The sequence below is a fragment of the Phyllostomus discolor genome, chromosome 3 (assembly GCF_004126475.2).
Source record: "Phyllostomus discolor isolate MPI-MPIP mPhyDis1 chromosome 3, mPhyDis1.pri.v3, whole genome shotgun sequence".
NCBI lineage: Eukaryota > Metazoa > Chordata > Mammalia > Chiroptera > Phyllostomidae > Phyllostomus > Phyllostomus discolor.
In genome coordinates this window covers 130,435,962-130,580,140 of record NC_040905.2, presented here as the reverse complement: position 1 = coordinate 130,580,140, position 144,179 = coordinate 130,435,962, and the positions used below count along the sequence as shown (strand labels likewise).

The 144,179-nt window shown below is 40.7% G+C and overlaps 2 protein-coding genes and 1 pseudogene across 13 annotated transcripts; 2 read left to right on the top strand and 1 right to left on the bottom strand.

The window, feature by feature from the left end:
* Positions 1–69,921: 69,921 nt before the first annotated feature.
* Positions 69,922–72,717, bottom strand: LOC114512533 (annotated as a pseudogene).
* Positions 72,718–95,841: 23,124 nt separating this feature from the next.
* Positions 95,842–101,649, top strand: CKS2 (CDC28 protein kinase regulatory subunit 2). The gene is made up of 3 exons (XM_028531489.2): positions 95,842–96,024; positions 99,655–99,782; positions 101,289–101,649. The coding sequence occupies exons 1-3, from the start codon at positions 95,966–95,968 to the stop codon at positions 101,339–101,341; spliced, it is 240 nt and encodes a 79-aa protein (XP_028387290.1). The 5' UTR covers positions 95,842–95,965; the 3' UTR covers positions 101,342–101,649.
* Positions 101,650–103,139: 1,490 nt separating this feature from the next.
* SECISBP2 (SECIS binding protein 2) lies at positions 103,140–142,892 on the top strand. Of its 12 annotated transcripts, none has more exons than XM_028531473.2 (17): positions 103,140–103,291; positions 104,231–104,376; positions 110,400–110,649; positions 111,768–111,891; positions 113,433–113,665; positions 118,879–118,960; positions 120,463–120,671; positions 123,708–123,830; positions 125,274–125,363; positions 126,648–126,780; positions 131,458–131,624; positions 132,270–132,390; positions 133,814–133,970; positions 134,634–134,854; positions 140,971–141,125; positions 141,447–141,639; positions 142,065–142,892. In XM_028531473.2, exons 1-17 carry the CDS (start codon positions 103,256–103,258, stop codon positions 142,166–142,168), a joined length of 2,544 nt encoding a protein of 847 aa, XP_028387274.1. In that variant the 5' UTR covers positions 103,140–103,255; the 3' UTR covers positions 142,169–142,892. The 12 variants fall into 12 exon arrangements, with proteins under 12 accessions (XP_028387274.1, XP_035877346.1, XP_028387275.1 ...); XM_036021453.1 differs by having other exon boundaries at positions 141,414–141,639; XM_036021451.1 differs by having other exon boundaries at positions 103,148–103,330; positions 141,414–141,639.
* Positions 142,893–144,179: the final 1,287 nt, after the last annotated feature.

Genomic DNA, 144,179 nt, shown 5'->3' with positions numbered 1-144,179 from the left:
GCCTCATTGTTCCCACACTGTGACCTTTGCCACCAGCAGGAGCTTAGGTGCAGGTAAGCATGTCTGCAGCATTCAGGTAGGGCAAGGCAGGCTATCAGCTCCCCCACCTCCAACTGGCTGTACCACTGCAGATCAGGTAGGCTGCTGGCAGGAGGCCACACCTCAGCTGGGTGAGTCTCTTATCAACTACTGATCCAGAAAGACCCCTTGATGGGTCACCCATCCACTGTCAGTTGGCACAATGTTCCCAGGAGAGTGGTAGAGGCTCACTCCCCAAGTCTATCCCATGATCAGAGTACAGGATATTTGTCCCAAAGTTGGTAAGGGGGAACCCAGCAGTCCTATGGCTGAGCCAGGGTAGGAACACCCCAAGTTGCAGGTGGGCAGTCCCCAGCTGGGAGCTCTCCCTGAGCCAGCTATGTGCCCGGGGTCCTTTCCTCCTCCTCCCTTACCTGAGTCTTCATGTCCCTCTCTACCAGCCAGCTCAAGGCACCCTCCAGGGATCAGGCAGAAAACACAATTGTCCTTTCAGTGATTCTACATATAAGTCAAATGCTCTAAAGTTTGCGTCTAAAACTGGCACTGCATAGTGCAAAGATGAACAATGAAACTTATGACAATTTAATTTTTAATTTTCCCTTAAAATATAAAATAAAAAATACAAACACAATAAAATAGAAAGAGAATGCTCAGAAGAAAGAAAAGTTTTCCAAGTGCTTCTAAGGCACACTCTGTTTGCCACATTCTCACTTTACTCTGGGCTTGCACATTTTGCAGCCAGATCTGGGTAGAAGGCATTCATGATTAAGCCACTGAGTGAGGAATGAACTGGTCCACAAGAACCTTGCAGATTTTGTGAAGGAACATCAAATCATCTCAAGGACAACAGAAGCAGCTGGGGTATCTCCAGTGAGCAGCTCAGGACGCCACCACCCAACCTGGCAAAGCTGACTGGACCAGAGGGAACGCATTCACTGCTGCACCATGCCCCATGGCCAGATGTTCTCTCTCAAAAATCTAAAGCAAGGAGAGTGTGGCTGAGAGAGTTGGGAAATAAGCAAGTTGATGAAAAGCATAGTAAAATTTGGCAGCCCTGCCAAAGGTCTATGCCCTGAGGGCTGGCTGCTCAGTTTGTCCTTGGGTCCCTAACTGGGGCCCACTGTTGTGAACACTTAGAGAGCAAAAGCATGCCTCCGTCCTCCCATGTCATCAGGATTTCTAGATAGCCTACTCAGTATGCCATGTGACCTGATTCTGCCCTGTAATCCAGGTCAAGAGTGGGGACCCATGTGAAACTTGTTTTTACCTTTTAGAAGTGCTGGCTGCTTGGACAAACATGAAGAACACTGCTGAGTAAAGCAAATTTTGTCCTAGGAATACCCTCATTTCTAAGTGACAGTTGTCTCAGTCCTCTCAGGAACCTGGAATACTAGCTTTCCACATGTGCTTATTGAAACAGTATCACTGAAATGTGGATTGGTCCATAAATCAGGTGTTCTAAGAGAAGTCCAAGGACCAATGAGAGGTTCTTCATGTCACAGGAACCAGCCCATGCGTCTGAGATGACAGTGTGGTTTTCCTGTGGTCAGCATTAATAATTACTTCCACCGTGCTTAGTTGGTGTTTTATCCAAAGCAACACTCTCTCCTTCCAGTTGCACTGACAACAATATTTGTATAGTACAAAGTGCTCCTAAGTGTCTCCAGTGATGATTTAAAATCCTCAAATTCTTAAACCAAATTAATTTAAATCACTTCCTTTATTTAAAATTTTTATTGAAATATATTTGACATACAACATTGTATTAGTTTCAGGTGTACAAATAATGATTTAATATATGTATATATTGCAAAATGATCACCACAGTAAGTCTAGTTAATATCCATCACCACACATAGTTACAATTTTTTCTTGTGTTGAGAACTTTTAAGATCTCTCCTGGTACCTTTCAAGTACACAGCACAGCATTGTTCACAATAGTCAGCATGCCATACACTACATCCCCAAGGCTTATTTATCTTACAACTGGAAGTTTTTATTTCAGCTTTAAAATACATATATTATGTAGAGGAATGCATTCTGGATGAATTTTAATGGATTTTAATCACCTGAAATGTTGCAAAAAGGCTTGGTTGGGATTGCTACATTAGTGAGAAAGTGGGGAGAGAGACGTGTGGGTTGGATTGAGTTGAAAAAATATGGGGGTGGATAGCAAGTGTGAAGATTCTATACTTACAGCATGTACACATGTCAACTGCCCCTGGCAATTTGGTCAGAGATTGGACCAGCATTTGTGGAGTGCTTATGACAGGATAACAGGACAAGGACCAAGAGATACATTTTATTTGGAGCAGTTCATGAATTTCCACAACAAAAACCTGAGACTAAAAGTATTTTCTGTACTTTTGCAGATGAGAAAATGAAAAGAGACATTAGGCACCTTGGAAGCAACAATCAGAGCTCAGGACCTTGGGACTGCTGTGTTCCCACAGCATTGTGTCTCTGTAATTTAGCCTGTTCTGTGGTATCAGAGAGAGGGACTGGCACCAAAAGGAAACAGATGCAGATGTACAACCTATAATCAGGAAGCCAAACACTGTGTTCAAGGTAACTGGAAGTATAATTATGTACTGATTAACAGTCTATATGTTTTTGGTACGGTGGCAGAGGTGGGATTGAGAATGACTTTACATAGCAAAATAGGTGTTGGAGGATCAAAGCCTGAGGAAGAGGCATACAATATATCCCAGGGAGAGGACTGGAGCCTTTTCTGGTAGAGCTCCCAATGCAGCCTTATTGTGTCATGCAGCAGGGTTGCCACAATCATTGGTCACTCACCCGCATATCAGCTAGTACCTCCCACTGAAGTTTCATGTGGCAGAAAGCCTCATAGTCACAGGAAAGGCAGCCAGCTCCAGCTCAAGATTCTGCAGAAGGACTCCCACTGCCTCCCTTCAAGTCAGCCCTGTCTCCCTGGCAACATGCTCCCCACGCAGTCCATAAACCCCAAACACTAAGGGACAGACAGCAGCTCAATACAGACAGAAAATCTGCATGATGACCTCACGAAAAACCACTTTCCTTCACCTCCCAAGGCTGCAAAAATTTGAGAAATACAACTGTGCTGACAGAAATCAGCAGTTCCAACAAAAGCCGATAGACATGGCAAACTGTTATGGGCAGCCCTCAGGGAAGATACAAAACAATCAAGGAAATGAACCAATTCTGACCGTAGAAAGTAAGTGGGAATTAGCACCCAAAGGCTCAGACAGTATTCCATGTCATATTGCATTTAATGCACCGTTTCCCACTTACTACAAGCACTGCCCCATTGCTTCATCAGATGCAAATTATTACCCCTAAATTTCCCCTGGCAGTGAGGAAGCATTCAGACAAAAATAAAGATGGACATGGACACAGGTTCTTTCCCCAGCAGTGATGTCAGACAGGAGGAGCTAGTACCAGCTCCCAAGAGCCAAGTGTTAAAATGTCAGGGATTTTGTAAGTGTTATGTGATCTCATAACTAGCTTCAAATTGGCCAGGGTGGAGCATTATCAATACACAAATCACAAACACTGTTGATTAGGAATTTTTTGTTTGTTTGTTTTCCAAGAAGCTGATTTTAGGGCCCAACCACCACCACCCAGGTGAGCTTGCTACAGTCTCTTCACCATTCCAAATTTTATTTTTCTATATTCATAAAATAGGAATCATAATTTCTATTCCACAGAAACCATTTTTCTAAATGAGAACAATGAATATGAAAATGACTTGTAAATTACAAAACAATGGACAAATACCTGCATTTGTTTTCTCCCTCACACCCTAGTCCTTAAAATATGCAAGGCTGCCCCTGCTTTTCTGTATCTCATGGATACCAGAAATTTCATTCCAACCTTTCTTTCTTGTCAAATGTTCATAGCCCTAGTTTTAAATTTAAACTGAGGATTTTAGAATTTCTGCTCTTTTCTTCATAAGGGTGTCAGGGTAAGGACAGTGGTATTAAAAATCACAGGGCAGACTAAAGGCCTTCTTCCATTTCCTGGGTTCTTTGCAAACAGGGACTGAGTGGCCTCTGGAAGTCATTGAGTGGAACTAGAGGAGGTCTGCCATCCAGGGCCTTCAGGCAAGAGCAGCAGGGCAGGCATGAATCTACTCTGGGAAAGGGGACCAGTCTTCCCCATGTGGCCACTCCATCTTACTCTGGGAAGGTTTTACCCCCATTTATTCACAAGTCCAAAGTTACTTCCATGATTTCCACCAAAGAGAGTAGTCCCTCAAATATATTTAATCCTTGCTCTTCTTTTTGAAATGTGGACCACCTTTCACTTTCCAGAACACAGATGCTGTATACCTAGAGGGTATGTTGAGGCCAATGGCCCTGCCCCATCCATGGCCATCTCTGCAAATGTTGGCAGCTATAGCATCACTCCTCCTTCCCCACAGTGATATTATGAGAATCCCACAGGCTTTGTGAAAGTAATTTTATCTCATAGTCTTTATGGGCTTGAACAATTCCCCGAATTTCTCCTGAGGTGGCACAGGCCTGAGACAGATACTCATGCTGGAGCTCTCAAGTCCCACAAGGCTTCCCCAGGCACCCAGGGTCCCCTCTTGCTAAAGACTGCAGTATGTATATATATATATATATAATTCAGTCTTTAAAAATGAGGAAATCCTGCCATTTATGACAACATGGATGAACCAGGAAGACATTACACTAAGTGAAATAAGTGAAGTACAGAAAGACAAATGCTGCATGATCCCACTTACATGTGGAATCTAAAATAGAAGCAGAGTAGAATGGTGATTGCCAGGGAGTGGGGGATGAGTGAAATAAGAGATGTTGGCTAAGGGGTACAAGTTTCAATTATGCAGATGAATAATTGCTGGAAATCTAATCTACAACAATGTGACCATAACAATTCTGTATTGTATTGGTGAAATTTGCTAAGAGGATAGATTTTAAATGTTCTCACCATGAAAACAATAACAGTTAAAAAGTAAGTAAATTTAAAAAAATAAGAACACATACACACAAAAATATGACTGGAAAATTCTTTGGAATCACATAGCAAAAAGGATTCTAGAATCACCTAGAGCACACTGTTTTCAGGTTCTTATTATTTAAATTATTCAGGTGAAGCTATACTCTTCAAAGATTTGCAAGGATAAAGATTTCCAAAGATTCTGTGATTTCTTTTATGACTTAAGATTCTATTCTAAAATCATCTATGGTCAAGAAATTTATCCTAGAAATTTTTATTGCCAATTTAATTTTATAACAATAGAAATTCACTTAAAGAAACTATAGTGCATTCATATAAAATAATATTACACAATATTTAAAAATCATAACATCCATTATATTAATGTAATTTTATTAAATAAAAAAGCATGTGACGAAACATTACCTACTCTGATCTCAAATATTATTTTCTTTTTAAATTTTTTAAAATTTTTCAATAACAGTTGACATTCGATATTGTATTAGTTTTGCTGTACAGCATAGAGGTTAGACATCTTTATAATTTTTTAAAATTTAATCTTCCTTTTATATTTTATTGATTATGTTATTACAGTTGTCCTAATTTTTCCCCCTCTGTCTCCTCACCCAGTGGTCCCTACTCTCTGAGACAATTCCCCCACCATTGTTCATGTCCATGGGTTATGTGTATAAGTTCTTTGGCTGCTCCATTTCCTATACTGTTCTTTACTTCCCCGTGGCTATTCTATAACTACCTATGTACTTCTTGATCCCTTCAACTCTTCACCCATTCTCCCCCTCCCACCTCCCATCTTGCAACCATCTGGTAACTATTCCTTTTCTTGCTGCTTTTAAGATTCTCTATTTATTGTTAACCTTTGGCCTTTTAATTATGATGTGTATTGCAGTGGGCCTCTTTGCATCTATCGTACTTGGGATTCTCTATGCTTCCTGGACTTGCATGTCTATTTCCTTCCCCAAATTAGGGAAGTTTTCTTTCACTATTTTTTCGGATAGTTTTCCAATTTCTTGCTCTTTCTCATCTCCTTCTGGTACCCCTATGATGTGAATGTTGGACCTCTTAAAGTTGTCCCAGAGGCTGTTTATACTACCCTTACTGTTTTGGGGTTCTTTTTTCTTCTTACTGTTTTGCATGGTTGTTTTTTGCTTCCTTATGTTCCAAGTCATTGATTTGATTCTCAGCTTCATCCATTCTACTGTTATTTCCCTGTAAATTGTTCTTTATTTCAATTGGTGTATCCTTTGTTTCTGGCTTGGGTTTTTTTTATGCTGCTGAGGTTCTCACTAAGTTCCTTGAGCATCCTTATACCCAGCATTTTGAACTCTACATCAGATAGATTGCTCATCTCCATTTCATTTACCTCTTTTTCTGGAGTTTTGATCTGTACTTTGATTTGGGCCATGTTTGTTTGTCTCCTCATTTTGGCAGCCTCCCTGTGTTTGTTTCTATGTATTAGGTAGAGCTGCTTTGACTCCATGTGTTGGCAGCACAGTTCAATATGAGTAGGTGTCCTATAGGGTCCAGTGTCACAGCCTTCACTTCCACCTAAGCTGGGTAATTGAGGTGCACCCTTCCTGTGGGCTGAGTACAACCTCTTCTTGTAGTGAGCATTGCTTGCTGTTGGAATATGAATGGGAGGGATTTACTCAGGCCAGTCAGCAGCAAGGACTGGCTATGACCACTGACTGCCAACCTCCACCATCCATGGAGAAACAGCTGTGCAGGGGCAGAGCGGTGGTGCTCTAACATGATTTGTAGCTGTCCACTGGATGTGCTGACTCTGGGGTTCCTGGGTGGTACAGGCTAAGGTCAGCCTTCACCTGTGTTTTGCCCAGGGCATCATGCTTGAACTGTAAAGCAATCTGGGATAGCTGCTACTTATGCTGGGTTTGGAGATTCCTAGGTGAAGCCAAGCTGTAAATCTTGTTGCCACTAGGGCTCACTGAAGCCAGCCATTGCTTGTTTGATAGGATTTAGGAGCCAAGACCAGCCACTCTTTGAAAAGCAGCTTGGATGGACTCATAAGTTGAGTGGGGAAGAGCCTCTGGGGATCTCCAAGGCAGGTCAAACAGTGTTAACCAGGTTGATGGAATTTCAGATATGGCACCAGCTTACCATCTCTGTTGTGCAGAGAGTTTAGCAAAGGGTAATGGCCTCTGCTTGCCTTGATACCAGACACTTCAGTTTCTCTCTGTACCACTGGTGACTTTCAAGCTGCTACCCCAGTACTGGAGCTCAGAGGGAGTGAGTCTGAGTAGGTGAGTCCTTGTGTGGGTTCTTTAAGAGAAACTGCTTGGGGTTCCAGAAGTTTTTTCTACTGCCTCAATCCCTGCTGGGTTTTGCAGTCAGAAGTTATGAGGACTTATCACGCTGAGCTGGCATACCTGGAGTAGGTCTGGGACTCCTTACTCCTGGGATATCCTTCCTGGATTTTTATCCACTTGGGTGTGGGGTCAGCTCATTCCATGCCTGTGCCCCTCCTGCTAGTCTAGATGGATATGGTTTCTTTAATTCCATAGTTGTCAGACTTCCAGTCAACCTGACTTTGTAGTTGTCAGACTTACATTCAGCTCAACTTCTGATGTTCCTCAGTGATGGTTGTTCTGTATTTTAGTTGTAATTTTTATTTAATTGTGCAAAGAGGTGAGCGATGTCTATCTATGCCTCCACCCTGACCAGAAGTCTCTGATCTTAAACATTGAAAACAAGATATATACATAGACATGAACATGTAATGGATATTATAAATATGTGAAGTTTAGAAAACTTCACATATTTCTGCTACATAAAAATAATATTATAAAACATGATAAACTGTGTTCCTGAAATATAAACATTGTGGCATCTATGTAATGAAAGAGACAGTTTTCTTGGGTTCCTATGTATCTTTTCAGGTATACCCAGAATCCAAGGCCTGAACTATTTTTTGCCCAGGCCAACTCTCAGTGAACAACACTGAGGAATGAGGTGATGCCCCCATGGCACAAAGAGCAGGATTGTTATAAAAGCCATGGTTTCCCCAAGCAACTCACTGCCTGTGCAGTGCCCCTGTCCCTCTGTGTCACAAATAAACTGATGCTGTGCTATGAGTAACAATGTTCTTTGTGCCTAATCCAAGATTCTCATGTCTTTTGTAAAATTCCATGAAGAAAATTGCAAAGGTCCATATATGTCAATACATATCTCATATTAGTGTACACACACAAACAAATATGGTCATCTCCAAATGACAGTGTTACAAGTGATGGTTTCCTTTGTGTTAATGTAATTTTTTGTATTTCTATATTTAAAATGTATTATCTGAAACCAGAAAAAAAACAATAAATTCATTTTTAAAACTATAAGCATAGAGCTTCCGGCCAAGTTGGAGGCATAGGTAGACACACTGTGCCTCCTCGCACAACCAAAAGAAGGACAACAAGTAAAAAAAAAAAAAAAACAACCAGAACTGCCAGAAAATTAAACTGTATGGAAGTCTGAGAACCAAGGAGTTAAAGAAGAAATATTCAGACTGGTAGGAGGGGTGGAGCTGGGCAGCTGGGCAGAGAGGACTTGCACCAAGGTGGCAGCTGGCGCACCCAGCGAGGCAGCAGCTGATGGAGCAGGCGACCCCACATTTGCATGCAGACAAACAAGGAGGAACAACTAGGGAGCAAAACAGATTGAGCAACCCAGGGTCCTAGCCCAGGGAAATAAAACCTCAAACTTCTGATTGAAAACACCTCTGGAGGTTGAGGTGCTGGGAGAAACTCCCAGCCTCACAGGAGAGTTCCCTGGAGAGACCCACAGGGTCCTAGAATCTACCCACATGGGAATCAGCACCAGAAGGGCCCAATTTGCTTGTGGGAAGTGGGGGAAGTGACTGAAAACTGGCAGAGAGCAGAGCAAGTGCCATTGTTCCCTCTCGGACCCCCCTCCCACATACAGAATCACAACACAGCAACGTGGGTTGCCCTGCCCTGGTGAACACCTAAGGCTCTGCCCCTTACATGTAACAGGTGCACCAAGTCAAAAAAAAATAAAAAATACCCCAAATGAAAGAACAGATCAAAGTTCCAGAAAAAATACAACTAAGCAATGAAGAGATAGGCAACCTATCAGATGCAGAGTTCAAAACACCGGTAAATAGGATGCTCACAGAACTGCCTGAATTTGGTCACAAATTAGATGAAAAAATGAAGGCTATGCTAAGTGAAATGAAGGAAAATGTAAAGGGAACCAATAGTGATGGGAAGCAAACTGGGACTCAGATCAATGGTGTGGACCAGAAGGAAGAAAGAAACATCCAGTCAGAAAAGAATGTAGAAACAAGAATTCAAAAAAATGAGGAGAGGCTTAGGAACCTCCAGGACATCTTTAAACATTCCAACATGAATCATAGGGGTACCAGAAAGAGAAGAGGAAGAGCAATAAATTGAAAAGTTATTTGAACAAATAGTGAAGGAAAACTTCCCCAATCTGGCAAAGGAAATAGATTTCCAGGAAGTCCAGGAAGCTCAGGGAGCCCCAAAGAAGTGGGACCCAAGGAGGAACACACCAAGGCACATCAGAATTACATTACCCAAGACTAAAGATAATGAGAGAATCTTAAAAGCAGCAAGAGAAAAGGAGGCAGTTACATACAAAGGAGTTCCCATCAGACTGTCAGCTGATTTCTCAAAAGTAACCTTACAGGCAAAGAGGGGCTAGAAAGAAGTACTCCAAATCATGAAAGGCAAGGACCTACATCCAAGATTGCTCTATCTAGCAAAGCTCTCATTTAGAATGGAAGGGCAGATAAAGTGCTTCTCAGATAAGGTCAAGTTAAAAGAGTTCATCATCATCAAGCCCTTATTATATGAAATGTTAAAGGCATTTATCTAAGAAAAAGAAGATAAAAAAACACATACAGTAAAATGACAGCAAACACACAATCATTAACAAGCACACCTAAAACAAAAACAAACTTAGCAAACTACTAGAACAGGAACAGAATCACATAAATGGAGATCACATGGAGAGTTATCAGCAGGAAAGTGGGAGGGGGAGAGAGGGGGGAAAGTTACAAAGAATAGCATAAATGGTAGGTAGAAAATAAACAGGGGCAGGTTAAGAATAGCATAGGAAATGTAGAAGCCAAAGAACTTATATGTATGACCCATGGACATGAACTAAATGGGAGGAAATGTGGCTGGGAGAGGGTGTGCAGGGTGGAGGGGAATAAAGCAGGGGAAATGGAACAACTATAATAGCGCAATCTATAAAATATATTTGAAATAACTATAAGTAGAGTGATTTCAACTGTATAAACTTCATTAAACGTATCTCACCATTTTCTGCATTTACTCCTCATTCTCCATACAACCAGCATCATCTCTAGTAGCTGAAGATATTGTGGTAGGTAAGTTGATGTGAGTCTATCTCATGTAACTCCCCAGGAACATCCTAAGATCTTTGTTGAAGGGAAGGGAAACTGACACTTAAATAAACAGGGGATGAAACAAGAAAGTTGGAAGAGAATATTTGCAAACCACATATCCCACAAAGGGCTAATATCCGTAATATATGAGGTCTGTCTGGAGAAAGTCCAGCCATTGTTAATATAATAAGGATGGTTTGCACGACATCGATGTAACCTGGCAGCCAAAGAGAGTAGACTGGAATGCATATGTGTGAACAATAATGACTCCTTTGTATTAGTCAGTGGGGGCAGTAGACGCTCTTGAGTAAGCATGTGTACCATGTGGCCATTGCTTTCAAAATGACTGAGCAAGTAGAGCGATGAACCTGCATCAAATTTTGCATTAAGCTTGAGCATTCCTCCATGGAAACTATTTGGATGATTCAGAAAGCCACAGTTATGGGCAAGTGGTGATTGGCCACTTCATCAGACAATGTGCCCACTCATGCATCACATCTCATGCAGTTTTCTGGTGAAACATAAATCACTCAGGTGACTCAGCCCCTCTACAGCCCAGATTTGGCACCCTGTGACTTTTGGCTTTTCCCAACACTAAAATCACTTGCAAGGGAAGAGATTTTAGAACATATATGAGATTCAGGAAAATATGACAGGGCAGCTGATGGTGACTGGAAGAACTGTGTGAGGTACCAAGGTGCCTAATTTGAATTGGACTGAGGCATCATTGTCCTATGTACAATGTTTTTGTATCTTGTATCTTCAATAAATGTTTCTGTTTTTCATAGTACATGGCTGGATACATTCTGGACAGGCCTTCTATAAAGAAATTATAAAACTCAACAGTAAAAAAGCAAACAATTCAATTGGAAAATAAACAAAAAAAAACAGAGACATTTCACCAAATATATACAGATGGCAAATAAGCACATGAAAAGATGTTTGGCATTATTAGCCATTAGAAACATGCAAATTAGAACTACAATGAGGAAGTGGGTCACTCATATATTGCTGGTGAGAATGTAAAATGGTATAGCCACTCCAGTAAAGAGTGGGTCAGTTTCTTAAAATACTACATATATGATTATATGAACCAGCAATTGCACCCCTGAGCATTTATTCCAGAGAAATGAAAACTTATGTGTATCCAAAAACCTACACATGGATGTTTAAAGCAGCTTTATTTTCTTAATGACCAAAAACCAGAAACAACCCAGATGTTCTTTAATAGGTGAATGTTTAAACAAACTTAGTACATCCACATCATAGAACATGACTTGACAATAAAAAATAAACTATTGATCTATACAACAACTTGGATGAATTTCCAGATAAGTATACTGAGTGAAAAAAACAGTCTCAAAAGGTTGGATACTATATGATTCAATTTAGATAACATTCTTGAAATAACAAAATAATAGAAATGGAGGGCAGATTAGTACTTGCCAGGAGATAAGGATGGGCTGGGGGGAGTGGTTGTGGCCATGAAAGGAAAACAGTGAGGGATCCTTGTGACAACAATGCTCTATGTCAATGCCAATATGGGTGGAGGCATTTCTGCAGCTTTGCAAATATTATCCTAGAGGGAAACTAAGTGAAGGATACATGGGATTTCTTATGACTGTATGTGAATCTACAATTATCACAAAGCTAAAAGCTTAATCAAAATTTTAAAATTAAACATGGACAAAAATACAAATTAATTATTCAAAAGTGCAAGGTATAGAAGAATGTACCTACCATGCAACCTTTTCCTTAACAAAAGGGAGAAAATAAAAATTTGAAAGTAGTTATATGATTACCAATTATGACAAGACTCTAAAGAACAATGAGAGGATACAGAATGGTCTGAGAGAGTACAACAAACAATGATGAACTTACATTGGGGTGTCCAAAGTCTTTTCTGATGACATGACACTATATCTGTGACTGGAGTCCATGAGCATTTTTGTGTCCACATGAAAGAAAAGGCATTTCAATGAAGCAGTGAACAAAAGACCCCAAACCCAGGGTCCCCAGATGTGGGATGATTTAGATTTAATTGTATTTTCTGCACAGTGTAAAAATTATGCTATTATTTCAGAGTTACATTTTTAGATGTTTTACTTATTACTGAGTTAGCATAAGGTATTGATTCTAAGTTCCTGTGCCTTAGATGGATCTGAACATTTTTACATCAAAATAGATTACAATGATGACAGGAAACTGGAATGGCATTGTATGGGTCTCCTCATTTAATGCTGACCCCAGTGTAGTGCAGCAGTCCTAGACAACAGGGCTTTTCCTGCCACCACCTTCCTAGGACAAGGTCCTTGGAAAATTGCCTTCAGGAGTTAACTTAATAGCCATCATTGATTTTAAAATGGTGTTTTCATAGCGAGCACTTTAGCTGGTTTCCCTTGCAGTACCATCTTTCTTGAGTTAAGAATTAAAAGCCCTGGACTACCAGCCAAGATGGAGGCACAGGTAGACACACTGTGCCTCCTCACACAACCAAAATAAGGACAACAACAATTCAAAAACAAAATAACAACCAGAACTGACAGAAAATTGAACTATATGGAAGTCCAACAACCAAGGAGTTAAAATAGACACATTCATCCAGACCAGTAGGCAAGGCAGAGTCTGGTGGCCAGGTGGAGAGGGTTCACAGCACAAAAAGTGGTGGAACTGGGCATGCAAGATGGAAGTGGGCAGACCCTGGGCATGCAGACAGCAGCTGGCAGACCCCAGGTGCGGGGTGGCAATGAGCAGACTCAGTGAGGTAGTGATTGTGAAGCAAGGCATGGCGTTCAAGGCAGCTAGCTGACCTGGAAGTCCCAGTTCACACACAGATAAACCAGGCAAGGTTGGGGAGTGAGACAGACCACATAACCCAGGGTCCCAGTGCTGGGAAATAAAGCCTCAAAGCACCAACTGGGGACACCTGTGGGGGTTGAAATGCAGGGAGAGACTCCCAGCCTCACAGGGGAGTTCACTGCAGAGATCCACAGGGTCCTAGAACGTACACTAGTCCACCCACATGGGAATCAGCACCAGAAAGGCCCAGTTTGCTTGGGGGAAGTGGTGGAAGGGACTGAAATCCTACAGAGAGCAGAGCAGATGTCATTTTTCCCTTTCAGACCTCACCCCCACATACAGCATCACAACCCAGCAACATGGGTTGCCTGCCCTGGTGAACACCTAAGGCTCCGCCTCTCATACATAACAGGCGCAACAAGAAAAAAAAAATGGCCCAAATGGAAGAACAGATCAAAGCTCCAGAGCAAATACAACTGAGCGACGAAGAGATAGCCAACCTATCAGATGCACAGTTCAAAGCACTGTGCTCACAGGATGATCAGGATGCTCACAGAATTGGTTGAATTTGGTTACAAATTAGATGAAAAAATGAAGGCTATGCTAAGTGAAATGAAGGAAAATGTACAGGGAACCAATAGTGATGGGAAGCAAACTGGGACTCAGATCAATGGTGTGGACCAGAAGGAAGAAAGAAACATCCAATGAGAAAAAAATGAAGAAACAAGAATTCAGAAAAATGAGGAGAGGCTTAGGAACCTCCAGGACATCTTTAAACATTCCAACATCCAAATTATAGGAGTTCCAGAAGGAGAAGAGCAAGAGCAACAAGAGGAAAAGTTATTTGAACATATAATAAAGGAGAACTTCCCCAATTTGGCAAAGGAAATAGACTTTCAGGAAGTCCAGGAAGCTCAGAGAGTCCCAAAGAAGTGGGACCCAAGAAGAAACACACCAAGGCACATCATAGTTACATTACCCAAGATAAAAATGAAAGAGGGAATCCTAGAAGCAGCAAGAGAAAAGGAGGCAGTTACCTACAAAGGAGTTCCCATCAGACTGTCAGCTGATTTCTCAAAAGAGATCTTACAGGCGAGAAGGGGCTAGAAAGAAGTACTCCAAATCATGAAAGGCAAGGACCTCCATCCAAGATTGTTCTATCCACCAAAGCTCTCATTTAGAATGGAAGGGCAGATAAAGTGCTTCTCAGATAAGGTCAAGTTGAAGGAGCTCATCATCACCAAGCCCTTATTTTATGAAATGTTAAAGGGACTTATCTAAGAAAAAGAAGATTAAAAAAACATGTATAATAAAATGACAGCAAACTCATAATTATTAACAACCACACCTAAAACAAAAACAAAAACTAACTAAGCAAACAACTAAAACAGGAACAGAACCACAGAAATGGAGATCACATGGAGGGTTAGCAACAGTGGAGTGAGAGGAGGAGAGAGGGGGAAAAAGTACAGAGAATAAGTAGCATAGATGGTAGGTAGAAAATAGACAGGGGGAAGGCAAGGATAGTATGGAAAATGTAGAAGCTAAAGAATTTATGACACATGGACATGAACTAAAGGGGGGAATGTGGGTGGGAGAGGGTGTGCAGGGTGGAGGAAAATGAAGGGGGGGGGGGAATGAGACAACTGTAATAGCATAATCAATAACATATTTTTAAAAAGAAGGAATTAAAAGCCCTGTATGACAAATAACCTGCATGGCTCATGCTTTGGTTTTTCTTTTTAGCTCAAGAACCTAGCTTCTTTTGCTTTGTATGTTGAATGCATATCTCCAATGCATGTCTCCAAATATTGTCCTGACCATAATCACTAAAATGGAAAATAAAGCATACAGCTAAAAATAAAGACTTCAGGGAAGGGTGCCAAACCTTGCTGATGAGTATATCTATCTCTCTAAGGGAGAGTTGTGGGGAATCTTTATGCTCTTATATATTTCTAAAAGTTGTACAAGGAACATATATTCTATAACAAAAGGCTACTTTTTATAACAATCAAGTCCTCACCACAAGGAATTTTTAGGAACAATTTACTAAATGTCATTTTATTATTCTCTTAATTCTGATTCAGAGAAGCAGCTACCATTAATGTTTTGTAAAGAGAAACTGCCTCTCACAGTTGCCCTAGTGTTTCCCAAATGACCAGATATTAAGAAGTCTCAGTACTAGTAACAGTACTCATATAATCCTAAAAAAGTGATAATTCATCATTAATAATATTGAACAAAAGTATGAATGACACATAATCATTCAATTAACACAAAATCATATCAAATGTTTAATGCACCTATTATAAAAACAAGATCCACACATATCCTTTCTGCATCTCACGTACATAACCAGGCCCCTTCTTAGGACTTTCATATCTGAACAAACATTTAAATGCATATTACTCTTTAGATTCTAGAAAAAAATAATTGATAACCAAATGTTTCCCAAACATGGTTCTTTAAAAATACAATAGCATTTAGATTTAAAATAATAAGCATTTGAGCTAAACTCTTTGGATGCAAGACTGTCATAAACATGCTGTGAATAAGAAAATTAAGAAAAATAGTCATGGTACATTCATTTCTTAAACATACTAAGAACTGTTGTTATTTCAATGAGAAATTCCTGCAAACTCCTGCTCTTGCTTGCTTCCTCTCAGTGAGTTACAATGTGTTCCCATGGTAACCCTGTTGCTAAGGGGACCTGTGAACATCAGCCTGGTATCTACACTTTGAAATGCTGTTAGTCTGAGCAGCTGGGCTGGCTGGAATATTGAGGTTTAATTTAAGGCCCTTTTCTTCCGTATCCTAACAGTGAATTCAGCAGAAACTGTCAGAGGTTGTCCCAGTAGGAGAAAGTGTGGACACTTCCTGGGATGGCCTCTGATATTTTATGCCCTTCAGATTACAGCAGCCTTATTTTAGGACCTCCTCATCATCTTCCTGTGGCTTAAATGCTAGAATTATAAGAAAAATGAATAATAGCAATTACCAACACTACTAAATGGCATATGGCACAGGTTTTATTAAATGTTTATAAATGGCAAATACAACAAACATAAGTTGTTAGAAATAAACATCACTTTGAATCAATAATCTGAAAGATTTCAAACATTAAATATTTAGAAAGCCCCAAATGAAGCAAATCAAAATATTTTTAAGGTTTCCCTTTGAATGTCTCCAAAATCATATTCTGTCAAATAGATTGTAACATTTCATCAGAATCCTGATTAGAATCCAGAATCTTTCATCAAGCCAATTGTTATTGAATGTCTTATTTGTTGGAAATAAGTTTTATTATTGTTAAGTGACAATTCCTTCAAGTAGCCCAAGTTTCAGCTCCTGAGTTGTGCATGACAGAAGACCTTTCCAATGGCACCACAGTGATTTTCCTTGGCCAAAGTGAGGGTTGAAAACCTTACACACCTTTGGCCCAGCCCAAATGCAGAAGACAGGAGCCATTCTGCTGTGCTGACACTCACTGGCTCACAGGAGCCACCATGCTGAGTCCCAGCCTCTGACTCTCCACCACTTGCTTAATGGCAAGAGAGAGAGAAGAGCAGCCAGTGGCTCTAACCCCACTCCACATGCAACACCCAACACCCTGGCAAATGTCCACCCAGGACACCTGTGCTAAGGCCATGCAGTAAAAACCATGAGGCTAGGCTGGTGAAGCCAAGGTGAGGCAGCTCAGCTGGTGGGAGGCCAGCCTAAATGGCTGAAGAAATGCCAAGATGGGTGGGAGCACCAGGCCTCATAGGGGCCCAGAAGGAACTCCACCTCCTGTGGGTCTGCTCCTCCCCAACCCCTTCCCAGGCCTTGTTTCAGTCAGTTCAAACACCAGCTTGCTTAGACCACAGACACTCATTTCTCATGTTTCTGGAGGCCAGCATGGTGGGGATCTGGCTAGGGCTCTCCCAGGCTTTCAGAGGGCCATGCCCTCACATGAAGATGAGAGAGGAATTGTTCCAGCGCACTAACCCTATGGAGGGAGCACCCTCATGACCTCATCTAACCCTAATAACTTCCCCACCAAATACCATCTCGTTTGGGGGAACTACTTCAGTATGTGCATTTGGAGGGCACACATTCAGTCCATAGGAGGACCCACACCTGCACCCACAGCACTTGTCAGGATAAGGTTTGCTTCAGGGTAACCCATCCACCTAGTCTGCCTAAAACCATTCCTCCAGGAAGCACTTTTGATTTTCAGGCTGATGAACATTTTCTTGGGGTCACTGACAATGTTATCATGTCCAACCTCCTTCTCAGCTCAGTCTCTGCTATCCTATGCAGTCACTCCTCAATTCCACTCAAGAAAACCACCTCAGGATGCATATACAACCAGATACACATGTATTTTACAAAAGAAAAATGAGCACAGGTAAGAGTGATAATGAATTATCTCTGTATTTCCCTTTTAATTCACTGTCCCTTTCATATATGAAAAGAAATTATTTTCAAGTTATTGTTGAGGGAACCATATTACACAGACAAGCCCCTAGAAGATGAAAAGCAAAGGCACCATTATTGGTAGAAGCAGGCACTCCCTGCCCCAGCCATTACAGCTTCCTAAAAAACAGATGAGGCCCACACATTGTCAGCCTGTTACCACTGTATGTGGTCATTTGTTAGAACAGTTGAAAATCACCCACTTAACCTTGTCTGGTGGTTTGAAAGCTGAGTAGTCAAAGGCCAGGAGACAGAGTTTAACAGGGACAGAAGAGAGAGTGTGAGACACATCCTGATGAGAAGAAAGGGGGACCTCTCAGTCTCTATGTTGCCAACCTTGAAAAGAAAAGTAAAATTAGCCACCTCTTGCCATGCCTACTTTATGGAATTCTCACAAGCCCAAAAGGCCACCCTCACCCAAATACCCCAAGCAAACTTAATGAAGCCAAGGAGCCATGTGAATGTGAAGCAGCTGGGGAGTGGGGTCAGGTTGTGTGAAGTCAGGCCCCTCTGCCTCTAACTTATGATCCTAGAGAGACCCTTGACCCCAGAGACACCTCCGAGAACTTTTCTTCAAAATAAAGGGCATTAGCTGTTAAAGGGCCAAGAGCTCCAGAAGTTTGACCCATACTAAACAGTGTCATGTTACCCAATGTCATCTCCATCCCATTGTGTTCAGATTACACAGAAACAATATGAATGAACACATGCATGCTCCCCAACTATTCCATGTTCAAACAACCATCCACCCTCCCAACATGTGATGGTTCAAAATAACAGCACTTCCTATATCCAGAGACCATGTCCCAAGGCCACTTACATGGCCATGTATCACACACACACACAGCAAACACACATACCACAACCACCTATATACATACCACACATCACACACTCCACATACCACACATATGCATACATCATACCACACATACTTCATAATACACATACCACGCAACACACACCATATGTATACACACACCACATGTGTACCACACACAGAAACATACATACCATACACAGGCCATGTGCTGTGGAAGCAAGATACCCTCCATTTTGGCTCCTGACTAATTGGATACTTTCCATTATCTTCCTCCAGAAATAGTGAGGGGCTATCCCAGCTACATTCTGAGAAGATGATGATTTGTCTGGTATGAATGATGGCCAGACCCCAAGCCAATCACTGTGGCCAGAGATCAGACACTCTGATCACCCAGGGCTGGGCCAGTGCTACACAAAACACATAGTTGCAGAAGGATGATTACAGAATGACTAAGGAGGACTTCCCCCCAAAAAGTGACACTGACCATTTTACTCTTCCATATTTTCACATTAATTATATATTCTTAATAGGTTTCCAGGAACTTACTTCTATAAGTTCATCATTGATTCATCATATTTTCAGCAAAGAAAATGGACCTTCTTTATTTATTTACCAAAAAAAAGATGATATAATGGAAGAAAATGTTTCAGGCATAATGGGTTCATCTACTTGTCCTTTCTGTTTGAGGATGCAAGTCTTTCCAAAATATTTTAAAGATTTAACTTTCCTCTGTAACAGCACAGAGAGTAGTTCTCTAATATCACAGTCATTTATAATGCATATACATAACATATTTACAATGTTTCTAAGGCAGCCTTTACCTTTCACCAGTGGGGTTCTGCCTCTAGCTGCTCCTCTCTTCCTCACTTTTAATTCATGCAGCCTAACACTCCTTAACCTGCCCAGCCAGCATTCCTCTGCATGTTGAATACACATATTCAGAAGGAAGACCAAAGAGTCTCCCCTAAAGAACAAACAGAGCAGCACACAGAAGTGTTATTTCTCTCTTCCCTAGATCACCACTGTCCAGAGAGCAGGCAGACATAGAAGGCCAGAGGAGTCCTCCTCCTGTGGCTGGCTGGGTGGCTGAGCAGTCCTCTGTAGGTGACCAGCCCCAGATGATTCCAAGTCAGTAAACAGTTGTCCCAGCCTCACCAGGTGGCTTTGTGATTCAAGGGAACATGAACACAAAGTGAGTAAACCAATTCCACAGTCCTGTCCCCTTGCTACAATCCTGCATTATAAGACAAATAAGGCAAGGTGGCTTCTCAAACCCCTGAGGGATCACCTACACCAGAAGAGATGGCAGGTGTCTGCCCTGCAGGCCTCCATCTCCCTGTCTTGTCCAGTCTCCCCAGGTCTTCCTATACCACTGGCTTTCTGAAATGCTGCTTCCTGGGAGCTCTTAGGGGCTCCGAACCAGGTGTGCTCTTCCTCTGCTTATAGTTTTTCAAATTTTATGAACTTTAGCATAAGGAAGGGGTTTGTTGCCAGGGAAAACTAGCAGGTGCCTGCTCAGCTCAGCCCACCACCAATTCTGGCTCTCATCACTGCTGTGGTCCTGAAAAATTAACCTTTCATCCTCCTCACCTGCCACCTTCCTCAGCTTCTCTCCAAAGCCTACTGACCTTTGGCCTTTTCTGGATTTGCTGGTGACCCTTTCTGAGTTAACTTTGGAATATCTTCCCTCCATCAACAAAATGCATCCCCTTCGGATATACACTGTCTGATTAAAACTAGCCCAGAACTTCTCATAAGTATGAGTTCAATGAATTTAGTTCCCTACATTTTTAATTAGTGAAAGTTACTGAAATCTGACCTCTCAATAACAGGCTTACCAGAAGTCAAACACTGCTAACAGTAACAAACAAAAAAAAAGTTGAGGAATAAAACAGCTACAAATGAGGAACATGTGTGTATATACTTGCTGCCTATTTTTCTTTTCTTCTTTTTTCTTTTAATTGTTGTTCAAGTACAGTCTTCTGTCTTTTACCCCCATCCAGGCCTACTCCTCAGCCCTCCCCGCCTCCCTTTGTTTCCACCGCCCCCCCCCTCGTTTTTGTCCATGTGTCTTTTATATTTGTTCCTGTAAACCTTCTGCTTTATCCCTGAAATTCTCTCCCCTCTCCCCTCTGGTAACTGTCAGCCTGTTCTCAGTTTCAGTGTCTTTGGCTATGTTTTGCTTGCTTGTTTGTTTTGTTGATTAGGTTCCTGCTAAAGGTGAGATCATATGGTATTTGTCTTTCACCACCTGGCTTATTTTGCTTAGCATAATGCTTTCCAGTTGCATCCATGCTGTTGCAAAGGGTAGGAGCTCCTTCTTTCTTTCTTCTGCATAGAATTCCATTGTGTAACTGTACCACAGTTTTTTGATCCATTCATTTATTGATGGGCACCTAGGTTGTTTCCAGCACTTGGCTATTGTAAATTGTGCTGCTATCAGCATTGGGATGCATAGGTTCTTTTGTATTGGTGTTTCAGGTTTCTTAGGATGTAATCCTAGCAGTGGAACTGCTGGGTCAAAAGGCAGTTCCATTTTTAGTTTTCTGAGGAAATTCCATACTGTTATCCACCATGGCTGCACCAGTCTGCATTCCTACCAACAGGGTGCTAGGGTTCCCTTTTCCCCACATCCTCTCCAACACTTGTTTGTTGCTTTGTTAATGATGGCCATTCTGCCCTGTGTAAACTGGTATCTAATTGTGGTTTTAATTTGCATCTCTCTGGTGGCTAGTGATGCTGAGCATCTTTTCATATTCCTCAGGGCTCTCTGTATGTCCTCCTTGGAGAAGTGTCTGTTCAAGTCCTTTGCCCATTTTTTAATTAGGTTACTTGTCTTCTTAGAGTGAACTCATGTGAGGTCTTTATATATTTTGGAGATTAAACCCTTGTCTGAGGTATCATTGGCAAATATGTTTTCCCATACAGTTGGTTCTCTTTTTATTTTAACAGTGTTTTCCTTAGCCATGCAGAAGCTTTTTATTTTGATGAGAACCCGTTTGTTTATCCTTTCCTTTATGTCCCTTGCTCTAGGGAACATAGCAGTGAAAATATTGCTGTGTGAAATATCTGAGATTTTCCTGCCTATGTTCTCTAGGACTTTAGTGGTGACATGGCTTATATTTAAATCTTTTATCCACCTTGAAATTATTTTTGTGTATAGTGTAAGTTGGTGCTCGAGTTTCATTTTTTTGCATGTAGCTGTCCAGCTCTCCCAACACCATTTGTTGAAGGGGCTATTTTTACTCCATTTTATGCTGCTTCCCCCTTTGTGGAATATTAATTGACCATAGACACTTGGTTTTGTTTTGGTCTCTCTGTTCTGTTCTATTGGTCCATGTGCCTGTTTCTATGCCAGTACCAGGCTATTTTGATTACAGTGGCCTTGTAATATAGTGTGGTATCAGGTATTGTTATCCCTCCTACTTTGCTCTTCTTTCTCAAAATTGCAGCAGCTATTCAAGGTCATTTATGGTTCCATATAAATTTTTGAAGTGTTTGTTCTATATCTGTGAAATATGCCATTCGTACTTTAATAGATATTGCATTGAATCTGTACATTGCTTTGGGTAGCATGGACATTTTGATGATGTTAATTCTTCTGATCCATGAACATGGTATATGTTTCCATTTGTTTGTGTCTTCCTTGATTTCTTTCCTCAGTGTTGTGTAGTTTTTTGAGTATAGGTCTTTTACCTCCTTGGTTGGATTTATTCCTAGGTATTTTATTTTTCTTTTCGCTATATAAAATGGGATTTATTTTCCTGATTTCTGCTTCTACTGTTTCATTGTTGGTATACAAAAAATGCTTTTGATTTCTGGATATTGACTTTGCATCCCGCTGTTTTGCCAAATTCATTTATTAGGTCAAGCAGTTTTCTGGCAGAGTCTATAGGATTTTCTATGTACACTATCATGTCATCTGCAATGACAGTTTTGTTTCCTCCTATCTGATTTGGATGTCTTTTATTTCCTTTTCTTGTCTGATCACTGTGGCTAAATCTTCCAATACCATGTTGAATAGAAGTGGTGAACGTGGACAACCTTGTCTTGTTCCTGATCTTAGTGGGAAAGCTTTTAGTTTTTGCCCATTGATTATGATGTTTGGTGGTAGGTCTTTCATATATGGCCTTTATTTTGTTGAGGAATGCTTTCTCTATTTCCACTTTGCTGAGTGTTTTTATCAAAAATGGGTGCTGTAGCTTATCAAATGCTCTTTCTGCATCTATCGATATGATCATGTGATTTTTCCCTTTGCTTTTTTTATGTGATGTGTTACACTTACTGATTTGCGAATACTGAACCGTCATTACATCCCTGGGATGAATCCTACTTGGTCATGGTGTGTGATCTTTTTAAAGTATTGTTGGATGCAGTTTGCCAAGATTTTGTTGAGGATTTTAGCGTCAATGTTCATCAGCGATATTGTCCTGAAGTTTTCTTCCTTTGTTGTGTCTTTATCTGGTTTTGGAATTAGGATGATGTTGGCCTCATAAAAAGAGTTTGGGAGTCTCCCACATCATCTTGGATTTTTTGGAATAGTCTGTGAAGGATAGGGGTTAGCTCTTTCTTCAATGTTTTTTAGAATTCTCCTATGAAACCATCTGGACCCGGACTTTTGTGTGTCAGGGGTTTTTTGATTACTGCTTCAATTTCATCTGCTGTTCTTGGTCCGTTCAGGCTTTCTGCTTCTTCTTCGCTGACTTTTGGAAGATTATATTTTTCTAGAAATTTGTCCATTTTACCTAGGTTTTCAAATTTTTTGCCATACAGTCTTCTGTAGTAATTTTTTACAATTGTTTGTATTTCTGTGATGTCAGTTGTAATCTCTCCTCTTTCATTTCTGAATTTGTTTATTTGGATCCTTTCTCTTTTTTTCCAGTGAGCCTGCTTAGAGGCTTGTCGATTTTGTTTATGTTTTCAAAGAACCATCTCCTAGATTCATTGATCCTTAGAATTGTGCGTTTAGTCTCTATGTCATTTAATTGTGCTCTGATCTTGGTTATTTCCTTCCTTCCACTTGCCCTGGGCTATCTTTCTTGTTGTTCCTCAAGTTCTTGTAGACATAGGGTTAGGTTGTTTGTTTGAAATGTTTCTATCTTTTTTAGGTATACCTGTATCACTATGAACTTCCCTCTCACGACTGCCTTCACTGTGTCCCATAAGTTTTGGGTTGTTGTGAGTTCACTTTTATTTGTTTCCAGAAATCTTTTGATTTCTTCCCTAATATCATTCTTGACCCATTCATTGTTTAATAGCATGCTATTCAATCTCCATGATTTTGAGTGTTTTCAGTCTTTTTCCATGGGGTGGTTTCTAGTTTCAGTCCCTTGTGGTGGGAGAAAATGCTTGACATGATTTCAATTTTCTTCAATTTGTTGAGGCTTACTTTGTGTCCTATCATGTGGTCCATCTTTGAAAATGTTCCATTTGCATTTGAAAAGAAAGCTAAATAGCTTCTTGGGATGAAACTCTCTATATATATCAGTTAAGTCCATTTCATCTATGGCATTGCTCAATTCCATAATATCTTTGTGGATATTTTATTTGGAAGATCTCTCCATTTTTGACAGTGGGGTGATAAAATCCTCTACTATAATTGTGTTGCTGTCAATATCTTTCTTGAAGTCCTCTACGAATTTCTTTATGTATTTGGGTCTTCCTATGTTGGGTGCATACATATTTACAATGTTTATGTCTTCTTGGTGGGTTCTTCCCTTGAGTATTATGGAGTGACCTTCTAGGTCTCTCTTTATGGCCCTTTTTTGGAAGTCTATTTTGTCTTATATGGGTATTGCTACCCCAGCTTTTCTTTTTCTTCTGTCTGTTTGCTTGGAAAATTTGTTTCCAGCCCTTCACTTTCAGTCTGTATAGGTCTTTTGGCCTGAGGTGGGTCTCTTGTAGGCAGCATATGTGTGGGGCATGCTTACATATCTATTCAGCTGTTCTATGTATTTTGATTGGAGTATTTAATCCATTTACATTTAAGGTTATTATTGATAGGTACTTATTCATTGCCATTTTCATACCTGTGTTCCTCTCTCTCTCTCTCTCTCTCTCTCTCTGTCTTTTCCTTTCTTTCCGTAAAGCAGTCCCTTTAGCATCTCTTGCAGAGCTGGTTTGGTGAAGGTGTATTCTTTTAGACTTCTTTTATCTGGGAAGCTTCTTATTTGGCCTTCTTTTTTTTCTTCTTCTTCTTATTTGGCCTTCTATCTTGATTGAGAGCCTTGCTGGGTAAAGTAGCCTTGGTTGCTGGCCTCTGGTTCTCATTTCTTGGAATATTTCTTGCCATTCTCTTCTGGCTTGGAGCGTTTGCATTGAGAGCTGCTAACCTCATTGGGGCTCCCTTTTATGTTACTTCCTGTTTCTCCCTTGCTGCCTTTAAGATTCTCTCTTTGTCTTGGAATTTTGCCATTTTAATTATGATGTGTCTTGAAGTGGGCCTCTTTGGGTTCCTCTTGATTGGGACTCTCTGTGTTTCCTGGAGTTGTGTGACTTTTTCTCTCATCAAATTACGGAAGTTTTCCATTACTTTTTCAAACAGGTTTTCTATCCCTTTCTCTTCTTCTTCTCCTTCTGGTATCTCTACTATATGGATATTATTATGTTACATATTGTCCTGCATTTCTCTTAATCCCTCTTCTCTCTTTTTGAGCCTCTTTTCCTTTTCCTGCTCTTTCTGGGTGTTTTTTTCTACCTTGTCATCCAGCTCACTGATCCATTCTTCTGCTTCATTAAGCCTGATTTTGATTCCTTCTACTGTTCTTCAGTTCAGAAATTGTTCTTCATTTTCTCTTGTCCCTTGTTGATAGTTTCTATTTCCTTTTTCATAGTGATATAGTTTGCAGTGAGTTCATTGTAGTTTCCCTGTAGTTTCTGGTAATTCTTTGTGAGCTCATTGAGCTTTTTGATCACCATTGCTTTAAACTCAATATCAGATAGTTGAATTGCCTCTATTTCATTTAGCATTCTTTCTGAAGCTTCTTCCTTTCCTTTCATTTGGGCATTGTTTCTTTTTCTTCCCATTGTTTGTGAGACTCTTCTTGTTAGCCTCATCTTCTTAAATGGATCTGTTCTGGCTCCCTGGGTTTATAGTGTGAACTTCTGTGGTAGAATACCTGTGAGATTCAGTGGTGCTGTCTCCTTGATCTGCCAATCTCACTGGTCTTGGGCTGTTGTTTATGTTGGCTGTTTGTTTGTCTTTGGATTTTGATTGTTGTTGGGTCTTTCTTTGGTGGGTCCTTCCCACAAGCTGGTTAACTGAGGGTCACTCTGTCCAGCACCTCTTGTATTTTGTTGTGCTGGTGAGGGCAGGTTGTATTGAAGCTGGTTCTTCTGTATGTACAAGGTTTTGAGTATTCTCTCTCGCTCTTGTTCAGTTGTTTGATCTGGGTAATTTCTCCACTATTTAATTGTATTCTCAGATAGGTCCTGGACTGAGGTTAGTGTGGCCTCCACTCCCTCCTTCACCTTCTTCTGTTGTTATCTGTTGGTGGTTCCTTTGTTGTTTGGTTTCCTCTTCCAGCAGGTATCCTGGTGTTCACAGCTTCTACCTACTTTTTTTGTGACCAGTTGGTGGGGTAAAGCAAAATGGTTTAAGACAGAAAGTGTGTATTCTATGATATTTACAGTAGCAGCCAGTAGAGAAGAGATAGGAAATCCTTTGGCTATGTATAGTGTTAACTGTGATATTCCACCTAACTAGTCACTTTTTAGAAAGGGTGTAAAAAAGATGACTCTCGTTGGGAGGAAAGGATTGTGAATTGGATGTAGAAAGCAGTGAGGTTGTGGAGGGTCAGATTCTGAGGTAAGGTGAGAGTAAAGAATAAAAAATAGGTATAGTGTTCGAGAGAATAGAGTTAACTACAATATTAATAGAGTTCAGGAAACCGTGAAGTGGGCTAAAATCTCAGAGGGGTGCTGTGTAGTATTTACAATTGTATGGAACAGCTATTATTTACAATAATAATGGAGCAACAATCATATGATAGAATCTATATGATCTGGATAACAAGAATAGGAAGTACAGGACCTTGAGTAGTGTGCTAATGGAACACAAGTGAAGTGAAAGACAGTAAATTAACATTACACTATGAAAGAGAGAACAGGGGAAACCTGTCAAACAATACAATTTAACCAGCCAAGCAAAGAAGACTAAACAGAAAGAAAAGGAACACAAAAATACCATTAAAATAAAAGATGTAAGAATAATGGAAAAATAATAATACAAATATGCAATAACTTGCAGGTTCTCTGTAATAGCAAAGTGAAATTGCCTCACTGTCTCAGCTGTTGGGACACCCCCTCTTTGGGTCCAACTCTTGTCTTTTCACAATTCCAGGGTTTTTTGTCTCACTTGTTGGAATTGAAGAAGAAGAAGAAGAAGAAGAAGAAGAAGAAGAAGAAGAAGAAGAAGAAGAAGAAGAAGAAAGGAAGGAAGGAAGGAAGGAAGGAAGGAAGGAAGGAAGGAAGGAAGGAAGGAAGGAAGGAGAGAAAAAATGGGAAAGAAAGGAAGAAGTAATAAAACACGAAGAAGGAAAGAGAGGAAAAATTAGTTAAAAGATTAAACAATAATAAAAATAAAAGTAAATAGAGAATTACTTTAAAAAAAAAAAAGCCCCTTTCTGGCTTCAAACTGGCCAAACCAGTTTTGCTGGTCTTCCTGGCTGCACCAGGCTGAGGGGCTATTGGTTTCACCTTCTCCCTTCCTGGTCTGCACTCAGTCAGCCTCCAACCCAGCTCCCCAGCAGCCTCTGGTTCCTCAGGTTCCACAGGTTCCTGCTCGCACTCTCCCTAGGGCTATGAGTGTGAGTGCTGGGTACCTGTCCCCAGGGCTTCAGGTGTAGGCTCCGGGCCTTCCTCAGAGTACACTCTCCCTGGGTTGTGGGCATGCATGCTTGGCCAGACTGCCTCCGGTCCCTCAGGTTCAGGTACGCACTCTTCCCAGGGCTATGGGAATGGGAGTGTGTGCAGGACCTCCCTCACCACCTTGGGAGTGCCGCACAGCTGGAGGAGGAGGCAGCTAGGGAGGAGGCTGGAGTGCAGGAGAATTCCCCAAACAGCCACCGGTGTCTCTTTTTTCACTTTTTCTCTTTGAGAAATTCCTTCTGCTCAAGCCTGCTTCTCCATACAGAGGCCTGGCCTCTAGCACAGCCCAATTCTCCAACCAGACTAGGGTCAGGGCAGGTTGCAGCCCAACTCTCAACTCTCCCCAGCAACATCCACAGACTCCTTGGGTACTCACAACCCCTGTGTGTTTGCCACTTAGTCCTCACTCCCCTCTCTGCAACTTCAAGCAACCAGGTCTCTCCCAGTGCTGCTCAATCCTTGTTTGGCAGGGAAGGGAGCCGTTGACCCGGCTCTCTCCCAAGAACCCTGTGGCAGTCCGGTGGGCACCAGGCCTTGGGCTGCAGCTGCCCTGGTCCCTGTGCTGGTCCCAGGGACCTTATTGTACTGAAGCACTCTCCTTACCATCTGGTTTTTCAATGTCCTCTACAATTTTTGGTCTCCTGTCTTCATATATGCTGGGGTACTGTTGTCTGTTTGCTATGTTCCTCTATAGATCGGCTAGGTGTTTCACCCATGTGTAGGGAGAACTAGAATCTGTTACCTCCTACCTCACCACCATCTTCAGTCTCCTGCCTATTTTTCTTGAAGTGTCAGAAAATGGGGAAGCAGCAGCTTCCAGAACCAGAGCCATGAATCTCACCTACAAGGACTTCTTGGGGACTCCAGGCATCATGCCTACTTGGCCCTCTGGCCTACCTTGAGCCTAGGGGTCAGCTCTGGTAGCCATTCTGAGAAATCTATTTTTTAAGAGCCCCAACTCATTAAATGGAAAAACATCGGACATATATCATTAAAATTATTAATCAAGGTTTTTAAAACATCACTTGCAGACTTCTAGTTTTGGAATAAGAACTAGAGTCACTTTTCCCGCTCTTCTCTTCAAAATACAACTGAAAACTCTGGAAATAACTTAACAGATAATGATAAAAGGGCTCTGAAAGCAGAAATAAAGAAAGTCACTGAGCCCTGACCAGTGTGGCTCAGTTGGTTGGGTATTGTCCCTGAAAAGCAAAAGGTAGCCAGTTTGATTCCCAGTCAGGACACATCCCTGGGTTGCAGGCCTGGTCCCAGGCAACCAATCAATGTTTCTCTCTTACACTGATGTTTCTCTTCCTCTCTTTCTCCCTCCCTTCCCATCTCTCTAAAAATAAATAAATAAAATCTTTAAAAAATAAAAAGAAATCCACTGAATTTGGACTTCGGACTTCAGGATTTGAGGAATGACAATACAGGGAGTTCCGTAGGTTTTCTTTTTATCTCTCTCATATGGCAGACTGGGTACTTGAGAAGCCTGAAGTCTGAATCAACAGTCCTAGAAGAAAACAGAAACCAGGAAAGTCTACTATCCCTGGCCAAAGGAAAAGGAAATGAGAAGCCCAACAGAGATCTAATGGGCACACCCAACAGGGACTCCTATGCCATCAGCTAACTGATCTGTACCAAGTGGCCACCTCAATGTCACAGCAGAGTTAGCCCCTGATCCCAGAAAGGGGCCTGGAAACACCAGGAGCCCATGGGAGGACGTTCTTTCCCTGCAGGTGACAGCAACACTGCAAGAATGGGGCAGACCAGAGTAATATTGCAAGGGCTGAAAAGGAACAGCCATTGCAACAATATCCACCAAAGCAGGCACAAACCTACTTCCCAAACCTAACTGGGGAAACTGCAGCTAACATAGAAATCTGGGAAAGAATCAAGACTCTCCTAACATTATAACCAAAATGTTCTCATACAGTTAAAAAGCACTCACCATAACAAGAACCAGGAATTACAATTACAAGTTATCTTGACACAAAATTTTGAAATGGAAAATCTCAGCAAAGAAATTGAAGTTATTTTTTTAAATCAAATGGAAATTATACAATTGAAAAATGCAATAACCAAAATGTTTTTAAAATTCTCTGGCTGGACTCAATAGTACAACAGAAATGACAGGATAGAGACCATCAACATGAGGAAAAATCAATAGAATTTACTCAATCTGAGCAACAGAGATAATATAGACTTAAAAAAAATGAACAGAGCCTCTGGGATTTGTGGGCAGCAACAAAAAACCTAGCATTTGTACATTAGAGTCTCAGAAGGAGAGGGGGAAAGCATGAGTCTGAGAAAGTAGCCAAAGAAATAATAGCTGACAACTCCCCAAATTTGACAAAATACATTCAAGAATATGAGGAAAATTTAAATTGGATAAATCCAAATAAATCACACTGCAACATATCTCAATTAAACTTCTGAAAACTAAAAACAAAGACAAATTTCTTTAGAATAGCCAAAGAGAAAGGGCTTGTTTTCCATAGAAAAGGACCCTTTCAAATGAGAACACATATCTCACATGATACCATGGAGGCCTGAGGGAGGCAGACAACATTCTCAAGTTTTCAAAGAAAAGACCTATCACCTATGAATTCAATATCCGGCAAAATTATCCTTTAGGAATAAAGGGGTAATAGAGACATTCTCAGATGAAGGAAAACTAAGACAATTTGTGGTTTAAGTTATCCTTTAAAAATAGATACAAAAACTCACCAAACAAAAATAAATGGCAACAGAAAGAAGTAGGCTTGGACTTCAGAAATGAAAAATATGCAAAAAGGCAACACAACAGCTAAAAATAGAGGCATGTATAATAGACCTTTGTGTGCCTCATGAATTTCTGTAATTATATGTTGTCAATGAAGCAAAACTTATCATACCATCTGATGTAGTACTCAGTGTATGTGGAGGAAATAAATACTTAAGACAATTAATTACATTTAGAAGTTGGGGAGGGTAAAAACTATGTCTGTCTGCACCCCTGGTAATAAACCACCTACCTCAGTTCAGTCTGTGGACCCATTATCCTTCAATTCACATCTTGAACATTTTTGCTGTGTCTTCCTTCCTATCTTTAGGTGGTGTGGGGACATGATGGAGTAAGGAGTGTGTGGTGGATGGCCAGCTGTGGGCAGAGCTGTGGACAAAAGCCTCCTGAAGGGTCCAAGACCCTTCTAGGGATGCCACTGTGTTCTCTTTTCTATCCCAGTATACCCTTGCTCTTCCAAGTCTTAGTCAGATCATTTTCACTTTTGCTAGTCTAGTTGATTCCTCACTCCTTGTGACTTATGTTAGGAAAGGAGGCATTAGTACCCTGGGCCCAGGCAACTTCCAAAAACATGGCTGTCTAGGTGGCCAGGACCCAAGGCATGGTCAACAGGGCATGGCTGAATGTCAGTCCCCATGTCTCCTTCAGCCAGATACCCTTGTTCAGTGAACAAGCTAGCTGGACAGCAGCTCTGTCTTGAGAAAGACCCGTGTTTCCATGCACCTTGTCCAGAGTAATCTCATCTAAAGATTGCAACCTGAGGCAAGGACTACCTCTGTAACTTGCCTCCTCACCTTTCATCTTCCAGAAGACAGCCTCTGCAGGGCCTTGTGCATTGTTAATGCCTTCCTGCCAGCCACACTCAATTCCCAAGCTTAGCAGTTCTTTTAAGTCCACTCAGTTACCACATCAGTGCCTGTTACTCTTTATGAAATTTCAAGGGAAAAAAACAGGTCTTTGCCCACGTGAGTCCCCAATGTGGAATGTGCCTTTTTTTTTATCAAATCTATAGCTAGATGTTTAATTCTTTATTATACTTTCAATATTAGTAAGTTCTTGAAATGTATTTGCATCTATCATGTGAATATTCTCCTAAATTTTTTTAATATTAGCCTTCTATATTGCTAAAGGCCATGGTATATGTATATCCCTGCCTGAAAGAGGACAGGTAAGGCAAAGAGGAAGGTGAAGCCTCCAGGAACATGTAGACTAGCTTCATACACTTCATTGCTTACATTGAGCATTTGTGGTCTTATTTGTTAGTCATCCTGATTTATTTCCCCTAACCAACCTTACATATCACTTAAGCATTTGCTCTAAGATTTGTTCTACTCCCTGTAGGTGACAGGACACCTGAGCCAGTCACTGCTACAAGCCTATAACCACCTGGTCATTTCCATAACTTGCTAAAAGCAGTATTAGTAAAAGTTAAACCAATCTGAGAAAGGCAAGTGTTGGATTTCAAGAATTCTCACATACTTCCTAATAAATATTTTTTTAAAAATCTGTGTTTTACTTCTATTTTTAAAAATGCCCTGATTATCTGTCAGAAAAGTCTGTGCACATACACAAGTGTGTTTACAAAGAAGCAGGGAAATTTGGGGAAGGCTAGGCCAGAATAGTATTGACAAATTAAAGTTAGCTAAAATTTAACTTTTTCCCATAAACACACTATAAATGTTTGCATGCACATTTTAGAAAATGATCTATTATTGTATTTAAACGATTTGTGTGATATGAAGAATTTTTAAATCCTCTCACATTATGAATAAACAAAAAGTTGCAAAAATTAAAAGAAAAGAATGGAAATTTCCATTTAACAGATACTGATCCTAAATACAGATTAAGGGATCAGGCAAGAAGAGCCATGTGGTTTCTGTATTCTACCTACACTGATTGAGTTTTATGTGTACTATGATTTTTATTACTGTATCACTTATGCCCTGGCTAGTGTGGCGCAGTGGATTGAGTGCCAGCATGCAGACCAAAAGATTGTCAGCTCAATTCCCAGTCAAGTTGAGGCAGGAGATAGTCAGGAAGGAGGAGACTCCAGAAGTGCCCTAGGACTAAGATAAAGGACATCGATACAGGACAGAGACCCTGTTCTAAGACCAGTTCTTCCTGCTTTCTGGAAAAGCACTGAATAATGGTGACTCATGAATGCATGTGTGCAGAAGATGCTACATGACCCCTGCTTCATTATAATAGCATTATAATAAATTAACATTGTGTGACCCCCTTCTCCGGTGGTCAGTCAAGAAAAATCATAGGAGACCACATGCGCAATAACTTTAAAGTAATACAACAATTTGTACATGTACCATAAAAGCCCGCCAAAACTAGCCAGGAAAAATCTGCCCTATAAGAATAGAATCCCTCCAGCCCCTCAGGTGAATCTCTGCTTAGAGATGGTCAGCTCCCATGTTCTGTGGAGTGTACTATTGCTTAACAAATCTGCTCTCTCTCTTTCTGTTATAAACTGCGTGCTCAGCTCAGTTCCTTGTCTGCAATTGCCAAGAACCTGGTTACCTGTGCCCACCTATGACAAGGGCACATGCCTGGGTTGCAGACCAGGTCCCCAGTAGGGGGTTTATGAGAGGCAATCACACATTAACATTTCTCTCCTTCTCTTTCTCCCTCCCTCCCCCTCCCTAAAAATAAATAAAATCTTTAAAAAATAAATAAAGCCCTGGCTGGTGTAGCTCAGTGGGCTGAGCACAGGCCTGTGCATCAAATGGTCACTGGTTCGATTCCCAGTCAGGGTACATGCCTGGGTTGCAGGCCAGGTCCAAAGCGGGGGGTATGTGAGAGGCAACCACACATTGATGTTTCTCTCTCTCTCTCCTTTCCTTCCCCTCTCTCTAAAAATAATTAAATAAAATATTTTTTAAATAAATATATATATATATTTTCACAAAACAATTGTCTTACATTTTAAGTCATTGTTAAATATAGTTTTACTAACCTTCTCAGAAAAAATCTGAGGCTGCACAATAGTTAAATTACTTGTAAGAAATTTGACATGTTTAGTATGGCTCATCGCAGCATTAGTCATTCTGTTATAAATGTACATTGATTTCAGTGTACTAATTACCTTTTGGTACAAGGCAGGAGTGAGGAGAAAAGCCAATTTCTGTGTCTGTACTATTTTGTCTAATCTTTGCTAATACATACCACCCATGACAGTCAGTTATGGAAGGCCATATTTCATTAGAAAGAGTTGATTTTTTCCCCATTACTGTGCCATTATCCTCTTGAAATGTCACTGCTCATGTCATAGTGCAAAAGTCTATGAAATGTTTCAGTACTTATTTCCAACTCCATCATTACTAGATGATCAAATCAGTTTTTTTAAAGATTTTATATATTTATTTTTAGAGAGGGGGGAGGGAAGGAGAAAGAGAGGGAGAGATGTGTCTTTCACACATCGATTGTCCACCCCCCGCGCACCCCCAACCAGGATCCTGGCCTGCAACCCAGGTGTGTGCCTTGACTAGGAATCAAACTGGTGATCTTTTGGTTCACAGGCCAGTACTCAATCCAGTGAGCCACATCAGCCTGGGCACAAATCAGTTTTAATTTAGCAGAGAGAAGCTCATCTAATGTTTAAAGGATTCCACTTTGGCATGTCTTTGCCACTTTAATGGCAAATACATGTCACTTCAATACACACGCACCTTTCCAGATATTTGTTGATTCATGTTGTTATGAAAACTGAGTCACCCAGGTGGGCTGACCTGCTGAGTGGGCAGACAACCTGTGAAATAGTCATCAGGGTAGATCCAGTACCCAGGACACTTAGAGGGTGGGTGCACATGGCTGCTGAGGCATGGGACCAGTTATGGTACCATGGGTTGCAATCATTGTTCTCATAAGAATTCCTGGCACCTTAAATTTCATTAATTTTAAATATCTTAAATAGTTGACATACAAATAGTCAATGCTTGGGGAAATGGTGACACTGAGTTACAAAATTCAATAGGTGAATACTAAGAAAAAATCATTATTTTCCCTTGAAATTTTTGAGCCTCAAAAGAGGGAAGTCTCAGTGGGAAAGGAAAGGGACAAGCCAGGATGCAGCCTGGAGGGAAGGCAGGGGACAGCTGCACTGACATACGGAGGCCTCAGGCTGATGTTTTCCCCTTCTGCACAGTCCCTTGGATTTCTGGTCCCCACCACATCTTGTCCGCATGTTACCTGTTGGCTTTGTTTGCCTTCATTTCACAAGCCAGAGTTAGGCTTTCTCAGAAGGAATGTCTTAGAAGACAAGAAGCAGAGCATATGAGTTCGGAGAGAGCCGCTCTGAAAGTTTAGCCCAAGGAGGGCAGCTGGCCTGCTATAGCCTCCAGTGTTATTCCTTGCTGCCAGCCCTGGACCCACCTGGCCTAACTATATTACACACACACAGACACAGTGTCTTAGAGTCCAGGCCCCCAGGGAAGATGTCATTTTCCCTGAAGCTCACCTGAGTCACTTCTTCCTGTCTTCTTCAGAGGCCCCCTCAAGTTGCCCGTCAGTCCCTAAAGACATCATCCCCATTTCCCTCTAACAACTCATTGACATAGTCACACTCCCCTTCCCCTGATAATGGGAAATGGCTCCCTACATCCCATCAAAGCAGAAGTGTGCTGTCATATGAAAATAAAAAAACACTTTGCATATAAAGGGTGGTCATAGAGAATCGTTGGAAGAAAATTATTTCCAACCAGTCACTGCTGGGCATCACTCAACTAGCCCCAGATAGACAGGAAAGTCCTGTCAATATTCTTGTGTATGTGTTGGCCATGTTTATAAAATACACCTTTTAAATGTGTATGTTGCCCATGTTTATAAAACACACCTGACAGCCACAACAAGTTCGATATAACACAAGTGCAACTTTATTTTACCATGTAATACAAATGCAACTTTATTTTGTTTTCCTGTTGCCTATTTTTAAATGTGCTCAGCAGAGATTTACTCATGCAGGCCTGAAACTTGCCCACTTAAAAAAAGAAAGAAATTTTATCATTCGAAGTGATGATCCTCATTTGGTAGCTCCATGGTCTCTAAGCTGTGCTGCGGGGGAAACCTACACAGCCTCCTCTTTCTTGCTCATCCCCTACCCACTCACTGACTAGTTTCTCTTTCTGGTCTCTGGACTCAGAGGCAGAAAGGAAATAAATACACAGAATTCTTACCTGACAGAAACTATTGCAGAATGCTTTGCTCTTTCTGGGACCTACACTGACAAATGCCAGCTCTTCTCTCATCAGCACTTGCACAGTGGTTAAGCAGTGCTGCCACCCCCCGCCTCCCATGCCCACCCACTAATTTCCTTCTGCTGCAACTTCCCAAGTGAGGCAATGCACCTCCTTCCCCAGACTGATGCTGAGCCAGGCAAAGGCCTACAGCCCTGCCATATCAAGTGCTCCAGGCTCCCACACTGTTGCCCACTGCAGCCTACTGCATTGGCCTGGACCCTTTACCTGGGCAAGCTGTTCTGATTGCTATTACTACAGAACAAAATAACCCAAAACTTAGTGGTGTAAAATAACAACCATTTTATTCTTATATGATTGTGTAGGTTAGAAACAAAAACATTCCAATATAAAATGAGAAAAAAACTGAACTGATACTTCACAAAAGAAAATATAAAAATGGCAAATAAGCACATAATAAGATGTTCAACATTATTTATCATTAAGGGAATGCAAATTAAAACTATAGTGAGATGTCAGTATTTGAATGCCTAAAATAAAAAAAAAAAAATGATCTGCCCTGGCCAGTGTGGCTCAGGCGGTTGAAGCATCTTCTTATAGATCAAAAGTTTATGGGTTCAATTCTCAGTCAGGGCACATAACCAGGATGAGGGTTCATTCCCTGGCTGGGGTACATATGAGAAGGAAGCCAATGTTTCTCTCTCACATTGATGTATTGATGTATCAATGTCTCTCTCTCCCTCCCTCCTGTCCCCTTTCTTTTTCTCTAAAAGCAATGAAAAAATGTTCTTGGGTGAGGATTAAAAAAACAAAACAAAACAGTGACACCCTGGCTTGTGTAGCTCAGTGGATTGAGCATGGGCTGCGAACCAAAGCATTGCAGGTTCGATTCCCAGTCAGGGTACATGCTTGGGTTGCAGGCCACGGCTCCCAGCAACCGCACATTGATGTTTCTCTCTCTCTCTCTTTCTCCCTCCCTTTCCTCTCTAAAAATAAATAAATAAAAACTTTAAAAATAAAAAAAAATGGTGACTATACAAACATGACTATACACACTGGTGAGGATGTGGAGAAACGAATGCTCACAAATTGCTGCTGGTGGGTTGTAAAATGGGTCAGCTACTTCTGAAAATAGTTTGGCATTTGATTAAGAAACTCAACATGCATACACCATAGGACTCAGAAATTCTACCTGTAGGAATTCACATGAGAGAAATGAGATCAGATGTCTGCACGAACTCATACAAGAGCATTCACACTGGCCACACACAGCACAATATCACAGCATGGTCAAGGAATGTGGTGTCCCTTAGGCTAATCCTTTGGTGCTTATCTAGTCTCTCCCTGTGGCCTGGCATGTACTCAGTTTTCATAACTCTTCTACATGTGCTAAAAATGGCACAACTACAATAGAATGTTGCATAGGAGTTGGTGAACTATAGCCATAGGCCAAGTGCAGTGCCCTGCCTGTATTTTTGTAAATAAAGGTTGATTGGAACACAGCCTTACCCTTCATTTATATATTGTCTATTTCACACTATAACTACAGATTTGTGTAGTCATGACAGATATTTTATGGCCCACATAACCCAAAATATTTATTATCTGTCTATAGTTGGAGAGGCACAACTTTCCCCTACACTCAAGTTTCTTCTGACTGGTCTAATAATCAAATAGATATGACAGATTAGCAAGAAAAAAATAACCAAATTTAATACATACATATGTAGGGTGCCCCACATACATGAGAAAGTCAGAGACCTCTTGTGCATGAGAGGTTCAGAGATAGAAAAGAAACATGGGTATATGAGATAGCCTGAGCCCAGGATGAGGTAATACACCTTGGGGGCTTCAAAGGGTCATTGTAGGATGATAAGAAGAGCGGGTCTTTAGGAAATAGAAGTTTGTCCTGCCCTATATATGGATCAAAAGAAGTTATCTCTAATAATCTCTTAAAGGCAAGGCCTTTAATTCTGGGTGTTCGGAGGACAAAAGTTTCTCTTGAGCCTGCGGCTAAATTTGCCTTAAACTCCAAACAATCTGCATACCACAGAGGCACATCTTGGGTCGACTCATTCTGGACCCCCATACTGTCTATAGTAGAAGTTTGCCAACCCTTTGGTCAAGGAGAGAACAACTTGGGCTCTGACATCAGATGAGCTCAGATCCAGCTCTGCCTCTTACCGGCTGAAAACTGGTAATCCTGGGACAAATATTCAACTCTCTCTGCCTCAGTTTCCTCATGTTCTGAATTAGCAGGAGTTAGTCATTTAGAATGCTTCCTCTGATGGGGGAACTCAAGAGTTGGAAAATTTTAGTTTTAGGTAATAGTTACTTAATAAGCTTAATAGTTATCATATTTTGTCATGTACAATGTGCTCCCATGTATAATGTGCACCCACATTTTTGGCCTAAACTTTCAGGAAAATAATCTTTCATTTTCATTTTTTAATTCAATTTTTTATTTATTTATATTTAGAAACAGAACCGATTATCATATTCCAAGGTATTATTTTGCATATGGATATCATTATTGCTTTCTAGAGTTACACTTTTAATGCATAAGCATAAATAAAAGAATTAAAAACATTTATATAGGTATGGAATTAGTACTACTCATGTAAAATGTGCATCCTTACTTTTCCCTCAAAAATTAAGACAAAAATGTGCACATTATACACACAAAATATTAATGCAAGTAAAAAGCTAGGTATGGCCACCCTGACTCCAGGAGACCACAAGCAGTTCCACACTTGTGCCCCCAGAGGAGTGCAAGCAATCAAGATGGTATCTGAGCCACTGTGTTCCAGGGAGAGATATCCCACCACCTAGGATGTAACAGGGTACAGCCGGGGAGCGGGGGCAAATGGGGATTTATAATGGGGTCCAGAACTCAGGGTGTCCAGGAAATATTAGAGAAAAATATATATATGATGCCCTCACCCCCACCAGCCTGAGCTGGGGGATGGGACACATGGAACAGGGCCACATTGAGAACTGTTTTGCATAGCAGCAGCTTTGCAGCTAACCTCTGTCATAGTCATTTAACATATCTATAGCCTTTAACTGGTTTCATAGATATGTTAAATAGCTGTGGCCATGCTTTGAGCCAAGGGGATGGGAGTGACTTCAACCCAGGATGTAACTGGGAAGCAACTCCCCCTGGTTATAGTACCTGTGTGAGAGCTTGAAGATGATTGGCTCCACGCCATGGGGCCATGCCTGCCTGGATTTACTATGGTAGCCCAGTAAAGCTGGAAGAATACAGGAATGCTGGCAGCTGTAACTGATTTTGGGAGGAGTCGGAAATGGGACTGCAGAGGAAGATTGTCACAGGGATTTAAACCCAGGTGTGGCAGCCATACAAGGAGAGAACCATGTGGCTTGGGCAGAGGTTGGGACCATGAGATTTTGGGGTGCTGCCTTTTGCCATGTGGCTTGGGAAGCAGGAGAGACTTTGCCTGGAAGAAAAGGGGTGAAAGGACTCTTGTTGGGGGGCCATGAGAAGGTGCCACATGGCTTTGAATTAACTAGAGACCGCAGCAGCAACACATCAGATGGTGCCAGAACAGAGGGGCTGCCTGAACCATGGACTTCTACTTCTTTTCCTGAGATATGGTACCCTGGACTGGGCAGAGGGGAAGAAAGGACTGTGTGCATTTGTGGGTATTCTAAAGAACTTTAGTATTTTAATAAAGACATTAAGTCATTACTCTAAGTCTATAACTTTTAAATAAATAATTCCTTTCCTTTTCACCAATCTCTGGCATTGAGACACATCTTTCTTCTGGCAGCGGGCCAAGTGAACATTTACAGGGCAAACCCCCAGAGAAAAGGGGGGCCTCTTTCAGTAATAGTATATCATTTACCAAACCCTGGGTCTGTTCTGTAACAAGAACACAGATAAATCTTAATCTTTAAATTTTTTTGTCAGAATCTAATTTATCAGAAATAGAGCACTGCCTAGTGAGACTCAGTGAAATGAGCCATGGCCTGGGATCTAAAATATTGCTGGTTCCATTCCCAGGCAGGGCACATGTGTGGGTTGTGGGCCAGGTTCCCAGTTGGGGGCATGTGAGAAGCAACCAATCTATGTTTCTCTCACTTATTGATGTTTCTCTCTTTCTCCCTCCCTTCTCCTCTCTCCGCAAATAAATAAATAAGATATTCTTTTTTTAAGAAATACATACTGTTCTTTTGGTTGGTATGGCCCAGTTGGTTGGAGAATCATTCCATACATAGAAAGATCCTGGGTTCAATTTCTGGTCAGGACACATAACTTGGTTGTGGGTTTGGTCCCCATTCAGGGTGCATGCAAAAAGCAACCAATCAATGTTTCTCTCACTTTTTCTCCCTATCTTCCTCCTCTCTTTAAAATCAATAAGCATGTCCTAGGGTGAGAATATATATACACTGCTATACCACCTTTATTGTGGTTATTCTTAACAAAAGTTGTATATCATATCTCTGTCAACATTTCTTAATTATTTTGTTATAGGCCTCTCTTTCATAAATCTTAAAACTTGATTGCTCTTCTTGTTCTAAATGAAAATTTCTGTCTTTTATTAGAAGTACTTAATCTTTTCCCATTTATTGTGATTACATATCTATTTGGTTATTTCTTTCATCTGATTGAGTTGTCTGTTAACCCTACTTCCTATTAAATTGACATTTTCTTCATATTCTTTTTCCTCTGTGTTAATTGAGAGGTTATATTCTCATTTTGCTGAGACAGAGACAGAAGAGATTTTTTAAAATAGGTAACACACCACAAGGATTAAAAAATTCAATCATGTATCATGTGCCTCATCCCACAGCCTCCTTCCCCAAAGGCACTTTTACCTGTTCCCTGCTATTTTTCAGGGGACATTCTGTGCTGTGGATAGTGAGTTGAATTCTTACCTGTGTTAATTTTCAAATCTACCTTCTGTTTCTCCCCTTTATTATATTCCTCTTTATCCATTATTCCTTCTATTCTTCCACCAGTCTTAGCAAGAAGAAACACACAGAGAGAAAGAGCAGAGAACAGAATTTGGAAGGAGAATTTGTGAAGGAAGAATTATCAGGGAAACTTAAAGCTCAGGAAGAAATGTTAAAATGACTAATCTAACCACAGTTTCTGTGGTATAATAAAAATATATATTTGATCTTTGTCCCTGATTCCAGGCATAGCTCCTAAAACCCTCCAAATTTCCTGGGAAATAGGGGTGCCCTTAGCTATTCATGAGGATCCCCTTTTGAACATTCCTGAGTTTATGTTAATAAGGTGACTTAGAGTGGGGTCCCAAGACAGCTTCAGAATGTGGCTGGTGACCAAACATAGGATTAAAGGGTAGGAACTTACCCAGACCTCCTGAGATGAGGAGAGGGGCCTGGAGATTGGGTTATAAAAGCTCTTGAACTAGATAGATGTGTAGAGTTTCTGGCATAGTGAACACATGAGTCTTCTGGGAGAGGGGTGCACCAGAAGAGGACATGGAAGTCCCACCCTGTACCCAGCCCTGTGTATCTCTTCTATTTGTCAGTTCTGAGTTATATGGAAGTAAAGTGTTTTCCTGAGGTCTGTGAGTCATTCTACTGAATTATCAAACCTGAGGAGGAGAACATGAGAGTCTTTGAATATAGCTGGTTGGTCAGAGCACAGGTGACATCCTGGGACATGGGACTGGTGTCTCAAGTGGGGACAGTCTTGGGGTTTCTGTGTTACCTCAAAGAGTCAGTGTCAAAATTGAATTCAATTGTAGGACACCCATCTGGTGTCAGAATCACAAAGCTGGTTAGTGTCAGAAAATATTCCATATTTGGTGTCAGAATTAAGACATCAAATTTCCAGAAGAAGAAAATGGGAGTGACAGGTAAGAGGAACATAAAGTGCCTGTATTGCTTCACTACGCACCCTGTACAGTTGCAGGAGTGCAAGAGCAAAAAAGCCTCCACATGACAGAGCCCCTGAGCCCACCCTAATGGCAGCAGCAGAGAGTGCACAGGGCACTTCGGGGCAGACCAGCAGGCCATCAGATGTATGATCAAATGCTGTCCACTTCATCACAAGCATCCTGTTGTACATGAACCCCTGCATAGAACAGATACAGGTGATATGCAAGGGTCTCTCTTGTTTGCTGATGAGGTTTTCCTTTTGAGAGAGCTCTTTTACTAAGATTTTAAAATCTGATCATCTAAAGTTTGATTGACTTAGTTGTAAGAAGACTGTCAAAAGGAATATCTTTAAATCATGTAAATTTACTTGTTAAATAATATAGGTTTTCCATTAATAAAAACAGGCAAAATATAGCATGCATATATTCATAAACATATATGTATTCTTAAGCTACTCACAATAAAAAACTTCTTACAGTCAAAGAATATGTTTTTCTGTTGCAAGTGACAGAGAAGAAATGAAAACAAGCTTAAAAGTCAAAGATATCAATAAATGGAGATGTTCCATGTTCATAGGTTGGAAGATGCTGTGGGATTAAAAAAAAAACAAACTTTATCCTTAGGTTCTTTGAGCAGATCTAATAATCAAATAGACATGAGACAGATTGGCAACAGAAATTAGCCAAATCTCATACATACAAATGTATGGAAATCCTGCATGCATGAGAGAGTCAGAGACCCCACATGCATGAAAGGTTCAGAGTCAGAAAGGTAAAATGTGTATATATGACATCTTGAGCTAGGGATGAGGTAATGAACCCTGGACTTCAGAAGGCCATTGCAGGGAAAGCACATATTCAGTAATTAGTAGTTTGGTCTACCACACAGGTAGGTCAAAAAAAGTTATCTCTGATAAATTCTTATTATGAGCAAGGTACCTAATTCAAGTACTTCTAGGTAGTTAAGGGAGGTTCAGAAATTTCTGGGACCATCAGCTAAAGTTGCCATTAGCTGAAAACAATCCACATACCACAAAGGCACATCTTAGGATGACTCCTTTGAACACTGACTGCTCAACACAGTAAAGGTGTCAATGCTTCCTAAATTGATCTATGGATTTAATACAACCCTATCAAAATCCTAGCAAGGTTTTATTGTGTATATATACAAGCTTATTATAAAATTTACATGGGAAAAGAAAAACCCTAGAATAACCAAATAATTTTTATAAAGAATAAAATGGCAAGACCACTCTTTATGATTTCTATGGGTTAAGTTATATCCTTCAAAATTTATATGTTGGAGGCCTAATCCCCAACACCTTAGAATGTGACCTTTTTTGGAGAAAGGGCCTTCAAGGAGGTAAGTAAGTTATAAGAGGTCAAATGGATCATAAATGTAAACCATAAACCTATAACAATTTTAGGAAAAAAGTTAGAGAAAAACCTTTGGGATCCAGAGCTAAGCAAAGAGTTCTTAGAAGACTCAATAGCAAATTTATAATCCATAAAAGGAAACATTGATAAACTGGACCTCATATAAATTAAATTACTCTATGAAAGGCCTGTTAAGAAGATAGATAAGCTACAAACTAGGAGAAAATATTTGCAAAGCACATATCCAACCAGGGACTAGTGTCTAGAATATATAATTCAACTCACACCTCAATGATATAAAATTTCTTATTAGAAAATGGTAAAAAAGATATGAACAGACACTTCACAGAAGAGGACATACAGAGAGCAGATAAGTGCATGAAAAAGTGTTCATTTTCATTACTCATCAGAGCAATGAAAATTAAAACCCCAGTGAAATATCACTATATACCTATCAAAATAAAAATTAGTGAGTACTCCAAATGCTGGCAAAGATAGAGAAACTGAGTCACTTACACATTGTTGGTGGGAATGTAAAATGATATAGCAACCCTGAGAAACAGTTTGGTGGTTTCCTGTAAAACTAAATTTGCAATCACCATATGACCATTAACTTATACTCTCAGGAATTTATCCTAGAGAAATTAAAACTTGTGTCATATCAAAACCTTCAAACCAATCTTTATCACAGATTTTTTAAAGATTTTATTTATTTTTATTTTTAGAGAGGGAAGGGAGGGAGAAAGAGAGAGAGAGAGAAACATCAATGTGCGGTTGCTGGGGGCCACGGCCTGCAACCCAGGCATGTGCCCTGACTGGGAATTGAACCTGCGACACTTTGGTTCACAGCCCGCGCTCAATCCACTGAGCTATATCAGCCAGGGCCTATCACAGCTTTATTAGTAATAGCCAAAATCTGGAAACAGCCCAGGTGTTCTTATACTGTAGCACTTGTGGTATTACACAAAATTGTTTTTAATGAACTATTTTTTTTAATGAACAACTGAGGCAAGCAACAACTAGGATGAATCTTCAGAGAATTATGATAAATAAAAAGCCAATCTTAAAGAATATATACTGTATGATTCCATTTTTATAACATTCTGTAACTGACAAAACTGTAGAAATGAAGAACATATTAATAGTTCCCAGTAATTAAGGACAGTGGGGGGAAGGAGAAAAAGAGAGGGAAGAGGGCTGACGTGACAACACAAGAGATCCTAGTGGTGATGAAACTATTCCATATCTTGATTGGTGGTGGACACACAACCTATGTATGTGATAACATTGCGTAGAACTAACCACATACACACACACACACAAATGAGTACATGTAAAATAGAGAATCTGAATAAAATCTATAGATTGTATCAGTGTTAATATCCTGGCTATGGTGTTGTTCTATATAATTTTGCAAGATGTTATCACTGGGAGAAGGTAGGTGAAGGCCACATTATTCATAATAGGTAAAAAGTGGAAGTAAATCAAGTGTCCATCAACAAATGAATAAACAAAACGCAGTATATACATACAATGGTATATTATTATTCAGCCTTAAGAAGAAAATTCTGGCATATGCTACAATGTAGATGAACTTTGAGGACATCATGGGAAATAAAATAAGACAGTCACAAAAGGACAAATACTGTATGATTCCACTTACATATGTGAGGCCCTTAGAATAGCCAAACTCATAGAGACAGAAAGTAGAAAGCTGGTTTCCAAGGGCTGGGGGAGGGAAATCATTGAGAGTTCTTTAATGGGCATGGGCTTTCAGTTTGGGATGATAAAAAAGGATCTGGAGATGAATGACAGTGATGTTTGCACAAAAATATGAATGTACCTTAATATAACAAAATTGTACAACTAATGATTGAGATGGTAAATTTATGTTATATGTATATTATACAAACAGAAATTTTTAAAGTTTATCTTAAAAAAATGACAACTAGCTGAAGGAAAGGCAAATTGAAAGTGATTCATCAGCTCACATAGCTGAGGACTCAAAGCACAAATATGCATCCAGGAGTGGCTGGCCTCAGGGCTTCAAATGGGGGCAGCAGAATCTACCATTGGTTCTGCCATCCTCTCTCTCACATCTATCTTGGGCCAGCTCTCTCCACTTGAGAGCAAAGTTGACCAGTGGCAAGTCTAGGCTGATATTGTTTATAATTAACAACAGCCAGAGACAATAGGAGAACCCTGTCTTTCCCAAGTAGCCATATCAATTGCTGAACAGAACCCAATTTGACAAGCCTAAGCCTCACATCACACTTCAGGCAGGTGTGCACATGATTGACACCCCTGCCCAGTATTGTCTGGAACATATTGAGAATCCTTTTCCAGAAGGAAAGTCTTCAGGCTTGTCGACCACATTGAGATCACAAAATTCATAAACTTGACATTATACTTCGATATGATGGCATCTTAGTCTAAAGTAACTTTTCCCAGAATAAATAAATCCTGGAATATCCAGACACAAAAACTAGCAAAACTGTCCAAATTTATATAAACTATTCTGTGATGATAACTAAATCACTAGAATATATAGTATTAAGATTTTATATTATGAAGAAAATAAGAAGTTATAATCAGTGAAGATAAGAAAAGTGGCTTCAAATGAGGAACAAGTTTTTTGTGCTGTAATAGTATATGTATGGCTGTATTTGGCAGGAAGCTACATTTCCATTAAGATTCTTTTAGGTTTTCAACTCAAAATCATGGAGATTAAATAGCATGCTATTAAACAATGAATGGGTCAAGAATGATATTAGGGAAGAAATCAAAAGGTTTCTGGAAACAAATTAGAACAAACTCACAACAACCCAAAATTTATGAGACACAGCCAAGGCAGTCCTGAGAGGGAAGTTCATAGCAATACAGGCCCACCTAAAAAAGTTAGAAACATTCCAAACAAACAACCTAACCCTACGTCCACAAGAACTCAAAGAACAACAACAAAGACAGCCCAGAGCAAGCAGAAAAAAGGAAATAACCAAGATCAGAGCAGAATTAAATGACATAGAGACTAAAAGCACAATTCTAAGGATCAATGAATCCACGAGCTGGTTCTTTGAAAAGATAAACAAAATCGACAAGCCTTTAAGCAGACTAATCAAGATAAAAAGATAGAAGACCCAAATAAACACAATCAGAAATGAAAGAGGAGAGATTACAAAAGATACCACAGAAATACAAAGGATTGTAAGACATTACTATGAAGAACAGTATGCCAAGAAATTTGAAAACCTAGGTGAAATGGGCAATTTCTAGAAAACTATAATCTTCCAAAACTCAATGAAGAAGAAGCAGAAAACCTGAACAGACCAATAACAACAAAAGAAATTAAAGCAGTAATCAAAAAACTCCCAACACACAAAAGCCCTGGACTAGATGGCTTCACAGGAGAATTCTACAAAGCATTTAAGGAAGAGCTAACCCCTATCCTTCACACACTACTACAAAAAATCCAAAAAGATGGGAGACTCCCAAAACTCTTTTTATGAGGCCAACATCATCCTAATTCCAAAACCAGATAAAGACACAACAGAGAAAGAAAACTTCAGGCCAATATCGCTGATGAACATTGACGCTAAAATCCTCAACAAAATACTGGCAAACCGCATCCAACAATACATTAAAAAGATCATACACCATGACCAAGTGGGATTCATTCCAGGAATGCAAGGATGGTACAATATTCCCAAAATCAGTAAATGTAATACATCACATAAACAAAAGCAAAGACAAAAACCACATGATCATATCAATAGATGCAGAAAAAGCATTTGATAAGGTACAGCACCCATTTATGATAAAAACACTCGGCAAAGTGGGAATACAGGGAGCATTCCTCAACATAATAAAGGCCATAGATGAGAGACCTACAGTCAACATCATACTCAATGGGCAAAAATTAAAATCTTTTTCACTAAGATGATGTACAAGACAAGGCTGTCCACTTTCACCACTTCTATTCAATATGGTACTGGAAGTTTTAGCCACAGCGATCAGACAAGAAAAAGAAATAAAAGGCATCCAGATTGGAAAGGAGGAAACAAAACTGTCACTGTTTGCAGATGACATGATAGTGTACATAGAAAACCCTATAGACTCCACAGAAAAACTGCTTGACCTAATCAATGAATTTGGCAAAACAGCGGGATACAAAGTCAATATTCAGAAATCAAAGGCATTTCTGTACACCAACAATGAAACAGCAGAAGCAGAAACCAAGGAAAAAATCCCATTTGAAATAGCAAAAAGAAAAATAAAATATCTAGGAATAAACCTAACCAAAGAGGTAAAAGACCTGTGTTAAGAAAACTACATAACACTGAGGAAAGAAATCAAGGAAGACACAAACAAATGGAAACATATACCGTGTTCATGGATTGGAAAAATTAATATCATCAAAATGTCCATACTACCCAAAGCAATTTACACATTCAATGCAATACCTATTAAAGTACCAATGGCATATTTCACAGACATAGAACAAACATTTCAAAAATCTATATAGAATCATAAATGAACCCGAACAGCTGCTGCAATTTTGAGAAAGAAGAGTAAAGTAAGAAGGATCACAATACCTGACACTTAACTATACTACAAGGCCACTGTAATCAAAACAGCCTGGTACTGGCATAAAAACAGGCACATAGACCAATGGAACAGGACAGAGAGCCCAGAAGTAAACCCAAGTCTTTACAGTCAATTAATATTTGACAAAGGAGGCAGCAACATAAAATGGAGTAAAAATAGCCTCTTCAACAAATGGTGTTAGGAGAACTGGACAGCCAGGTGCAAAAAAATGAAACTTGAGCACCAACTTACACCATATACAAAAATAAATTCAAGGTGGATAAAAGACTTACATGTCACTTAAACCTGACACCATTAAAGTCCTAGAGGAGAATATAGGTAGGAAAATTTCAGATATTTCACACAGAAACTTTTTTACTGACTTGTCCCCTAAAGCAAGGGACATAAAGGAAAGAACAAATGGGAACTCATCAAAATTAAAAGCTTCTGCACAGCTAAAGAAAACAGTATCAAAATTAAAAGAGAACCAACTGTATGGGAAAACACATTTGCCAATGATACCTCAGACAAGGATTTAATCTCCAAAATATATAAAGAACTTACACGACTCCACTCTAAGAAGACAAGTAACCCAACTAAAAAATGGGCAAAGGACTTGAACAGACACTTCTCCAAGGAGGACATATAGAAAATCCAAAGACACATGAAACGATGCTCAATATCGCTAGCCATCAGAGAGATGCAGATTAAAACCACAATGAGATACCACTTCACACCAGTCACAATGGCCATCATAAACAAAGCAACAAACAACAAGTGTTGGAGAGGATGTGGAGAAAGGGGGTCCCTAGTGCACTGTTGGTGGGACTGCAGACTGGTACAACCACTATGGAAAGCAGTTTGGAACTTCCTCAGAAAACTAAAAATGGATCTGCCTTTTGACCCGGCAATTCCACTACTGGGACTCTATCCTAAGAATACTAAAACACCAATTCAAAAGAACTTATGCATCCCAATGTTCATAGCAGCACAATTTACAATAGCTAGGTGCTGGAAGCAACCTAGGTGCCCATCAGTAAATGAATGGATCAAAAAACTCTGGTACATTTACACAATGGAATTCTATGCAGCAGAAAGAAAGAAGGAGCTCCTACCCTTTGCAACAGCATGGATGGAGCTGGAAAGCATTATGCTAAGCGAAACAAGCCAGGCAGTGAAAGACAAATACCACATGATATCACCTTTAACAGGAATCTAAACAACAAAACAAAAAAAAAACTAGCAAAATATAACCAAAGACACTGAAATAAGGGATAGTCTGACAGTGACCAGAGGGGAGAGAAGAGGGAATTTCAGGGGGGAATGGGTAGGGTTTACAGGAACAAATTTGGAGGACACATGGACAAAAACTAGAGGTGGGGGGTAATGGGGGGGAAGGGGGGAGGGTTGGGTGGGTGGGCTGGAATGGGAGTAGGGGGTTGAAAACTGTACTTGAACAATGATTAAAATAAATAAATAAATAAATAAATAAAATAAAATAAAAAGAACTTGAACAATGATTAAAATTTAAAAAAAAAAAAGAGTCTTTTAGATTTTCTAGAAGGTCTGCTTGAAATCATCTTCAGAGATTCTTTGGCTGGGACCCACAATGTGACACTATTTTTAATCTACTTTCCAAGTATAATTTAGGGTACCCCTTTTGCAAAGAAAGGGCTCCTGATGGGTTGGCATTCAGTGCTTCTCTTTTGAGTGCAGAGATTAAAAACAGTCAGGGTCAAGAGCTGTGGCCTTGGCTGATTCTAAGACAGTTAGATGGAGCTCACAAGGCTCATGCAGGAGCCACTGCCTAATAGCCTTTCCACCCTTTGGCATTATGCCTTCCCATTCAGAGTGTGGATGTGAACAAGGTGAAGGGCACATGTCCAGGAATGTCAGACTGGGCAGTTCAGGATCTACTTCTTGGCCTTGGAGGGTGGTTCTCCCTCCAGAATTCTGCTGATGGCCTGAACCTGCACTAGCTGGAATGGCTTCCTTGTCTTCCGAGTGCGTGGTTGAGAAAGGCAGCACAGGAGAGCAGCCCCAGGGGTAAAATGTTAGTTGTATTCCCTTTAGGTATGCAGACTAGGGTATATACATGGAAAATGACAAGTTTTCTGGGGTCTGCTTTAAAATACTCCAGGAAAAAAAAAAAGGAGGGAAGCCCTGGCTGGCGTAGCTCAGTGGATTGAGCGCGGGCTGCAAACCAAAGTGTCGCAGGTTCAATTCCCAGTCAGGGCACATGCCTATGTTGTAGGCCATGACCCCCAGCAACCACACATTGATGTTTCTCTCTCTCTCTCTTTCTCCCTCCCTTCCCTCTCTAAAAATAAATAAATAAAATCTTTAAAAAAGGAGGGAAGTGTAAAACAGTACAATATGCTAGTGAAGGATCTATGAGCACTTACTATACTAGCTTCTCCTTAGTTTTTCCAAGAATATATTTTTTTTAAGATTTGGGAAAGAAGGGAGAAAGAGGGAGAGAAACATCAATGCTTGGTTGCCTCTCACAAATCCCGCACTAGAGACCTGGCCTGCCACCCAGACATGTGCCTGTGTGGCAGGAATGAAACCTGTAACCATTTGGTTCACAGGCCAGCACTCAATCCACTGAGCCACACCAGCCAGGGCCCTCTAGAAATTTCTTTAAATCAACTAACTTATCTTGCTTAAGAATGAATCTCTTTTTGCTTAAATCCATTCAAATGAATTCTGTGCCTACAATGAATAAGTAAATGCTGAAATGGCCAGATTTCTGAAGAAGAGCAGAGAGAGAAGGTAATAGATAAAAAGCTACCCTGGAATGAGAGACCCCTAGTTTGGCTCCTGAAAGCACACCATCTTGCAGGGACTGTAACCTGCCCCTAAGCTGTGACCACATTCCTATCACTCTGGGACCCATGCCTTAGAACTGGTCCTTCCTCTACAGCTGCTTGACTTCCTGCTGGAGCATCTTATTTCCGCCCACTTCCTTTTTATCCTGGGCTTCACCATGAGTCATAGGTTTATTCCCAGGAAAGAAGGGAGGAAAGAAGAAAGAAATTAGTTGATTGTCAAAATGTTTTCACAAATCACAAATATTATTAACATAAAATGTAGTTGTCCTAATGTTTACTTTGAAACTCAATACCATTGATTTCATATAAATTTTGACACAATCACTGAAAATAGATCTCATTAAGTTATAAACACAACTCTGTAGGAAGCAGGACTAGAGACTCAAATCCACCAAGTGACATATGGAAAGACATTAGATAAAGTCCCAATTGCCCATGAGGCACTCAAGACCCTTCACTTGTTGGGCCCCCTCACTGCTTTAAGAAGCAAGATAAAGAATGCCCAAGAAGAAGCTGGAGGAAACTTTGGTCCACTCTTAACACATACATTTTCATTTTTCTTCATTTTAATCCTGTCAGGAAACTTTTTAAGAAATTAAAATTAAGAATACTAAAATGCTAAGTATCAAATAATAAGAAACTAAATACTGAAATTATCTCCACAGATTAATAGCCTTACTGTACTAACCCCTTAAAGGAACAGATAATCTGGTACTGGAACCTCAGGTAGTTAAGCATGAAACAGCCACAAAATAAATAACAGTCTACCATAAGAAAGCAATTTCTTTAGCTTAAATGTCAGTCATAGGCTTTTAAGGCAAAGGATGTTAACTTCAATTATTTTATACTATTGTCAATGTTAGAATGCCCAAACCTGTAGAGAATTTTTATGAGAATTTAAGTTTATTTGAGAAAAACTGATGACATGCCAGAAAGCAGAATCTCAAATGCTACAGAAAATGACAGTTTTGTGGTTTCTTTTTATGTATTTGGAGTCAAGGCAGAAACATAAGAAAGATTACATGCAGGGAGAAGAAAGCAATATACAGGATAGTTAACAAGATTATGTGCTCCCTCTTTGAGAGTGACTATGCCTCTGAGGGGTCTGGAAAAGAGGATTATTTCTAGCATTTCAAAAGTGTGTCAACCTAGATGCACAATAACAATGGGCTGGACTTGCTTAAGGTAAAGATAAACCTTTTACAGGCCTGGGGTAAGACTACAAACCCTGACCTGTCCAGTTATAAATTTATAATCAGATCACCCTGTGAGATTGTTACAGAAACAATCCCCTGCGGCAGGGTCTTTCTGTACTATGGTTCTTCTTTGCCTGCCACCATGTTAGGAACTGTGGTTCCCAATGCTAGCATTCAGTAAAAAGAAAAGGAACTATTTTAATGAAAAGTTATACGGATTTAGAATAATGGTAGAATTCTACCATTAAATCTCACTCCCTTTAGAAACTAAGATATACCCACAAACACAGTCCTGCCCTCCCACCTTTGCCCTGGCAGGCCAGTCTCAGAGAATACCATTCAGAAGTACTGCCTTTCAAAAGAAAATAATGGAAGTCTGCAGCTCACTTCTGGTTCCTCCCAGTAGTCTGTGCTCAACTGAGCAGGTCTCCTGCAGTCCCCAGCACCAGCAGCTGTGTTGTCATGATCTCCAGTTCTTAATCCAAAACCACGTGGCACCTCCTTGTGGACTGCCTGCAAGCGTGCTTTCACCCCTTTTCTTCCTGCATGGTCTTGCATTTTCCCTCATTGTCCCTGTCCCACATGGCGACCTGCCTTTTTTTTTAATCCCAACATGGAACCTCCTCTGTAACCCTGTTTCCAACTTCTCCCACAATCAGCTACCCATGCTAGCACTCCCATATTCTCTGCCTTTCTTGGCTGTCATAGTTAGTTTCTGCCATAGCAGGTGTTGCCCCATGGTGTGGAGCATACTGTGTAGAACAAACCATCTCTAATCTCTTCTGCAGGCACTGTAACTGGGGGTAGCTGCCTCCCAGGTACATCACAGGTCAAAGTAATGCCCATCTCCCTGGCTCTGAAGAGGCTATGAAGTTAGCCTGTTGTTGCTGATAAGCAAAATAACTCTCAATCCCTGTACTGCTGTCTTTCCCAGTCCCCAAGCTAGGCTTGAGGGGGGCCCTGGGGCCTCTCACCCTACACCCTGTTAAGCCTATACCCTCTTACAAGATTACTTTGCCCTTGATCTTGTCAGATTTATTACAAAATCCCTTTTTCATTCACACTATTTTAGTTCACCATTTGCCTTTAATAATACACATACATATTCAGACTCACATAATTTACCAAGCTATGGTCCTTGGTAACTGAAAAAAATCATTTCATAATGTAAACATAGGTTGCTGATTAGAGGAGGCACCCACCACCTCTTGCCCAGTCAGTGACTGGAAGCCACCTGCTCAGTGTCCTTGCAGACACTGTTAAGGTCTGCAAGGAGACTTAGCAGCCTCCAGCTAAGTCAGGGCAGCTTCTCTCTCCTTCCCCCAGTGGCTTGCTGTGCCAAGGCTCAGAAGAAGACAACCAGACACCTGAATCCACCTAACTGTGTAGCTAGGCTGTATAGCTAGGTGAAATATTTCAGAATCAGGTTGTTTCCTTTTCCCAGCTTTAATTCTTGACCTTCCTAGTGCTGAATAAACTAACACCTCATGGGCCTCCTTCCTCTGGGATTAGCTTGCCCTCCCTGGCTGCTCTGCATTGTTCCCCTCTAGTAGACTGGACCTTAAGGTGAGCAGCTGAAGAAGGGCAGTTTGCCACCCCAAAATTTGCCTCTTTGAAATACTGAGAGAAACATCAGACCTGGGAGAAGCTCTGGAATCCAAGTACAAGTTCCCCTTTGTAAGGGACTTTACCTTTTTAAAGGAAATCTCGAACTGTAAGGGTGTCTCCATCACTCTACCTGGCCTGTTTTCAATGGAGAAGGTTCTGACTTTATTCTGCAACTTACATTTGGATAACAGCTTTACCCTGTTCACCGTGCTTTTCCTGGTCAACACCCAACACTGACACCCCATCCCAGCAGCTTCTTTAGCTGAAAGTTATATTCCAGGTGCTGGTGTCCTCTATTTTGGTCAATAACTCAGTATTCCTTGGTCTCTCCCAGGTATCCAGGAGGTGTATATGTTATTAAACATTAATTTGTTTTTCTCCTGATAATCTGTCTCATGTGACTTTGATTATTAGTCCAGCCAGAAGAACCCAGAAAGTAGAGGGAAGCTTTTCCTCCCTGGCACAGCAAGACTGCAAAGCACTGCCTCCTGCCTGCCCCCAAACCCAACCCCCACTGCAAAGTTCAGATTGCACACATTTTTGAAACCAATGTTTTTCATGCTTTCACTCCCCTAGTGTGATGGTGGCTGACGGAGGGTTCCATAAGGGCAACTGCACCCCAATGTATTCCCCAAATATACCACAATGTCTGTATTTTAACATACCTCAAACACTAAGAATGTACAATTTTTTTAAAAGATTTTATTTATTTTTAGAGAGAGGGGAAGGGAGGGAGAATTAAAGGGAGAGAAACATCAATGTGCAAGGGATATATTAAATGATTGCCTCTCACATGTCCTCATTCAGGGCCAGGCCACAACCCAGGCATGTAACAGTAATTGAACCAGGAACCTTTCCAGACAATGTTTACAATGTTCAACCCACTGTTCAATGTTCAAGCCACACTTGTCAGGGCAAAACATAGTTTAGGGAGGCAAGATGGTGGAGGAGTGAATAGAAGCCATACTAACCTCCTCCCAGGACCAATCTGGAATTCAACTAAAATGTGGAAAAATCGCCCAGAACAAAAAACTGAACAATGGTGAGAGAGAAGCCTTATAACTTCAGACAGACAAATGAATAAGCTTCAGCACTAACTGACTTCACTTGCACAATACCATACAAGATGGGGTGGGCAGACTGACTCTCAATAAACCAGTTGGAGGGAAGGAACCAAAAAAAAAAAATGACCCAACAACCATCAAAACCCAATTACATCCACAAAGCCAAATCAAACAGCATAAAGGGCATCCCAAGAGCATTAAGTTCAGGAGATCGAGGACAGTGCTCCACCAAATCTCACAGGTCTCCTACCATAGAAGTTCACACAACAAATTCAGGGAGTCAAAACAAATCAATTTAAGAAGCAGAGGCAAACAAGAAGAGTCTCATAAACAATGAAACAACCCCCAAAATAAAGGAAAGAAGGAATCCTCAGAAACAGTGCTGAATGAAATAGAGGCGAGTCAACTATCAGATATGAAGTTCAAAGCAATGCTTATAAGGAAGCTCAATGAGCTCACTGAGAATTACCAAAAAGCTACAAGGAAACTACAAGGAGCTTACTGCAAACTATATCAACATGAAAAAGGAAATAGAAACTATCGACAAGAGTCAAGAGGAAATGAAGAATACAATTTCTGAATTAAAGAACACAGTAGAAAAAATCAAAACCAGGCTGGGTTATATAGAGGATCAAATCAATGAGCTGGAGTACAAGGTAGAAAGAAACTCTCAGAAAAAGCAAGAAAAGGGAAAAAGACCCAAAAAGAACAAAGAGGGGTTAAAGCAAATGCAGGACAACATGCAATGTAATAATACCCATATAATAGAAATACCAGAAGGAAAATAAGAGGAAGGGATAGAAAACCTGCTTGAAAAAGTAATGATGAAAAACATCCCAAATTTGGTGTGAGAAACAATCACACAAATCTAGGAAGCAGTGAGGGTCCCAGTCTAAAGGAACCCAAAGAGGCCCACTCCAAGACATATTATAATTAAAATGGCAAAATTCCAAGACAAAGAGAGAATCTTAAAAGTAGGAAGGGAAAAACAGGAAGCTACATACAAGGGAACTCTGATAAGGCTGGCAGCTGGCTTCTCAACAGAAACATTACAAGCCAGAAGGGAATGGCAAGGAATATTCCAAGTAAAGAAAAGCAAAGGCCTACAACCAAGACTACTCTATCCACCAAGGCTCTCAATTAAACTGGAAAATGAAATAAGGAGTTTCCCAGACAAAAGAAGGCTCAAAGAATACACCTTCACCAAATCAGAACTGCAAGAAATGCTAAAGGGAGTGCTTTTAAAAAAAGTAAGAAAAAGTGTGAGAGAGAGGAACACAGGTATGAAGGGAATAAAATAGCAATGAATAAGTACCTATTAATAATAACCTTAAATGTAAATGCATTAAATGCTCCAATCAAAATACATAGAGTAACTGAATGGATAAAAAAACATGATCTGCACATGTGCTGTCTACAATAGACTCACCTCAGAACAAAAGACCTATGCAGACTAAAAGTGAAGGGTTGGAAAAAATATTCCAGCAAATGGACAAGAAAAAAAGCCTGGGTAGCAATACTCATATCAGACAAAATAGACTTCAAAACAAAGGCCATAACAATAAACACAGAAGGATACTGAATAATACTTGAAGGAAGAATCCATCAAGGAGACATAAACATTATAAACATACATGTACCCAACATAGCAGAACCCAAATATATAAGGAAAACCTTATATATTCAAGAAAGTCATAGACAGCAACACACTTATACTAGGGGATTTTAACACCATACTGTCAGAAATAATTAGATCTTCCAAAACAATATCAACAAAGATATTGAGGCATGGAACAATTCCCTAGATCAAAAGTAATTAAATGATTATATATATAATCTTCCAAAACTGAATAAAAAAAGAAGAAGAAAAAGCCCTGGCTGCTGTAGCTCAGTGGATTGAGTGCAGGCTGTGAACAAAAGGTCGGCAGTTCAATTCCCAGTCAGGGCACATGCCTGGGTTGTGGGCCAGGTCCCCAGTGGGGGCCATGTGAGAGGCAACCACACATTGACATTTCTCTCCCTCTCTTTCTCCCTCCCTTCCCCATTCTCTAAAAATAAATAAAATCTTGTTTTTTAAAAAAAAATGAAGAAGAAACCTGAACAGACCAATAAGAGCTGATGAAATTGAAGAAGTGATCAAAAAACTCCTGGCACACAAAAGCCCTGGACCAGAGGGTATTGTAGGAGAATTTTACAAAACATGTAAGTAAGAGTTAACCTCTCTCATTCACAGACTATTTCAAAAATTCCAAGAAGATGGAAGACTCCCAAACTCTTTTTATGAAGCCAGCATCATCCTAATTTCGAAACCAGATAAAGACTCAACAAAGAAAGAAAACTACAGGCCAATTTTGCTGATGAACATAGACTCTAAAATACTCAACAAAATATTGGTAAACTGCATCCAACAATACATTAAAAAGATCATTCATCCCTGGGATGATCAAGTGGGATTCATCCCAGGGATGAAAGGATGGTACAATATATTCAGAAATCAAGAAACAGTACATCACATAAACAAAACAAAGGACAAAAATCACATGATCATATCAATACATGTGGAAAAAATATTTGATAAAGTACAACACAATTTATGATAAAATACTCAGGAAAGTGGGAGTAGAGGGAGCATTCCTCAACATAATAAAAGCCATATACAAGAAACCCATAGCCAATATCATAGTCAATGGTCAAACACTAAAAGCTTTCCTACTAAGATCAAGATCAAGATAAGGATGTCTGCTTTCACCACTTCTATTCAACATACTCCTAGCCACAGCAATCAGACAAGAAAAAGAAAGAAAAGGCATCCAAATTAGAAAGGAGTAGACAGAACTGTCATTGTTTGCAGATGACATGATAGCGTACACAAAAAATCCTATAGACTCCACCAAAAGACTACTTGGCCTTACAAGTGAATTTAGCAAAACAGCAGAATACAAAGTCAATATTCAGAAATTGAAGGCATTTTTGTACACCAATAACAAAATATTAGAAACAGAAATCAGGAAAAATATCCAATTTGATATAGCAACAAGAAGTATAAAGTACCTAGGAATAAACCTAACCAAGGAGGTAAAAGACTTATACTCAGAAAACTACACAACACTGAAGAAAGAAATCAAGGAAGACACAAACAAATGGAAACATATACCATGTTCATGGATCAGAAGAATTAACATCATCAAAATATCCATGCTACCCAAAGCAATTTACAGATTCAATGCAATACCTATTAAAGTACCAATGGCATATTTCATAGACATAGAACAAACATTTCAAAAATTTATATGGAACCATAAATGACGCTGAATAGCTGCAGCAATTTTGAAAAGGAGAACAAAGTAGGAGGGATCACAATACCTGATACCAAACTGTATTACAAGGCCACAGTAATCAAAACAGTCTGGTACTGGCATAAGAACAAATACATAGGTCAACAGAACAGAATAGAGAGCCCAGAAATAAACTCAAGCCTCTATGGTCAATTAATATTTGACAAAGGGAGAAGCAGCATAAAATGGGGTAAAAATAGCCTCTTCAACAAATAATGTTGGCAGAGCTGGGCAGCTACATGCAAAAAAGTGAAACTTGACCACCAACTTACACCATACACAAAAATAAACTCAAAGTGGATAAAAGACTTAAATTTGTCACAACACCATTCAAGTCCAATAGTAGAACATAGGCAGGAAAATCTCAGGTATTCTGTGCTGTAGGGAATTGGTCCACATGGCAATGGTGAATGTAGCTCAGCCCTGGTTCAGAAAACCAACAGGTGCAAGGTGGCACACAGGACCCAGGCATACAGATAAGCTTTTCCATGGGGAACCAGGCCTGCATTGTACCTAGGCTGCTTTGAGGTTGCTTTTGCTAAAACTCCCTCATTCTGAGTTAAGGCAGCAAATGTTTAATGCATATCTTTGAAGTAACTTCCTAAAGTCTGTGCTAGACCTCCCAAGGACTGGGTGTAACCAGTTTAACCACTTTTTCCTTGCATTTGCAACATCTTTTTCTTTGTTATCTGTAAAAGTTAACCACCTAAAGCAAACCTGAGCATAATGAATGAGAACCTACTGTGATGTAACGCTCCCAGAAAGCAATAGAAGCCTGTCCACCCAAGGGTCAGGATGCTCTCTCACTCAGAGAGTGGCCATGCCATCCCTTTTCTCCACAGGACTTCTGCAGTCCATGTGAATTTGTTCCTCACATCCACAACACCACAGACACCGCTGGTCAGAGTCCACATCTCCGTGCAGCAATATTTTCACTGATATGTATCCTAGAGCAAGGCACATAAAGAAAATGAGACTTCATCAAATAAAAAAGCTGCTGCACAGCTAAAGAAAACATCTGCAAAATTAAAAAGGGAACCAAACTTATGGGAAAATATATTTGCAAGTGATACCTTGGACAAGGGTTTGATCTCCAAAATATATAAAGTACTCACATGACTCCACTCCTGGAAGACAAACAAGCCAATTAAAAAATGGACAAAGGACTTGAACAGACACTTCTGTAAGGAGGACATACAGAGGGCCCAGAGATATATGAAAGGATGTTCAGCATCACTAGCCATCAGAGAGATGCAAATTAAAACCACAATGAGATACCACTTCACACCAGACAGAGTTGCCATCACAAACAAATCAACAAACAACAGGTGCTGGTAATGTTGTAGAGAAAAGGGAACCCTAGTGCACTGTTGGTGGGAATGCAGACTGGAGCAGCCACTGTGGAAAAGAGTATGGAATTTCTTCAGAAAACTCAAAATGGATCTGCTTTTTGACCTGGCAATTCCACTGCTGGGACAATACCCCAATAATCCTGAAATACGAATTCAAAAGAACCTATGCACCCCAGTGTTCATAGCCACATAATTTACAATAGCCAAGTGCTGGAAGCAACCTATGTGCCCATCAGCAAATGAATGGATTAAAAACCTATGGTACAAGGGAATAAAACTATTCCATTGGTACAAAACTATTTATACAATTGGATACTATGCAGCAGAAAGAAAAAAGGAACTCCTGCCCTTTGTGACAGCATAGATGGATCTGGAGAGCATTGTGTTAAGTGAAGTAAGCCAGGTAGTGAAAGACAAATTCCATATGATCTCAACTATAAGTGGAACCTAATCAACAAAACAAACAAATGAGCAAAATATAACCAGAGACATTGAAATTAAGAACAAACTGACAGTGATCAGAGGGGAGGTAGAAGGGGATAATGGGCAGTGGGGAATAGGGGAGGGTTGTCAAGGAACATGTATAAAGAACACATGGACAAAGCCAAAGGGGGGTAGGGTCTCTACAAGTAGGGTCTGCTCAAGTTCACTGGAATAATTTAGATCTGAACAGTGTTTTCAGTTCTTAGAGTGCTCTTGTTTGTGTTATTCCAGCAGATTTGAGAGCATTTCTAGAGTGTGTGATGTGGGCCATGCACTGACCAGAAGCTGTCTCAGACTCAGTTTTTTTAATTTTCCCAATGTCACTGAGATCATCAGTGATGCCAGTTATCATTTTGCAACTAAAGAGAGGGAGAGAGTAAATTCACTGCCTTAGCCTGAGGTCCGATCTTGTGCCAGGACTGGACTGGAGTCCAGAACTTCACAGGCCAAGTTGTCCACTTCCCTACACCCCTAAAATGCCCAATCTCTGATCCCCAGAACCTATGACTGTTACCTTACATAGCAAGTATGAGAAGAGCATGAACCTTAAGATGGGGAGAGTATCCTGCATTACCCAGGTGGGGGCCAATCTAGCGATGAGAGTCCTTAAAAGAGAATATTTCCTGCTGAGGGAAAAGGATTCAAGGACAGAAGAAGGGCGGGGTGGATGTGACCTGAGAAGACCCTTCTGTCACTGGCTTTGAACATGGAATAAGGAGGTCAGAGCCAAAGAATGGAGCAGCCTCTAGAAGCCAGAGGAGGCAAGGGCATAAATTCTTCCTGAGAGCTCCCACAAAGAACTATAGCCCTGCTCACACCTCCTTTAGCTTGTGGGACCCGTGCAGAATTCTGAACTGCATGACTGCAAGATAAGTTTGTATTTGTTAAGCCACTGAGCTTGAGGTAACTTGTCACAGCACCCATAGGAAATAAATATGCTATACAGGGGCCAGAATCTGCCATGGGTCTTTAACCATCTTAACCTCAGAAGCTAACTGAACTTCCTAATTATCTTTTCCAAAAACAGGCACTAAAGAGTTCTCATCCCCTAAACCAAGTAATGGAGAGAAATGACTGACAGCATGCTGGGTGGCAAGGAGTGTGGCATACAAAACCTGAATTACAAAAGTCTTTCCATACACCATCTTTCCTCATGGATCTTGAAGGCCTCTTGAGTGATTCTCTCATTAGGAACTTCTCTCATTAGGATCCTCTCTCCTGAGTACTGATGACCAGGGCAGATGCACCTCTAATCTCTCATTTCTTCTTGACCTCTTCCTGGGTCCCTAGAAAACCAGCTTCTGGTAGAGATATTCTTTTCCCTCCGGGTGGTTAAAGCCCAAGATGACCCCATACTGGCTTACTTTGGGAGGACACTTCTGGCTCTGGTAAACCCTGAGAGTGAGGACCCATTCTACCAGACTCTCTGTCCTGCTCCCAGGGCCTCTTGAAAGTTCCAGGCTGGGAATAAGCCCTAGTCCCCATGTGTCCCAACCTCAGAAAGCTGTGAGATGTCCCTTCTACCCTGGTTAGTGTGAGTGAAGCAGGTGACTCGCACTTAATATCAGCTTTCAACAAAGAAGGGGTGACCTCCTCCCTCTTCCACCTTGTATATTTTTGATTTAGCTGAGGGGTTCAAGAATTAGTTCTCACATCCATGTGCTTTGTCAGTTTTGGACACAGGGGTCGATCACCTATTGTGCCTAGGGCTCTTGCAGAATGTCTGTTTTACCATTCTTATAGCTGTGTTGCCTGGTTAAAAATATATAAATACAAGGTCACTTTAAAATAATTTATAATCCACAGCAGAAGCAATATTGCCCTCACAGAAGGCTCCAATTTGAGCCAGTTCAGTGTGTTCTTCTTGCATCCAGAGTCCTGCAAATCACATCATCATTCTTTACAGACATCAAAATGATGCTTATAAAATAGTGTCTTTTACTTCAGAGATGGTAAGTCATTTGGGGTTCAACCATATTCTGGCAACCCTCCCCAAACCCCCACACCTAACTTTCCCTTCCTTCTATGCTACATGATTTATGGCAAAAAAGGAAGTGATAAAAATTAAGGAGGAGAAAGAATAAGATCAACGGATGAGAATGTTAGCTCTTGCCAGTTCTATTTAATACAACTGTGGGTTCTAGCCAGAGAAGTAGGGCATAAATAAATAAAGGCAACAAAAAATGAAAAGGAAGAAGCAAAACTATTTCCATATCTACATATCATGACCTTGTATATAGAAAATATTAAGAAATACACACACACACACATTATTAAAGTTCAGCAAGATTGCAGGATACAAGGTCAATACAGAAAACTTGGCTGTGTTCTATACACTAGAAATGAAAAAGCCAAAAATAAAGTTAAAAAAACCATTGCACATACAATAGCATAAAATGAGTAAACACTTAGAAATAAATTGAACAAGAAATGCAGGACTTTTGCACTGAAAATTACAAAATACCACTGAAAAAAATTAAAGACCAAAAAATAGGAAGACAGCCTATGTTCATAGATTGAGACTTAATATTGTGAAGATATTTCCGAAATAAGCCCACAGATCCAACACAGTCTTTATCAAAATTTCAGGTTTCACCCTGGCTTGCGTGGCTCAGTGCATTGAGTGCCAGCCTGAGAACCAAAGCATCGCTGGTTCAATTCCTTGTCAGGGTACATGCCTGGGTTGCGGGCCAGGTCTCCAGCTGGGGGGTGTGCGAGAGGCAACAACACACTGGTGTTTCTCTCCTTCTCTTTTCCCTCTCTTCCCATCTTTCTAAAAATAAATAAATAAAATCTTTTTAAAAAATTTCAGGTTGCCTAGCTGTGTAGGTCATTTAGTTAGAGCATAGTCACTATAGGCCAAGGTTACAGCTTCAATCTGCAGTCAGGGCACAAACAAGAAAAAACCAATGAATGCATAAACAAGTGCAAAAAACAAATCGATGTTCCTCTCTCTCTCTCTCTCTCTCTCTCAAATCAATAATTTTTTTCATTCCAGGTGATTTTTTGGCAGAAATTGATAATCCTAAAATTCATATAAAAACAAAAAGGACCCAGAATATCCAAATTAATTTTTAAAGAGGAAAACAAAGTTGGAGGACTCATACTCCCAATTTCTAAACTTACTACAAAGTTACAGTAATCAAGATTATGTGATACTGGAATAAAGGTAGATATGTAGATCAATGGAGTGAAATTGAGAGTCTAGATATAAACCCATATATTTATGGTCAATTGATTTTTAACAGGAATACCAAGACAATTCAATATGGGAAAGAATAGTCTTTTCAACTAAAGGTGCTGGGACAGATGGGTTTCCAAATGTAAAAGAATGAAGTTGGACTTCTTGTCACACCATAAATAAAAATTTGCTCAATATGGATGAAAGACCTAAATATAAGAGCTAGATAACAAAACTCTTAAAAGGAAATATAGGTGCATATTTATCTTTGTGGTGTTGGATTAGGAAGCAATTTCTTAAATATGATGTGAAAAGCATAGCAACCAAATAAATAAATTAAATAAATTGACATTCCCTAAAGTTAAAAACATTTGCTCTACATAAGATACTACAGAAAAGTGAAAAGACAACTCACAGATTGGAAAAAGATATTTGCAAATCACATATCTGACAAGGGTCTGGTATATATTCATAACAACAAAATGTCAAACCATAGTTTAAAAAAATAGGGAATATAATTAAATAAGCACTTCTCCAAAGATGATGTAATCATTTGGAAAAACAAAATCAAAACAAAAATGAAATGCTACTTCCCACCCACTATGATAGCTACAGTCAAAAAGGTAATAACAAGCCCTCTTTCAGGGCAGCAGAGAAATATGTGGAACTTGGATACAGATGTGATTTCAGCTATGTAAGCACTATGCAGTCCACACCCTTCTCTTTGAAGAAGCCTGAGTGGCAGCTACGGGGGAGTTCTACTCAGTTTGCTCCTTCTCCTGCCTCACTATTATTCATGTTCCCAGAGAAACAAGTGGGTCAGGAATCTGAGCGCTTTGCACTGTAGCCATGGCTTTTAAAGGTACTGGAAAGACACCCATGGAACCAGAGGTAGAAATTCACTGAATTAGAATTACTCTGTGAATGAAAAAGTGGCCACATACCAAACCTGACAAGTTCAGGGGAGGTCTGCATGGCAGTCTTACAAACTCAAACCTAAAGTATCCACATAGGGTGGTCTTACAAACTCAAACCTAAAGTATCCACATAGGGAAGTCTGAATTAAAACTTCCTAACTAAAAGTGAGTCTAGGCTAGAATCGTCCCTGTCAAAGGTTGATCTTTACCTTAACTAAGCCTGTGTATTGTATTTTTGCATCTACTATAACACATTTTTGAAATGTCAGAGTAATCCCCTTTTTCCAGACTCTTCAGGGCACACTCTCCCACCAGAGCAGAGACCATGGAACCCCTCATTGTTATCTTGTTCCCCTAAAACCACCTGTGCTGTAAATTAACTATTATCTATCCTGTACTCACCAATGCAAAGGAAGTATTTGTCTGTTTTCATCTAATCTCAGAGATTTTCCCACTTTGCTTCCTTCCCCCTCCCTCATCTACCACCAATGAATTTCATGTGATGCTCTCCTTAGATTGTAATGAATAAAATCAACTGCAAAACTGCCATTCTCCAGAGCATTTTCTCAATTTGTTCAGATATTGCTTCCTGGCAATTGTTATCAGCCTGGCTCAAATAAACTCATAAAATTTCTCTGCAGGTTTGGATGTTTCTTATATCCACAGCTCTAACCAGCTGCAATGTAAAATCTTCAGAGAAACTGTGTGCTATTTGATCAGGGGCAAAAAGGAAAAGAATCTCAAAGTGAAAGGACCACTTTAGGTGCCTACAAAGGCTCTGAGAATCACTACAAGAAAGACTTCCTGTGGTGAGGGTTCTAAGACAGGATCAGTTTCAGATGAGAATCCACAAGTCACTCATTGATTTGTAGTGTTTCTGAGATTGTTAAGCAGATTACTTCCATCAGTACTGAGCCAGGTGTTCAGGTTGAAGTCCTCATTGCAGTTGCTTAAATCAATCTTTTTATTAAATTGACTACTGGTTGTTAAAAAGATAATAAGTGTTGACTAGGAGTAGAAAAGATGAAACACACATTACTGGTGGGAATGTAAAATAGTCCAGATGCTTTAAGAAAATGTTTGAAAGTTCCTCAAAAGTTAAACATAAAGTCATTATATGATTCAGCATTCTACTCCTAGTTATACTCATATATCCAACATAACCAAGAATATAAGAGAAACTTACACACAAATGTTCATAGTAGAATTAATAAGCAGAAAATGAGAACAAACCAAATATCAATAAACTGGTGAATAGATAAATAATGCATTATATTTACATAATGGAATAGTATTCACCCATAAAAAAGAATGAAGTACTGACACATGTTGCAACATGGATGAACCTTGAAAATATGTTGAGTAAAAGAAATCAGACACAGAAGGTCACATAGTTTTTATTTCATTTACATTAAATGTTCAGGATAGGAAAATCCACATAAATAAAAAGTAGATCAGTGGTTGCCACAGGCTGAGAGAAGATAATGCAGAATGACTGCTAATGGCTCTGAGGTTTCTTTTCAGGGGTGATGAAAACATTTTGGAATTACATTGGTGATGTTCATACAACCTGCAAATATACTAAAAACCACTAAATTGTACATTTAAAATGAGTGAATTTTATGGTATGTGAATTATATCTAAAAATTTTAAGTGGAAAAAAGGGAAAGATAAGATTGTGCTAGCCCTCCAAGATAGCATAGCAAGTCTTTAACTTGAAAGTTGACATATATCATTGATAACAATTTAATAGGGTTCCTATAATTGCAGGTAAAATGTGAACACCTTTCCTTTAACCTACCAGATCTCAAGATCTTGCTGATCTGACACACATGACAGTTAGCAGTGAAGATGCACTTTTGCGCCTGAGAGCTCACATATCACCCAACATCTTGCACAAAGGTGGCCAAGCCAAAAAGACCCAAGAGCTGATGTCTAAAGCCTACACACAGAGACAGCAGCCAGACGACCAGGTACAGAAGGGACAGGCAGGCTAAGGAAGTAGTTACAATTTTTTAAGTCCTCACCCAAGCACATGCTTATTGGTTTTAGAAAGAGGATGAGGAAGAATCATCAATATGAGAGAGAAACGTCAATTATGCACCCCGACCATGGACCAAGCCAGCAACCCAGGCATGTGCCCTGACCAGGTATCAAACCTGTGACCTTTCAGTTTATGGGTTGATGCTTCAACCAACCAACTGATATTATCACCTACCAGCTGTGTCACAGGATGAGGAAGGGACAGCTGTGTTCAAAAAACAGCACAAGGAACAATGATAGAACTACGTCAAGAACCCCAACAGTCCTCCTGTGAATCAACAAGGTCTTCTTGTTGAGGTTTATGCACTTATAGCAATTTTGGTCTGGCCTAGGCACTGGCACGTAGCTGAGTACCCCAGATTTTCATATAGAATTGTTCCCTATGTCCTGACCATCCCAGAAAGTGTTGCATTTGTACAAGGACCTCAATCCTACTATAATGCCAGAAGCAGTTTTCACCTCCTGGACACATCCAGTTTCTACCAGACTCACTCATGCCAGACTGAGCTCTAGGAGTCACCCATCAGGCACCTCCCCACCATGGTCCCTTCCTCCCATGCCTCATGGGCCCATTGTAAGACACCAATCAACCCTCCACATAAAATATGCCCTTCTCCAAAATCTACATTTCTGCCCAACAGGCTCCAAACTCCTACCCTTTCAGTGCAAACTATTCTGTGAATGAAAACTCTGCAAGTCATAGTTATTTCTTAAGTAGACCAGTGTGTCCTCCAACCCTGTTTTTTTAATCCTCACCTGAGGACATAATTATTAATTTCAGAGAGAGGGGAGGGAAGTGAAAACAGAGGTAGAGAGAGAAACTTTGACACAAGACAGAAATGTCAATTGGTTGCCTATCATATGCACCCCAACCAGGGACCCCTAAACCTAGTCATGTACCCTGCCTTGGAACTGAACCCTCAAACGTTTGGTTTACGGGATGATGCTCCAGCTAACTGAACCACATCGGACATGTCCTCTAACTCTTAATCCAGAGAAATAATATTTAGACTTCCAGCCAAGAGTGAGGCATAGGTTAACACACTGTGCCTCCTCCTACAACCAAAAGAAGGACAACAACAATTTAAAAACAAAAGAACAATCAGAACTGACAGAAAACCGACTGTATGGAAGTACGATAACCAAGGAGTTAAAGAAGACATATTCATCCAGAGTCAGGCAGACAGGACAGAGAGGACTCGCAGCAGGGAGATCATTGGCAGACCCAGTGAGACACCAGATTGTGGAGGGGGGTGCACAAGGCTGCAGCTGGTGGAGCAGGCAGTCCCATATTTGCATGCAGATAAACTGGGAGGAACAATTGGGGAGCAGGACGAACCACACAACCCAGGGTCCCCACTCAGGGAAATAAAGCCTCAAACCACTGACTGAAAATACCTGTGGGGGTTGAGGCAGTGGGGAAAACTCCCAGACTCACAGGAGAGTTCACTGGAGAGACCCACAGGGTCCTAGAATGTACACATTCCAACCCACCTGGAAATGAGCACCAGAAGGGCCCAGTTTGCTTGTGGGAAGTGGGGGGAAGTGAATGAAAACTGTCGGAGAGCTGAGCAAGAGGCATTGTTCCCTCTCAGACCCATCCCCCACATATAGCATCACAACCCAGCAACTGGGTTGCCCACCCACACCCCACACCCTGTGAACACCTAAGGCTCCACCCTCACAATGTAACAGGTACGTCAAGACAAAAAAAAAAAAAGTAGCCCAAATGAAAGAACAGATCAAAGCTCCAGAAAAAATACAACTAAGCAATGAAGAGGTAGCCAACCTATGAGATGCACAGTTCAAAACACTGGTAATCAAGATGCTCACAGAATTGATTGAGTTTGATTGCAAATTAGATGAAAAAATGAGGGCTACACTAAGTGAAATAAAGGAAAATGTACAGGGAACCAATAGTGATGGGAAGGAAACTGGGACTCAAATCAATGGTGTGGACCAGAAGGAAGAAAGAAGCATCCAATCAGAAAAGAATGAAGAAACAAGAATCCCCAAAAATGAGGAGAGGCTTAGGAACCTCCAGGACATCTTTAAACATTCCAACATCCAAATTATAGGGGTACCAGAAGGAGAAGAGGAAGAGTGACAAAGTGGAAATTGTATTTGAACAAATAATGAAGGAGAACTTCCCCAATCTGGCAAAGGAAATAGACTTCCAGGAAGTCCAGGAAGCTCAGAGAGTCCCAAAGAAGGGGGACCCAAGGAGGAACACACCAAGCAAGGCACATCAGAATTACATCACCCAAGATTAAAATTAAGGAGAGGATCCTAGAAGCAGCAAGAGAAAAGGAGACAGTTACCTACAAAGGAGTTCCCATCAGACTGTCAGCTGATTTCTCAGAAGAGACCTTTCAGGGGAGAAGGGGCTGGAAAGAAGTATTCCAAGTCATGAAAGGCAAGGACCTACATCCAAGATTACTCTATCCAGCAAAGCTCTCATTTAGAATGGAAGGGCAGATAAAGTGCTTCTCAGATAAGGTCAAGCTAAAGGAGTTCATCATCACCAAGCCCTTATGATACGAAATGTTAAAGGGGCTTATCTAAGAAAAAGAAGATCAAAAATACCAACGGTAAAATGACAACAAACTCAAAACTATCAACAATCCAACCTAAAAACAAACAAACAAAAAAAAAACAAAAAACAAAGACAAACTAAGCAAACCACTAGAACAGGAAGAGATTCACTAAAATAGAGATCACATGGAGGGTTATCAGTGGGGAGGGGGAGGAGAAGGAGGAGAGCAGAGGAAAAGATACAGAGAATAAGTAGCATAGATGGTAGGTAGAAAATAGACCAGGGTGGGGGGGTGGTAAGAATAGTATGGGAAATGTAGAAGCCAAAGAACTTACATGTATGACACATGGACATCAACTAAAGGTGGGGAATGTGGGTGGGAGGGGGTGTGCAGGGTGAAGGGGAGTGAGGGGGGGGAAATTGAGACAACTGTAATAGCATAAAAAATAAAATATATTTTAAAAAGGAATCTAGATAGCTTAGAATAAAAGGTATGTAGTGGCTGGTGCTGTTACAGAACCCCACCAATGCTGTTCTGGAACAGCTGTGGGGTTTGATTGCCCACTGCCAAGAAGCATGACTCCCAAGGCAAGAGTTTAGTGAAAAAGGAAAGTGGTTGTATATTTAAAGGTTATACAGATTTAAAATAATAGCAGATTTCTGCTGTTAAGTCCTGCTCCCTTTAAAAATACCCCAGAAGAAATAGTCTAGCCTCCCTCTGCCAATCCAGGTCAGTTTCAGAATATGACACTCACTGGTGCTATAGACAGAAGTCTGCAGCTCAGCATTCCCAGTCAGTTCAGCTCCAAGCATTTCTCACATCTCTTGGTGGCCAGGCAGGTCCCTGCAGCTCCGTCAGCTCTGTCATTGTCTTTTCCAGGGAGATCTCCCAGGCAGACGGATCTCATGGCTGCCTTCTCTGCAGACCTCTCTGCAGACCTCCTCTTACCTTGTGGCTCTCCCTCTTCTGACCTTCAGCCCACCCTAATTTAAATTCTTGGCTCTGAACTTTCTATGTGACCTTGTATCTAGCTCTTCCTATGGTGCATTAGTGTTCGCCATTTTTTGTCAGCTCCCCAGTGTCTTTGACCCTCTTCCGGGTTCCATCTTTAGTCAGGGCAAGAGTTCCCAGTGATACACAGACATCCAGTGAGGGCATCTATCCCCCATGGCTATGTCCTGTGTCACTGCACATTCTCCATCTCAAACACAATTCTGTAGCTTCCCAGAAAAACATGGCTGTTAATCTTACCTTTGTTGTGTAGTGTGTCCTAAATGTTGTATTTTCCACTCTGTGGGCAACCCTTTTGCCCACTTCCTGCCCTGATAATAGGGGCTCCCCCACAACTATCAGGGAACCTCATAATAGTATCCCCATTACAGTATCACGTTTAAAGAAAAATAAGTTAAATATTTCAATGACATAATGAATTCCTCCCTTAGAAGGAGGACATTGTGGGGAAAACAATTTAAAAAATTCTTTTGCTATACTGATATTGATCATTTATCTTATGTAGGAGAAAGAACCCAGTTACCTGGTACCCAAAATACATGTATGTGAATTTTCTTCTGTTTCAAAATTTTTTCCTCAATACTTCCATTGTTGAACCTTGCCCTTGGCCTGATGTAGCATAAAGTTTCTAATTTCTTCAGTAACAAATACAGTAATGTCCTTTGTTGCAATCAGACCATGAGTCTTCTGAGTTAGCAGGCAAATGCATTTAAAAGTTCTTGGGTATGCAACGTCCAAAACTGAAGTCTGAGCAGCAGTTTTAGAGCTTCAGCAAGGCAGAATTTTTAGGAACTACTCAACCTAAAACCTAAGTGAAGCATATAAAAACTCAGTTATTTCTATTATTTTCAACTGGTAAATAATGGCAACATTCCTGGTAAGGGTAGGTAAGTTGTGTTACTCTAGGTCTAAAATATCCCAGCTTCTTAAAGTAGGACCCTAAAGAGAAGAAACACACAAGTTTGTGGTCTCTAAAATTCCTTTTTTCCTATATTTTAAAAAGAAGAAACAGTAGCTTTAGTTGTACACCACTGGTTGAAGGGGGTTTCATCCAAATGACAAACTCTACCCCTTGTCTACCACTAGTGGGACAGGAACAAACTTCCATGTCCTGTAGCACGTGGCATCTGACCATGGAGTGAAGAGTAGGCTGGCACAGAGCCCTGACCACTGAATTCAGACTAAATGGTGTTTTGCTGCATGCCATTGTGTGCCAATGTTTTCATACTGGGGGCACTGGTTTGGTGTTCACAGCCCCTGTGAGAAGTCACGCCCACCTCAAAAACCTCAGGAATAGCTTTTTGAAAACAATGGAAGTTATAGTATATTAAATCTTTTTGTTCAAAACTTTCTTCCCTAGGAGTGCAGACAAGAGCCAGAAATCTAGTCACTTCCTTTAAATAAATGGCAGTTGTATTATTCAGCTTGATAATTGCCATAAATTCTTTGCCATAAGCACTTCCACTGCCATTTTCATTTAACCCATACACTACAAGACACATTAGTTACAACATTAACCATGCCACAGCAAAGTTCATAAAATTGCCTATCCATAGTAGAACCATCTGTTGCAATGTAGATTTTGCTGACAATTTCGAAAAGTTTTTCCAATGCCTAAATTTAATATTAAAAATGTAGTAGTTGTAGAGGTTGCCAAGCTTGGCAGTTGTAGAATGAGTTTCTTCTGTACCACTTTACTAAAGGCTTCAAATATTGAATGGTCATAGATATGAGTACTAGTCAAATAAAAGTGAAGGTGGAATGTTTCTATCTCAGCACCTGCACAGTCATCATTGGCCCTTTGATGGATGTCCCTCTGTGTTTCTATTTTGTGATCTTCAGACAGACCATCATGGATACAGAGAGTGTTTTGATGGTACTAGATGGAAGGCAGGTATGGGGGAATGGGTGAAGAGGTGGGGGGATTAAGAAGTACAAGTAAGTAGTTACAGAATAACCACAGGGATGTAAATTACAGTATAGGAAATGGAATAGCCAAAGAACTTACATGCATGGTGTAAGTTCTTTGAACAATGTAAGATAATGAACAATGGTATGGGGATTGCCTGAGTAAGGGGGGGGGCAGTGCTGGGTGGAGAGGGGCAAAGGGGAAAAACTGGGACAACTGTAATAGCATAATCAATAAAATATAATTTAAAAACCTATATTCCAGTTTAATTTTTCATTCACATTGTACCATTATTAAATATAGTTTTCTCTGACAAAAACCATCAAAATTCATGTCTGGGTTAACTTTGTAGGCTTTAGAAATGGTAATGTGAAGTTTTGTTAAAGCCTTCATGTAGTTACCCTGTGCATCAATGAGGTCTTCCAGGAGGTATTCAGCCATGTAATATTGAAAAATGGAGACATGTATTGAACAAGATACAAGGTGCAGAAACATTATACATAGGACAATGATGCCTCAGTCCCTTTCAAAGTAGGCACTTTGAGACCTCACACAGTTCTCCCAGTCACCTTCATTTCCCCATCATATTTTCCTGAATCTCATCGATGGTCTGAAATCTCTTCCCTTTCAAAGGTGATTTTAGTTTTGGGAAAAACTAGAAGTTACCAGATGCCAAATAAGGGCTGTAGGGGGCTGAGTCACCTGAGTGATTCGATGTTTTACCAGAAAACTCTGGACAACATGTGCTGCATGAGCGGTGCATTGTTGTGATGAAGTTGTCAATCACCAATTGCCCATATCTGCGGCCTTCTGAATCATCTGAATATTTTCTATGGAGGAACATTCAAGCTGAATGCAGATCCATTACTCTACTCACTCAGTCATTTTGAATTCCACAGCCACGCAGTACACATGCTCACTCAAGAGTGTCTACCACCCCTGCTGACTAGCACGGTGAATTCATTATTGGTCACCCATGTGCACTGCAGTCCACTCCCTTTGGCAGCCAGGTTACATTGATGTCTCACAAATCATTCTCATTATATTGACAATGGCTGGACTTTTTCCAGACAGACCTTGTATGTCAATGCTCCTGTTCCCCCGAAGATCATCTCATAGTCAAAAGTTGGGTCAAAAAAGTCCATTTGCCCAGGGGAAGTCTGTATTTGGAAATTCACAAAGGAGTTATTGGAAATGTCATCTCTATAAATCTTGTTGGGTGACATTAAAAAAATTTTGTTTAATTCTTGTTAATTCTGTTACAGTTGTCCCAATTTTCCCCCCTTTGCCTTCTCTGCCCAGCCATCCCCTGCTCCTACATCAGTCCTCACATCTGTTGACCATGTTCATGGGTCATGTATACATGTTCTTTAATTCCTTCCCCTTTTTCCACCATTCTACTTCCTTTCCCCTCCTCTCTGGCAGTTGTCAGAGTGTTCCATGTTTCCATGTCTCTGGTTTTGTTTTGTTTGTTAGTTTATTTTCTTCATTAGATCCTCTTAAGAAATCATATGGTATTTGTCACTGACTGGCTCACTTACCTTAGCATAATACTCTCCAGTTCCATCTATGCTGTTGCAAAAGGTAGAAATTCATTCTTTCTTTCTGCTGCTTAGTATTCTATTGTGTAAATGTACCACAGTTTTTAAATCCATTCATCTACTGATGGACACTTAGGTTGCTTCCAGCACTTGGCTATGGTAAATTGCACTGCTATGAACATAGGGGTGCAAAAGATCTTTTGAATTGGTGTTTCAGGATTCCTAGGTTATATTCCCAGCAGTGGAATTGCCCAGTCAAAAGGCAGTTCCATTTTTAGATTATTGAGGAAATTCCATACTGTTTTCCACAGTGGCTTCACCAGTGTGTATTCCCACCAACAGTGCAGTAGGGATCCCTTTTCTCCACATCCTTGCCAGAGTTTGATTAAATGTCAGTTGGGTGACATTTAATGAAACACCACTTTATAGAAGGAGGACTTTGCATTGCTCCAAGCCCCTTGAGCACAATCCTCGTCGCCAGCCCCACACACCCCCAATTGCCCACCACAGCCTCCCCCAGTCCCCATCCCAAGCGTGCCTCCTACTTCCTTTTCCTCCTCCACCTGGCGGCTATAACAAAAGTCCTTTGCGAATGAGTCACTGCTCCACAGACTGGTGCTAGAGCCCCACCCCCCTCTGCATGACAGGCCAGGCCAGCCAGACTGCCCCTCACCAGGTCACCATGCCCCTACCTCCACCCCCGACCCCACCCACAACTGCCACAGCCTTATTGCTTGTAATTTGTACTTAAACTGGTTAGTTTAGTTTGTATTTATTTTCTTCTTTTTAAAGCTATATTTTCTTGATTATGCTATTACAGTTGTCCCATTTTTCCTCCACTTTATTCCCCTTTGCCCTGTATGCATCCTACAACACCCATCCCCCCTCCTCTTAGTTGATGTCCATGTGTCATACATATAAGTTCTTTAGCTTCTACATTTCCCATACTATTCTTACCACCCCCCCCACTCCGGTCTATTTTCTACCTACCATCTATGCTACTTATTCTCTGTACCTTTTCCTCTGCTCTCCTCCTTCTCCTCCCCCTCCCCACTGATAACCCTCCATGTGATCTCTATTTCAGTGAATCTCTTCCTGTTCTAGTGGTTTGCTTAGTTTGTCTTTGTTTTTTGTTTTTTTTTGTTTGTTTGTTTTTAGGTTGGATTGTTGATAGTTTTGAGTTTGTTGTCATTTTACCGTTGGTATTTTTGATCTTCTTTTTCTTAGATAAGTCCCTTTAACATTTCGTATCATAAGGGCTTGGTGATGATGAACTCCTTTAACTTGACCTTATCTGAGAAGCACTTTATCTGCCCTTCCATTCTAAATGAGAGCTTTGCTGGATAGAGTAATCTTGGATGTAGGTCCTTGCCTTTCATGACTTGGAATACTTCTTTCCAGCCCCTTCTCCCCTGAAAGGTCTCTTCTGAGAAATCAGCTGACAGTCTGATGGGAACTCCTTTGTAGGTAACTGTCTCCTTTTCTCTTGCTGCTTCTAGGATCCTCTCCTTAATTTTAATCTTGGGTGATGTAATTCTGATGTGCCTTGCTTGGTGTGTTCCTCCTTGGGTCCCCCTTCTTTGGGACTCTCTGAGCTTCCTGGACTTCCTGGAAGTCTATTTCCTTTGCCAGATTGGGGAAGTTCTCCTTCATTATTTGTTCAAATACAATTTCCACTTTGTCACTCTTCCTCTTCTCCTTCTGGTACCCCTATAATTTGGATGTTGGAATGTTTAAAGATGTCCTGGAGGTTCCTAAGCCTCTCCTCATTTTTGGGGATTCTTGTTTCTTCATTCTTTTCTGATTGGATGCTTCTTTCTTCCTTCTGGTCCACACCATTGATTTGAGTCCCAGTTTCCTTCCCATCACTATTGGTTCCCTGTACATTTTCCTTTATTTCACTTAGTGTAGCCCTCATTTTTTCATCTAATTTGCAATCAAACTCTATCAATTCTGTGAGCATCTTGATTACCAGTGTTTTGAACTGTGCATCTCATAGGTTGGCTACCTCTTCATTGCTTAGTTGTATTTTTTCTGGAGCTTTGATCTGTTCTTTCATTTGGGCCACTTTTTTTTTTTTTCTTGACGTACCTGTTACATGGTGAAGGGCGGAGCCTTAGGTGTTCACCAGGGTGGGGCAACCCACATAGCTGTGTTGTGATGCTGTGTGTGGGGCAGGGGTCCAAGAGGGAACAATGACACTTGCTCTGCTAGTGGTCATTGCCAGATTTCAGTAACTTTCCCTTCTTCTTCCAAGCAAATTGGGCCCTTCTCATGTTGATTCCTGTGTGGGTGCTTTTATGTACATTCTAGGACCCTGTGGGTCTCTCCAGTGAACTCTCCTGTGATGCTGAGAGTTTCTCCTGGCACCTCAACCCCCACAGGTGTTTTCAATCAGTGATTTGAAGCTTTATTTCCCTAAGCTGGGACCCTGGGTTGCATGGTCTGTCTCACTCCACAGTTTTGCCTTTTTATCTGTGAGCGAATGTGGGACCGCCCAGTCCACCAGCCACCTTGTGCACTGTGCCCCATTCCACACTCCACCGCCTCACTGGGTCTGCCAGCCACAGTTTTGTCAGGAGCCCTCTGTGCCCTGGCTGCCTGACTCTGCCCCTACCAGTCTGGATGAATATGTCTTCTTTAACTTCTTGGTTGTTGGACATCCATACAGTTCAATTTTTCTGTCAGTTCTGATTGTCTTTTGTTTTTAAATTGTTGTTGTTCTTTTGGTTGTGTGAGGAGGCACAGTGTGTCTACCTATTGCCTCCATCTTGGCAGGAAGTCTATCTACATTCTTTAAATACTGCTGTTTTGTTGACCATGAGTGACCCTGAAACTGGAAAAGCCAGTATTCATTCTGCTTGTCACCTACCAGACCCAATAAGCAGAGGCAGGGACTGAATCTTTATGGGTGTTTTATTCAGATGGTCATCAATCTGAAAAGATGGTGGGTTTGTACCATAATAGACCGTCTTACATTCCATTTAAACCAACCCTTTTTATAAGGAGAGGGATAGTATTGGTTAAGGGTTTAGAATTCACGGAAAAAGTTAGTCAGGTAAAAGGTACAGCATTCTTTCATCTGTGTCCTGGATTGTGGGCATCTCGCCCTGGAGTACAATGGCTCAGATGCCATCCTGATTGCTTGAGACATCCTGAAGCAAAAAAGGTAGAACTGCTTGCTTATGGTTTCTGGGAGTCCAGGTAGGTCATACCTTCAGTTCCTGAAACAATAGCTTTTTACATGCATTGATTATTAAGCTTATTAGCTACTACCTGAAACTAAAACTTTTCCAAAATTTGTGTCCCTAGCATAAATATTGACTATTTGATATTTGGCCCAATAACAAGTCTGAGTTTAAAAAATTAATTAAGCTTGCCCTGGCTGGTGTAGCTCAGTAGATTGTGCACGGGCCTTTGTACCAAAGGGTTGCTGGTTCAATTCCCAGGGCACATGCCTGGGTTGCGGGTCAGGTCCCCAGTTGGGGACACACGAGAGGCAACCACACGTTGATGTTGCTCTCCCTCTCTTCCTCCTTCCCTTCCCATCTCTCTAAATAAGTAAAAAATAAATCTTAAAAAATTAATTAGGCTTGTTGGGAAGATCTTATTCAGGTAAATAAGAATTTTGTTATGTCCACCATAGAAATTATTGCATACCTTCCTATACCTATACCTATACCTATATTGAAGCTTGGTAACATTCCTGTTTATTTTTCAAGAATCCACCTGTAAACCAAATTAAATCAACATTTTCAAGGAGTTTTCTCTAAACCATTCCTAGTAGACGGTGGTCAGGTCAATTTGATTTTCATAAGACACATAGAGGCTGAGCCATTAATAAAAATTTTGAATTGAACTGTGACAATATCCAGTCAAACTCAGGAATCCTCTAAGCTGCTTTCCTATTATTGGTAGAAGGAAAGATAGGCTTCCTTCGAGTCTTTCAGGACTAATTACTAGCCTATCTTTACATACCGGATAATGAAAGTATCTTACCTGAGGTAAATTGAATCAGAGATTGTCCTTTGATGTTCTATTGTGTTCTTTTGGGAATCTAGTAATTTCTTAGAGTATAAACTAAATTATCAACATGTTGGATTAGAGTGGAATCTCTAGGAAATTTAACATCATTTAAATCAGCTTTTTGTATCTAAGACAATAGGTGGGACTTTGCTGTGTATACCTGGGGCATTTCTGTCCAAGTGAATTTGTAATCTTCCCAGGTGAAAGCAAAGAGTTATAAAAATAGCCCTGGCTGGCATAGCTCAGTGGATTGAGCGCGGGCTGCGAACCAAAGTGTCACAGGTTCGATTCCCAGTCAGGGTACATGCCTGGGTTGCAGGCCATGACCCCCAGCAACCGCACATTGATGTTTCTCTCTCTCTCTCTATCTCCCTCCCCTCCCTCTCTAAAAATAAATAAAAATAAAATCTTTAAAATACCAACTCTTAGTTTCATAAAAAAGAGTTATAAAAATTGAACATTATTTATTATTATTTATTATTAATAATTTTGGCAAAGATTCCCATGTAACTTCAAACATCTCAAATAGGCCTAATTATGCCCTCTTCATGCACTGGGCAGAGCATCAGTCTCATAACCAAATAGGCCTAATTAATTTTTAAAAATTTCTTCTATAAGGAGAGAGAACAAAGACTTGAGGTAAGCCAGGGTCATTGGAATTAGTCATTTCTCGGTTAAAAAGTCCTTAAAATTTAAACTTTGGAAAGGTTTGTCAAACAAATTTAATAAAAAGAACATAACATAAAACTTTTTGTGAACCTGGGTAAAAAAAAAAAACACATTTTATGGTAATAACTTTAAAAGACATCAATCAAATGAACCAGTTTTAATATTAAATACTTTGTCTAAACCATAGGATCCTGCTTAATTTATGTAAGTATTTAATTTCTTTAGACCAATAAAATATTACACCCTAGTAATGCCATCTGGAGGCAGAAAAAATGCACTACACAGACAAACACATATTACATAAAAACCATACACATAATCTGAGTTACTGATTTTCGTAGAGAAGTTAGTCACTTCAGTTTATAAACTTCAAACTTTCACAAACTTCTACAACCTTTACAACCTTTTGCAAAACTTTTACAATTTTCATATTTTGACACTTTCTTATCCATTCAGAAATAAACATCTTTAGAAATCACTTTTTTCCTTTTCCCTCAAAAGTATTTCCATCTCATTTCTTCTATTACCAAAATCATGCGATTTCTTTCCAACTTAATTTGAATTTTTAACTTTTAAAAACTTCAATTCCCAATGATAACCAAAAACAAGCAGCCAGTATTCCCTAGATTGACTTTTTTCATAACCTGTAGAAACATTGGTTCCTCTCTCCAAAAATTCTCACTTTCAAGAAGCATACCTCTAACAAAGAAATTTATTAACAAGACACTCATTAACAGCTGCAAATCCATTCCACAGCCTTTGTGCAACAAAAGCCAAAAGCAGATGAACCCAAAACTTGTCTAGCAATTATTGTTTTAGCATTTCAAAATATCTAGATATTAAATAACTTTAATCAAAATTCACTAATTTAGAAAGAAATATCTAAAATAAATTGAATTGCTTTGATCAGATATGGCTAAGGTTTTTTCCCAATCTTTTGATAAGATTTACCTTCTGGCCCCAGCTGGTGCAGCTCAGTGGATTGAGTGCCAGACTGCGAACGAAGTGTCACAGGTTTGATTCCCAGTCCCGGCACATGCCTATGTTTCAGGCCAGGACCCCAGTATGGGGCATGCCAGAGGTGACCACACATTGATGTTTCTCTTCATTGTTACAGGGTGCAGCCAAGAGGGGGGACCCCAAATGGGCATTTGAAATGGGGTCCAGAACTCAAGGTGTCCAGGAGATTTTAAGATGTCTCCACCCCTTCCCCGACAGGTGTGAGTTGGGGGAAGGGGCACACAGAGCAAGAACATGCAGGGCAGCTTTGCAGCTAATCCATGGAATGGTCATTTAACATACCTATAGCCTTTGGCTGGTCACTTAGATATGCTAAATAGCTATGGCCATGCTCTAGGCCAGGGGGATGGAAAGGGACCTCCCGCCCAAAAAAATGTGACTGGGGGGCAGGTCCCCCGAGTTACAGCGCCTGCAGGGAGCTCGGAGAAGATTGGCTCCATGGCATGGAGTCACACCTGCCCAGACCCACGATGGCAACCAGAAAAGCTGGGAAAGACAGGAGATTGAGGGTAAGTGTGGCTGAGTGTAGGAGGAGTCGGAAATGGGGCTGCAGAGGAAGATTGGCACGGGGATTTAAACCCAGACACGGCAGCCATTGAAGGGAGAAGCACTCGGTTTTGGCTGAGTGGGGGAGAAGCACACAGTTTTGGCTGAGTGGGGACTCCCATGGCCCTGGGAGAGAGGGCCACATGTCTTTGCCAGAGCAGGGACCCCGGCAGCTTTAGAAGGGGGAACCACCACCTGGTTTTAGCCTAGATCCTGGCGACACAGCTGAGGGTGCCAGGAACCCAGGGAGGTCTCCCAGTCAAGACGGAGTACTAACAGAATAACCAGAGGACTGCCTGAGCCATGGACTTCTATTTCCTTTCCTGAGATACGTTAATCTGGACTGGGTAAAGGGGGAAGGAAGGACTGTGTCTGTTTGTGGGTGTTTTAAGAGATTTTAGGATCTTTTGATGAAGACATTAGGTCACTACTTTAAGTTTGTATAGCATTAAATAAACATTTCCTTTCCTTTTCACGAATCTCTGGCATTGAGAGATGTCTTTCCTCGAGCAGTGGACATGACGGACCTGGGGGCTTCTTTCAGTAATAGTATATCATCCCAAGGCCCCCTCCACCTTGTTTTGTTCTGTAACAAGGGCCCCAGTATGGGGCATGCCAGAGTCAACCACACATTGATGTTTCTCTTCCTCTCTTTCTCCCTCTCTAAAAATAATGAAATAAAGTCTTTTAAAAAAAGATACATCTTCCAAAAAATTTGCATTTTAAGAGGTGATCCAGATAAGAGCCTTAGAGACCAGGTGTTTGCATTTCAAAGACAGACTTTGGTTTCAGAGTTGTAGAGGGGAAGAATAGGGTGTTGGCATATATTCGCTTCTTTAGGTGGCATTTATTAGGTGAAAGGACAAAGCCACCACCATTTGCTATAATGGCACCATTTGCTGAGCAGGCCTATGACGTTGTTAAACATGACTGCCATTTTTACTCTTCTGAGCTCGTCCCCAGGACTAGAAATTACTGAAAGCAAGAACAGAACTAAGCACTCCCTACAGTCACAGGCAAAAGGTAAGATTGGAACAAACAGCCTGGCCGGTGTGGCTCAATGGCTTGAGTGCCAGCCTGTGAACCAAAGGGTTGCCAGTTGGATTCCCAGCCAGGGCACATGCCTAGGTTGCAGGCCAGGTCCCCAGTAGGGGGTGTGCAAGAGGCAACCCCACACTGATGTTTCTCTCCCTCTCTTTCTCCTTCCTTTTCCTTCCCTAAAAATAAATAAATAAAATATTTATTTTATTTTTAAATAACTAAATAAATTGTTTAAACAAAGAATTGTAACAAAGAGCAGCCTCGGGTTACAATGCCCCAACACCCCAGGGACCACACAACAGCAAACCCCTCACCCTTTTTTAGTCCAATTATAATCCCATAAAAGCTCAAAACCCCCACCCCTCAATGCTGGTACATCTCTCTATACCATTTCTTTCTCCCTTCTTGAAGAGTGAATACAAACTTTATTCCCTACACTTTCCTCTGTTGGTGAATTCTTTCACAGCCCACATCAAAGGACCACCTTAACATTAGCCTTCTTTAGTTCAGAAACAATCTCTAAAATTTCTTATTAACTTTAAAAAATCAAATTTTATCTGTGCTCTTCCTAGAAGCTTTTAATTTCCAAATCAATATATGCTTCCCATTCATTCAGTTTAGTTTTAGAGCTGGCATTTTCTAATTTTGCATTAAAAAATTAATTTAGGCACCAAAAGAAAACTGCATTTTGGCCATTTTAAGTTCATATCATTTTCAGTTAAATCTCCCCATTTCTGTAAAGTACTTGAAAGTCAATGCTTCCTACTAGAAGTATTAACAGAGCTGGGATCTTGGAGTTTCCAGTCCAAGGCACAGAGGCACAGTTTCCCAACTTAATTTTAGTTTTATTTTGGGATCTATAGAATCTGCACTTCAGACTCTCAGAAAGCAATTCCAATTGAAAAACCAAAGTTTAAAACCAGCCACTCGTTTTTCCTCCAGTCCTGCCATAGCCTGGTTTCTGTCAACACTTAATTAACCTTAGTCCTGCTTTGAGGATTTAAAAAGACAGCTCAAATAAATTCAGGGCCTCATACCTTAAAACAGGGAAGTCCAAAATTCCAATTGAAACTCACCCAAGTTCACCCTTTGCAAAATGAGGAGTCAGTGAGGCACAATGGGCCCCTGCTTGTACCTAGCATGAGTATGGATGGGTCTGTAAGATGGTTCTGGGTGGGCCTCTTTGGAATCCTGTTGCAAGTAAATGTCAACATAAAAAATATTCAAACCTTTAGAAGATTTTTGTGAGTTTATTTGAGCCAAATTGACAATAATTGCCAGGAAAAAAACCTCAAAGTTGAGATAATGCTCCAAAGAATGGCAGTTTTGCACTTTATTTTATACATTACAATCAAAAGAAGAGGTGTAAGTGGGCTACATGAAATCCACTGGTGATTAGGGAGGTGGCAGGAAGCAAAGTGGGGAAAACTTTGGGACTGGGTAAAAAGTAAAATGATAGACACATCTTTTATACAGGTGGGTACAGGATAGTAACAGTCAACAATTAACATGATAACAATAACAATGAGGGGGTCTATGGTCCCCCACTGGTGAGGTACCTGTGCTTTGAGGGGTCCAGAAAAATGAAATTTGACATTCTAAAGGTATGTTGTTGTAGATGCAAAAAGACAACAGACAGAGTCGCTTAAGGTAAAGATTGACCTTTGTTAGTAAAAGAACCCTGGCTGGTGTGGCTCAGTGGATTGAGCACTGACCTATGAAACAAAGGGTCACCAGTTCATTTCCCAGTCAGGGCACGTGCCTGGGTTGTAGGCCAGATTCCCAGTAGGAGGTGCACAAGAGGCAACTACAACATTGATTTTTCTCTCCCTCTCTTTCTCCCTCCTTTCCCCTCTCTAAAAATAAATAAATATAGTGGCCTAGGACATGGCTACCCACCATGACTTGCTTTTAGTTAGAAGTTTTTAACTTCAGATCATCCTGTGTGGTTACTTTAAGTCTCTGAGATTGTAACACCACCATGTAGGCCTCCTCAGAGCTTCTCAGGTTTAGTATGTGGCCATTTTTCTCCACAATCTCTTCCTCTGGCTGTTCCTAAGTTATATATTCTCTACAATAAACTGGTGAGCTACTACATAAAATATTTCTGAGATCTGTGAACCACTCTAACAAATTAATCAAACCTCATGAGGGAGTTGTGGAAACCTCTGATCTTATCTATAGCCAGTCAGACTTGCAGTTGGCACCCTGAGTTGAAGGGGTAGTTGAAACCCTTGATTTGCAGTTGGTCAGTCAGAACCAGGTAGTAACCTGGGCTTATAGTGGCATCTGAAGGGTGGGGGATAAGAGGCATTCTTATGGGACTGAGCCCTTAAACTGCAAGAATTGGACACAATTTCCAGGTAGTGTCAGAATTGAGTTGAATTGTAAGATACCCAAAGAGTGTCAAAAAATTACTTGTTAGGGATACCCCCCAAACAAAACACACATGATGCAATTGGTCAGGAACAAAAGACAAATCTTTTACTGCTTTAATGTTAAAAAAACCCACAAAATTAAACCTAGTAAATTAATCTGGCAGCATCCCATTTAGCAACTAGAAGGGTGCTGCTGTGATTGTATGTCTGCAATATAGCCTTTTCCTACAAGTCAGCCCAGCAATTGCTTGGCTAGCTGCCTGCTGAGTGGCCTAGCACCAAGGAAGACAAAAGTCACACCAGATAACTATTCTTTCAGAGATTTCTCTAGTTTGCTATTTCTATAGTTTGCTATTCACTCAGCTTTTACTGAATGCAGGTTCACTCGAAGTAGAACATCAAAATACATGAATATCCTCCTCACACTCTAACAGTCTAGGAGACTTATAACATACACACAGAACAATCAATGGGGGATAATGAACCTGAGTCCCAGAGTCACAGTCTGTAACTCCAGGAGACAGCATGGTGGCCAAAGGAGTTGTCAGTGTCTTGCAAGGAAGGATCTCCAGAGCCAGGTCGGCAGCAGGGCAGATGAAGTCTTCAGTCCACAGGGCAGATCCTCCAGTGGCTGATGCCAAAGAAAAACAGTGTGGTGTGGGGCAGCACTCTGGTGTGTGGAGCTCAGCTGTAGCATCAGCGGTCTGGAGCCTGCCTCAGTTATAGTCTTAAGTGTGTAAGTGTGGTGTGCTCCACCCTTCTGGGTCCTTCAATAAGTGTCTTGTCACCCCTGATGGCAAGTGGGGAATTTCCCCAGAAGCTCTTCCCCAAGCAGGTGGTCCTGCTCTGCAGACATGCCTGTTCAGATCACATCTTAGTTGTGTCTCCTTGCCAGATGTGTCTAGTGTGATTTAAGTAGTGTCCCTCTTGAACCAAAGTGTCATGGCTGATTGGCAGCCATCTTGGATTAAATGAGTGACTCCACTTTGTTTTACATACTTTATGTTACCTTGACCAAACCAATGCCATTTTATTGGTCCTGCTCCTCACAGGTGCTCCAAGGAATTGTACAAAATGGGAGGGTTTTGTAGGAAAAAGGGTGAAGCAAGGCAGATATTAGCAAAAGCAAAGAAATTACTTTGGGGCTAGAACATCTTTTCTTTGGGGGATGAGGAGGGGAAGGGTTTTTATTATGTACATTGCTTCTTCTTTCTGTAGGAGATGAAGAGGGCCTATGTGACAGATTACCTTACTCAAGCTTGACCAGAAAAATTCCTGGCTGGTTAATTAAGATTACATTTCTGGAAGAGATTAAAACTGCAGTTAGATCAAGTGTTGAATCTAGGTTTAGTATGGGTATTTACAACAGTGATGATATTTTGGGCCTTGCGTTTTTTTCTTTAATAGTTCTAAGGACTGCAAAACCTTTGTTTTCATTTGATATATTAAGTCTGTTGATGTAAGAAATGACCAAAGCTGTAAAGAATTTTTAGGAGTTTATTTGAGCCTAACTGATTACAGTTAATGGGTAGCAAAATCTCAATGGACTGAGAAAATGCTCCAGAAAATTTACCACTTATTTTATACATCACACTCAAAGAGGAAGACATAAAGGGGTTACATGGAATCCATTGGTCGTAGATTAGGGAGGCAGAAAAAATCAAGTTGGGAAAGTCTCTGAAATAGGATAAAAAGTGAAATAGATTGACACTTAAGTCTTTTAGGTTGGTGGATACAAGACAGTTAACAACACTGGGAAACAAGATAATAATGACTGGTTTTATGGTCTCTGCTCTGGTGGGGAATTGTGCCCTGAGGGGTCTGGAAAAATGGAAATTACCCTGACATTCCTGAGGTATGTTATGATAGATACAAAAAGACAATAGACAGGCTCAGTTAAAATAAAGATTGATTTTTGTCTGGGAAAATACCAGCCTAGCATGGTAGGACCGACCATGACTTGATTTTAGTTAGAAAGTTTTAATTTCAGACCATTCAGACATTCTATGTGGTTGATTTAGGTTTTTCAGCTTGTACAGCCTACCATGCAGGGCTCCCCTGACCTTGTCAACTTTAGTATGTGGCCCCTTTTTTATCCACAAGTCTAACTTTGCTCATTTTCATGGGCCCACAATAATTTAAGGAGTACCAGGAGAACAAAAAACAACTTTGGGCTCTGCAATTAAGAAGTCATACAGATAATGCAAATTAATTTGTTCGTGGACTCAAAATGCAAAATTTTAAGTCTGGCAGAGGACTTGTGGACCCTTTGTATCTATGAAACCTAATTTGAGAAACACTGCTCTTATAAGTGATTTTCTTTCATAGCTTCTCTTCTTCCATTCACATCTCCCAGTAAGTTTTGTAAGGATTATTCCATATTCAGATAAGTAATTAATAAAAATCTTTAGCAGAACCCAACTTTTCACCTATGAAAAATTAACAAAATATTTCAATAAAAATTGTTAAAATTCAATCAAGTAAATTTAGTGGAATTTTATATAGCCAAACCTTCAGTTTATGGAAAAATATAAATTGTATGGATCTGATGGGTAAGGAATTGAATTAGTCACACTTCTCAGTTCATGAAACAGTGTTATCATTGGTGCATGTAAATCACCTTTTTTTTTCTGTTCATTTTTATTGAATTTATTGGAGTGATATTGACTAATAAAAGTATATAAGTTTCAGGTGTGCACTTCTATAATACATCACCTCTATATTGTATTGTGTGTTCAACACCCAAGGTAAAGTCTCCTTCTATCACCACTTATCACCCTTTACCTTCTTCTACATCCCTCCACTCCCTTTATATCCTTTATTATATTTGTTCTCCATCATCCACCATCTCTAGTCCCACTTTTATTTTAAGTGCAGTATCTTCATTTTTAAAAAATGAAGTAAATATTTTATTTATTTACTTTCAGAGAGAGGGGAAGGAAGGGAGAGAGGCAGAGAAATATCAATGTGTGAGATAATCAGATCTGTTGCCTCTTGCTCACCCCCAGTTGGGGATCTGGCCCACAACCCAGGCATGTGCCCTGATGGGAATCAAACCAGCGACCTCTAGGCTTGCAGACTGGTGCTCAGTCCACTGAGCGACACCAGCCAGGGCTCTATTCCCACTTTATTCCTCCACATAGGTACACATGATCATGTGTTATATATAGATCTTGGTGATATGACTATATATCACATTTGTAAAATATAAAATGTTATTTTCTATGTATCTTCTGTGTGAAATATACATAACTGATATTGTAAAACTTTAATTCTATGCCCTGGCTGGTATGGCTCGATGGATTGAGCACCAGCCTGCAAACGAAGAGGTCACCAGTTTGATTCTCCGTCAGGGCACATGACTGGGTTGCAGGCCAGGTCCCTAGTTGAGGGCATGCAAGAGGCAACCGAATCTCTCACACATTGATATAGCTCTCCCTCCCTTTCTCCCCTCCTTCCCCTCTTTCTAAAAATAAACAAATAAAATTTAAACATCTTAAAAAATTTTAATTCTATTTTTAAAAATTTTTGCTTAGCACTTTCTAGATCTAATCATGTTGATATAAATATAAACATAAATATAAATAAATATAAATGTAAACCTTATGAATCTGTGTGAGCTACTTTTCAGGATATAATACCACTAATGGGTTGCTGTGTCATAGGGAATGCAAACACTTAATTTCATCAAGTACTGCCAGATTGCTTCCAGAGGGATGTGATAGCTTATACTCCATCAACAAGGTTTCCATGCCCTAATGTCCTCATTAACAGTTGATAATATCTGACTTCCTAATTTTGGTCAATATGATGGGTTATATCAAAGTTGGTCATAGTTGTTTTAATTTCCTCTGATTGCAGATGAATTTGATCATCTCTTCATATACTGTTAAGCCTTTTAGATTTTTCTCTTCTGTGAATTACCTACTTATATTTTTTCCAAACTTATAGTTTTGCTTACTGTTTTGTAGAAGTTTTTGGTAAAATCTTGATATTAATTTCTTTTAAAGATTTTATTTAACTAATGAATGCATAAATAAATGGAACAACAAACTGATGTTTCTCTCTTTCTCTCTAAAAAAGAGTTCAACAAATAAAAATACATTTTTAGAAAGATTTTACTCATTTATTTTTAGAGAGAGGGGAAGGGAGGGAGAAGAAGGAGAGAAACATCAATGTGTGAGAGATACATCAATTGGTTGCCTCTGACACACATGTAACTGGGGATGTGGCCTGCACCCCAGGCATGTGCCCTGACTGGGAATCAAACCAGTGAGTGACCTTTCGGTTTGCAGGCTGGCACTCAATCCACTGGGCCACACCAGCCAAGGCACTGATATTAATTTCATGTTGAAATTGTATTGCAAATATCTTGTATCAGGCACCAGATAGAGTTGATTGCAAATATATTTTGTCTTCCATTTCATATGATAGTCTGCTGTAGGTGTCCCTGTTGAACAGAAATATTTACTCTTCTTGTAGTTAAAACCATTAATTGTTTGCTTTATGGTTGTGCCACATAAATATTCTGCCTGATGTGATCCGAAGTTCACAAAGATATTCTCCAACATTTTCATTGTTAGCCTTATCATTTATTTTTTTCACATTTTCTCCATATATTGGAACAATTTTCTCAACTACATACATTCTCCACTGATATAAATTTCCTCATTATCAAGTATCAACTTTCTACATATACATGGATCTATTTCTACATTACTTATTCTCTTCCAGTATTTGTTTTAACCAGGTTCCCTCCTCATTTCAAAGTTGACTTAGCTGTTTGTTGGTCTTTATTCCACCATATAAATATTAAAATAAGTTTGTCAACCTCCTCAAAAAACTCTCCTGAACTTTTATAGTGGTAGCAATAAAAATTGAAGTTCTAAAATTATTTGGGGAGAACTAACTTCTCACAATGTTGCATTGGCAGTCCAATAAATGTGTTATATCTTTCCATTTGTATTGATCTTCCTTCATTGTCTCCATAAAGCTATTGTGCAGTCATTTTAAGGTTAAGTCTTAGATACTTTATAGCAGTGTTTGCAATCTTTTTCATGCATGTGGTGATAACAGGCATCTTGGTACTATTCCTAATCTAAAGGGGATATATCTAAAGTTGCTCCAATACATGTGTTTGCTGTAGACTTCTGATTTGTAGTCACTATCAGGTAAGACAGTTTTCCTTTATTCTGATTATTTTTATTATAAAAAAGGATCACATTTTTCTGCATATATTAACATGCTATTTCTTTTTCCCTTTTGTTCATTATGTGTGATTACATTGATAGATTGGCTCACCATGATTGAACTCATTGTCATTGAGTTTTTGAGACAAACTACTTGATCCAATTTTTAATAAATTGTTAGGTTTATTTAGCTAAATTCACATCTACATTTAAATTGAAATGACTCTAATTTTGCTTTTCTTATTCTCTTATTCCCCTCTCTGATTTCGGTGTAAAGGTTATATTATTCATAAATGAGTGCATGCTAAGGTATTATCTTTGCAGCTGTTAATGGCTTTAGGAAGTTGAATGAGATTCGGAATCCATCACAAAGTTGTTAGCTGCAATCACTTTGTTCCTGCTATTGTTCCAGAGCAGAGCAGGCCCTTTCATGTGGTGCCCTGGTGTAAGACTCAACAATTAACGCTGGAAGGAGCAGATCTTTACTTACAACATTCCAGCCTTCGGGCTGCTCAAAGCACCTCAGCTCAGAGTCAGAGTCCTCCTTTCCCACGACACCCAGCACTTCCCATGCTCCCAACCAGGCTATGAGCCAGAAACCCCCCAAATAGTAGTTCCCCACTTCCTTATCATAAGCCAGCTATGTAAAGAGTTCACCAGTCCCTCTGGAAGGTACCACAGTCATCATCCTGATGCAGCAGCTCTCTCCTTCAGGATCTGGGATAAATGTCCATCAGCCTCCATTTAATAGCCCAGAAAATCATGTTCCGTGTTACTCTGGATCATAGTGAAACTAAGGAAAGTCACAAGTCTTAAAGTCCAGGTAAGATTCAGGAGTAGCACATCAGGAGCTTGCAAGGAAGTCCTTTGCAACTCTGGAGTTAGCTAGAGCAAACATACCACGGCAGCAGTGCATTGCCTAATCCCTTACTACAGCCTATATGGCAGAAATCCTCCTTCTTTCTAAGTGTGTGAGCAAGAGCTCCACACAGCTGTCACATCTTGCTTTTCCTCTCCTTTTGTTACAGAACAAACAAGGGGGGCCTGGGACGATATACTATTATTGAAAAAAAGCCCCCAGGTCCGTCATGTCCGCCGCCCGAGGAAAGACATCTCTTAATGCCAGAGATTCGTGAAAAGGAAAGGAAATGTTTATTTAATGCTATACAAACTTAAAGTAGTGACCTAATGTCTTCATCAAAAATCTTAAAGTCCCTTAAAAGACCCACAAACAGACACAATCCTTCCTTCTTTCCCCCTTTGCCCAGTCCAGAGTACCGTATCTCAGGAAAGGAAACAGAAGTCCATGGCTCAGGCAGTCCTCTGGTTATTCTCAGTTAGTACTCCACCTCCACTGGGAGACCTCCCTGGGTTCCTGGCACCCTCAGCTGAGTCGCCGGGATCTCTGCTAAAACCAGGTGGTGGTTCCCCCTTCTAAAGCTGCCGGGGTCCCTGCTCTGGCAAAGACACATGGTCTTCTCTCCCAGGGCCACGGGAGTCCCCATTCAGCCAAAACCGCGTGCTTCTCCCCCTGCGCAATGGCTGCAAGTTGGAGGGCGGGGGGGAGTCTCCACTCTGTCAAAGCCGTGTGGTTCTCCCCCTCCAATGGCTGTGATCCTCTCTGCACTTCCACAGCTGCATGGTTCTCTCCCACTAATGGCTGCTGCATTTGGGTTTAAATCCCCACGCCAATCTTCCTCTGCAGCCCCATTTCCGACTCCTCCCACACTCGGCCACACTTGCCCTCAATCTGCTGTCTTCTCCAGCTTTTCTGATCGCCATCATGGGTCTGGGCAGGTGTGACTCCATGTCATGGAGCCAATCTCTGAGCAACCATGCAGGTGCGTGGGGGGGGAGGTCCCTTTCCATCCCCCTGGCCTAGAGCATGGCCATAGCTATTTAGCATATCTAAGTGACCAGCCAAAGGCTATAGGTATGTTAAATGACCACGCCATGGATTAGCTGCAAAGCTGCCCTGCATGTTCTTGCTCTGTGTGCCCTTTCCCCCAACTCACACCTGTGGGGGAAGGGGTGGAGACATCTTAAAATCTCCTGGACACCTTGAGTTCTGGACCCCATTTCAAATGCCCATTTGGGGTCCCCCCTCTTGGCTGCACCCGGTAACACTTTCTCACTGCTATTCCCCACAGGGCCAAGAGCCCCTACTCCTTTCCAAACTGCTTGGCCAAGACCCTGAATGGCTGCCGTGCCCATTTTAAATCCTGCCTCAGGGCTCCTGGCACAACCCCATTTCCAACTCCTCTCACAACTGGCTACATCAGATAGCCCTCCTGTATCTTCTGCCTTTTTCCAGCTGCCATTGTCACACTGGACAAGAGTCTCCCATGACACAGGGAAACCTCCTTCCTGCTCTCTCACAGGTGCAGCAACTAAAGGACTGCCTCCTAGCTACATCACGGGTTAAAGTCACATCCATCCCCCTGGCTCCCAGTGGCTGCCACAGCTTTTTAACATTATTATGAAGCTAGCCAAGTTGCCATAGTTATACAAAACAACTCTCAATGGCTGTACTTTCTTCTCCTTACCCCAAGCCAGGTTTATGGGGAATATCCTCTATATTCCCTGTTAAACTACTATCTGCAGTATCAAAGTTAGAATGCTTCGGTACCACATCTCTCCTTGGGGTAGTTTTGTCACAAAAACCTTCCATCCTTGTATGCATACCCTTTGTAAAGGCACTTCAGCATTCCTTCCATCAATAGGCAAAGACTATTTCTCCACCTTTAATCTGGTCTTGTGGTCTTGTAAATTGCTTTCACAAACACAAATGTGACTTAAGTGACATTGTGTGACTTCTGGGCTATTTTTAAACTTTTTTTAGAAATTGAGTTTATTGGGGCTAATACTAGTTCCTAAGGTTTTGCTTCCTCCCTCTTGGAATGCTGCTCTGGAATGTGATCATCACGTAAAGAAACCTTGGAGAGGAGAACTAAGTTGCATAGCCATGTGTTAGCACCAGCAGCAAAACATATGCATGAAGTGCTGAACACAGCACCTGGGTGAGACTGAGAAAAATGAGGAAAGGAACTGAAACGGAACCACCCTGGGTTCTACTCCTCTGGGTTCTATTGCCCACTGCTGAAGAAAACCATGACTCCCAATGCCAGAGTCTTATGAAAAGGGAAGGAACTGTTTATTTAAGTTATACAGGTTTAGAATAATGACTGAATTCTGCCATTATATCCCACTTCCTTTAGAAATAAACAAACAAAAAAGAAACCACCCATAATCACACAGTCCTGCATTCCCTTGCCAAACCAGGCCAGTCAGGGGTATCGTCCCTCAGGAAAAGAAACAGAAGTCTATAACTTAGCTAGGCAGATCCCCATCTGTATTTTGGCTTCTTCCAGTCATCCGTGCTTGGCTATTTTTCTGCTCTTATTCCAAAATTTCATGGCACTTCCTCAGAGTGCACCAGTGGAGGTATTTCTGCATCCTTTTAAGCCATGTGGCCAAGACCTCCACATGGTTGCTATATCCTGCTCTTAAGCCACATGGTAGAGACAGCATAGCTGCCCCGCACTTGGGTTTAAATTCAGGCATGGGTCTTCCTCTGTAACCCATTTCCGACTTCTTGCACCGAGTTACATCTGGTAGTACTCTGGTTTCTTCTGCCTTCCTCAGCTGCCATATTTGGTCCTGGCAGTCTTGATCCCAGGATGTGGAAACTGTCTCCAAGCTACTGGCACGGGTGCAGTAACCAGGGGACCACCTCCTGGCTGCAGCAAGGGTTAGAGTCACACCTATCTCCTAGGCTCCAGTGTACACAGCTATTAGCATTACTAAAATGCTGGCCAAGTTCTTTAGATATGCAAAATAACTTTCAATGGTCGTGCTCCACTTCCCCTTCCCCCAGCCAGGTTAGTGGCAGTTTTCAACATTTGGGAGACCTCCGTTCCACACCCATTTCAGAACTGCCCAAACAACCCTCAGAACCACAAGTAAAAACAAATAATTGCTCTAAGTCTCTAATTTGGGGTGGGGGATGGAAAGTTTATTATGTAGCAATAGACGACTGATCCAATCCCCTTTTATCTTTGTTCTAAACTCAAATCTCAAAAATATAGCTGATTAGAGAAAACTTAATTACATCCAAAATCACAGCTGCAATAAAATCCATGAAATGTTTTTAGCTTTTCAACCTCTGCTGCCCTGGAAGTGTGTCGGAGTACATCATAAACATGACAAAATTGTTAATTATAAACATTTTTTTAAATTCTTGCTTTTTTAGACAATATACTGGGGGTCAATACATGGATCTCCTACTACCTATGACGAGGGCTGGCCAGAGGGCTCCTGGCCAGAAGGAATGTGTATTGTTTGAGAATGGGAATGCATTGTAACTCCCTCCTTATCTTCTTTTGAGAGCAGATTCTTGTCCTGTGACTGCTTCTTGACCTTTTCTTGCTACACGTACACACTGATGAAATGTAGCTCCAGGCCACACACAGGTTTTTGCAAACTAGACCCACACTACCTTTGTCTGGAATCCTTTATAATGAGCCTCTCAGACTGGAGGTGAGGTGTCCTCACACAGACCCACTGCTATCAGTAAACTCCCCTGTAATGTGAGTAGTAAATGACATGCCCACATCTGTTAGCTCTCCAGGTGGTTTTTTTCAGAATATCATGAACACTTAAGCAGCTCCCTGGTTTGGAGCTCCTGTGCTACAACTGGCATCATGAACGGGATATTCTGGAAAATACCCTTGTGGGGTAGACTGCATGTGATAGTGTGTCAGGTGGAGGAGGCCAGGGGGTAATCCTGGAAATGGTAGGGGTAATCCCAGGGTGGTGCACCAGTATTGAAGGGATACCCCCACCTCTCCCCTGGGCCTTTGCAGAGGGCCTGCATAGAGGAAAAGGAAGAAGCAGTTGAAGCAAAATATGGCAGATTCATTTCCACTCTTTCATTCAACCCTTTGTGAACAAGTAACACATTTTCCTCTTGAGTCCAGAGCTGCTTCGGAGATTGCCATTGTTAATTTGTTCTTGTTGTTTTGTAGGTATAATTTGTAATGTTTCCCTGGAACTTTTAGAGCTTTGTGTTTGATGTTCTTAAATTGCATTATAATCTCTCTATGGTTATATTTTTCTTATCTATACAATTAGCACTCCACAAGCTTTTTGAATCTATAGTCTTTTATCTTTCCTTAAAGCTGAGGAATTCACAGCCGTTATTTGTACAAGTATCTCCTGTCCTCTATTTTTTTTTCCTCTCCATTTGCAACTATTGTAATGACAGCTGTCACTCCTAGCTTCCTTGAGTCTTTCTCTTTATCCTTTCTGATGTTTTTCTGGGACTGTTACTCAACCCTATCCTGGGGCTCATTAATGTGTTCTTACTTTTTAGCCATAATGCTTTCAGTTTAGCTGTGAATTTTTTATTTCAATTATTTAGTTTTCAATAACAATGCCATTTGACTCATTCTTAAGACTGCAGTTACTAAAACCCTTTCATCTCTTTATAGTATTTACAACTTATAATTCTAAAAAAATTAATTAATGTAAAAAATAAAAGCTTGAAAAGTATGCAAGGACATACAATATCTATTTATGATAAAAATTTAGCAAACTAGGAATGAAAGAGTACATCCTCAAAATGATCTAAAGGGTATCTACAGCAATGATAAAACTTCAGCAAACAGCATACCAAGCTGGCCGTTACATCTCAAAGTCAGCTTGTTTATCCAGTACCATGTTATCTTAATTTTAATAAGCAACTACTACACTGTCTTGATTTCTAGAATTTCTTAATAAATCATGTTAGTCTATTGAAATGTCTTTGCTATTCTTAGCCCTTTTCTCTAACATATACATTTTAGTCAGTTAAGCAAGTCCCTTGAAAGTATTTTAAAAATTAGAACAATAACTCTATGACCAAGTTAGAGAATTTATATCTTTATAACATGAAATTTCCCTAACCTCAAACACAGGATATCTCTCCCTTTATTCAAATACTTTTTTTATGTCCCTCAAAAATTCCTAATTTTGCTTGTCATCTCATTTTGTATCTGTTACGTTTATTTCTAGGTATGTGACATTTGATGTTAGGCTTTAAGTGTACCATTTTATCATTTGTTTTTGCTTGGTCTCTCGGTTTTACCTTTACATACTTCCTCTTTACTTCCTGTATCGGCTCAAGAAGTCAGAAAAAGACATGAGCCCTCTGTTAACTTGAAGTAGTAATTAGAAGTCTTCTGAAGAGTTTTACCAACATTTCAAGTTCTATGAAAAGTTTATTCTCTTATGTAAGAATGTTTTTAAAAACTGAATTGGTTGCAATTCATGGTGTGCTGACTAGTGCAGTCACACAGGATGCTGCATTTGGGTTTAATCATCTGCCTTCACATCCAGCAATTCTTACTAATTCTGTCTTTAAACTTATGTTTTGTAAGTGAAGTCTGGTGGGACAAGAGAGCTTGCACTGATGGTTGGGAGCCTCAGTTTACATGAAGCCTTGCCTCCCACTGTTTCCCAGATGGTTTCTCAGCATGGGTTTCTCAGCCATGGGCTCCAACCCTCTGGTTCCTGACCCCTGGCCCAGTCTGCCCCTCACCTTTTCCCTATGTCCTATCCCTGCCACCATCAAGGATCTGGGGATGGGGAGTGCTGGCATGCATATCCCATGAAGTTAAATAATTTAAAAAAAAGAAACAAAACAAGATTATAGGAAAAGCAAAGTAAATAACACCACAATAAAGCAATCACTCAAAACCAAGTTGGGGAGTGACCCACAGGTGAGAATGAGTTGGTTTCTCTAATAAATCCATATTTGAAAAGCTGATATCAGGGGGCCTTGTTTAAAGACTAAAAGAGACAAAGTCAATGTGTAGGCCCAAGTTTAGATATGGATCCAAACCAATCAATCATAAAAAGGCAACTGTTAATCAGAATCAATCCAAAACAGGTGTCAGAAAATATTTAAAATTTTCTTGAGATGTACACCATAAGGACAGAGATAGACACAAAGTATCATTTCAGAGCAAACTGCATTATACTTCAGATCTCTTTAAGGATATTCTAGCAAAAAAGAAGGGAATAGATGAAACACAAAGGGCAATATATTTGTTGCTGAATTAAATAATTGATACACCCAAGTTGATACTACTATTCCACTTTTACGTGTGGAAATTTTCCACAGTACATCTCTGTAAAAATTCATCTCCTAGGAAGCTTTTCTTTCCCAGCTTCTGCCAGAAAGTTAGTGATTTCCCTCATCATCTCCCTTAACAGTTTATTTACATCTTTACCATCACAGTACATAACCACAACCAATTATTTAGGCATACATTATTACATATTACTTTAAATTTAGTGCTCATCTGCAAAGGACTCTGCTATGTTGTGGGTACAGAGTGGTGAACAAAAGAGGCATGCCCTCTTCTTCCCTGGGTTATGGAGAGTATGCTACAGCACATGTGGGAGGCCAGGCAGTCCCAGCAAAGCCCGGTGTGAGGGGCTGGAAACCCCGAAAGACGCAAGGAGGGAGAGGAATGGGGAAAGGAGGCCCTCCAGAGCGGAAGGTATAAGGAAGCCCTTTCAGAAAAATGAAGGTAAAGGCCCAACTGGTGCTGGGAAGTTGTAGGGCCCATCTACGTTCTCATATGCACGGTGCGGCAACTAACACTGAACCAGGCTTTGTTACTACAAAAATAACATGCTCACTTGGGGAAATATGAAAAATACTAAAGATCACGTTTAATTGTCACCTAAAATGAACCAGTATATGTCTCGGCATTTTTTCCCCAGTAACTTTATTTAGAGTTCAATACTAGGTGCCAAAGAACTTCTAAAAACCACTTTTTTAAACTACTTTTTAAGTTTTTATTTATTTATTTTTAGAGAGAGAAGGGGAAGAGAGAGAGACAGAGACACCAATGTGTGGTTGCTGGGGGTTATGGCCTGCAACCCAGGAGTGTACCCTGGCTGGGAATCGAACCTGCGACAATTCGGTTCGCAGCCCGCGCTCTAAAAACCACTTTTAATCCCAGTATCTGACTGTCATTTTAAGGAATCTTTTTACAATTTCCCATTTAGAAAACACACATATACATGCGTACCCACAGGGTGGTTATCCGAGTGTGTGCACGGAGTGAGAACAAGGTTTTACCTAAACTCAGGCCTCCCGGGCTAGGCCTCCGGCTCGCTGTCCAAGCAGCACCTTGGCCGGTTCCTGAAACGTTCCATGGAGCTCAACCTCAGCTTCTCGCGTCCCTATACCCCAAACCAGGCCTCGTCCGCTCACCCTTCCTAACCTGGACTTGCCTCAGTGTAACGTGGCCCGCTCGCTTTCCCCACTTCCCAGAGACTGGAGACGCCAAACCCAGCCCAGGGACCCCGATTCCGCGCCTGCCAGTAAGGCGCTGCTTGGCGGGCAGCCCCGCCCACGTCTCGCCAAACTCCACGATATCTCACACGTAATGCAACTTTGTCGCCCTAACGGCTATGCAGACCTGGAACGTTCGAAACGCTTACGCACGCGCTTTACGGCTCTTAACGTCTCGACCTCGCCCTTCGAAGTGACGTTACTTACGTCTCGAAGCTCTCCGCCTCCACGCCTTGCCAATCATCCACTTCTTCCCTCCAGCAACCTCGCAACAGGCCTCTGAGTGGCTGACCTTGGGAGTGAACTACGCGGAGGAGCGCTGACAATAGGCTGGGAGCTGGCCCCGCCTTCCCGCAGTTTGCGTAAAAGATGATTGGTCGGTTTCTCCTTCCAATCAACGGCGGGCTGTCTGATTCAAACCGATATCGTTCGACCAGCTGTCGGTTAGTCGTAGTCGAGTCGTTACCTCGGTCAGACGTGGAAGGTAGCTGGGCTGGGTCGCGTCCATTCTTCTTGCCCCGTCCCTCCCTCTTTGCGCCGCTCACCTTCTGACACGATGGCCCACAAACAGATCTACTACTCAGATAAATACTTCGACGAGCACTACGAATACCGGTAAGCGGCCTCAGGCGGGCTCCCTCCGCCGGTTGGCCGGGGTTCTGATGGAACCGGAAGTCAGGCCAGGTGGTCGTGGGTAGTTGGAGTAGGGTCCCTATCGAGATCGAGGCTGTCGAGGTAGAAATGCGTCGGGGCTGGAACGTTCCCTTTTTCTCGCTTCTGAGGGCCTCTCCGGCCTCCGCTCTTTGTTCGGTGTGTGAGAAGGCTGAGGCAGGTGCGGGGATTGGGTCGCTTCTGAGTTGCTACTTTAGAGGGAACGGGCGGAAGGGCAGTAGCAGACCCTGATTCTCAGCCACAGTCGGGTCGGCCCTCTGGGTTGAACAGTGGCGGACGGCTAGCGGCGAGAGCCCGCCTCCTCCACTAGTGGTGCGGTTCCAGAGAATTGCGAACTAGTTAGCATTATTGCAGTCACTACCAGGTGGAAAGTGGAGGGGTGATTTTAGTTTGTTAACGTAGAGAAACACTTTTCTGTTGTTGTTTCGAAGTTAGTGATACTAAAAACGTCCTAAAAGGGGAATCCCTGAAAACTTAGCGCATTGACTGGGATTTGAAAAATATTTTGGAGGTGACCTACGTAGCCTTTTGTGCGTTAACCATGATGACCAAGGGCCTTATTAAAGGGGGTTCCTTTCCAGATTAAATTGAGAATTTGAGTAGGCTACGGGCATTTTTTTTTCTGTTAGTGCATACTGTTCAAGTAATCTTCACTTTGAAGATTTTTTTGTCCTCTGAATTGTGATGTGATGCACTAGAACTTACATGCTGAAATTAATCTTTAAAATAGCAACTTGTGGGAGGGAAGAAATACGCCATTTATTGGTCTTATTGTTTGCAGACTTACCTGGGGCGTGGCTTCAAAGACCGATTTGACCCTGGCCGTTCTCCTGGGCGGTGCCTAGGAAGCTTCATTCCGGAGCCAAGTAGTGACCCTGTTTTCTATGCGCTGCCCTTTGAAGTTAGATTTCTAAGAGTGTTATTTGAGGAAGAAAGAATATCAAGATTGGTGTGTCTCTCTAGTTGTGTTGGAAATCTGTATTCTCAGAAAAAAAACGGGGCTTTAGAGATTAGTAATATATACATTGTTTTATACTACAATCAGAAAAAATACTGTTTTTCTGGATCTAAATTTGAAGTCGATCATTTTTTAAACACGGTAACTACGAAGTACACAGACTGAATGCTGTAATATGTTGGAATAAGGTTCAACTATGTGATGTCGACCAATAGACAATATGGGTCGACATTGGGGATAGACAATAATGGACAGAATGTAGACCGTATTGTCGTTCTAAAATCTGGAAAAAATAACTCTGAAACACGTATGGGTCCATATAAATTAAGATACTATTCTGGCAGTGGTTTCATTTTTCAGTCTTAATAAACCAACAATCATTGATGGGCACTAGATAAGTAGACTGTGGTATCAAAATTTTAGCCAAATTTAGTAGTTTGTGTGTATTCATGTATAGAAGAAAATCCTGTCATATTTAAAGTGGTATATTTCTAATCCATTATTAATTTAAAATGATGGTCCTTCTTAGCCAAGCCACTTACCTTTGTACCATAGAAACAGAACAGTAATTAATCTTGAGAGCTGCTTTTAGAGGCAAATCAATGGTTGATAATAAAAGCAGAGAGGTGTGATTCTAGGGCAGTTTGTATGTGGCAGTGCAGCATGCAATGTGAATTTCAAAAGTTTATTTTTGCCAGTGTGCAGTTTTTTTTACACTTAGGTTCTTTTGTAAATGGTCTTAAAAACTTAGTTCTTTAAAATAACATCTGGAACAACTATTTTAGGATGTGTGGATTTAAATTTAGAAAAGCTGTAAATTCGTATTTTAAAAATTCTAATCCACAGCTTCTGTTGAGCCTTTCTAATCTAATAGCTCCTTTGTTGTTTATGTTTGTCTTTACCTTCTCTCCTCCATGACAAGCCCGTAGTACTGAAATAAACATTGAGTTTTGGAAATAATTATTCTTACACATAGTTAGAAACTATCTCCATGCAATGAAATACAGGTAGAATTTCTATGTGAACTTGAAGCAAGTTACACATTTTTCCTTTATAATCACACCTCAACAATAAGCCTATTTCCATCGTTTCTGGAACAGGTAGGTGTTGTGACTTCTATCAGTATAACATGTTGGTACATTTATGTAGGTACACATAAAAGGATAGATCTAATTATAATTAGCATTACATTCCTCTTTGAGATGAATCAACAACGTCATAGAAGTGATAGCAGGTTATTGCAGAACCTTCAAAGTAGTTGTTAAAGCAGCATTTTAAAAATGAATGAGAATGAGGTAGCTGATAAGTATTGCTAAGATTCACCATGTAGTTCATGGGAATTGGTGAAATTTTAACCAACGATGATAGTAAGCATAATTTGACTTGGCCTTATGGCAATCTAGCTACATAATACAGTCGTTCCAAGGTTCACTTTTGTTCTGCAAATAATATGAAATTGGAACTTAATTAACCAGTCTTATGATGGGTTATGGGTTTACTTTTTCTGTGTGCCAGAAAGTAACCAGATTGTGCCTTTCTTACCCCCAGCCAACCAATTAACAGGTATTGGTGTCCTATATTGGTAAAATAAAATTTGGTTGGTGGTTATGGATGACTGTGTAAAACTAATACTCATAACTGTAAATGGTGCTGGGAACTGATTTTTAAGGAGATCTTTGTATTGTAATTAAATAAGGGGCAGTGCAGATTTGTGTTTAAGAATTTAACAAAGCTACAATTTCATGTGTTTTTCACATTGAAGAATATTACATGCCTTCCTAAAAAAAGCAAGTTTGGGGTATTATAGGTCAATTAACTTACTGGAAAGCTGAAGGTGGCAAGATAGATATGTATATGTGATTAGTGTTTTCTGCTTTTGATTCTGAACAAACTATAAAGCAACTTCTGGAGTATATAAGGATTTTGATTATGGTACAAATCTACAATGTTAAATAATAGGGAACCCAAATTAACTGTTAACAAATGAGATATATTTTTCTCCTTTATGTAAAAGGCTCCATGAGGCTGGATTGACAGCTCCACAATCAGGGACCATCCTCAATTTACAGTAGTTTCTGTGGTCTTATATATATATGGCTTCTCTAGCTTCCTAATCAGGTTAATCTTTGTAATCAACAGGAAAGAGATAAAGAATTGGGCGTGTTCTTTTCTTTTGCAGATACTTTCTATAAATTACCTATTTTCTGCTTATATCCCATTGCCCAGAATTTAGTCACATGGCCAGACATAGTCGCAGGGAAGTCTAGATATTTTTTGCTTAATTGTGTGTCCAAATTAGTTTTGAACATTCAGACAACTTGCAAGCCCTGTAGTGGGAAAAGAAGTTAATGCTAAATAAAATGAATGCCTTCTGGTTCCGGTCTGCATATCCTTCCTAATTTGAACATAGGCCATTAAAAATCCGAATTAAAGGTAGTGCAGATTGTAGTCCTCAAGATTGATGCCAATTGACACAATATGCCAGTTGCTTTAAAGAACTTTGAGGACAAAAAACCCTCAATTTTTAAGAATCCTAAAAATGTGTCATGATCACAATGGTAGAAGAAGGCATATTTACACCCAGAACACTAATGCTTGGCTGTGTCTTTCAACAGGCATGTCATGTTACCCAGAGAACTTTCCAAACAAGTACCTAAAACCCATCTGATGTCTGAAGAGGAGTGGAGGAGACTTGGTGTCCAACAGAGTCTCGGATGGGTTCATTACATGATTCATGAGCCAGGTAAGTTTCCTATTTGGGAAAATGTTAACTGAATTAGAATAGTAGCTGTTGTGGTGGTTGAAAATTTTTTAGTAAAGCTGACATTCAGTGATATCCTAAAGTAACTGATAGATTTGACTAATTTTGAATGACTCGATTCTTTTCCTCCCTGGAGAGGGTTCCAATTTTACAGTAAATAAAATACCACACGAGTGAAAGTAATGCCTTTTTCTCCTATGCAAAAAGTGAGTCAAAAATTAGGCTATTCTTTTTTTTTTTAAATATTGTCATTGTAATCTTATTTTACCATAAACATATTTAGTATTCTGTTATCCCTTCTTTGGAAACTAAGAACTTATTTAAGACAACTTAAGTATCCTTAAAGTTTATGTAGGGAGGCCCTGACTAGTTGTGGCTGTTGGTTGGGTGTCCTCCTGTGGAAAGTCACCAGTTCGATTCCTGGTCAGGGCACATGCCTAGGTTGCAGGTTTTGGTCCTGATCTGGATGTATACAAGAGGCTTCTCTCACATTGATGGGTTTTTTTTCCTCTTTCTCTCTTCCCCTGTCTTGTAAATAAATAGGTTAATTTTTTTCAAGTTTTATGTATAGAAATTTATGCAATTTGAAGTGATTTGTCCTTTAGCCTTCTATTAAAGGGTAATTGTTATCAACCATATGTAAGATTAAATAGATAAAATGACCAGAGAATTCAAATGTGCTGCCTTTGTTATACATTATGAATGTGTAAGTGGTATTTACCAGTTTTCCAGATTAACTGAACTGTTAACTAAAACTTGTGGGGTTAATAAGTTCTGCTTATGGGCTATATCAGTAAATCTAAAGTCAAGGATTTAAAATGTAAAATGCTTTGAACAGTTTGAAGGCATACTGGAGAAGTTGTGTTAGGTGGGCCTAAAGCTATCTTGTTTTCCACTCTTGCTAAGAAAAAGCAGCAGTAGCAATATCAAAAACTCTTTTAAGACTCACAGTTAGGATTCAGGCATGTAATCATTAGAATTCAAGAGGTGTTTCTCCAGATAATACAAAAGCAACTAAGGAGAACTTAACTGTAGATTTCTAGGCCACCTCCTTACAATGAAATAATCTATTGGGATAGATCCCTAGAACTGGCAGCATTATAAGCTGGTGATTTTTGAATGAGGTGTCGGTCGGTGTCTTTACCCCAGAGATAACTATTCTCTTTTTTTTTTTTTTTTTTTTTTTCCCTGGAATTGGGATTCTAAAAGTAGAAACCATTCTCCCCAAAGTAGTTTTTGTGCTTACCATCCCTTTTCTCCAGGGTGGGTAAAACTAAAACACATGGGAAATACTCTCAATGTCAGGCTGCTTTCTTCTGTTTCCTGCTGACAGTGACTTTTAAGCAAAGTTTTCAGATACCTCAATAAGTAACATTAGTTGACAATAGGTTTATTTACTTTATTTTGGTTCAGCTGAGAATTCTTTGAATTTTGAGTGAAAATTAACCATATTATATTAAAATGATATAAAACATTTTCTTTCCACAGAACCACATATTCTTCTCTTTAGACGACCTCTTCCAAAAGATCAACAAAAATGAAGTATATCTGGGGATCGTCAATTAAGTCTTTTTCAAATTTAATGTATATGTGTATATAAGGTAGTATTCAGTGAATACTTGAAAAATGTACAAATCATTCATCCATACCTGTGCATGAGCTGTATTCTTCACAGCAACAGAGCTCAGTTAAATGCAACTGCAAGTAGGTTACTGTAAGGTGTTTAAAATTTCTTCTAGTTAACTCTTAATGTAAGTGCCTGTTTGACTTTTCATGTTACTTTTGTTAAATAAAGTTTGTATGTTGCGTTTATCACTGTGTGAAGTTATTCAAGTTTATTTAAAGTTAATTCATGATTACAAGTTTTTGGATGATTTCAGTTTGATTTTGGCCCTGAGGAAAGGGATTTAAAACAGCTTGGTGTGATGAGGTTATCATATAATTTACTTAAGAAGAAACCAAGAACCCGGGATAAATTCACTAAAGCTAATTGTCTAGGGCCTCCATTTGAAGAGTAAGAAGCCCAACTTAATACTCTCTGGGCTGCTTCCACTTACCTACGGACTGCTACTCTATTGGCCTTGGAAGAAACCACTTAACCCTGTTTCTCCTTTTGCCAGATGGGGATGTTTCCTATAAAATATAACAGCATTTTTTAAAGTTTGAAAGCACTGTAAAAACTCCATGCCATAGATAAAAAGTTTGAGTCTGTAAAGTTGCTTTTTTAGCTGCTAGGGAAATAAATATTTTTAAAGCTAATGCAGTCTATCTTCATTGGTTTGCCGGAGAATCCTTTAAAAATAAGCTTAAGGTAAACATAAGACTGCAGTTGGGTGGTCCTCTGTATGTCCCCCTTTAGAAAGGAGTGCCAATAAAGACTGAAGCAACCTAGAACTTAGGCCTTTGGGACCCATCAGTTAGAGGTCTAGAGTTAGCAAGTCAACAGAAAGATGACAGAATTGCTAAGTAAACATGATAGCATTTAAGGCAGACCAAAGAATACTGAGAGGTTAGCGGGGACGACCCTCCACAACCTCTAGCACTGATTACTGCCCCCAGACCCTGAACCTCTCCAAGGTCTGGAGGTTTGTCTGTGCGTAGGCATGTTTAATTAATCACACAGAAACCTGAAGAAAGCTGCCTACATTTTTCCTGCTTGAAATATTGTACTTGGTAGTTACTCAACCCCTCTCGGTGCAAGGTACAGGTTTCCTAGAGTTAACCTCAAGCCTAGGATTTTGAATCGAATCAAATCCTACGGGTCAAATAACCTACCCTGGGAGCAACCTTAAATTCCTACACCTTCCAGCTCCAGTGCAAGTCAGGAGTTCCTAGCGTCTCCACCCCGCAGCCTCCCTCACCTCCGCGTGACCCCGGGCTCTCGTCCATTTCTCACCCTCCTTAACTCCCCTCTGGATGGTATTGTTACTGGAAAATCAGACTACTATTTTTATCTCTCCCTTTCCCAGCACCCTTCCTAATAGTTAACAGCTAATTGGTGGAAAAAACTGGGCAATTTTGAAATTCTCTTCTGTGGTTACTTCCAAAGTGCTTGAAGTTCCTGAAGTTAGGACACCCAGTCTGTAGGACTTACGGGTATGCCCTTCTAAGTCCCCAACCTACCACACTCCCGCCCCGCTCCAGGTCTCGCTACCCGGTGTGGACTCATCTGGGTGTGGTCCACCTGCATCCCAAGGGCTGCCCATTGCCTTTGCAAAAAGTAAGGTACACGGGAGCCGGCCACCTCATTTTACAGGTAGAACTTGAACTGGCGCAGCCGCAGCCACAAGCACTCCCTACCGGAAGCAGGGCGGGCCGGGGCGCGTTTCTGTGACGCACTTCCTGGCGTCCGCTCGGAAAGCGAAATAGTGGTGAGGCGGAGTGCTTCGCTCGTTCAGCCGGCTGACGGGGCGGCTTCTGGCCTCCTAGGCCGAGCCGCCTCCGATCTGCGGGCCATGGCGTCAGAGGGGCCTCGGCAGCCATCGGGCGAGGTGAGGGCCGTGGCTCCGGGCATCCTCGAAAAGCGAAGGGTGCGGACGGGATTGGGCGGCGCGGGACGGGCGGCCGGTTCCCCAACCCCGGCATCTACATCGCCCACTGCTGAGTGGGTTGAGGAAGGACACCCTCGAGAGGACACTGCCCATTTCCCCGCGGGAAGGCTGCGCCGCCGCACTGGCTTCCCGCATTCCTGGCAAGGAGTGGTTAAAGTAGCTGTCGCTCAAGTGTATTTTGAAGGGAGAATCTCTGCTAGACGTGCGCAGCGGAACCACTAGATGGAGCCCAGGCATTTGCATAGATTGGGTTTCATACGAGTCAAACCCGTGCTTAAGAGTTGTCAGTGAAAGTAAATCTCTCAACACCTAAGAACTAAAATCTACTTTGCAACTTAAATATTCCAAGGGTTTATGGCGATAGATTTTCTAGCAAAACTTTATCTTTTTAGCAAAACTCTTACTGGTTCACCGACTGAAAAGAAAATAGTTTGTGTAACTCTTATGAGAAATTCAATGGAAATAAACTCTTGCAATGTGTTTTGTGCTACAGGTAACGTTTGATTACCCACACTGCTACGGTGCTGGCTTATCCCTAGGTACAGCTGAGAGGGATAAAATACCCCTATTCCCAGCTAAAGCTAAGGAACCGTCAGTTGAGGTCCTGACTATATATCTGGGTTGAATTTTACTTGCAGTGTAATTGCTGTTCTTATTTTTCATTTAAATATTTGGTGGGCCAATTTTTCTAGTTAAATAAAGCATTGGGGGAGAAATTGTTGGCAAATGCTTGTCTTTACTAGGCAGAGATATCTGAACAACAGCGCTGGGATTAGCATTTCTGGGGACTGCCAGAATGGAGCCACTCTGGGTTTTTTGTTTGTTTACGTTTGGTTGATCTCATAATGTATGTAGCTATAACCTCGTTTTTTTCCTCAGGGCATCAAGTTGTCAGCAGATGTCAAACCGTTTATCCCCAAGTTTGCTGGGCTCAGGGTGGCATGGTTAGAGTCGTCAGAAGCACACGTGTTCCCTAGTTGTGCAGCCACGTACTATCCTTGTGTTCAGAAACTACCATTGCCTGAGTATGTATTTTTATAAATGTCTTGCCTTACCTAAGGACTTTGTTTCTTGGCTTTAATGGTGATTAGACTTTACAACATTGGCTAACACATTAAAGTTCTCAAAGCAACTAGAGAAGATGCTCCTTAGCCAGGAACAGTCTGAACCAGTAGCACAATTTAAGTGTGTCCTACAGCAGAAACTGAAGCTTCAACTCTCGTTTTCTTTCTCTGTACTCAGGTATTTTGGGTAAAGAAAGTGTGTAGACTACATTGCATTTATTTGTAGGGAGTGCAGTTGAAGGGTTCATTTGTGCATACAGTTTAAAATGATGTCATGTATGTGATGGCAGATGAAATGGCAGGGGAGTGGGGGAGGAAATGGGGTAGGGAAAAACCTAAATAAATAAGCAGGCTCTTCAGTTTTAGGGGTTGACATTTAAAAATCTTACTGTTGAAGGAATGGGGGCTGGCAACCATAGCTGCCTCTGTGTGGATAATTCTTCACAAGTTGCCTGGTTTTGCTTTCAATCATTTTGTTTTATATGTGTCTTGTGGAGGTGGTTTCTGCAAAATTTGGTTATAAATTCTTCTAAATTTGAGTTGAAAGAGGGCTTATGTTTTTTACATTTTTTTCCTTAGAATACATTCTTAAGGTATTTACAGAGTGGTTTCATTGTTAGCTGAATTTAGAAAAATAAGTTAAACTTTTCACATAATTGTGAAGATTATTTGTGATTTATGTTTAAGGTATGAATTGCCTTTTTGCTATGTAAGAATTCTTCAATTTCTTTGACATGTGTCAAATTTGTTTCCCTTTTTTCTTTTTTTCCTCACACCTACAAGGTGTAATTGAAAACTATTTATACTTCATATATATTCTAGAATTATATCCATAAGATTGAGAATTGGAATGAGTAAGAAAATCATTGAGTTCTCTGGTATATTTAGGAAATACTGAAAGTTGTATTTTTTGACAGAAGTTGAAGATTTACCTCTATGTATTAAAGATCTTTGGTAGGAATACCCAAATTTTCCAGTGTAATTTTATCTTTTGTAAAAGGGATGTTGGCATGGGTTTCATCTGAGTTGTTCCCTACCTTGGGTGGTCCACATAATAAAATATAAAATACATCTTAGTGACAAGGCCTCTAAGCCATCTACTGGGTGGGATTCTGGAAACTCAAAATAAAGGTGGATCACATTCATATAGCTAAAGCAACATCCTGGTAGTAACATGAACTGTGATTCAAGGCTTGAGGATATGCAGTACCAAATTCAAACATGTTTCTTAATCCCTTATCCTTTTTAGCTTTGATTTTGATTTTTAAAAAAATGTTCATTGGAGGACATGTTCATTGATTTCTAGACAGAGGGGAAGGGAGAGCTAGAAACATTGATTGCTTGCCTCCCCTACGTGCCCCAACTAGGGATCAAGGCCACAACCTAGATATGTTCCCTGCCTGGGAATTGAACTGGCAACTTTTCAGTGTGTGGGACGATGCTACAACCTAGAACCAACTGAGCCACACCAGGCAGGGCTGATTTTGATTTTTAATTGTTTATAACAGAGGAAATGATTGGCTGACAATATTCCTGATGGGCAAGAAAACAATTAGGGGCAGAGGACATGAAATCAAAGAGAAAAGGTTAGAAAGAACAGGAGCCTTTCAAGTGAGGAGGAAATGGGGAGACTTTACCTAGTTGAGAACGGATTATCTAGTCAGTTCTAATGTAGGTGAAGAAGTGCATTGCTCTAGTCAGATTTCATCTAAATGGAGATCTCTTGCATGAAGAAAAGGAGTAGACTTTTCTATAACAAACGAATTTCTTCTTTCCTGTTAATTCCACTATTATAACCTTATTCTGTACATCCACTTAAAAAAAGGGAGGAACCTTTTACAGAATCTGTCTACCTCCAGTGCCTCTAACAATGCACTCAAAGGGATTTCATTTATTCAGTTGGGGTTAAATATTGTATGGAAAATGCTAGATGCTAAGCAGGAAAGACTTACCTCCTGAGCTCTTCTGTTTTGGTCAATCTTTTATAGACTTGAACTAATGGAGATAAAAGAAAATGTACCAGTCTTCTCCAAATTTATGTTATAGACAAGACAAATATTAGAAGAAGTATTCTGGTATATAGAATTGCCCATTTGGAAAGTACTGATTATTTACTGGTGTAATGAACAATTAGAGGCTATGCAGACAAAACATGTTCTTTCATTGTTGCATTTTGTTTGGGTATTCTTGTATATGTTTACATCGTTTCTTGCCACATCCATGAGGTTGACAGGGACGTGTAGTGTTATTTCTCCAGGCCTGCCCCTGTTTAGCTGATGAGATCAGGTGCATTCAGGGTGGTATGGCTGTAGACTGTAATGTTATTTCTACACATGACAAACAGGCTAGAATTGCTTGACCAAAATTATTCAGGTAGGTAGCACCAGAATCAGAATTAGCATTTAGTTCTTCTACTCTGAGTTCAGTTTTATTTCCCAAAGCTGCTGTTGCTGTTGGTGAGAGTTTGTTGAGCATTCTCAGCATCTTGGAATATACCATGAAATGTCACAAGGCACAGTTGGATACTTTTAAGTTAAAACCTCTCAGCTTTGAGAACTAGCAGTGCTGTCAGTGTGGCTTAGATTGATTTGGTAGGTGGAGGAGTGGCTCAATCCCTGGCAGCGGCCTGACCAAAGGGATCATCATGTGAAAGATGTATTGGGAGACAGGAGAAGAGAAAGTTCCCATTTTTAAGGGAATGTTGTTAGGCAATGGAAAGCTTACATAGTACAGCTAAAAGTTTAGGTTTGCTGGGTATGAAATAGGGAGCTTTTGGGTTCACCCCTGGATTCTGGGTATGAAATAGGGAGCTTTTGGGTTCACCCCTGGTTTCTGGTTTTAAGGGAGAGGGGCTTGAAGCTTTGATGGGTTCCAGGCACTGGAAAGAAAATACATTGAGACCTGCTGTAAGAGAAAAAGGATTCTGTGGTTATCCATATGGGTGTTGGTGGGAAAGGTGTATAGCAATTTTCAGTTAATAGAAAGAATCGTAGAATCATTTATGAGAACACAAGTTGGAAGTATGGCTAGTTTGGGGACCAGATGTTAAATTTTAAATTTATATGTACCAGGTTGGGAGAAAGTGAACTATTAAGTGGAAGTGATACATAAGTTGGAATTAGAGGGCTGGAGGTGATAAAGGTACTTGATTGCAAGTATTGATGTGTGTGTGTGTGTGTGTGTGTGTGTGTATCCTGAACAGAACAGTGAGAGGCTTGGACTCCATGAATGTGACAGGTGAGATAGAGTGCAAGGGAAACCATGCCAAAGAGGCGGCTTTGGGAGGTGGACGAGAGCAAGAAGAGGACAGGACTTATAAGTCCAGGCCAGAGGAACTTTTCTAGTGGTGTGATACAGGGGCCAAACCTGTCCAGTTGTGCTGAAGAGGTGACAGTGTGTCAGGAAGAAGTCCTATAGCAAGGGTGTCAAACTCATTTTCACCGGGGGCCACATCAGCCTCATGGTTGCCTTCAAAGGGCCAAAATAATTTTAGGACTGTATAAATGTAACTACTCCTTAACTAAAGAGTTGAAATTACATTCAGCCTTTTGAAGGCAACCACAAGGTTGATGTGGTCCCTGCTGAAAACGAGTTTGACACCCTGTCCTAGAGTCTCGTGATCATTGGTACGGATGGGGCAAGGAGAAGAGGAGCAGAGGGATTGGCAAGTATTGCACAAATACATTACAGAGATGAGCTGCTGCTTTCGAGGGGGAACGAGTGCAGGATAAGAGAGTAGGCATAAAGGAGATAGTGTTACTATGATTAAGGGTCCTCTGGGCAGTCTATGGCAACTGGAATTTTACAGACAAGCCATTTGAAGAGTTGTTCTCTGCATATAATTGTATTTACCTTGGATGGACAGAAAAAAATACCAACTTCTCAGAAGAAGGAGGACCAGTGATAACTCCAAAGTGGAAAACTAGGTTGTGATAGAGCAAGGACCGAGCCAACTTCTGCTAACTCATGGGTGAATATTTTCTGGATGACAGCAGTCTTCAAACCACCACTGGGGCCCTGGCCAGATAACTTATTTAATTAGAATATTGTCCCACTGTGTCAAGGTTGCAGATTCAATCCCTGGTCAGGACACAGACAAGAAGCAATCAAAGAATGCATAAAGAGGTGAAGCAATAAATCAGTGTGTTTTTCTCCCTCTCCCTCCCTCTCTGGCTCTTTCTCACCCCCTTCTCTGTCCCTCCCTTCCCCCCTACCCCCGAAAAGAATCAATCAGTTAGTAAAAATAAATGTAAAAAGCCACCATTGGATCTGCCCTCTTTTTCTTCTTTACTTAAATTGTATTGGTCTGTTCATTTATCCAGTTTTTGAACTTGAGACAGTCTTTCTTGCTTTTTTTTCTATCAACCCATCTTCTTTGCCTATCTTGTAAAGAACAGATTCCTCTCACCTTCATCTGAGCCCCATTAGATTTTCTGAGCATCAAATAAATAAAATGGGTAGTCACATCTAGTGTTAGCATTTGGGGAGTGGGATGCAGCTTGGAGACTCCCTCTTCTCTTCAAAGAGCAGCCCTAGCCAGATGGTCTGTGGAGCAGAAAAAGTTTAATAAAGGGGTTTTGTTTGAATTTTAATTAGGAAAATTTCATTACTAGAATAAATTGTTGATAAGTAAAAGATGTTACAAGATCTAAACCTATAAAATATCATGAATTAATGGGCATTGATACCAGACAGCCTGTGATTAGGTACTGCATGAAAATGAGGACAGTGACCATCCTTATGGGTGTCTTCTAAGTCCAGTTTGGTCACAGTGACTCCCTTTCTCCTTCTCTTTGGGCTCTTACTTGCAGCAGAGTAGAAATAGGACTTCTAATAAGAGTTTTGGTACCTGAGCCCGTATCTCTTGATGGTTGGACAGCTGGAAGATCATATAGGATGTCCCATTTATTAGCTTTGGATTTTCCTGCCTTTCAGTGGACTAGCATGCTGGGATTTCACTGATTTGCTGCAAGAAAATTTTCAGCTGTGGAAATTCACAGAAACATCTAGTGCTGGGTTGTGGGGATGAAAAGGTTGTGATTTATGTTTTAACCCAACTCTGGCATTTTGTCAGTGTATCGGGCTTTCATTGCAAAGTGGTTGAATCCTCTGGCCATATACCAAATTTGCTGAAAAATCACTGTTATATTGTATTTTGGTTTAACCTAGCAGGCTTAAGCAAATTAGAGCAATCACAGATAGTGTCCATCTGGTCAGCAGGATGTGTAATTCCTTTACCACCATGCCTGAAGCATCCCTTTTGTAGCTCTGACCCTGCAAGTCAGCAGAACACAGGATGTGGTGGGCTTGAAACAGGGAAAGGGCTGCAGCAGGATGTCTCTGGGCACCCAGAGGCTCCTGGAGGCAGGCCTTGCGGGTTGTCAGGATGGGGGTTGGATTTGGGTGGTGGGGTCCTCTGTAGAAAGAATAGTCTCAGTGTCCTTTCTGGCCAGGGTTGCTGAGAGGCTTTCCCAAATATTGGACATCTTGAAAGTGAAAAGCTGCTGAGGTATCCTTAGGCTTCCCCGATGCTCATTATAGTAGGGTCCTCTCAAAGATGTTCCAGCCCAATAGTAAAAATAACTAGGCCAACATCTGTCTTTGCAGGTTAAGAAAGGCCCAGAGGTTTTATTTGGCTTTTAATTAGAGTTATTTCAATGTAGAATGAATGACCTCAAAGGTAATGCAAGTTTAACTTTTTAAAAAAAATTATTTATTTTTAGAGAGTTAAAGTGGAAGGAGAAAGAGAGAGAAACATCAAAGTGTGGTTACATCTCTCACGCCCCCAACTGGGGACCTAGCCCACAAGCCAGGCTTATGCCCTGACTGGGAATCGAACTGGTGACCCTTTGGTTTGCAGGCCGGCATGCAATCCACTGAGCCACACCAGCCAGAGCAAACATTTAACTTCTTTTATTGTAAAATTTAAAGCTCCGTGGCTTGTGATATGAAATCTGTAACTAAAATTTACTATTTCTATTTAGGCAGAAACTCTATCCTGAAGATATGACCTTTGGAGCTTCAACGTTTCCACATCACTGTTTATCATCTGAGATGGCTCTTCATCCATACACCTGTTCCTCTTACAACCCAGAGTCTACACAGAATGTTTGCCCAGTGCCTAGCTCCCAGTATGATTACAATCAACCCAGTCATTACCAAGGCTTTCAGAGGGTGAAGCCACGGTATGAGCACATGACCACTCTCCCACAAGACACAAAAGCCCTGTTTAAGGTCAGTAAGTACTGTGGTTTGGTTTGGAGACCGTTACTCAATACACTGAGCCACACCAGCCAGGAGTGCTGTGGTTTTGTTGGTCATGTTAGCATTTAACATGTAAAGAACTGGGCAGTTCTTGCATTAACTTAAGCATTACTTATCTTTTTTGTGTTATATGAGAATTGATTTGGTCTAACCTTTTTTAAAACGGTTGAGTTGTGAATACAGTGGTACCTTGGTACTCATTGTTAATTTGTTCTGGAACTTGTGATGAGTTCCAAAACCAACGAGTACTGAATGATGAAGCATATTCTCTTGTGGGGCAATGCCATGACTCATACAGGTTCTAGCAAGTGTGACAAGGCCTAAGCAAGAGCCAAGTGCTGAACATTTTTTTCTCATCAAAATGCGATAAGTCAAGAGTTTGACGAATTCTGAAGCAGAGAGTACCGAGGTATGACTATACTTGCATATTTGCAATTTTAAACCTATTTTATAGTGGTACAGTTGACCCTTGAACAACATGAGATTGAAATGTGACACTGGATCCACTTATGTGGATTTTAAAAAAAATTTTCTTTAAAGATCTTATTTATTTTTAGAGAGAGAGGGGAAGGGTGGAAAAAAGAGGGAGAGAAACATCAATGTGTGGTTGTCTCTCACGCACCCCCTACTGGGGACCTGACCCACAACCCAGGCATGTGCCCTAGACTGGGAATCAAACCTGTGACCCTTTGATTCACAGGTTGGCACTCAGTCCACTGAGCTACACCAGCCAGGGCTATATGTCACAACCACAATATTTTTAAAATAAATATATTGGAAAACTTTTAGGAGATTTGTGACAGTTTAAAAAACTGTGCAGACAAACCCTGTTACTTAACTTTTTTTTTCCTCTGGCTCACTTTATTGTAAGAGTATAATATATAATATATACATAACATACAAACTATGTGTTAATTGACTTTATATTATCAGTAAGGCTTCCAGTCAACAGTAGGCTATTAAGTGTTACAGGATCAGAAGTTATATTCAGGTTGTCTACTGCTGGGGTGGGAGTGCCCTGTGCTTCTTCATTCAAGGGTCAACTGTAGTTTTCCTAATTTGTGTTACTTTTTCATCTTTTCCTGCAGAAAAAAATGTGTGACGAACAAAAGTTTGACAATAAGAAGGCTGATGGAACTATATTATCTGATACAAAATCAGTAAAAGGCTCACATCATATGTCCATTTGTGCTGACACTAATTTGAAATCAGGTAAAAAATATCAAACTCTATGCTTTGTGTTATGTCAACCTACTCCACCCATCACAGAAGCTTTGCTGTTTTTGGACAGCTGTTTCTGTGGGTTTATTTTTGTGAAAAGGCGAGGCCATCAGATGTCCTATGGGATCCAGGAGGCCTTTCCTTCTGGGATGGGGACCTGTTGTGTGGGCTCTGTGATGTGTTCTCAATATGTTATTTACTTTGTTTTACACAAGAACTTATCTAAGGTCACATAGCAAGTAGGTCACAACCACAAACCTCAAAACACATCTTTAAATAAAAGCAGATCACTACCATATCCTTTGTACTATATTTGGCCATGTTTATTTCTGACACAGTTTCTCTAGTATTCTGTTGGAACACGTCTTAATAGGTAGGACAGTTTGTCTATGACTTCACTTCTGTCTTAATACCAAACCTGAGGCAGTATAGTAGTTAGAGGATACTGACTTTATTCTTGAGAGAACTCATGTTTACTCTGGGCTTGGAAACTACCATTCTGGTCTGTGGCTGAAAGTTAGTGGTTCTACATGGTGTTTTTGTTTTTTCCTGTAATTTATTTACAAGTGCAATTTGATCACAGGCATCCCCTGTTTATATAGTGATTTAAAACCTTTGTAATGGTGTACTTACTGGGAAAGGTCTATTGTTTATTTATAGGTATAATTTATGTTACTTGGTATATACATTTTTCTCTTTGCATTGACTTACGAATTGGTACATGGAAAGGTGATGGGAAAGTTGAGCATTTAACAATAATAATTCTGGCCTTATGATTAAATATAGGGACTTTATGGCATTGCAGCTGACATTGTTATTCATTTGCATTTGAAGGAAAAAGATAGGAAATCGGTTATAAGTTCAGTTCTACTTGCTTCCTCCAGTTTGTTCTAGCAAACTAAAATAGGGAACGTTTCTTACTTAAAGGAAATTTGTTGATGTCTCTTTAAATTTGCAAAACTCTAAAGTGTGTATTAAGAATAATTAACCTGCCCAGCTGTACAGTCATGTTTAGGTAACTATTACATCAATATTAAAATTACTCCTGAGATTTTCTGAGTGTCACCCTGACTTGCATGGCTCAGTGGGTTGGGCATTGTCCTGCAAACCAAAAGGTTGCCATTTTGATTCTCAGTCAGAGCACGTTCCTGGATTTCAGAACAAGTCCCTAGTTGGGAGAAGTTGGGGGCGTGTAAGAGGCAACTGTGTTTCTCTCACACATTGATGTTTGTCTCCCTCTCTCTCTTTCTCCCTCCTTTTCCCTCTTTCTAAAAATAAATAAATCTTAAAAAAATTTTTTTTAAAGTATTTTGGTTTTTCTGCTTGGTGGCCCAACCAGAGAAATTGCTACTTCTGGGCATATATGTTTACATTGTTACACAGAAGGTTAATAGCACTAGCAAAAGTTAGGCTTTTTGGACAATGACATGTTGTTGCATCATTAGCAGTAGATTTTCTATTCTGCAACTAAGCATGAGTACAGACCATCAAACATTAACAATTTCCTCCTACTTTTAATTCTGTAAATACAGATGGTTATTTTAAACGAACAGACAGGAAATCCAGAGTCATTGAAAAATGTGGACCATCCTCCAAACCTGAGTTTGAATTTACCAGGTTGGATTTTCCTAAACTGCAGGGTGCAGAGAACAATGAGATATTAGAGACACCAAAACAGCCCAAGTGGGGACCTTCACACTCTGCCTCTACGGACACTTCTCTTGTGAGAGAAGTGGTGAAACCCGCTCCAGTGTTGAGTACAGAGGTGAGTATAGGCTCCTTTCACTTGTTTCCCTTTTTCACTTTCATTGTGTGAACTATTTATAGTGAGGCTGTGATACCTAGTGCTGCTCTTTTCAAAGAATCACCTAATACACTTAATTTGATCTATTAGCTAAAAGGTACAGGAGAAGATTCTAGCATGAATCCAGCTGGTTAGATAGCCCATTGTGAACATCTCACTCGTAGCATTGTGTTCGACAGCACTTTTTCAATACAGACAACAAGATTTTATTTACTCAAATAGTAGTATTTAAAACTCCATAGAGTAATTTCTGATTTTCCAGACTTTTTATCTGTACCTCTCGTTAATGATACAGCAAATTCACTGAAAGTAATTGCAATAAAGTGCATTCAGACTGCCACTTGGTAATTTTAAATTATACTATATTCATCACTTGATCTCAAAGTTTTAGTCCACCAAATCAAGCCATTTCCCTCTCAAACAGGTTGATTTGAGACTTCTACGAAAAAAGTTATCAGGTTACTAGTCCCTAAAATCACTTCTGACAGATTTCTGATAAAGAAGGTGTGAGATACTTCTCATTGTGAAGGCAAGGAGAAAGAAGAAAACAGCTTACCTGATTGTACCTCCTGAAAAGACATTTCCTGCCCTTCTCTTGGGTGCTTGGACACTAAAGCCCCAAGCCTGGGTGATAATGGCTTATAGTGTGTAGAACATACACTGTCCCCACAGCATTTTCTTGTTGCGTGACTATGATGAGGAAGGCTGATGGGGGTAGAAGAATCACAGTCTTCATTTGGCAGGTGAGTGACCCTTCTGGGCCCAGTGCAGTATGTAGAAGAGCTGAGCAGTTGAGGGGCTCCATGATTTGGTCACAGGCAGCCAGTGGATAAATCCAAGGCCATGAGCGCTGTACAAAAGTAGAACAGGATGGCAGTATGACTGACACTTTATGTCATGGTCACCTGTTAGAGGTGAGTACTGTGTATGTGTACTTGAAGTAAGGTACATCATGCTATGTGAGAAGATGTACTTACTTGTTATTTCTGTTATATACTCACAGTTGAATTGTGTGTGCATTTTTAAAAAATTTCCCTTTAAGGACTTCCGGCAAGATGGAGGCATAGGTGGTCGCACCGTACCTCCACGCACAACCAAGATTTAGAACAACAACAATTTAGAGGCAGAATAACACCCAGGACTGACAGAGAATTTATCTGAATGGAAGTCGGACAGCCAAGAAGTTGAAGTAGACCCATCCATCCAGACCGGTAGGGGTGGAGAGGAGCAGCCTGGCGCGGGTCTCGGCGCACGGAGAACAGGGAGAACTGGGCGCAAAAGGCAACTGGAGCATGTAAGGCGTCTGGGGCACGCAGGATTGCAGCGGGTGGACCGGGAGTTCGCAAGCGGCAGCTGGCGGACCCAGTGAGGCAGCGATTGTGGACCAGCGCAGAGTGCACAACCCAGGATCCTAGAGAAGGGACTGAGGTCCCAGGAGAACAGAGCTACCGCCATTGTTCCCTCCCGCCCCTGCCCCCACATACAACGTCACAATCTAGCAACTGGGGTGCCCAGCCCCGGTGAACACCTAAGGCTCCGCCCCTCACTGTAACAGGAGCGACCAGACCAAAAAAAAAAAAAAGAGAGAGAGAGATATGTCTCAAACAGAAGAACAGATCAATGTCCCAGGACTCATCCTTTTGAGTAACCATGAGATAGCCAATCTGTCACATGCACAGTTCAAAACACTGGTGATCAGGAAGCTCACAGAATTGGTTGGTTTTGGGTGCAAATTAGATGAAAAAATGCAGGCTACCATAAAAGAGATGAAAGAAGATGAATGGAGAACCAATAATGATGGGAATGAAACTGGGACTCGAAAAAATAGAGTGGACCAGAAGGAAGAAAAAAACCAAACAGGAAAGAATGGAGAAATAAGAATTCAAAAAAACGAGGAGAAGCCTAGGAACCTCCAGGACATCTTTAAACGTTCCAACATCTGAATTATAGGGGTACCAGAAGGGGAAGAGGTAAAGCAACAGATTAAAAATGTATTTGAACAAATAATAAAGGAGAACTTCCCCGTTCTGGCAGAGGAAATAGACTTCCAGGAAATCCAGGAAGCTCAGAGGGTCCCAAAGAAATGGGACCCAAGAAGAAACACACCAAGGCACATCATAATTACATTAGCTGAGGTAAAAATGAAGGAGAGAATCCTAGAAGCAGCAAGAGATAATGGGACAGTAACCTACAAAGGAGTTCCCGTCAGACTGTCAGCTGATTTCTCAAAAGAGACCTTGTAGGCGAGAAGGGGCTGGAAAGAAGTATTCCAAGTCATGAAAGACAAGGACCTGTATCCCAGATTACTCTATCCAGCAAAACTTTCATTTAGAATGGAAGGGCAGATAAAGTGCTTCTCAGATAAGGTCAAGTTAAAGGAGTTCATCATCACCAAGCCCTTATTTTATGAAATGTTAAAGGGACTTACCTAAGAAAAGAAGATAAAGAAAAAACATGTATAGTAAAAGGACAGCAAACTCACAATTATTAACAACCACACCTAAAACAAAAAAACTAATTAAGCAAACAACCAGAACAGGAACAGAACCACAGAAATGGAGATCACATGGAGGGTTAGCAACAGGGGAGTGGGAGAAGGAATGAGGGGGAAAAGGTACAGAGAGTAAGTAGCATAGATTGTAGGTTGAAAATAGGTAGGGGGAGGGTAAGAATAGTACAGGAAATGTAGAAGCTAAAGAACTTATAAGTATGACACGTGGACATGACTAAAGCAGGGGATATGTGTGGGAGAGGGTGTACAGGGTGGAGGGGAGTGAATGGGGGGAAAATGGGACAACTATAATAGCATAATCAATAAAATATATTTAAAAAAATTCCCTTTAAGAAAAACTTTTTTCCTGATTATACTAGTAACATCTTTGAACAGCCAAAGAAAAAAGGAAATTGTGTAGCCAAGAGAAGACCATATTTAATTTAATATAACTTAATCTTTTGTTAGTGGTGCATTGTGGAAATTGTACATGTGGGGGATTATACATATGCATGGGCCTCTCCTAGAAGTTTTAGAAGTTTTTGGCATTTTTCCATGTCTTTAAATATTCTTTGAAAACAACTTTTGCACTGGATTTTTGATAGTGATATAGTTGACTCATCCATTTTTGAACAGGTAAGCCACTTCTAGTGTGTCATTGGCCTTGATGAGCATAAAAGTTTTATTTATTTATACACACACACATACACTAAGAGAACAGGCTGTGTTTTAATGATTTTATTTTTATTGGATTCAGATATAAAATGGCAAAATGGGTAAATTTGTGAAGTTATACTGTTCAAATTTGAATTTATCAGTTTCCTTTTACCTTCAGTTCTGCCAGTCTCAAATGCCAGTCACTTTGAGATGTCTCTTAATGTACTCACCTGCCACCCCAGCGTCTGTGGGGTTTCTTGTTCCATGCATATGGAAGCTTTCTGTCTTTATAAAAGCAGGCACCTATTACAGTTCTTCTGTTTGTTATCTTTGTGGATGTTTTGAGGGACTTTCGAACTTGGTGTGTGGACTTGGTAAATCATGTTTTAGCATTCCTGTGGGACATGGGAGTTTTAAGAATGGTATTGGCATATCTGTGCTGCTGTGAAAGTTCTCTGTAATATGTTGATCTTTCAAAAGTTGATTGAGTTGCCAGTATTGGGATCTATATAAAAGCGATAGATGGGTATTTATCTCCTAGGCAGAGAAGTAGAGAGATGCTGGCTAAGCTGTAGACAATGGGTGGATTTTCTTTTAGAGAGGGAGAGAATTGGCAGACCAAACGAAGTACTTTAACTTTTTTACATTATGTACTTAGGTATTTGGAATTTTTAATTAGCATATATTTTGAAGACTTTAAGATTGGCTAGGGTTCTAACGGGTGGTTCAGTGGATTGGGCATGATCCCTTAGACTGAAAGGGTCACTGATTGGATTCCCGGTCAGGGTACATGCCTACATTGCCAGCCAAGTCCCAAGTTGGGGGCGTGCAAGAGCAACCCAACTGGTATTTCTCTTGCAGATCAATGTTTCTTTCCCTCTCTTCCCTCCCCCTTCCCCTATCACTAAAAATAAATTTAAAAAATCTTTTACAAATGGCAAAGAAGCTGTACTTTAAAATTATATGATTACTTTCATTTTGATCCCATTATTAGGATCTATATAAAAGTGATACATAGGGACCCTGACTGGTGTAGCTCAGTGGATTGAGCACAGGCTGCAAACGAAAGGGTCGCCAGTTCGATTCCCAGTCAGGGCACATGCCTGGGTTGCAGACCAGATCCCCAGTGGGGGACACATGAGTGGCATCCACACATTGATGTTTCTTTCCCTCTTTCTCCTTCCCTCCCCCTCTATCTAAAAATAAATAAAATCTTTAAAAATAAATAAATAAATAAAAGTGATACATAGGTATATAAACCATAGGCAAAGAAGTAGAGAGATGCTAGTAGCTAAGCTGTAGAAAGTGGATGGTTTTCTTCTAAGGAGAGAGATTTAGCAGGAGGAAGTAATTGAACTTTTCACATATGTGCTTAGGTCTTTGGAATTTCTCATGCAAATGCATCAACTTTAATTAAATATCTTTTGGAGGGATAATTTTTTAATAGTATTTTAAAAGATTTTATTTATTTATTTTTAGAGAGAGGGGAAGGGAGGGAGAAAAAGAGGGAAAGAAACATCAATGTGTGGTTGCCTCTCCCACGCCCCCTATTGGGGACCTGGCCCACAACCCAGGCATGTGCCCTGACAGAATTGAACCAGTGATACTTTGTTTCACAGGCTGGCACTCAGTCCACTGAGCCACACCAGCCAGGACATAATAGTTTATTTTTTATTATATTATTTTCTTTTTTCTTTTCTTTTTTTTATTTTATTTATTTATTTTTAGAGAGGGAAGGAAGGGAGGGAGAGAGAGAGAGAGAGAAACATCAATGTGCAGTTGCTGGGGGTTATGGCTTGCAACCCAGGCATGTACCCTGGCTGGGAATCGAACCTGCGACAGTTTGGTTCGCAGCCCGCGTATTATATTATTTTCCATTACCATCTATCCCCCTTATATCCGTATTTGGAATTGTTAATTAGCATATATTTTGAAGATTTTAAGAATGACAAGGGAAGCTGTATTTAAAAATTAAATGATTACTTTTAATTTGAAATAGTAAGAAAATAACTGGTTTGCCTTTTAGGGTGAAATGGTGGTGAAAAATAATAATTTGACTGACTCTGTAACTGATAATGCTGATACCAATCCCTCTTCGTGTACAAGAGGTAAGAGTGGCTACCATTTATTATTTTTAAAAATTAGTTGTCTATTTTTTAAGTTCATTTTTAGTCCAGTGCAACTGAAATATTTTTGTCTTAAAGCCTTCTTCAAGGCAGCTGAAGTATTGTTGATAAGCTGACATTGTTGTTAAAAGATTAAAGTAAATGAGATCCCACATGTATGTGTAAGGAGTGTAAGATAGCAAAGAATTCTAAATGAAATGTTTGTCTGGTTCATTAAAAAAGTTTATCAACTCAAAAATGACATCTTCCTTAAGTATTATCTGTACTAGAGGTTCTCAAAGTTTTTAGTCTCAGGACCCCTTAATACCCCTTAAACAGCCCCACCGAGCTTCTGTTTATTAGACATCTGTCAGTATTTGTAATATCTGAAGCTTAACAGAAATTTTAAAAATACTTACTAATTCACATAAAGTAACAATAGTAAGCCCATTGCATGTTAAATAGCACTTTTATAAACAATAACTATTTTCCAAAATTAAGACAGTAAGGAGCACAGCCTTTTTTTATATTTTTGCAACTCTTTAACAGTTGGCCCAGTAGATCTGCCTTGGTATTTAGCTATTTCACTGTCCTACCTTTGTAGTCCCTGAAAAAGAGAGATAAAAGAAAGGGGAGTGGGGATGTAGGGGCAGGGAGCACTGATAACACAGTTATACTGTTAGGAAAACAGTTTTGACTTCGAGGATCCTGGGAGCCTCAGGCTACACTTTGAGAACTGCTGGTCTGGCCTGGCCTAAAAGTAATATATTCAGAGAGTGTTCAGTGGAGTCTGCTTTTGAAATTTTTATAAGTAGCTTGGCCTAACAGGAGACATTTTTACAAAGGTATTCCTGATTTATCCACAGGTGTGTTTTCTCTTGCATTCTCATGTTTGGTACAAAGACCTTCACTTTAGAGACTGCTTTAAGGATGTGTAGCTCTGTGGTGACAAGACCAGCCTGTCTGATGGTCTGAGGTAGCCACAGGCTGCTAAACGTGACCTGTCCATGTCCTGATGGCTGTCCTTTTGTTTTGTCTGTATATAGAGTTTCATGGGCACCTAAGGAGTAGTGTGGCTGTGATTGTGCCTGTGTCCTAAAAAGAAATAAATTTCCAGTTATTGTGATAGCTGAAGTCTAGTGACCTTTGGCTTCTGTTAAAGATACACATCAAGGTTAGTAGGGCGAACATTTGATCTTTAGCTCATTAATTCTGTGTGTTTGCCATGTGGACATAATTGAAGATTGCTGTTTTTTAACTGAACCACCCCTAAGTGAAAATCTGTTTCTAGGAAGATCAGTTAACCTAACAATTTAATTCAGCATGCATGATCCAAGGAAAACCAAGTTTGGTGAATATTGTAGTTTCCAAGAGGATGTTTTGACCAACAGCCTAAATTTAATTATGCTCTAAGTAAATTATCTCACACGATGCATGTTTGGAATTTCTAAGGAGTTTCTGTTTACGGCTGAGACTATTCCCCAATTGTGGTTATCTCCGAGCAGAGTTATCCTGGACGCCAATGGGTTATGTTGTCCGTCAGACGTTATCAACAGAACCGTCAACAGCCCCTAGAAATGTTACTTCTGTGATAAACCTAAAGACAGTTGTTTCATCAGCAGATCCTAAAAATGGTAGCATATCATCTTCACAAGTTTTATCTTCGGATTCTTCCTACAACAGAGAGAAACACACTGGCCATTCAACTAAAAAGGTATGTGTCACATTTGGATAATGTGGGTCCCCTGTACTGCTGGGTGGTCTTTTTTCCTTTTTCTCAAATCCTGACTGAAAGTGTTTCATTCTATACTGTGGTCAGTCATCTGAGTTGGTTGTGCTTGGACCTGGAAAAAAGAACAGGACCTCAGTCAAGGGATATAAGTAGTAGTTTCATATATGAGTGAGGATATATGTTTTAGACCAGTGGTCTTAACGTATCTGTGGACCATTTTGAATTTTTTAAAGGAGAGCCGCTGGCAGAAGTGTATGCTCTGGTGCTTCATTCTTTCTCCCAGTCTTTTGTCTACTGAATTTAAATTACTTTTACTGACTAGGGCACTAATTGCACAATAATTCAGTCCCAAATTTTTGCATTCATTTGATTTATGCTACCAATTCTTGGTTGATTGCAGCTTATATACTGCAAGATAGAATTTCAGAATTTATTTTTTCCTTTCAGGTCAAATCATTTTAAGTTATCATTTTAAACTGTCATTTTTATTGATCCCTAGACTTGTATCTTGAATAGCCTTTTTCATTGGTCTGGATTTTGTTCTTGATTTTCAGTGTTCTGATAATGGGGTCTGTCCAGAAGGTAACCAGCCATGTAATATGAAAAATAGAGACATTTATTGAAAGAGATACAAGATATAAGAAACATTTTATATAGGACAATGAAGCCTCAGTCTCCTTCAAAGTAGGTACCTTGGGACCTCACACAGTTCTCCCAGTCACCATCAGCTGCCCCATTGTATTTTCCTGAATCTCACTGATGTTCTGAAATCTCTTTCAAAGGTGATTTTAGTTTTGGGAAAAGCCAGAAATTACAGGGTGCCAAATCTGGGCTGTATGGTGGCTGAGTCACCTGAGTGATTTGGTGTTTTGCCAAAAAGCTCTGCACAAAATGTGATGCATGAGCGGGTACATTGTCATGATAAAGCTGCCAATCACCAATTGTTGCCCATAGAAGGCTTTCTGAATCATCTGGATAGTTTTTGCATAGGAATGGTTAAGTGTGATACAAAATTTGATGCAGATTCATTGTTCTACTCAGTCATTTTGAAGGCAGCGGCCACACATATGCATACTTAACTCAATGGTATCTATGGCCCCCACTGACTAGTACAGAGAAGTCATCATTGTTCACTTATGGGCATTCCAGTTCACTCTCCATGGCTGCCAGCTTACATGGATGTCATATAAACTGATCTCATTACATTAACAACAGCTGTACTGTTTCTGGACAGACCTTATATTCTTTGTAGGTTGAAATACAGCTGTATTTCTTCAGTGCAATGGTTTCCAGTCTTTTGAGGTATGAGGGTACTTTTTGATATCCCTAGTGTATCCCAAGTGTCATATCCTGCACAGATGGGAGCTGCGCGTTTATGCTTGGTTGATTAAGAGAATGTGTACAGGTGATGGTTATAGCAAGACAGCCCTGTATGCTGTTCTACACAGTTTTGTGCATTTGTTTGAGGACATAGGAGGTGCAAGTAAGACCCCATCTGAGTACACCCAGAGGCCATGGGCCCTGAGACCCCACAATCCTCTCAGTATCAGTGGCAAAGGGCTCTCTTGCTGCAGCAATCAAGTCACTCTCCAAAGTGGTTTTCTTTATAGGCAGTTAACACTGAATTAACGGATTTTTTATTTCCTAAGAATCATTTTAAAAAGGTGATAAAATGGAGATCTCCTCTAATCTTTGAACCTAGATTGCTTTATATTGTACATAGCAGGGATGATACGGGTCTTAATGACTTTCCCCTTTGAAACTTTCGGTGTTGTAAATTTTTATTACCAAAAGAATAAATATTGTGCTACAAGGATCTAATTATGGAAAAGGTCATCTTTCCCACAGCCCTTTGGTGCCCACAGGGAAGCCTGTATTAACAACCTGGTATGTATTCTACCTCAGGCTTCTGAAAACATAAACAAAGAGGGTTTTTTTTTTCCTTAACAAAAATGTGGTCATTGTATATACATTAAAAGTTGCCTTACCACTTAACAAAGTACTGTGGACAGCTTCTCCTGGTCAATAGAGAAACACTCGTTTTAATGGCCACTGAGGCTTTTAGCTGGGAAGGTGAGTTCCCATGGGGAATAAAGCAGGGCCCCAAACATAAAACGGCATCCTCTTCGGGCCCCATTCTGATGCAGAAGGACTAGCACTGTGCAGAGGGGTGCAGAAGCTGTCAGGAAGCAATTAGTGCTCCAAGGAGAATGTAGAGGGAGAGGCCAAATAGGAATGGGATGACTCTGAGCTGAAATGAGGGTGTAGTTTTAGCCTTGATCCAAGTGTGAGTGTGTGAAGGCCCTGAGGCCGTTGTGTTGGACCTGACTAAGGAAAGGTCAGGGTCTGTGGGAAGGGGTGAAGTCAGATTCAAGATGTCTAGGTTAGGCCCAGACATTCTAATTTGAAGGCTGTACAGGTGGTTCTTATGTGCAATCAGTTTTAGGAACCACTGGGTCCTGGCAATTGAAATGGCATGCCTGGATTAATAAAAAGACTTTAGGTCAGAATTAGTACAGTTATTAACATGGTCTCCTTAGGGTGAAAACCAGCTTATGTCTACATCTACCAGTTTCAAAATAATGAATGCAACAACTGTTTTCATCGATTTTTTTTTTCTTCACAATTATTCTCCTGAATGCTGGCTCTTTGGAAAATAGAGAATAAGGAGGCAAACTCTTACTAAAATCTCCATATAGTTATACAACTTGATATCTTTTTTTAAATTGTATTTGTTTATTTTTAGAGAGAGGGGAAGGGAGTGAGAGGAGAGGAGAGAAACATTAATGTGTGGTTGTATCCCACACATTGTGCCCCCCCACTAGGGACCTGACCCACAACAGAGGCATGTGTCCTGACTGGGAATTGAACCAGAGACTCCCTGGTTTGCAGGCCGGCACTCAATTCACTGAGCCACACCTGCCAGGGCAACAACTTGATATCTTGATTTTGTTCTCATACATGGAATTAAACATTCTGTTGAATGTCCCAAAAACCCATGGTTTTGTTTTGTTCTAGTCCAAAGCAACACAAGGTGGTGATCCTGAGCAAAATGAAGCCTCAAGAAAGAATAAGAAAAAGAAAGAAAAGTCTAAATCAAAATATGAAGTCCTGACAGTTCAAGAGCCACCAAGGATTGAAGTATATATTTATTTCTTCCCTTGTGTGGTATAATATATGGTTCTGTCTTAATAGAAATGTGTGTTCATACTGATTTTCTAAGAGAAGATCTTCAACCTTTTCTTCAATCATCATTCTCCTAGTGCTACAGAAGATAGCCATTATCTGTTGTCCTCACATCTTCATTTTTAGGTCCCAACACAGTACCTATCTCATAGCAGGCACTCAACAAATGTTGGAGTGAATGAATGAATTTGATCTAGACCAGGGGTGTCAGACTCATTTTCACCAAGGGCCACATCAGCCTCACAGTTGCCTTCAAAGGGCCAAAGTAATTTTAGGACTGTATAAATATAACTGCTCCTTAACTGTTAAGGAGTTGAAATTACATTTGGCCCTTTGAAGGCAACCTGGAGGCTGATGTGGCCCCCGGTGAAAATGAGTTTGATACCTCTGATCTAGAGACAAAGCTACATATATTAAAATCGAATAGTTTCTTTACCATAGTATTACTATTTACCCCTAAGCCTCTTCTTTACCTATTTTTTTTTAATCTTTGCTTTGACATGCTGGCTTTTGCAGGGCTTCCTTTTCTATCCAGAAATCTTATTATAATGTGCTTCACTAGAAAGAGAAATTTAGAATACCAGAGAGCCATTGTGGGCCCTGGTCACAAGAATGACATGGATATACAAAAGTGCTCTTTAAATTGTCATGGCTACTCCAAGAATGGCCCTGTCCTTGGCTCTGACCATGGTTTTCACAGGTCTACAGTACTAGTCTCAGCAGCCTGGCTCCTGGTGACCACAGAAAGGTCAGTGGTGTTGCCCAAATGCCTGGCTTGCCTAAGCCAAGGCTTTCTCACAAACCTGTGAGTTTGGAACATTTCCTTGAGATTAGTGCTGTGTTTGCAGACCTATGACCATGGCAGAGCATTATGGTTTGGGCCAGTAAAGAGTTCATATTTTTGTCTCTATTTCTCACATAACTTCTCCAAGGCACCTAAAATTTTGACAGAAGCATATAAGACATTTTAAAATGATATAAACACTGTTTAGAGACCCTTTACCCCTCTTTCTATTTTTTTAGCCTGGGATCAGCACACGTGACAGGACACTTACACCCTCTGGGTCTGGATTGGTGGGTTTCCTGATGCAAAGCCTAATAGAAGGAAGGGTGCTTGAACATTCTCATGCCATGGTCATTAGGGGCAGCTCTGTTTAACCCTTGGGGCCCCTGCTCTTGCTTTCTGGAGAGGGAGATTGGAACTGTGGTCTTTAAATTGGTTCTAATAGTAAAATTAAGCTGAAGCCCTTAGGTTATAATTTTTGAGTCTGTTTTATATCTCCTTGGAATACTTCTGTGGGAGCTTATTGTAGAAAATATGAACAAGGAGAAGGCTTCACTTGGGCATATTTGAGTCTCATGATTTATGAAGTGCTAAAGGGTGTGTGGTTTACTTAGGATGCTGAGGAATTTCCCAATCTGGCAGTTGCATCTGAAAGAAGAGACAGAGTAGAGGCACCGAAATTTCAATCTAAACAGCAGCCACAGGTAAATTTTAGAGTGAAACCACAATTGCTTTAGGCTTAACTTTTCCTGCTAAACTGAACTCTTGAGGAAAGACTGCTCTCCACACTTCTTTGTGTGTGGAAAACTGTGGTTTTGTTTTGATTTATTCCTTCATTGCAGGAGGACATTCAGTATGTTGAAGCAGAATTGCTTTTAAACTAAAACACTTTGTCACTTTTGTAATAAGACTGTTGATACCAAGCATTGCTATTATTAGAAAGGAGTGGAATACATATTGCCTATGAAGCTTTGATTCAAAGGAAAAAATAACAATTCAGTTTATTGAGGAAACAAGAATTCCTTTGTGAGGCAGTAATGTCTGACAGAGGGAAATAACAAGAGCCACCTAAATTTCACTCTTAAGTAGTCAGAACAACCTGAAGAGAAGATTGTCCTTGTACCTGCTGTGGATTGTCCTGCTGTGGATTCAGGAATGAACTTATGGTTATTATCTAAATGGGGAACTTGTATACTTTTTGGAATGTTCATTGTAAGTTTTTCCTGTCAGAGTAATGTGATTATTTTCACACTTGTGAAAAGTAAAATGCTAAACCCTTGTGTGAATTAACTTTGTGCTACTATGTTATAATTTGGACACTGTAGCCCACCTGTGCTGCAGTCCTCAGCCAGTGGGTTTTGGTGTCAGGGACGAACAGTAGACAGGAGAGAAGGTGCTAAAGCAATGAGGCAACCTGCCTGTACAGCCTTTTATACTGTCTCATAACTATGTTCACAACTATGTCAGAAGTACTGTTTGTTTAGAGTATATCAAACTTTGTGTCTAAATTTAGCCCTCAACTGCTGGATGTGATTTGGACTTGTGTTAATTTTTGGCTGTCTCTCCATGATTTCGTGGCATTTGTTTGGCTCACTTGGACAATTAGAATATGAATAGGGCCAATGAGGCAATAATACTGACCAATTAGCCTCACATACGACAAACTTTTGTAGCCAAAGACTTTATACAGGTGTTGGTTTCTTGTCTGTAGATGTGCACTACTACTCCTAGTGGAGATGTATACATAATTATAGGTGGTTTGATGTAAACCCAGTGTTGTGAAAGAAGAGGGAGGAAATCAATAACCACGGTAGAAATATTGGCAGATAATGTACGATTGATTGGGTTTTTCTCTTTTTAATTACATTAATTTTTAAGATTTTTATAGTCTCTAAATCTATTTTATCTTTAATTATATGACTTGTTTGTCATAAAACAAAAGCACAGTTTGTAAAATATTATAAACTTTTGATTTTTGAACTTTTTAGAATAATTTTAAAAGTGGTGGAAAGAAGAGCCAAATTCCAGTGCAGTTGGACTTGGGGGGGATGCTGACAGCACTGGAAAAGAAGCAGCACTCCCAGAGTCCAAAGCAGGCCTCCAAAGCAGTGGTGTTTTCAGGTAAAAGAGGTTTTAATCTTAAATGATTGTAAATCTTTTTCAGGTACACTCTTTGGTGATTTTTCTTTTGTAATCCAAAGTTATTTATAATCAAAACAGTATGGTACTGGAATAAGGATAGACACAGACCAATGGAATAGAAATGATAGTCTAGAAATAAACTCACATATGTATGGCCACTGGATTTTTGACAAGGGTGCTGAGTTCATTAAAAGAATAAAGAACAGTCTCTTAAAAATTGGTTCTAGGACCACTGGACTTCCAAATGCTAAAGAATAAAGTTGCACGCCTGCCTTACCCCATAAACAAAAATGAACTCAGAATGAATCAATGACCTAATTATAAGAGCTAAAACCATAAAACTCTTAGAAGAAGGCGGAGGTAAATTTTTATGAACTTGAATTAGATAATGAATTTTTAGATAGGGCACCAAAATTAAAGATATTTGTGTACCAAAGGACATTCTCAAGAACATGAAAAGACAAGTTACAGAATGGGAGAAAATATTAGAAAGTTGTATCTGCTAAGGGTTTAATATCTATATCTAATGTATAAGAACTATAACTCAACAACAAAGTATAAGAACTATAACTCAAAAAGTGGGCAAAAACACTGGAAAAGACATTTTTCCTCAAGAAGAAATACAAATGGCCAGTAGCACATGAAAAGATTATCATTAACCGTTAGAGAAATACAAGTCAGAACCTTGTGAGGTAGTTCTTCATACTTTGGTAGCTAGCTATAAGCAAATGCACAAAAATGACCGGCGGTGGCAAGGCATTGGGAAATTGGAACTCTTATACACTGCCGGTAGAAATGTAAAATGATGCATCTACTTTGGAAAACAGTCTGGTGGTTCTTCAGAATGGTAAATATAGAATTGCCATGGGACTAAGTAATTCCACTCTTGTTTATCCAAAATAATTAAAAATAGAGACTGAGACACTTGTATACCAGTGTTCATAGCAGTATTATTTATAATAGCCAAAAGGTGGAAATACCCCAAATGTGTATCTGATTGGATAAACAAAATGTGATTTATGCACACAATGGAATATTATTCAGCCTTGAAAGGGAAGGACATTCTGACACCTGCTACAACACGGGTAAAGTTGAAAACATAATGCTAAGTGAAGTAAGCCAGTCACAAAAGGAAACATATTGTATGATTCCATTACGTGAAATTTCTAGAAGAGGCAAATTAATAGACAGTAGTAGAGTAGAGGCTAGCAGGGATTGAGGGGAGGGTGAATAGAGAATTATTGTTTAAGGAGGACAGATTTTCAGTTTGGGAATGAAAAAGTTTTGGAAATGGATAGTGGTAATGGTTGTACAACATTATGAACACAATTGATGCCACTGAATTATGCACTTAAAAACAGTTAAAATAGTAGATTGTATGTTACATGTATTTTACCACATTTCAAAAAGTTATTTAAATATGGTTTTAAGAAGCAGATATGATGATACTGTTTACCTAGAAATATGATACATAAGTGCTGTGTACATTCCAAAGCTGCATCTCATAGAAGTGAATTACCTCTCAGTCCATGGGATACAGCTCATAACAGTGTTGACTTGGCTCTTATAATGTCATTTTCCCCTCTGAAATGTCTTCTGATAGCGCCAAGACAGTTATAATTGCAACATGTCAGGGAAAGAAATATGCACATTTACCACCATAGTCTTTTAAGTATATTTCCTCTTTCTGGGGCAGTTTCCTAATTTATTTTTAAAAGAAAAAGTAGGTAATCGAGGAAATGGTTAAGAAGCTTTTTTCTCCTGAAGTATTTTAAAGCAACTCATAGACATGTATTTTACCTGTGAATACCCTAGTTAGGATCTCTGATAGTTTTATTTTTAACTAAACCACCCGACCATCCTCTCATCTAATAATATTAATGATTATTTCTTGTTTGCATATTCTGTTCAGTCTATATTTGAGTTTTCTTCATTGTCTAAGCGATTTTGGTAATTTTATTTATATCAGGATCTACAGTTTCATGTATTACATGTCTGAGTAATTCTTATATATAGTAGTCCTCCTTTATCTATGAGGGATACATTCCAGGACTCCCTTCCCTATAGTAGATACCTGAAACCACAGAAACCATAGCACCAAACACTGTGTATACTCTGTTTTTTTCCTATATAATGCATACGGATGACAATTTTAAACTACTCTTGTGCTTTGGGGCCATTGAGTAAAATAAGGACTGCTTGAGAACAAACACTACAGTGCTGCCATCGCTGATCCGAGACTAAGTGACTAAGTGACTAACGGGTGGGTAGTACGTATAGTATGGATATGCTAGACCAAGGATTGATTCATGTCCCAGGCAGGACAGTGCAAGATTTCATCACACTGCTCAGGATGGCGTACAATTTAAAACTTACAAATTGTTTATTTCGGGAATTTTCCATCTAACATTTTTTGCACTGTGGTTGATCACAGGTAACTGAAACTGCAGGAAGCAAAACTGCTATTTTCAGGGGACTACTTTATACCAAAGCTTGGGACCACTGTCCTCCTAGATAGTCTTTCTTCAAATTGCTTTTCTCAACTCATCTTCTGTTTGGTAAAGGTCTATAGTGCTGTTATTGTGTATGAATGTTTTCAGACCAATCCAGGTGCTTTGGTGAAAGTTGAACCATCTTTTTATCCCTATAACAAAGTCTACTCTTTCTCAGTAAAGACTATTAATGTGTGATCTCATTGTTTGAGGACATTTCTGGTAGTTTGTATTTACGATGACCCTTTTGAAAAGTCTCTTGCCACCACTTTGTTGACACCACCTTTGCAGAAGTCGGCTGTTGGTTACCATACGCATATCTTCTAACTGTCTTATAAGGCCCTTATAAGAAACTGGTACTTTTCTTGTTGATTCTCTTGCATTTTTCACACATAAGTATATTTTCCCAGTTTCCATCATGTGCAGTAGGTAACACTCCCTCCAGTCAATGTGATTATGGTCACTACTTGATACTTCCATTGCATTCTCTGGTTCTGTTCTACTATCTTCACCTTATTCCTGTTCCCATGGGCAAGTCAGCTTTTCCTTGACAGTTAGCTTTGGGCTTGTTAAGTTTTTTGTTGTATTTAATCCTCACCAAAGATATGTTTATTGGGTGTTTTTTTTTGGTGTTGTGGGGAGACATTGAAATGAGAGAGAAATATCTATCAGTTGCCTCCAGTACATGCCCCAACCGACTGGGGATTGAACCCATGACCTTTTGGTGCATGGGACAGTGCTCCAGCTGACTGAGCAACTCTGCCAGGACCTTGTTAAGTATTTTTTTTTTTTGATGATGTGATCAGTCAGGTGTGGCTATAAGAGGAGACATAGGAGAAATTCAAGAAAAAACAAAGTTTATTATGCTCTCAAGTCCTGGAGACAGGAGGCATGGTGTGCAGGGCCACATGGGGAAGTACCAGGGTGGGCAGGAGGCAGAGGGCAAAATGGAGGGGAAGGTTTAGTCCAGAGCCTTTATTGGGATTTTTCCTCTGGAGACCCTTCTTCCCCAGGCCTACTGTTAGCAGAATGGAGAGTCACAGGGCAGTAGGGTGCAGGGTTGCAGACAGGAGTGACCAGTGCTGGTGGGCTTGGGTAGCAGATACTGCAGGAGCCTAGTTGAGGTCCTGAACTCACAGTTGGCATTAAAGATGGGGAGAAGAAGCAGATGTAGGCAGGGTTGTTACGGTGTTGTTTTCCAAGAACAGCTGATGTCAAGAGCCAAGCCAGTTACATGTACATTCTAAACATAATGGTAAGAGCACATTTCCACACGTAGCCAATTTCTGTGCCATAGCCAAGGCTAGAAATGGCACCGGAGCAGGGGCATAGTAGACACATTCTGCACTGTGGCAGGGATTCACACAGGAGAGAGTTAATGGATACACCTGATTAACAACATACTAATAACCTAAATTCCACACTTAAGAAGTTTGGGTAAATACATTTGGAAAAATATTGATGGTTGAAGCTGGACATAGTTTTTGCTGTTACACTGTTCTCTTTTCTTTGGTGTATGTTGGAAATTTTCTAATTAAAAGTAGGGGGGAGTATACACAAATGAACTGTTTCCTGGGAGGAAGAGTAAGGTGTAGAAAGTAGAGCAGAACCAGAGAATGCAGTGGAACTATTGAGTAGTGATCATAATCACATTGGAGGGATTTTCACCTACAGCACACGAGGGGATTTGGGAAAATAGATTTATTTGTGAAAAAATGCAAAACAATCAACTAGAAATGTTATAAGACTCTTAAAACATTACAAAATAAAAATTATGTATATGGTAACCAGTAGCTGACTTCTGCAAAGGTAGTATCAACTGAGAGTGGTGGAGAGAGACTTACTCAAAAGGATCATTGTAAATCCAAACTACCAGAAATGTCCTCAGTCAAAAAATAAGTTCACACATTAGTAGACTTTACTGAGAAACAGCAGGTTTCATTATAGGGATAGGAAAATGGTTCTTCCTGAATTAGTTGATGATTTTTTTTGGATTCCTACGAAAAAACACTTAAGTTACATGACAACCATTGCCATTTAGAAGAATGTCTCAGGGACAGTTTGATGAGGATGCGTAGGGTTGTGGGGACTGGTGGGATAGCATGAGTAGCCCCTGATTCCTGCAGGGAGCCCTTCCTGAGGCATGTGTCCTCACTTTTTGCAGTGGGGGCAGTTCCCGTTCTCTCTAAAGAGGCCACATCAGGGAAGAAGGGCCATCGCTTTAGCCAGATGAATACCCCACACAACCCCTTGGACTCCAGTGCTCCTCTGATGAAGAAGGGGAAGCAGAGGGAGGTCCCCAAGGCCAAGAAGCCTACCTCATTGAAGAAGGTGAGTGGTGCTGCATTTCAAACTGGGCACTAGAAAACCTACAGAATTACTTCTTTCAGCTCAGGTTTTAGTTTTTCATTTTCTAGAGGATGTGTTAGTGATTCTCTGAGAAATGATCCCTTACTCATCTAGTGACATAGTGGGTGGCCTCAGCTACTAGCTTGGGAAGGGAGCCATTTTTAAAAATACTTTGCATTGACGTGAACAGAAAACAAAAAATGGAAGGAGTTATATTTTCCTTATTCACTTGATACCCTCATCCTACTTGAGGGATCTGCCTGCTGTTCAGATTCAATGACCATTGGACACTTCCTGGTAGATACTCTATCAGGGCTGTTGCACGCCTGTGGAGTGTGGTCAGTCTCAGATGGGGAACAAGTGTCTTTTCTGGGGTCAGGTGACTGTCAAGCTGTACTGTTGCATCAGAACCCAGGCTGCATGTATCCTGCTCAGTGCACCTGAGTGAGGGATATGCTGCTCCTGAGCCAGCCCCCCAGGATGGGGTGGGGGGGCGGTCATGTTGCCACTGTGAAGGCATAGATGGGCACACTGCCAGTAAGCCAACCTTGAGTGGTTTATTTTGCAGAAGACCTTATTTGTAAGTATAGGTATTTAGGTATTTTAATCATTTATTCAATTTTAAAGATTATTTTGAAAGAACGGGAGGAGAGAAAGCTGCAGCGTCTCCAAGAAAATGCTGTGAGCCCAGCAGTTGATGATATGCAAGATGTAGAGAGTGGTGGTGATGACCTGGCTCTCGAACAGGGTGAGCCTTTAGTTACTTAGTTCTTTTGGTTGCGTCTTAAAGAATCCTTCAGTGGGGCAACTGTGTGCAGCAAACCACCCAGAATTCTGCCAGCCTCTGGCTACTTTGTGGTAGAAGCAAAACAGCGTTGAACCCTGAGAATGCAGACCTTTTTAGACTCAAACTTGACAGTAAGAGGATGTCCACATGGACAGTGGGCTTGTGAGGGACAGGGGATGAGGCCCCTGAGTTTCATCTGTATGGCATTAGATGGTCCTTGCAACTTGAAGCAGCTTTGAGAACTTACCCCACTAATTGCAAAGCTGCTTCCTATGAGTGCAAATACAGTATCTTAAAAAGAAAGTGTTTAGTAAACTTTTTGTTGAATGATACACTCAGGAAAGTGCACAAATCCTAAGGATATAGCTTGAAGACTTCACAAAGTGAACACAGCACTAACTTGAGGAACAGAGCAGCCCTACTGTTCCTGGTGTCTCAGCCCAAGGCCTGGCCTCAACCACAGCTGCACTATTGGGCCTTTGGGCTTCCTTCCCAGGGCATCTTGCAGTGGGTGCCCCCTGGCCAGCAGTATGACTGTGGCCCATAGGGGCAATTCCCAATTGTCATTGCTGCACAGAGTCTAGTTGTACAAACGTGCCATGGTGCCATTAGATGCAGAATCACTGAGGTGTGTGGAGGGTATGGGCGCTCCCTCCTACTGGCATTTCCCTGGGTGGACTGCAAGCTTGGGTCCATGCTGTCCAGCCTCAGAGGCTCCTGCCAGTGGCTTTCAGGTGTGTTACCAGTTCCACCTACAGTGGGGAGAGGTCATCTCGAAAGACATAGTCTTTATTGTGTCTGCCATCCTGGTTAGTGTGTGTGCTCCTGAATTCCTTCTCTGGTGAGCTAATACCTCACTTGCACTCTGGAAATCTCTAGAAGGAAACATTTGTGGACTGTAGCAATTACTGAATCCTGTCTGATGTGTTTAAACACACCCCTTGAGGGGGCTCTTATAAATTAGATATTATAGTTTAGCTCTTATTTAAGGATTATTTGATAGAAGAATAGTCTCAAGCATATAAGTGCAAAAAATTCAGAACACATCCTGTTTTTAACACTTCCTGATAGGTACTTCAGATTAAATTAAAAAATTACAATATAAATTTAATTTACTGGACCACATACTTAAAAATAGTTAAAATGGTAAGTTTTATAAATATTTTGCCACAGTAAAAGTAAATAACTGGGTTTAGGAAGACACTTCCAGGCAGAACAGAAAGTTGCCAGGTTCTTCTGTTGTTCCAAAGTCATTCCCATCACTCTGCTGCCAACTGTGGTGCTCAGCAGCTGTGTTTGAATGAGGAGGGTATGGGTTGCATCTGGCTGCTCTGGTGACAGTGCTGTGCGAGACGCCGTGGGCCATGACTTTTTTCCTGTGAAGGTCCAGGGAAAACAGAAGTGTCATTGTGCTCCACTCCTGCGGTAGAGAGCAGCTCAGAAGAGCCACTGGAAACTGAGATCGATAAGGAGGCAGCAACCTGCTACTTGGTCCCTGAAGGTGCCAGCTGCCCCAAGATCCACAGCCGGAGATTCAGGGAGTGAGTGAGCTCTTAGGGGATGGGAGGGGGTGCTATTCTTGCTCTGGCCTTAGGTATGAGAGTTGTCTCACCCCGATGTGCACAGACTGGAAAGCGGAGAGCTGGGCCCATGTTTTTATCCTTCCGTTAAAAGTGGCCAGGTACTTAGTCATACCACTGGTCAGGGCTACTGAATCTGCTTCTATGAGGTCTGTCATCCTACTGATGTGATGGCAGAGGTGCCTATAAATCCAGGTTTCCGGTTGGGAATGACTGGTAAGTGACAGTACATGACATTTGGGTTCCCTTTCATGATTTAATTTCTCCATATAATTTCTTAGGGAGCTCTTCCCCACACCACACTTTTCTTCCAGGGCAGAGTCTCCAGGTGTTTTTGGGAAGAGAGGTGCACAGGGAATGGCCACAATAGGGGCACACTTGGCAAGTCATGGTAGAGGAGGGGGTGTAGAGCTTCTATCCCTTGTAGGTGGCAGTGTAGGAGGGTGCTAAAGTCCTTGCCTTTTATTAAATCAAGTCAGGAACCCAACTTTTGATTAGTATTGCTCGTCAAAGTATGATTTCCTGAGTGGGGCTGTGTCATCTGCATTTCTCTTGAGGTGGGATGTGAGCAACCTGCAGTGTCACAGTCAGCAGAAAGCTGATGTCATCTAACGTTGCTTTTAGTTATTGCAGCCAGGTGCTCAGTAAAGAGGTGGATGCCTGTGTTACGGATCTGCTGAAAGAGCTGGTCCGTTTCCAAGACCGTATGTACCAGAAAGATCCCGTCAAAGCCAAGACCAAACGCCGGCTGGTGCTGGGGCTGAGGGAGGTGCTCAAACATCTGAAGCTCAGAAAGCTGAAGTGTGTCATCATCTCTCCCAACTGTGAGAAAATACAGTCGAAAGGTAATGGTGCCTTGTTGACCCCGGTACGTTGCTTACTATGCCTCAGTCAGCAGTGAGGCATGGGCAGTGTTTCCTTTTAGTTGAGTAATTTGCTTCTGGTGTTTATGTGCCTACCACATGCCTCACTCCGTGAGGCAGCCAAGCCCCTATAGTCTTCATGGCATAGTTCTAGCCAGGCCCTGCAGGCCTCTGGTAGCAAGAAAGTATGTGTTCCATTATACGGCTTGCTGGGCGTGGCATTGGTTTGCATTGGAGCAAGAGAGGGCCAATGTCACTTACACCACAGAGGTTTTGTGACTGGCAGCCAGGCAGTGAACTTCTGTCCATTTCGTTTTGTTTTTTTAAATATATTTTATTGATTATGCTATTACAGTTGTTCCATTTTTCCCCGCTTTGTTTCCCTCTACCCTGCACCTCCCCTCCCACCCACCTTCCCCCCTACCCCTTTAGTTCATGTCTATGGGTTGTACATATGAGTTCTTGGGCTTCTACCTTTCCCATACTATTCTTAACCTTCCCCTGTCTATTTTGTACCTACTATTTATGCTACTTATTTCCTTTACCTTTTTCCCCATACCCATCATGTGATCTCCATTCTTGTGCTATTGTTCCTGTTCTAGTTGTTTTTTTAAAATATATTTTATTGGTTATGCTATTAGAGTTGTCCCATCCCCCCCCTTTATTCCCCTCCACCCTGCATACCCTCTCCCACCCACATTTCCCCCACCTTAGTTCATGTCCATGGGTCATACATATAAGTTTTTTGGCTTCTACCTTTCCTATACTATTTATAACCTCCCCTTGTGTATTTTGTACCTACCATTTATGCTACTTATTCTTGTACTTTTTCCCCCATTTCCCCTTCACCTCTGATAACCCTCCCTGTATCTCCATTTCTGTGATTCTGTTCCTGTTCTAGTTGTTTGCTTAGTTTGTCTTTGTTTTCCTTTTTTTTTTTTTAAGGTTCAGTTGTTGATAGTTGTATTTGTTATCCTTTTACTGTTCATATTTTTGTTCTTCCTCTTTTCCTTAGATAAGCCCCTTTAACATTTCATGTAATAAGGGCTTGGTGATGATGCACTCCTTTAATTTGACCTTATTTGGAAAGCACTTCATCTACCCTTCCATTCCAAATGAGAGCTTTGCTGGATAGAATAATCTTGGATTTAGGTTCTTGCCTTTCATTACTTTGAATACTTCTTTCCAGCCCCTTCTTGCCTGCAGGGTTTCTTTTGAGAAATCAGCTGGTAGTTTTAATGGGAACTCCTCTGTAGGTAACTGTCTCCTTTTCTCTTGCTGCTTTTAAGATTCTCTCCTTCTCTTTAATCTTGGGTGATGTAACTGTGATGTGCCTTGGTGTATGCTTCCTTGGGTCCAACTTCTTTGAGACTCTCTGAGCTTCCTGGACTTCCTGGAAGTCTATTTCCTTTGCCGCATTGGGGAAGTTCTTCATTATGTTTTCAAATAAGTTTTCAATTTCTTGCTTTTTCTCTTCTCCTTCTGGCACTCCTGTGATTCAGATGTTGGAACATTCAAAGTTGTTCTGGAGGTTCCTCAGCCTCTCCTCATTTTTTTGTATTCTTGTTTCTTCATTTTTGTTCTGATTGAATGGTTATTTCTTCCATCTGGCCCAAACTGTTCATTTGAGTCCCAGTTTTCTTCCCACCACTGTTGGTTCCCTGTACATTTTCCTTTATTTCACTTTTCATAGCCTTCACTTTTTCCTCTATTTTGCAACCATACTCAACCATTTTTGTGAGCATCCTGATAACCAGTGTTTTGAACTGTGTATCTGTAAGCTGGCTATCTCTTTATTGCTTAGTTATATTTTTTCTGGAGCTTTGATCTGTTCTTTCTTATCAGCCATATTTTTTTGTTTCAGCACACCTGTTATATAGTAAAGGGCAGAGCCTCAGGTATTCACCAAGGAGGGGCAACCCATGTTGGTGTGTTATGGCACTGTATGTGGGGGATTGGTCAGAGAGGGAACAATGCTGCTTGCTCAGCTATCAGCTGGTTTTCAGTCACTTCCTCTGATACCCACAAATTGGGCCCTTCTGGTGCTAATTCCTGAATGGATTTGTGTACATTCTGTGACCCTGTGGGTCTCTCCAACAAACTCTCCTGTGAGTCTAGAGTTTCTCCTGCTGCCTCAACCACCACATGTTTTTTCAGTCAGAAGTTTTGAGGCTTTATTTCCCCACAGTGGAACCCTGGGTTGTGTGGTCTGTCTTGCTCCCCAGTTGTTCTGTCCATTTTTTCCACACACAAATGTGGGACTGTCCACTCCACCAGCCACCACTTCTCCCAGTCTGGCAGCTGCCACTTTGCCCTTCCTGGTCCTCCAGCTCCGCCTTGGCTGCCCATCTCCACTCCTCCTACCAGTCTGGATAATGTTTCTTCTTGAACTCCCTGGTTGTCAGACTTCCATACAGTTCAATTTTCTATCAATTCTGGTTGTATTTTGTTTTTAAATTTGTTGTTTGTCCTTCTTTTGGTTGTGCAAGGAGGCACAGTGTATGTACTTACACCTCCATCTTGGCCAAAAGTCCTTATTTTATTTTTTTAAAGATTTTATTATTTTTAGAGAGAGGGGAAGGGAGGGAGAAAGAGAGAGAAACATCAGTCGGTTGCCTCTTGCACGCTCCCAACCCAGGACCTGCCCAGCAACCCAGACATGCGCCCTGACCTCTAACTTAACTGGTAACCTTTTGCTTTGCAGGATGGCACCCAATCCACTCAGCTGCACTGCCCAGGTCCTTATGTCCCATTTTAAATTTCCTGGTTCTGTCTGTGATGAACTCCTGTGCCTGCTCCCTCATTAAAGATGTGGGTTTGTCCAAGCACTTGGCTGTCTTACTAATGCCATAAGTTTGGTTCTGTTTTGTGGGATATGAAATGCTGGTGAGGTGATTGACAGTGAACCTCTGTATGTGACCTCTCTCTAGTGGCCCTTGGCTTGTCCATTATATGTCCTCCTTGGACTTTGCAATAGGCAAACTGGTAGTCAGGAGCAGAACATCACTGTAGACATCAGCCCTCCATGTATGTGCCTGGACATTCACTCTGCTTTTCCCATCGCACTCCTTTGTCCAGCTGTGACAACTTCAGTTCAGTGGAATTTCCTTACTTGTCTGCAGCCCCCAGGGGCCCAAGAACAGTAGTGAGATGTGCTCAGTTGCCAGCCTAGCAGTCTCGCCCATCTTAGCTTGGGGCAGGGTCCAGTTTTCCCTGTCGTAATGGGACATCTGGGGCTGAAGGAGGACCTCTCCTTCTTTTGTGCATTTACATGTTTAAAAAACAAACAAAAAAATGGGCATGTTTGTATTTAGTCAACAGTCCTCTGTGCCAGAGAACTGAGCTCAGATTTTACTGATAAGCATCTTGAGGATTTGTTATGCATTTAAAACACATTGTGGTCACGTGGACACCCTCTGCCTGACACATACCAACTCCCAGAAGGAAGTTGGTCTCAGCATAAACCTCAGAGTTCCCACAAGCAGCACTGGCACAGTAGCCACTCTGACCAGATAGGGAGCCCTCTCTACACCTAACTTTTGTTGTCATCCAAGGTCCAACTGCACAACCAGGTCTATATAGGGACAGCAGCAGTCAGCTGGCTGGGTTGATCTTTTCTGCCCACTGCTGAACTTGCATTCGTGATCAGCCCAGCTGGACATGAGGCATAGAAACCCTGGAAGGACAGAAGACTCAGCTGTCATTTAGAGGACTCAGGCAGTCTCTGGTGGTAACTTGTAATTATATTCATATCTTTCACCCTATCTCTGCCTGCCTCCCCTTTCCCCAGCCTACCCAGAACTGGTGGTTTTCTTTGGCATTTATATCCCCAGGGGTTGTCTCTTTATATTCTTCTGGTAGATCTGGAGTAGGGGTGGACAAATTAAAGGATGTGGGGCTTAGAAATTAATGCCCAGATCATCAGCTGCAGAATTGAGTTTCTAGTTTGCACAGCGTCAGAGGATATGCACTAGGGAAGTTCCTCTCTTGAAAGGAAATTCAGTAACCATGTATTTAGTTCCCAGAGGGTAAGAGGTATTGGGGAATCTTTTCATTTCATGCAGGTGTTGTATGTCCTTATAGAAGAGGTCTGCATGCGGAGGGAAGGAGCGTGTGACACATGCTGTGGTCCTTCTAGATGCTAGGTTAAAACACCTCACTATATGAGGGGTGGGATCCATTATTTTATTACTTTCTTTTGAGAGGTGAATCCCTCATATTCCTCCAGCTGCTCAGAAGCAGCCACTGTTGCCAGATTTCTATGTATTATTGATAGTCCATGTGTATCTGTAAACACTGTGTGTGTGTGATCTGGCCTCCTGGACCCGTGTGTACCTTGTTTTATAGTTTCAGTGTCTCCACATCCTTTCATTACACTGGTACATACAGATTATGTTGCTCTTGAAAGACTGCACAGTCCCATATGATGGGCACATCAGTTGTTTTCAGACTTCACACCTGTCAGTGACTTAAACACTATTGTTTATTTGTGTGAACATCTCTGTAGGTTCCATATGGAGAATGGAAGGCCATGTGCATATATAACAGTGCTGTGCCTAACATCTCTAGAGACACCATGGCCCCCATAGGCTGAGTGCACCCCCTCCTTGCCCCACTGACTTGAGAGGGAGGCTGAGCATCTTTTCACTAGTTTTAAGGGCATGGTATTTTCTGCTGTTGGTTCATATTATTTGCCCATTTTTCTTTTGGGATGTTGATTTTTTACATAGATACTATATTTTTTAAAAACAAGGAAGTTAACCCTTTTTGTTGAGTGATAAGTGTTTTTCTGGTTTTTCAGTAGCCTGTTTTCTTTTCACCTTTTTTTTTTTTTTTTGACCATACAGGGAGTAGATGTGTATGTCAGTATTTTTTATTCCTATATTTTTATCACATCTAGGTTTTATATCAGTCCTTGTCCTTCCTCCTCCCAGGGGATTAAACTTTCCTTAATTCTGATTTTTTTCCCCTGTTCACCATGTTTTCATATTTGTTTATGTAGCATGTATTTCAGTCTAAGATCTTTGTAGAGGCTGGCCCAATTGTCCTTTCTCCACTGCTTTGAAATGATCTTCCTCATATGCTCAAGATCTGCATACTTGGGTCATTTCTGGACTCTCTGTCCTGTCACCTGCATTCCCTTATTTGCATTCTTGTAGCTGTATAGCACACTTGTTTTTTGTTTGTTTTTAATATTTTTTTCATTTATATTTTGAGAGAGAGGTCAAGAGAGGGAAACATCAATGTGCAATACTGATTGGTTGCTTCTCGTATGCTCCCAAACAGGGACCTGGCCCACTACCCAGGCATGTGCCCTGACTGGGAATCACACCAGTGATTTTTTGATTTGCAGAACAACACCAACCCACTGAGACACACCAGTCAGGGCTGTAGCACACTTTTAATGTCTGACGATGCTAGCCTGATATTTTCCTTTTTCAAAATGCTCTTTTTACTTGTGTGTTTTTCCATATTTTTTTAAAAATCCATTTGTAGTGAGTCATAGTGTTTCAAAGTTTTAGATTGATGTAGAATCAGTATGTTACAATTTTGGATCATCCTGTCCAAGAGCAGAGATGACTTTTGTTTGTTTTAATTTTCTGTTGTGTTTTAATACCATGTTGAAGTTGCTCTGTAAATCTGTCGTGTGTCCTGATAAATTGATTCCTGCCTGTTGTAATCTTGTGATAGTTTTCATGAGTAGAGTCATTTCTCTATCATGTGTTCTAGGGAATCTTACAAATTCCCATCTGTAAGTGGAGTATTGTGTGAAGACACAGGAAGCAATACATGAGGAAGTTAGAACAGTGGCCTGGCATTTAGTGAGCGTTTCGTAAATATTCCTAAGACTTTATTAGGTGTAATGCCAGCTGGTGACTCAGTGTAGACATGTTTCATTACACTAAGGAATGGTCTTTTGTGTGAATTCTTCCACATGGCTGAGAGGAATAGTGTACTTGTACTGCAATGACGTGTTTTCTCCTGGTAACATCTGGCACAGGCCACTGACTGGAATAAAGAAGGTATCTGGAGAGTATTGTTTGTAGCAAAAGCCCTTCCAACCAGTATTCCTACCATGTTTCCTTATTCTTGGACAGGTGGGTTGGATGACACCCTGCATACCATTATCAATTATGCCTGTGAACAGAACATTCCCTTCGTGTTTGCTCTCAACCGCAAAGCTCTGGGGCGCAGTTTGAACAAAGCTGTTCCTGTCAGCGTTGTGGGGATCTTCAGTTATGATGGAGCCCAGGTGAGTGGGGAGGAGGCTCCAGCCTATCAGCATTGCTTGTGGGAGGGAGATAGTAGAGATGGTGTAGTCCACAGACAGAGCCCAACAGAGTCACTCAGCCTCAGTGGACTTCCGTTTCTGTAATAGTATGGAAGGAAGTGTGATTCCAAGTTTAGCTCTGGAATTACTACTGCCACAGCGGTGCCGTAGACACCTTGTTCTCTCAGGGTGGCAACTTAGGCAGTTGTCAGCCTTCCCTATGTAGGGTGCCCTTGTGGTTTGCAGGAGAGCCCTATCTTCTGTGGTCAGGGGACATTACCTGTGCACTCACTTCTGTCCAAGGACCAGTTCCACAAGATGGTTGAGCTGACGATGGCTGCGCGGGAGGCATATAAGACCATGCTGGAAAATGTGCACAGGGAGCTGGCAGAAGAGCCTGGGTCGCAGGCCCCAGCCAGTCTACCTGCACAGGGCACCAGCTGCTCAGCAGAAGACAGTCCTCTGGCTTCTCCCAAGACAGAAGAACCATACTACAGTGAGTGCTGGGGAGGGTCTGAGTCTGGGCAAAGTATCCTTCAAGTCTTTGTGGACTTTGATTAAAGAGCCCAGGTGCCTGGGAGAGCAGCAGAGCCACTCTGCAATAGCACCAGATGTGGAAGGCCCAGTTCAGTCCTGTCCATTGTTTGAGAGGTGTTCTCAGACTGCTCGTCAGATGGCCTCCAGAGAGAGGGGTGGCTGCAAGGAAAGCTGTATCCTTGGCAGAAGGTTGATAAGGTCACCAAATGCTGAGGTGTGATTGATAATGCTCACTACTGGGGTTCAGGAGTGCATTGGAGATGGTGGGTTGAACCCATGCCAGACCCCACCTAGGGGACTGAGCCGCTGAACAGTACGCTTCCCACTAGAGACTGTTCTGACTGCCCCTGCCTATTCATAGTTGTGCCACTTCCTCATTTACAGTTGAAGTCTGGAGAAAACATCTGGAAGCATACAGTCAGTGTGCCCTGGAGCTAGAAGAATCGCTGGAGTCTTCAACCTCTCAGATGATGAACCTGAATTTATAAGAAGAGTTTTTTGGTGTTTGTGTATTTGGGGTAAGGAGTTTTGAACAACTTTGTGTTCCTTCTTAGTTCTTTGTTGATCTAATGTATTTGTAATGTGTTTAATTGGGACATTAGCAGCATGGAGGGCACAGGAAAGCAGCCTTTGTAACATTCATAGTGCAAGTCCCATGAACAAGCACCCGGCATGCTGACTGAACCTTTCCTAAAAGCCCTCTGAGCACACTGTGAATCTGGAAAACACTGGAAAACGTGGTACTCTGAGTCTTCTGCTGCTGAGGAAACATCCTGTCCATTGCAGAAGAGCTGAGCCAAGTTAGTTTGTGGACAACGGGAGCAATGTGGCTGATGTCCTCTTTGTCATGGTGATGCAGCCCTGCAGGGAGCCAGCGTTAGAGCAGGAGGGAGGAAGGGCCCCTCCTTAGGACATGGCCTTTCAGCAGGAAGATTGGAGGGTTTGCTAAAATGAGCCTCAAAAGGAAAATCAGTTTTCTAACTTGTGGCCTTTGACATGAATTATTTCTTTTAGTCTTTATTTTTCATAGAAACAATGTATATTGAAGTTCCTAAATTTCAGTTTTGATAATCTACATCTCTTTTTTTGTAAATGAATATATTCTGAATGTGGTTTCTATCTCAGAAGCCAGGAGACAAGCATTACTTTCCTATTTTCCTGTAAGAGGGCTTATTTATTTTGAATAAAGAGTGATTATTTAATTTCTCTGGAGACTGGTTATCTAGTCATTTGGTTTATCCCTGGTTTCTTTCTTACCTAGTTCTTTCTTTGTCCTGAATTGTGCATTCTGGCCTTTGAATGGAAGGGGACTGAGTAGGGAGAGGTTTACTATGCCCAGACCTCCTGGGGCTGGAAGTAGCAACTGCTGAGATCCCAGACCCTCAGAGATATGGCATCACTAGACCCTGCCTCAGACCACCTGCTTGCATGCTTGTCACAGAGGAAATGGCAAGATTGGAGTGAGTCTCATTGGTTTGTGCTTGTCAGGCAGACAGTCTATGGGTGTTGACTTTGAAAATACTGTTAGTTGAATTTAGTCATGCCAAATACTGTATCTCTGAGAGGTAAGCAGCCTTTCATGAGCAAATAAGAGTGAAATAATGAGACAGAAATGGTAACCTGTGTGGCCAGGGCTAACAGTATGACCAGAGATTATGTGTGTGAACACCTACCTCTCCTGTCACCTGTGACTCTTGTTATTCCCAGTATGTGCCCTGCCTCTCTGAACATATTCTGAAGTGTTGAAATGGGGACATAGGATCTGGTTGACTAGCTTCTAACTTTCAAGCCCTGAGTCCTGTCCATGAGTTTCTGTCTCTGGACTGCCAGGTCCTCCTTAATTGTCACACAGTGTGACAATTAAGAAACAGGAGGGATATCTACTGCAGAGGTCCCCCACTGAGAAACAAGCATCAGGAATGTCTTTCCTTCCCTCTCCTTTATATCAAGAGGTAGCCAATCAACCATAGCAGGTTTGAAAATAGGAGATTATTTGAGAATAAAGTTTCTAAAATTAATTTATAGGGAGAAAATGAAATAGCCTTTCAGCTGCACCAAGCAGCCTAGAATTGTAAAACTGATAAATCAAAAAATCATTAAGAAATAGACTTCTGGTCAAGATGTCAGAGTAGGTAACCTCTGAAATCACCTCCTCCTGACCAAAATTACAACTAAATTATAGAAGTACCACCACTGACAACCATCTGAAGACTAGCTATACAGAAATCCTATGACAAAGAATATAAAGAAGAAGCCACATCAAGACTGGTTGAGGGGTGGAGATGTGGACTGGGGAGGTCCCACACACAGTGTGACAATTAAGAAACAGGAGGCATATCTACTGCAGAGGTCCCCCACTGAGAAACAAGGGGTCCTGCCCTTACACCAGGTGTCCCAGCCTAGAGTACCCAGAGCCAGGAAGAGAAGTCCCTATAACATCTGGCTGTGAAAACCATCAGGGATTCTGTCCAAGAAAAAGAGCTGCCAGAGATGAGATGC

Bases quoted from the DNA above. Each gene is read 5' to 3' on its own strand.
- CKS2 (XM_028531489.2), top strand. From the start codon at position 95,966: ATGGCCCACAAACAGATCTACTACTCAGATAAATACTTCGACGAGCAC. The intron at 96,025-99,654 runs GTAAGCGGCCTC...GTCTTTCAACAG, and splicing joins GACGAGCACTACGAATACCG to GCATGTCATGTTACCCAGAG. The intron at 99,783-101,288 runs GTAAGTTTCCTA...TTCTTTCCACAG, and splicing joins TTACATGATTCATGAGCCAG to AACCACATATTCTTCTCTTT.
- SECISBP2 (XM_036021451.1), top strand. From the start codon at position 103,256: ATGGCGTCAGAGGGGCCTCGGCAGCCATCGGGCGAGGTGAGGGCCGTG. The intron at 103,331-104,230 runs GTGCGGACGGGA...TTTTTTCCTCAG, and splicing joins GCATCCTCGAAAAGCGAAGG to GGCATCAAGTTGTCAGCAGA. The intron at 125,364-126,647 runs GTAAATTTTAGA...TGAACTTTTTAG, and splicing joins AATCTAAACAGCAGCCACAG to AATAATTTTAAAAGTGGTGG.